Below are 136,252 nucleotides of genomic sequence, written 5' to 3'. Positions count from 1 at the left end.
CATATATATTTTATAACTTACTATATATATATATATATATATATATATATATATATATATATATATATATATATATATATATATAGTCGTTGGCGGAACTGAATACAAGTAACCATTCTGCTTATTAACATTTTCTACGAGAGGAAACAAGCCCTATCTGTGCGCCAAAGAGGCGGTTGAAGCCCCACATGTGATACTAAGAGAGTTCTGCTGTTGTTTTCGAAAAGTTTTTTTATTTTCATGTATTTTTCTTCTCCAACTGTCATTGACTTCCCAGCTATTTTATTTGAGCTGATGTTCGGATTAGAGCTGAACTTTAAAGCGTCGTTTTAGGGCGCCACAGACTCTGGTTCCAACGGCAAGGTCTGAGATGGTTTGCGTAGGCGGTTGTCAGGTATTCTATGAAAGTGTCTGGCCCAGTGTAAACGGTGTCTTTTTATTGCGACTTCAATACTTTTCAACTCTGAACGAAGGAGACACTCGATGTATATATATATATATATATATAAATATATATATATATATATATGTATGTGTGTGTGTGTGTATGTGTATGCGTGTGTGGAGGACTTAAAGGAAAATAATATGGTCAATTCTTTAAGGGGTGACTTATCGGGATAATGCAAAGCTAAACCGATTGTTTTGGACCTCATATAGAAATCAATAAAGAAAGAAAACGACGATATAAAACTATATACTAATCAATATATATATAAAAGTGAACATGTCTGTGTGTCTGTTTGTCTGTCTGTGTATCTGTGTACATTTCCCTACGCAATAACTCTGTCAATTTTTAGTCTACAGACTCGAAATTTGATATACAAAGTACTGAGATTTGGGAAAATCTTTATGATCGCTTTTCGGCCAGAAACTTGGCTGTTAAGGGGTCAAAGTTCAACGATTTGATTTTTGAGAATTCTAACAAATTGTTCCGACAATTTTGGGTCTACATACTTGAAACTTTAGATATAGGTTCCTTGGGCATGGATCTAACTTAATAACTTGATTTGAGCCCAAAACAATAAATTTTAAGGAGTCATAATAGGTGTCAAAGTTTTAAAAAATTGACCTTTTTTTTTTGTTGCTCAGAATACCCCTCCTAACGTCCGGGCAACGCCGGCCTGAAATGCTAGTATATATAGACTTATTAATTCAATAAGGGTATACTTCAATAAGGGGTATAGGATAATATCTTCCTCGAGGGTTTAATCACACATAATGTCCACATATATTAAACCCACCATGGCAGATATGCTATACACCTACTTGCATTATTTAATACAGACTATACTCCTCATGTATCGATGTGATCAAGTTAGTACTCCCTAACAGCATCAAAATTTTCTTCCACTCCTAATGTAACTATCGTTAGACGTCACATGACTTATATGTTACCTATCATCTTCTCTCCTCTTCTGGTAGAAAACATAAGACATTCGAAATATCATGGTAGGAACAGTTTTCACTTACCCTTCGCATAAATCTATACTTATATAAGAGCCAGGTACGTCCAAGGATGCAGTACTGCTGCCACATCTGGGCAGAAGCTGCTTGGAAAGATTTATCCTGTCTTTATAGAGTTCAAAATAGACTTCGTAGCCTGTTCGCTTCCTTGCAACCTCTTTCTCACAGAAGCGACGTTGCGAGCCTGTCTCTGTTTTAACGTTATTTTCATGGCAAGTCTACGCCTGACATCCAATCTATGGCCCCCTCCTCGCCAAACTTTCATGAGGAACACTCGTCTAGTTGAAAACACTATCAATAATTTCCCCCACTGTTTATCTGTGCCTAAATCTAAACGTAGATTCCATGAAAAAAGTTTTTTTTTTCTTAGAAGTGAACTGTCTTCCGATTTCCCGCTTTCCAGCTGACTACAATATGGTTGTCTTTAAGTGCAACACCAACAAGTTCTTGATGAGCCGTTCCACTTAAATTAACAATTTCCATTACAAACGATTACTATATTGTCCAATTGATTAGTGTACACTCTTTAACCCTTATTATCGAGTGGCCTCTGGGCCTTGATAAGTGGTGATGCTTATGTAAAAAATACCATTATTGGATAACTGAATAAATCTCTCTCTATATATATTAGGATATCGTCATTTTCTTTCTTTATATATATATAAAGCTGAACGTCTGTGTGTGTGTCTGGTCACGAATAGACTCCTATATGGTTGACTATTATAGAAAACTGATCACATATAATGATAGAAGATGTATCGAGACACAGGAATGGGCATGTTTGATCTGGCGTAATGATGATTCGTTAAAATTGTGGGGCCTGCGTACGCGTCTGGTCCACAAAGTATGGAAATAAAAAATTAAAAAATTAAAAAAAAAACGTTTACAAGTGTTTTTGATATAAATGTACATAAGAATACTATTATAAGTATGTTTTAACTTAAAAAAGGGATACTATAATAAAATTGTGGGGTCTGCATTCGCGCCTGGCCTCCATAGAATGGAAATAGGCACAAACTTTAATAAAGACTTTTCATATCTATCTGCGTAAGTATGCTTTGATAATTATGTTTCAGTTTGAAGAAATATGGTATAATAAAATTATGGGGTGTTGGTTCGAGCCTAAACTCCATAAAACGGAAATATGTCACAAAGTTTAACAAGGTTTTTTAATATAGATCCGAAGAATATCGTGATAAGTGTTTAAGTGTGAACAGATATGGTATAATAAATTATGGGGTTTATCTATTTTATTTTTACTTTCATTATATTTTCCATTGATTTTGATACCCCAAAATTCGTAGCTATCTCTTTACAACCCTTCCTTTTGATAACCTATCATACTTTCATAAATCAGAACAATTTTCCGTAGGCTGTTTTTGAACCCAGTCAACGACTGGTACTTTTGATATTATATATATATATATATATATATATATATATATATATATATATATATATATATATATTTCTGTAGAAATATATTTCTTATAAAATATACCAAACCTTATTTAAGAAGCTCAATGTAATTACAGAGCAGTATAGTGAATAAATGACAAAAAAAACTATGTTCCAAAATTTATGATGTAGGCCATCTTATAATTTATTCTTTTATTTCAGTTGACTCATACAAATCTTGACAGTCACTGTTTCGTAGCGCTAAAACCGATCACGTAATTATTATATCAATCAGTGAATCTATTTTGCTCTTAACTCATCCGAAAAAATAGAAACAATCAATCTGTCAAAAAGAAATAAAGTCTGATTTGACAGAAAATTGGATGAGAAGCTGCAAATACATCTAATATTGTGCCATTTTCAATTGTTATATATATATATATATACATATATATATATGCATATATATGTATATATATACATATATATGTATATATATGCATATATATATATATATAATATATATATATATATATATATATATATATATTTGTTTACGTTTGCTTTTGATAGAATTCCAACAAAGTGCTCGATTGCAAAGAAATTTTTTTTCGATATAAGAGCTTAATATTTATTTATTTAATAGTACAGAAAAAAACATTGGTACCGTCGGTTTCAAGCCAAACATAAAGGGTACCGGTTAATGGTAAATCGCAAATAATGTTTGGCTCTCGTCAGCCATGTTGTTTCTGTCTGAGGAAAAAGTAGGCCCGCGTTTATTTTTTATAATGATGTTCATTTAACTACAGCTTATTCCTATCTATGTATATTTTATTTTATTCTAATATGAATTTTCTAATTTTTAATTTTTTTATTTAATGCATTTTTAATAAATGTGTACTGTTCTGTTGTTGTTTTCGATCCGCATGATTTTCAATCTGCCTTTTGTTAATTTTAGCTGGTCCAAGGGAGGTAATTAATGTATCTTATTAATTTTTCTTCTTTGTTCTAGTTAAGAGGAGATAATACGTGTTTCAGTTGGTCCAAGGGAGGTAATTTTCCTATCTTTTTTATAATAGTTGAGGAGAGGTATGCAGACTATTTAATTCCTATTTTTTTCTTTTTTACATGGGGTCACTACTTATCAAGGCCCGAAGCCCACTCAGGGATAAGGGTTATTGCGTGTACAGTAATCAATGAGATAGTATTGTAGTAATTATTAGTATGGAGGGTTTTGATAGAGTGTCTTACTTAAGGGGGCGGTTTGTCAGGAGTTTGTTTGTGTTGGACTCGAAGACGTCCAAGTTATAGTCAGGTGGGAAACAGGCAAGCGGCAGAGAGTTCCACTGGCGTGCAGTTCTAAGAAAGAAGCTTTGCTCATGGAATCTACGTTTGGATTTAGGCGCAGATAGAGAGTGGGGGGAAATTATTGACAGTAGTTTCAGACAGACGGGTGTTTCTCGTGAAAGATTTGCGAGTGGGGACGAGGGATTGGAGCTCAGACGAGCACCTGCCATGGAAATAACGATAAAATAAAGACAGGCTCGTAACGTCTCTTCTGTGGGAGAGAGATTGCAGGGAAGAGAAAAGGGCATTCCCCACTAAACCACGAAGTCTATTTTGTACTCTGTCAAGGCAGAATAGGCTGTTTTTAGCAGTTCCTACCCAGATGTGGCAGCAGTACTTCATCCTTGGACGTACTTAACTTTTATAGAGATAGAGAATTGCATCAGTAGTGAGATGTCTTCTGGAGCGGTAGAAGGATCCCACCATCTTTCCAACGACCTTGACAACAGACTTGATGTACGTTTTCCATTTCAGATCAGGAGTAAAGATCAAACCCAGAAGCTTATCAAAACACGGAGCCTCCCCAAGACGAGAGCCATCCATTTCAATTGATGCCAGATGGGGATCAGAGCGTTGTTGATGTAAAGATAGAACCTTGGTTGTGGATGCATTAAAATTGACCAGCCACCTCTTCCCCCATTGTAGCACGTGCTCAAGATCAGAGAAGAGAATTAGAGAGAACTTTGTCATTTACGACCTTTGATGTGTTGCCATAGATGGTCGTGTCATCAGCATAGATGTCAACGAATGATTTAAGTATGTGTTTTGGAAGATCATTGATATAGATCAGGAACAGAGCTGGGCCCAGGATGGACCCCTACGGGACTCCAGCATTAATACTGTGGGCCTCTGATTTCTGCCCATCAACCACTACTGTTATGAACCTATCAGAGAGAAATGATTTAATGATTGAGAAAACATTTCCAGTAATACCGTAGCTGGAAATCTTGTGAAGTAGGCCCTTATGCCATACCTTATCCTTAGTTTTTTTTTGTTTTTATATATGTGTATTGTATTCTATAAGGTAACCATAATTTTCTTAATTTTTATACTTACAATTGCCTAAATGTCCATTTTCACTTTTACGAAATTATGCATTAAGTTGACTGCCTCTAGAATACTCTTGATGAAATTCCTTCGTTTGTTGTTCGGTCCTCCCAGTTTATTATGAGCGTTTGTCTCCTATGTATACAGGCTTTAAGGGTCTCACTGCGGACGTTCAAACAGGTATTTTAGGGTCATTAATAGTCTTTATGATGTAGTATTTCTCCGCATCACAAAGGGGGCTCCGCTTTTGAGGCTGGTGAGTATGCTGATCTTCTCTTTATGACCTTTATTATATGCTAAATGGTTTTTAGCTGGCATACTCGGGCGGCTAATGCTGTCTTTACCGTTGTTTTGCCCTGATGGAAATGTTGTGCGTGTACAATCTCTGCTTCAACGTCCCTTTCGTCATTCCTATGTATATTTCTGGTGTATCGTTAGCCTGACGTGTGAGGGTCGCTTCATATACGAGGGATTTCACCCTGCATCTTCCCCTAATGGGCAATCTTCCTTGGATCTGCAAGAGCAATCCGCAATTTCATTTTCCTTGCGTTCCCTAGCGATGATCTTTTTTATTGGTGGTGGAATAGCTGACCTTAATCGTGTTTCTGTTGAATAGTTTGTGCAACTTATGTTGTGGAGGGAAATTTCTGTCTAGCAGTTTCAGGAATAAATGTCCCACTCGTGTTTTTGCGTTGAGAGAAAATAGAGGTGAGAACCAAATGATGTTCCGCCTCCTTTTGCGCCTGTTTTTTTTTTTGTTAGCCGATGTTGCGTTGGTTGGTTTTCAATGCTTTCCGTGAATCAGCTTTTTTGGAGCGCTTCATTGTAATATGAGGCTGCTTGGTTGATGATGGCGTTTGATGAGAGTATATATATATATATATATATATATATATATATGTGTGTGTGTGTGTGTGTTTGTGTGTGTGTGTGTGTACGTATGTGGGTGCGTACCGAATAGTATTATATATTACTAGCATTTCAGCCCGGTCTTTCTCGGGTGCTTGGAGTCGAAGAGAAGGAAATTGCGAGCAGGCAAGATGGACGTGTGGCACCGTGGTGGCAGCGAGAAACTTTTAAGCAGGTGTCGAGACGGCGGGGTTTGGTTAATTGTTGAGCAAAAAAATAACACGGTCAATTTTTTTAATTTAAAACCTATTATAATCCCTTAATATTTATTGTTTGGGGCTCAAATCAAGTTATCAAGTTAGATCCATGTCCACGGAACCTATATCTAAAATTTCAAGTGTGTAGACCCAAAATTGTCGGAGGAGTTTGGTAGAGTTCTCAAAGGTCAAATCGTTGATCTTTGACCCCTTAACAGCGGAATTTCTGTTCGACAACCGGATCACAAATATTTTCCCAAATTTCAGTACCCTGTATATCAAATTTCGAGTCTGTAGACTAAAAATTGACAGAGTTATTGCGTAGGGAAATGTACACAGACAGGCACACAGACACACAGATACACAGACAGACACGTTCACTTTTATAGATATATATTTTTTTCTTATTGGAATACTTTGAGATGAGTAATTTGCATATTTATTTATTTGCGAACTTTTATCCTCATCTTCATGATTGTTGTTGCATCATATTTCGGTCAACTATTCCTCTGGCCTTCTTCGGGTGCTTTACAGTGACGAGATAAGGATGCTTTTTTAAACTTTATTTTTTTGACGGCTCCCATAGTTGCTGTTGTCTACCCCACGTTCGGGCCAACGAATCCTCTGACCTGCTTTAAAAGAATATATAATACCACACACACACACACACACACACACACACACACACACACACACACACACACATACCCCCACACATACACACACAGACAAAAGAATTACATAACTTTCAAATATAGTTTCTAGATTTATCCTGGCGTGAGGTACGCCATTGACTTTGTCATATGAACTAACTACGACATGAAAAATAACGATTGTTTATAATTGTGATATTAAATATTATTTTATACTTTCCCGCATTTAATTAAATAAACGACAATGGTATAAGCTTTCAATCACGCCTGCTCGAAATCCTAGAGCAATCGTCGTTAATGTTGTTCATGCCCACTTATAAATGTGCCATAAATCTGAAGGCACCATTATTTCAATTAATTTCAACAATACAAAGCTACCCGATGAGGTAAAGGCAATGGGTCTTTATCCTTGCAAGCTTGAACTCTCAAAGCAGTCGTCATTTATATTCCTTTATACAGAAAATGGACCCCTGCCAAATTACGACCAACTAAATACATTACTAGCAATGAATATGAGCCTAAAGGCAGAAAGATTGTGAAGAGCCATCTACAGTAACGGGAATTGAAACGTAATATTTAGATTGGAAATTATACAAAAGAATGGTGACAAAACTAATAAAAAATTTGACGATGCTTCAAAAAGAATTGGTAAATAAAGATAATTGAAATCAAAGGAAAGGTTTATGATATCTTCGGTTGCAAAGTAACGGATACATTCGAAGTGACGCGATTAGAAAGTTACTTATTTGGCATCCGTTTTTAGATGAGGATTGGTTATTTGTATTATTTGCGTTCATCGGATTACTCTTCTCATCTGGGCTGAGAAGGTATATGGTTGTGCATAAAGAGTGAGGATACCCAAAAGAGCTCTCGGTTGGTTTCAATAAAAAAGCGAGGCAATGTTGGCAGCTGGTTTGGCTGCCCCATACCCAGCATTACAATCTTCAAAGAAAGAAAATGAAAACAACAACAACAACGACAAAAAAATACACGAAAACAAAACAAAACCCCCCCCAAAAAACAATATTCCTTATCCGGATCCAATTAACCCGATTAAGACATTGAACTTGGTGTGTCATGTACGCCATCGCCCCTGTAAGTCAGCTTAAGGCCTTAAAAGTCACCTGAGGATACTTAATACAGTACATGAATCTTGAGAGGCAATCATCTGTGAAGATGCTGCAATCATCATATATATATATATATATATATATATATATATATATATATATATATATATATATATATGTGTGTGTGTGTGTGCATGTGTGTGCGTGTGTGTGTATGTATATATGTGGAGCAATTCACCTACCTTGGCAGCACCCTCTCCCGCACCGCAAACATTGACATTGAGGTTAATCATAGGATCACCAACGCGAGCAGTGCATTTGGAACACTTAGAGACAATGTGTGGAAGAGGAGAGGCATTACACTCGCAACCAAACTGAAAGTATACCGAGCAGTCGTCCTGACAACCCTACTCTACGCCTGTGAAACTTGGACGCCATATAAAGTCATGAAAAACAGCTGAATGGCTTCCACCTCAGATGCCTCCGTAATCTTCTCAACATCCTCTGGCAAGACAGAATTCCTTACACAGAAGTTTTGAAGCGCGCGAGGCTCCATACCATCACCACCATAATCCGCAAAACCCAGCTCCGGTGGGCAGGCCATGTCTATTGCATGCTCGACAGCCGAATCCTCAAACAACTTTTCTATGGGGAACTCAGCCAGGGAAAGCGGAATGCAGGGGGCCAAAAGAAACGATATAAAGACTGTCTGAGAACGTCCCTTAAAGACTTTGACATCAGCCCCCAGTCTTGGGAGAGTCGCGCTGCTGAACGTTCGGCCTGGCGTTGCGCCATCAGCCTAGGAGCCGTTAGGGCAGAGAATCAACGCATGACACACGACCAGCAGAAGCGCAAGAGGAGGAAGGAGAGAGCTGCCGGTTCACAGCCTGCCGATACCGCCTTCACGTGTCCAGAGTGTGGAAGAGTCTGCCGAGCACGTATTGGCCTCATCAGCCATCTCAGGACCCACAAACCCCTGACGCCGAACTGATTGATACCTTGGTCATCGTCGACTTCGACGGACGAGCAAGAATATGTATATATATATATATATATATATATATATATATATATATATATATATATATATATATTTAACTTCCCACGTACCAATAAAGCGATCAGTACTGCATTCAGCTCCACGCACGACACGCACACTGCAAACATATTGCTAGTCAAGTTTGCCTACCTGGAAATAATTTAATCAATCAAGTTACCTTGTTTTAAACGAGGGTGGGTCCAAGTAAACTTATGGACTGATATTTGGCTGAAGAAAGTGTTACAAATATCAAGGTCATACTGGGTGCATAGATGGAGAAGGGGCAGAGTATTACTGTTCAACCTGGCCACATCAAACTCCAGTAGTCGTGAAAAGCGGCGCTCCATGCGTTATTACGGCTTGGATAACTTTGTAGAAGCAAAATATGACTATGCAAAATTAAGCGTGATGTCCGGAAGTAAAATTTGTCAGAGCTGTCAATGGTTTTTGTGTTGAACAACGTTTTCGATCTATTACTTTATCTGGAGCCGGTTAAGCTAGTCATAAGTGATCACATGGAAATTAGTCTTTCTTGGACGGGAAAAACACTGCGGAGCGCAGATGTTCTATTTGCTCAACCGTTTGCAAATCAGGTAGAGTTCTGAAGCGTCATATGAATGTCAACAGTAAAAGAGTACCAGTCCCCCAATCATAGCAAAATTGTCACCTCTGCAACACACTGTATAAGAGCACAGCTGGTCTGAAGTATTATATATATATATATATATATATATATATATATATATATATATATATATATATATATATATATATATATAACCAATATTATTATTTCACTTACCCATACAAATTATATAAGAAATATATTTTACTAGCGGGGGTACCCGGCGTTGCCCGGGTGTTTAGAGGTGTGTGTGTGTGTGCTCGGGCGGGATGTTAATCAAAACATAAGAATAAGCGAAGTAACTATTAAAAAAAACACACAAAAAAAACTAACGATGTTAAATATAAAAATGGGAAAACAAAAAAAAGAAAACGCGAAACAGAAAAACGAAAGTTAACAAATCTGAAAAATACCCCCCCCCCCAAAAAAAAACACGAGAAAAATTGCTTAAATAACTCTGCTTCAATATTAAAATTTAAAAAATCGAAACTGTGTCGCTTTTTTAAATATTTAAAGTAAATCAGGTTACGACGTCATATGACGCATGCGTAGAGATGAATTCGTCATGAGAGGACGGTTTTTGCTGACCCCCCCCCTGTAGAAAACTACTGATTTCAGGGTGAAGGAATGAACGTTTTAGACCAATTTTTCGATATTTGTCGGGGAAGGTTAGAAGTTTAAAATGATAATGATCTGGCGAAAATCTGTAACCCGTGTGGAAAGTTTTTGCGAGACATACAAGCACGCATACATACATACATACATACATACATACATACATACATACATAATACATACATACATACACACATTTTCGCTTTTATATATATATATATATATATATAGATGAATGGGTTTTCAGTATTTAGTTCAACAGTGTATAAGCTTGAAACGTCCTTACACATAAAGATTTTCGTAATTTACTATATATCTGTCTGTATATACGTATATGTTCTGTCTTCAGACTTGGCTCTTTTTTAACAAGGGACACATGCTTTAAGAGCACCGGTGTCTCGTGCCTCGCTCTCCTTCATCTCTGTGCGAGTTTTTTCTTATATAGTTTTCTTTCTTATTTCTTCCCTTCCTGATCTTTCGTTAATGGAAAACTTGGCCGTTTAGGCATTCCAAAGGAAAAAATGTCATATCGCTATCCTTCGAGAACTTCACGTTCCCACGCGATCTCGCCCCCTAGTCTCGTTTTGCGATTCTGTCCTTCCTCCTTTAACCGCGAAATTCGAAACGATACGGACGGACTTTACTCGACTCCATGAACTGGGCTTTCCCCGTTTAAGCCATGAGGTATGTTCGGAACATCCCATTATTCCTTTACCTGCCTATTTCTTCTATGAAGAACTCGAAACCCTATTCTGTTTAATTAATCTAGTGTGTGACTTCTATATTTAATTTGTTGAAATTCTAATTATTCTTTTCCTTCGCGCGCACAGAACTTATATCTTTTCTCAAACTTCTATTATTTTTATTTCCTGGGCGCTTGGGTAGTTTATGCGCCGCACTAGAATAACAACCTTTGTAGAAATGAGAAATAACCGCTCCATACTTTCACCTAACGATTTAATAAAAAAAGAAAAGAAAAGACATTTTCTAACGACTCCATACTTTCACCTAACGATTTAATATTAATAAAAAAATTAAAAAAAAGAAAGGACATTTTTTAGCCGCTCCAGACTTTCACCTAACAATTTAATGGAGAAAAGACACTTTTCTAACTGTTACGGACTTTCACCTAACAGTTGATTGAAAAAGATAAGATATCCCAGCATCTGTTAATTTGGAAGTCTGTCCAAAACATAATTATTTTCATGTATTATTTCCTTTTGTTTAATTATGTTTTCTCCTTTTAACTATTTGTTTTGTTTTTGTTTCAGATTTTTTTTACCTAATTAATAAAGCGTTTTCAACGTAATAGTTGTTTTCGTTATGTTAATTTGAGTTTATCTGTCTGCCCAACGCACGCTTTCTAAAGTTGACTGCTAGACGGTATTGTAGGTACCTGAAAGCAAGATTTTGAGGAATAACTGCCGCGAGTTCCAGAACAGTATATATAAACGTGCATACGCACACGCGCATGTATATATATATATATATATATATATATATATATATATAATAACTATCCTTCTATCTATCCATCTATTTTATACATATATATACATATATATAATTCCCTATATATGTATACATATACACATACATACACAAATGCGCATATATATAATACCTATCCTTCTATCTATCTATCTATCTATCTCTCTCTCTCTCTCTCTATATATATATATATATATATATATATTATATATATGTATTATATGTATATATATGTAGTTATATTATATATATATTACATATACATATATATATATATAATATCACGGTATTCTCTTTATAAGACTTTAGCGAATATTCCATCTGATTAATGAACGAAAACTGCGGATAATGTTATGTATTTTTAAATTATGTAATAATTGAGTAATTACTGAAGTGTCAACTGCAAATGGCTATCTGAAAATCAAATTAGCAGGATTTGAAATTGAAATCTCGAACATAATCAACATATCATTTCGATCGACAACTAAACAACGATTCCTGAACAAAAAAAAAAATGAAAAAGAATATAAAGTACATGCAGATTTGGAAATACGTATGAAAATACATTTTTTCTTTAAAAACATAATCGATGATGGAACGATTCCGGTATGCTTCTCAATTAGGATAAAATTTCTGGAATCTGTTCGAAGTTCCCGATTCCTACACAGTTATCGATTATTTTAAAATCCTCTAAATATTTAGTTATTGTTTTTACTTTAGTTTTTGCTGATCGTAAACTATGTAATATATGAATTTCCGCATTAAGTCCTACACTTTTTGAGTAGATTTAACGAGTTTTGTTTCACTTATTATATATATATATATATATATATATATATATATATATATATTCTTTTGCATGCAAAATCCGATCCCGCATTTAGCTAATTCCTACCCTCTGATGAGAAGAAAAGTATTTCTTCGAAACTCCGCGGATTAAGCACTATCCATTTATCTAGTGTTTCCTTTTCAGATTAAATATGGTTTTAACTAATTTCAAAGTGTTTTTTAAACATATTTTATTAACTGTTTGCTCATATCATAAGCTCTATTTCCTATTTGGTTTTATCGAGCTTTTATATCTGGCTGAGTTAATTTCATAAATATTAATTATTTAATATTTATAATTTACTTTAATTTTACCATCTTGGATCATTTTAGTAAAGTCAATTGTAATTTTCATTATATATATATATATATATATATATATATATATATATATATATATATACTAGCAAAAGTACCCATCATTGACGGGGTTTAAAAACAACCTACAGAATATGGACTCTGATGATAGTATGATAGGTTATAAAAGGAAGGGTTGTAAAGAGATAGCTTCGAATTGGGGGTATCAAAACCAAAGCAAAATATGATAAAAGTAAAAATAAAATAGATAAGCCTCATAATTTATTATACCATACCTGTTCACACTGAAACACTTATCACAATATTCTTTGGATCTATATTAAAAAAACCTTGTTAAACTTTGTGACATATTTCCATTCTATGGAGGTCAGGTGCGAACGAACACCCCATAATTCTATTATACCATATTTCTTCAAACTTAAACATTACTATAAAAGTATAGTTACGCAGATAGACATGAAAAGTCTTTATTAAAGTTTGTGCCTATTTTCATTCTATGGAGGCCAGGCGCGAACGCAGACCCCACAATTTTATTATACCATCCCTATTTAAGACAAAACATACTTATCAAATTATTATTATGTACATCTATATCAAAAACACTTGTAAAAGTTTTATTAATTTTTAAATTTTTTATTTCCATACTTTGTGGACAAGGCGCGAACGCAGACCTCACAATTTTAATGAACCACCGTTCTGCAGGATAAAACATACCCATTCCTGTGTCTCGATACATCTTTTATCAGTATATTTAACCCGTTTTTTAAAATAGTCAACCATATAGGCGCCTAATCGTGACCACACACAGACACACACACACACACACACACACACACATTCAGCTTTATATTATATATATATATTTATATATATATGGTTTATTTACACAAAAATCACCACCTTCAAGGCCCGGAGGCAACTCGAGGATAAGGGTCAATGGGTATACAATAGTCAATATAATTATAGCGTAGTAAACATAAGTAGTGGGGATTTTATAAATTGGATTACTTAGAGGGATGCTTCATCAAGAAATTGTTTACATTGGACTTGAAGACCATCAGATTGTAATCAGCTGGAAAGTAGGCGATCTGAAGAGATTTCCACGGGCGTGCAGTTCAAAGAATGAAGCTTTGTTCATGGAATCTACATTTAGATCTGGGCACAGACAAGGAGTGCGGGAAATTATTGATAGCGGTTTCGTGAAAGTTTGGCGATGGGGGCAGAGATTGAAGCTCAGATGAGCACTTGCCATGAAAATAACAATAATGCAGAGATAGGCTCGTAATGTCTCCTCTTTAAAGTTTTAAAAAAAATCTATACATGCTAACTGGCAGTCCGGCTTTTCACGGTCGTACAATACCTTTAATCATGATATTTTAATTTATGCAGATTTCGTATGAATTATTACAGAATGAAGCGTCTATCAACTATTATATATTGCGATAACTAATTTGCCCGTTGGACTAATTCACAAAATAACGATAAATAAATGAATAAAATAAATGAATAAAAATAATAATGATAATATCGTTCGTCAACTTCCGTCTGTGTTTGTTTACTATATCGTGTCAGCTGATATTTGGACATGACGATGAATGCCCTAGAAAAGTCACTTTTGATTAATATTTAGTTTTGAAATATGTAGACGAAGAAATGATTTGCCGGAGTTTTAAATGGTATCCTTTCCAATATTGTAAATTTAACTCATTAATAAAACAATAAATTTAAATAGTGAAGTAAGCTCAAACTAGAACAGAGGATCATTCTATGTGTAGTCGAATGTTCTACGACTGAGCTGTATTTCCAGATTATAAGAAATGATTTACTAAGATTTATTATCTTTCTTGGCCAGTAAAACAGTATCCTGTAAAAATACTGTAAAAATACTACTTATTAATTTATAAGAAAAAAAAAAGCTACTTTAAAGATCAGATGGTTTCAATTTTCGACATTATCGGATGAATTTCTGTACGTATATATATATATATATATATATATACATATATATATATACATATATATATATACATATATATATATACATATATATATATACATATATATATATATAACTACTTCATTTACTCACATAAAATTAATATACGAAAGTATAGATTTATGCGTAAACTTTAAGTATTTACTTCAAAAGTGCTCAATACGTAGGTAGAGCAAGTTAGTAATTTATAAAATATATATGGCGATTAAGCTACACTGAATATTCGGCGTTTCATCCACTATAGGATTCGTCAGGCTTATGCGCATAAGCCTGACGAATCCTATAGTAGATGAAACGCCGAATATTCAGTGTAGCTTAATCGACATATATATTTTATAAATTACTATATATATATATATATATATATATATATATATATATAGAGAGAGAGAGATAGAGAGAGAGAGAGACAGAGAGAGAGGGAGCGGAAGAGAGATGGGGAGTAGTTTAATGCTTTACTTGAAACGTACTCGTTTTATGTAGACGAATCGTAAAGGATTAAAAAATCTTCCACAGAAATAATGTCTTTATAATAAAACAATTTATATATATATATATATATATTATTTTTATTATATATATTTATATATATATAATATTATAAAACATATACAATATATATATATATGTATGCATATATATGTATGCATATATATATAATAATATAATATATAGATAAAATATACATATATATACGTATGCATATATATATATATATGTGTGTGTGTGTATTGAAATTTTGAAAAACGTCCAAGCTCAATGAAGGAGTACAAAACTAACATAGCACTCTAGTCGGGAGAATCGTAAATTGAATAATTGCTGAATAGTGAAATCGGAATTTGTAGAACACTTTATTTTTTTTATATCTCATAAAAGTAATATTTTCTTTGGCATTCGTATAAGTTCTTTTATTTTTCTCCTCTTTAAACACATTGTCTCCAAAACTTCTTTCTCCCTCCACGTTCCTCTTCTTCACTATTCTACTCTTCAATTTTTTACTGTGGATAAAGCGGATTTTTACCGCCAAATTTGTATTAAAGTCAATTGACATTTGGATGATAAAGATGCAGCATTTGCAACTCGCATTTATTTTTTTTGTTCAACTTTTTATGGCGAGTTTAACCCCTTATAATATAATTCTCCTTGTTGAATGATATGAACTTAATTTTATTTGTTGCCAGCAACAACAGCTATTATTGATCGAATTTCCATTTGTTCCCCAGTGAATTTACAGTTGTGGAAATCTTCTACAGGGTCTAATAATTTGGTAACATTTTTAAGTGTGATCTATAGCAACCATAGTAAGTGTCTCTAGTTTCTCTGTAGTCCTATTTTTGAATCCTATACAAAGTCTAACACTGTGAGAAATTTCTCACAATGGTCAGCAGTGTTTCCGGTTTTCAGTCCTTGTTGCTAACCACTTACGGTGGTACGTGTACGTTTTGAATTGAGAAAAATCGTTAATGGCGTGTTGATAGTTATGACATATCATTCATACGACCAGATCGGACTATTTTCCTGCATTTAATCGAACCTTTAATTTACACAAGTACCAAATTCTAACAGAGGTTGCGTACGTTTTAAGGCTTATAGCATTATGACATCTAAGTGTTTAATAACATGAAAGAACCAGAAATAGTAAGCTGCGTTTGTAATAATCATCTGAATTACAACTTTGAAATTAGTACTAGGATCTCTCTACTGTGCTAGAAAGCTACTTACGCTCGAAAGTATCCTGTACCTCTATAAGGCAACCATTCGCCCATGTATGGAGTATTGTTGTCATATTTGGGTTGGTGCATCTGCTGCTAGTCTCTCGCTCCTTCAAAAGAAAGTCGCCAACCTAATAGGTCCTGAACTGTCATCTAAGCTTCAGCCTCTGTCCCATCGACGAAATGTAATACCCCTCTGCCTGTTCTACAAGTATTTCAATAGTGAATGCTCTGACGAACTGCAAACAGTTGTACCCCTCTCAACGTAAGTACCCCCGACAAACCCGACAAGCAGCAAAATCCCACCTCTTCACAGTTGAGATCTCTAGATGTAAGAGCTCTTTCTATTCCAGTAGTTCCTTCCCCAGAACCGCTGGACTTTGGAATTCCCTTCCGAGTTCATGTTTCCCCAACTGTACTGACATGCAGAAGTTCAAGTGTAACGTGAATCGACATCTTGCTGCCCAACTCCTCACATAGTACCCCTGTAGCTTATGTCCCTGCTAATAGCCCTCTACAGCAAAGTGACAATGTGCCTCGTTTGGTGTGAAATTGAAATAAAAAAAGTACTTACAAAAGGACTTACCTGCTTTTAAAGTCTTTGGGCTAAAAAGAATATCAGCTCCTAGGAGTTAATTTCTCTTTTAGGACGTAATCGGTTTATAGCAGGTTTCTGAAACTCTCTATTGGGGAATATCTACGTGTCCGATCCAGGTTTCCGCCTAAAACAGCGGTCCTCATTAGGAATCTTCGTAAGAAGTGTCAAATTATTGCCGCCCTGAAGGCTAAATTAGTATAACTAAAGGAAACAGGAAGAGGGGAGGGAATTCGAGAGGAAGAAACTATTAGAGCAAAATAAATAAATAAATAAAAATAAATTCCAAGCATCTACAGTGAAGGAATAGAATAAGGTTGCTAGCGTTGTTTATTACAGCTATCAACAGTTAACGTTATATGAAGTTTAAGTTTGTTTGCGATTTAACATTATACCTGTGCGTCATGAGTAAGTTGTTGGAATCTGTGTTAAATAGAGTAGTCAAATACCTCAGCAAAAATAACCTTCTTAGTGACACGTAATATGTTTTCCGTTCTCCTAGATCCACACGAGATGTGCTAACAGTTATATCTTATAGGATTAGCGAATCTCTTGATGGAGCCTTCCTTTCTAGGGGAATTGCTCTTGACATATCAAAGGCCTTTGATAGGGTATGGCATAACGGTCTACTTCAAAGATCTCCAGCTACAGTATAGTTGGAAATGTCTTCTCAGTTATTAAATCATTTCTCTCTGATAGGCTCATAAGTTTAGTGGTTGATGGGCAGAAATAAGAAGCTCACAGTATTAATGCTGGAGTTCATCAGGGGTCCATCCTGGGCCCAACTCTCTTCCTGATCTACATCAATGACGTTCTAAATCACATCCTTAGATCATTCGTAGACATTTATGCTGACGACTCTACCATCTATTAGCGAATCTCTTGACGGAGGCTTCTTTGCTAGGGCAATTGCTCGACATATCAAACGCCTTTGATAGAGTATGGCATAACGGTCTACTTCACAAGATATCCAGCTACGGTATAGCTGGAAATGTTTTCTCAATTATTAAATCATTTCTGTCTGATAGGGTTATAAGAGTAGTGGTTAATGGGAAGAAATCAGAAGGTCATAGTATTAATGTTGGAGTCCATCAGCGGTCTGTTCTGGGCCCAACTCTCTTCTTATTCTACATCAATGGTTTTCCAAATAACATCCTGAGATTTTTCGTAGACATTTAATGTTGTTATTGTTGTTATTGTTGTTAATTTTGTTATTGTTGTTATTGTTGTTAATGTTGTTATTGTTGTTATTGTTGTTATTGTTGCGTGAAGCATTACTACTATATTAATAAATCCATTTCTCATTGTTCGCTTTGCCTTCTTTGTTATGTAATAGGTTGGGCACAAGAACGTATTTGTTAGTTATATATATGTCTGTTGATCTATCTGTTTATCTATGTGTATTATCGATATATCTATCGATCTAGTTATCTATCTATTTCTGTATCTATCCATCTCGATCCATCTAACTGGAGTGATAAACAATAGATGAAATCGAAAAATGTTGTTGAAAACAATCAAAATATAATAAAATTATATCACGGAAGCATCTGATCAGCTAACAGAACTACGTGTATGCTACCACGTGATCAGGTTTGCTGGAGATGGCATTGGAGTTGGAATTTGGACGTTGAGCCGGGCAGACGGATTAACAGGTCGTACACCCATCCTTTCACCGGGGAGGGAGCTGACGTGTCTTAGAATGGAGACCTAGAAAGCACGCAAGCAAAGATATTCCCTTTCTATTCTTCTGCGATCGATACCTAGAAAGTGAATCAAAAATATATGAAATACAATCAACGTTCTGGGAAGTGAATGCATATTCGTTCAAACAGGTTCCAACCTCCCCTGCAATAACAAGATGAATTCCAAGTGGACCAACATCAACGACGCATGAAAATAAGGTATGTTGATAATATATGTATGACACACACAATAATGAACTCTTCGTCACAAGTACATAGCGCTGTATGATGTTGGTACCCTATTATACATCATATGGTGCTATGGTAAACACTACACAACAGACCACTTTTTGGTGCATCATTACGCAACATTAGGAACAGCGATGTAAAATAAAAATGTGCTTTATTTACGTAATGTATATTGTTATTAAGGTAATCTAGTGGGAAGAAATGATGTATTTCTTTTTTTAAATAAATAATTATGCGTTTTTATTTACTTCTTCACAGTATTCCTAAAATAAATGAATGATTAGAGAGAGAACAAAGCAGCTTATTTTGGAAACGTTGCATGATTGCTATAAACTACGTATTTGTGCTGTTGTAACAACATCATAAGGCGAACTGAGTTTACATCGACCATGTTATAGATATGAATCGTAAAAACGGAAATCTGTCCCGCAGAAATATTGAATTTTCTTTTACGAACAAGCGCCTATTAATTATTCATTATCTGAACACGTTTTAGATAACAAGTTAAAAGCATGAGGACGTTTTCATTGGCGATTAAATATTATTCAAACTATTTCTGATTCGGATGCACAAAACGCAAAGAACTTTGATGGTTCAACAAAAATCATCAATAGCATATTATTTTAGATTCGCACATTTCCTCTTTTGAAGTCTTGTTTCTTCACGTCATTGTACAGATCTCGAAGTAAATGCACGCATTGTATATATCGCTGCCTATGAGGGACCAGCACATTGGTGAAGGAAACATCATTTCCAGGTAAAATAAGCTTTCGTATGAATAACTGAATTCGTTCAAACATTATCGCAAACAAGATAAAAAAATAACAAGATAAACAAACAAAAACATCTATAAAAACGCGAGACGGACAATAACTACCGAGAATTAGTTCAGTTAAAACCAAGCTGATCGTTGGTAAAAGTCGAAACACGTGTCCGTTGATAATCTTCTATAAATAACACCTGCTGTTTAAATGTCTGTATGTACGTATGTATATATGTACGTACGTATGTATGTATGTATGTATGTACGTATGTATGTCTCTATGCATGTACGTATGTATGTATGTTTGTATGTTTGTTTATATGCCCGCCTAAAACTTTCGACGGCAACAGGTTTTCATGATATCGGTATCGTTTTGAAGGCGACCCTCCGAACAACAAATATTAAAAAACGGTTTAAAAACATTAATTCCTTAACCCTCAACTGGACACTTTTCTGCAAGCGAGGAGTCGCTTTTTCTAGCGATATTTCCAAAGGTCATACCCTCTTTTCGATTGACTAGCCTTAGTTTAAACCAACGTCACTTCCATTTTGGCGGTGGACGAAACGGCAAAGACGTCACGTTTTTTTCACGTTCTTTTCCTCCTACGAGGCACGGATTCATGCTTGACTGCCTACTACCACTTTTTTATTTCTTGCTTTTTATTCTTTTGCTCAACACACACCTCCAAACAACCAGGCAACGCCAGCCACCCTTATCCCTGAGTGGCTTCCGGGCCTTGATAAGTGGTGATCACTGTGTAAAAAAAAAGCTAGTTTGTTATAAAGTATAACGTTAAGTATACAACCCACACACACACACACACACACACATATACATATATATATGTATATATGTGTGTGTGTGTTTTTGTGTCATTCTATATATCTATTAGCAATACATAAGAATAAAGTTTAGTATATGTGTACATACATGTACATAAAACAATTCTTAAACAAATTAACCAACGATTACATTTGTAAAACAGACAAGTCGTTGCTCGACGTTTTTGATTTTTTGAGATGCGGATTGGTAATTCCTATTATTTGGATTCGTCGAACTACTGTTTTCATCCTGAGTGCAGTTTTCACAACGTTTCTGTCGATGTAACCTCCGATCTTTTTAAAGTGTATCTTGTCTAACTTAAAATGTTTCTGTCGAACTCGGGAATTGGGACCGAATTTCAAATGGAACCATTTATTTACTTCGCGGGGTTAGCATGCTCTTATTGCGTCAGTCATGACTCAATAGAGGTCCTAAATAATTCGCAATTGTATTTTAGCTTGTCTATAAAAGTGAAAGCGTCTGTCTGTCTGTGTACATTTCCCTACACAATAACCTTGCTGTCTCTACCAAATTACTCAGACAATTTCTGGTCTAAACATTTGAAATTTTACATAAAGGGTATTCAGAGATAGGGTAAGCTTTTTAATAGACAGATTTTCACGAGACCAGTATATTTTTGAAGCGCGGCCCTTCTGACGACAAATATCGAAACATTGGCTTAGAAACAGTTATTTCTTCACCCTCAACTGGGCTCTTTTTTACAGGGAGGGGTCGCTTTTCTCGCCGATATTTTCAAAAGTCATACCCTCTTTTCGATTGTCTAGCCTTATTTCAAAACACAGTCACTTCTGGTTTGGCGGTGGTCATAATAGCAAAGCCGTCACGTTTTCTTTTTCACGTTCTTTTCCTCCTTCGCGGTACAGGTTCGAGCCTTCCTTCCTACTACCCCTTTTTTCTTTTGCTCAACACACACCTCCAAATACCCGGGCAACGCCTGGTACCCATGCTAGTATATATATATATTTCAAGGTGGTAGTTTCCGTGTTAGAAGCGTTGATTGAATTCGCATTGTAAAGTATCTTCTAGTTTAAAATAAATATATATCGGAGGCATACTCCTTAGTAAGATTTTTTTTTCTTTTTTTGCTCGTCATGATGTTAAGTTTTAGAAAAAATGTTAATAAAGAGTGCTTTATCTGCGTGTTGTTTTAGAAATTCAGGAATAATGCGCTTTATTGTGCTAAAATACATATATATATATAATGTCCATATATATATATATATATATAGGTTAGTAATTGCAATTAAGAGTAGGAAATTGGATAAAATTTTTTGTAACATGTCTTCTTCCTAAGATTAAGGGTGGTGCTGTTTGATCAACACTGCTGGGGAGCCATGAAGTAATATACTGTTTTGTTTTTAAATCCCCGAAACAGTGTTTCATGGTAAACAACTGATGATCCCTTGAAAAATAAAAAAAATTGGTATTATAGTAAATTCGAGAGAGTTGATGCAGTGATTGCAGGTGATTAAATGACTTACTGACTAGATGGTTTTTTAACGAATGATAAAAAGTAATTTTTTGTATAGTTTCAAATGTTAAAAACTTCAAAGACTATATATATATATATATATATATATATATATATATAAGTGAACGTGTCTGTGTGTTTATCTGTGTGTGTGTCTGTCTGTGTACATTTCCCTACGCAATAACTCTATCAATTTTTATTCTACAGACTCGAAATTTGATATACAGAGTACTGAGATTTGGGAAAATCTTTCTAATCCGCTGTTATTTTTGCTCAACATACACCACGAAACACCCGGGCAAGGTCGGGCTGAAATGCTAGTATATCTATAAAAGTGAACATGTCTGTTTGTCTGTGTGTGTATATGTGTGTCTTGGACATTGATCTAAATTAATAACTTGATTTGAGCCCAAAACAATAAATTTTAAGGGGTCATAATAGGGGTCAAAGTTAAAGGAAATTTGACCTCTGCGGTCTCTTCCAAATTACTCAGACAATTTCTGGTCTAAACATTTGAAATTTGACATAAAGGGTATTCAGAGATAGGACAAGCTTTTTAATCGGTTTGGGTCCCAAATTTTTAGTTACCAATATATGCATGTATGTATGTATGTATGTATGTATGTATGTATTGTGTATGTATGTTTGCATTTCTGCCTAAAACTTTCGACAGAGGCGACGGATTTTACCAAAGTTCACTATTGTTTTGAAGTTCGACCTTTCAGACGGCAAGTATTTAAAAACTTGGCTAAAAACATTAATATCTTCACATTCAACTGCCCACTTTTCTACATGGGGGGATCCCGTTTTTCACCGATATTTTTTAAAGCCATTCTCTCCTTTCGATTTTCTTGCCTTAATATAAACATAACTCACTTCTGGTTTAGCAGTGGTCGTAACAGCAAATACGCCAGTTTTTTCCCCGTTCTTTTCCTCCTTCGCGGTACGGTATATATATATATATATATATATATATATATATATATATATATATATATATATATATATATAAACACACACCTAATGCCTTTACACACATATAATACGGTACTCTTCAAGTTCAATATAAACGAGTTCTTGTCCAGCCGTCCTGTTGACTAATCCAAATTTTACGCAATATACACCATTAACGATTACTACACTATTATCTTACATTCATTAATCTTTATCCTCGAGTGGCCTTCGGGCTTTTATAAGTGGTTATTTTCTTGTAAAAAGCATATTTGTTGTCTCTATTCATTTATTAACGTATAAAATATTCATCTACAACCACGTGTTTTTTTTCCGTATCTAGTGTTCATCATTTATTTTATTTCGACCATGTTTCCCAGCAAAATAAATAAGAAAATCAACGAAGATATATGTACCTCCACTTATATTTGTGTATGTGGGAGATTTTGTGTTTTTATTTGAAACGATATGCTTTCAGTGAACTGAGTTTTTTCTCCAACAACTGCCATCTATTATTTATTATTATAAAGCCAATTTTCTATTGAATATTTAATTGTACCCAATATAATCTAGTGAGCGCCCAGTATGGCTCGGTCATAAAATACACTTAATTCTGATATATTAATGCACACAGATTTCGTATTTATTATTATACAGCCAAAAGTCAATTAATTATTATATTGTACCTAATATATAGCAGTGAATTTCAAAACTAACATTTAAATATGATAGCTCTCTTGTCTTATTCATCATTGTCTGATCTAAATCTATGAGCAAATTAAAACTAAAAATAAATAAATAAACGTTGTAAAATATATAAATGTGTATTTTCGCATGCATAGAAGTAAGGCGTTTCGTAAATGGTCCGAGAATTCCATCAGTGAGAGAAAGTGATTTTCCATTTTGAACGGCTTTGAAACGAAGCTGCCTGTCGAGGTCAAGTAACCAAATATGACGAATTTAAAACAGTGTAAACATGAGTTAGAAAAATGCCAGCATTAGGCACTTGGCCGAGGTTAGGGTAAGGGTTATGGTTAGTTAGAAAAATGTCAGCATGAATCACTTGGCCGAGGTAAGGGTTAGGGTTAGGATTAGTTAGAAAAATGTCCGCGTGGGACACTTGGCCGAGGGGGACACGTGTAAAAGTTGTTGTTTGTTTAATATAATAGATAAAACACATTAGATGTTAGATTTATTGAACCAACGAAAGTTTAAATTAATTAACTGGGAGTTGTTTCTCAATTGCGTTTAAATTAATTAACTGTTTCTGAAATTAGATTGCATTTACTTTACGAAGTGCTACTTTAATTAATTTGCGTTTGAAATAAATTACAAAGCCAACTATTTGTGCCACATGGCAAAGCTCAACCAAGGCGTGGAATATCTTTTTCTACCATGACAGATGAAAACCAACAAATCTTACCCAGGTTGAAAATCTAAGGAAATGTAGGTTTTATACTGTGAATACTGAATTTCATTGACACTATTAAGCACTTTCGAATTAAAAATTTTTTTTTACAAATGTGTACCTACTTATTCATGTGCAAAAGCCACTCGAGGATAGGGGTTTATGAATGTACGGTAGACATTAGGCCATTAGTATAGTAATCATGATGAGTTAAGGTGACGGTTCAATACGAACTTGTTTACATTGGACTTGAAGACGGCCATATTGTAGTTAGCTGAAAGTAGGCCAACGAAACAGAATTCCACAGGCGAGCAGTTCGGGGAAAAGCTTTATTCATGGAATCCACGTTTATGTTTAAGCGAAGAAGTTGAAAAAAGTAGAAACAAACATAATACGTAATAAAACATTTCATTTTCTTCTTTTTCTTCGTCTTATTATTGATATTATTATTATTATTATCATTATTATTATCATTATTATTATTATTATTATTATTATTATTATTATTATTTTGCAATTATTTGGTATTCCAAAATATTTTGATTATCAGAAACATATAACACTAGTCAGAAAACAATGCCTTGCCCGGAATTGATTTGAGAAAAAAACTTCTTTAAACTCCTGAAAGATAACGTTATTTTCCGTTTTTAATTATATATATATATATATATATATATATATATATTTATTAGCAGAAGTACCCGACGTTGAGTGGGTTCAAGAACATCCTACAGAAAATGGACTGTGATTGATGAAAGTATGATAGGTTATGAAAAGGAAGGGGGTGGAAAGAGATAGGTTTTGATACTCAGAAATTTTACCCTAAGCAAAATATGATGAAAGTAAAGATAATTTTCGCGAAAATATATTTTTTTATATAAACTTTGTTTCAATTAGTAGCCAAGAGTGACCAACAAAATTATGTTTCCTTACAAAGAGAAAATGTTATATATATAATAATATAAATGTACAAGAAATAAATGTTACCATAGTCAATAAAAGTTACTTTTATGGTAGAAAAGTTCATTGGTTTATAGTTTTAAGTAGTTTGTAAAAAATCTTTTGTTTTTAATTCAGGAACCGGTTTAAAAAAATCAAAATGGCAGCGACTTTGAAATGGAGAGCTCCGTTTTCAATTTGAAGAAAGGGCACCTGAGCATTCTGTGTTAACAATTTAAGAGAGTTCAGTCAACGTAAGAAATATTTATAAACATATTTTAATGTTTTCCGTTATTTTGTGCTCGAGGAATATTCGATTATGACATGTGTAGTTTATATAAAAATTAATTTAAGTAGTTATCGCCTCAAATTTCGTTTTAATTTTGGTTCGCTGAAATTATTTCAAGTAAAGCGCATTAAAAACTATTTAAAAACAAAAAAATATGAACTGAACTTTTATTGATTATGGTAACATTTATATCTTGTATATTTATTTTTTCGGGTAGTCGTTTGTTGGCTTTTCTGCTAAACACTTTTACTAAATAACATCGATGAAATATCGAAAAACAAAGAAACAAAAATAGTTTTGAAAAATAATGAAGCTTTACTTACTTTAGTAAAATAATCCGAAACAGCAAAATGGGATATTAAAACAGTAAACACGTAATTACTTTAGTTTTTTAAAGCAAAGAATCGATATAATATGAATAAGAAGTGAATGGCGCCCTTTTCAAGCAGAACAGCTTCGTTTCAGTTTTACAGTATTGAACGGTGTAGTATTGCGCCGTCGGATTCAGGGTTGTACTATTGTAATATAAAGAACACGCAGAAAGGGTTGTAATCAACTAAATTCCTTCTAGTACACTGGCAAAAAAAGCTTAAACAGATATATAAATAAAAGGTAATCACGTGAGCAGGATTTTTTCATTCTTTTGACACGATAACAAGTAACGTACTTATTCTTTATTATTTATCTATTTTCGAAAGAGTGACACGTACAAGTGGAGAAGGAAAAAGACAGTTATGCAAAATTTGTGTCGAGAATTGGCTAAAGTTCCGACTTTTTCTTTTTGGCTTTCACTATAATAAGAACGTGGATTTATGAGGTGAATTTATTCGACACAATATGATTAAACTCAAAAGCATAAATAAAAGCTAACGTGAATTAAGATTAAAGTTAAGGTGTTATTATGGACCCTCGCCCCTTTTAAAAAACCTTGTTAAACTTTGTGACATATTTACATTCTATGAAGGTCAGGCGCGAACGAACACCCAATAGCTTTTATTATACCATATTTCTTCAAACTGAAACATAATTATCAAAGTACACTTACGCAAATAGATATGAAAAGTCTTTGTTAAAGCTTGTGCCATATTTCCATGGAGTACAGGCTCGAACGCAGACCCCTCAATTTTATTATACGATCCCTAGTTAAGTTGAAACATACTTATCAAAGTATTCTTATATACATCTATATCAAAAACACTTGTAAACGTTTTTTTTAAATTTTTTTATTCCATCCTTTGGGGGCCAGGCGCGAACGCAGACCCCACAATTTTAATGAACCACCGTTCTGCCAGATCAAACATACCCATTCCTGATCCTCGATACATCTTCTATCATTATCTGTAATCAGTTTTTTAAAATAGTCAACCATATAGGAGCCTATTCGTGACCAGACAAACACACACGCACACACACATACACACAGACGTTCAGCTTTATATTATAGATTTATAATTCTGAGTGTGGTGCTGAAGGATGAATGCATGTGCAAGAGAGCAAAGTGCAAATCACTGAAATAAAAAAAAATCTATAGTTCTTCTTTCCAGAACGTACCCAGTATTTCCCCAAATTTTATGAGAACGTTTGCATACTCCTGTATCACGTACTCCTCCCTTAAATTATATTTATTTTTCGAGTTCATATTATTTGAATTCATCCGAATACTCTTCTCATTTTCACAACGTTTTGGTCGAGGTAACTTCCGATTTTCAGGTTTATTTTGTCGAATTCTGGAATCTTTCTGTCAAATTCGGGAATTTGAACAAAATTTCGAACGAAACCCTTTATTTACTTCGCGGTGCAGCATGTTCTTGGTCCGTCAGCCATGACTTGATAGCAGTTCTAAGTAATTAGCAATTGTATTTTTCGGCCGTCTACACTGAGAAGTGAACCCTTAACCTTCAGTAGAATATCCTAAAGCACCTGCACCCCAGTAATTAAATAACTTGGAAAAATCAATTTTAAAAGTGATATTCCCGAGTTCGGCAAGAAGGTCGGAGGTTAAATCGACTGAAACATTGTGAAAATGACACCCAAGATAAGAACAGTAATCTAATGAATTTAAATAACGCGAATAACCTTCATCTCAAAAATTCAGCAACGTCAAGTATCAAGTTATATATAATATATTGTAAGGAATCAGTAACGTGTTTGTCTTCAAATTCTGTTTAGTTCATTAATGTGTTATGTGTGATGATGCTTTTGGTTATTATGTGTAATAGAACCAACATTTTCGTAACTGATTCTATGTCACATAAGCCGAAAACGAAACGCTGTTGTTTTTTAAAATGTTTCTTTGTAAAATTATCCATCTTTTCTCACAGTCGATTTTATAACCGACGACTTATAACTACAAAGAAGAATTTTAGTCGTTTTTTTATTTATGTTAAAATGTCGAGAAAATACTTTCTTACAATCGTCTATTTTATATACCTTGAATGTGCCGAGAATTCAACTAGTGATAGTAAATGTATATGACGTCCTCAGGACTCTGTGACAATTTGACATGTGTTGAGCTTATAAACATCGTTCGTCTTTTAACTTCTTTGTTAGTATTCGTAATTAGAGTAAGTAGTGCCTGACACAGCTTGCGATGAAGACAGTTATACTTTCATCTCTTAGCATTGAACAACACTGGCTGCCAAAAAACATGACGTTGGCTTAGTGATTAACGACAGGGATTGAGGACATGGGTATCTCAAGTTCGAATCCAATTCGTTTCTTTACTTTCACTTGGCTACCTCTAAGTGGCTCCTCGCGTAGGTAACTTATATCGTTCTAGAAATAATTCTAACAAGAAAATGTCGCGATAAACCAATGCTTACGATAGGATCAACAGATTCATACGATATGATGATGCCGAAGCTTATCAATCTGGACAACTTGAATCTACTCATTGACATTGCCCTAGAGATGTGTATCGGGAGGTTACCAGTGATATAATGGAAAAGCTTTCTTATAGACCCTGAGACCACAACAACAAATAAGCGAAAGACTAGACTACAACATTCGATCAGGCGGCTTGAAAATACTCTTCTCCTTGGGACGTATGGATTTCCTCCTGAATCCTGTAAAAATTCTGTGAATAAGGAAGCTGCTATCGTCCGATTTGTTACATTGCGGAGTTGTATATATCCAGTGCATATATACCTTCATGCACATCCTATGTATATACTATATATTTGTATGAAACCGATGCGCGTGTATCGTCTAGTGGTTTGAAATATTCGTTGTGGTTGTGTTTGTTTACACATATACTAACAGAGTTCACGCAACATGACCGAGGTAACAGTCATAAGTCAGGAAACATGACACAACCGCACAGTGGCCATTTGATACGACAGCCTTAGACTGTGTGTCTTTTCGTGTCTTCGTGTAAGAAAACATTTCACTGTGAAGCAGTAACAATAGGACATCTTTTTGTTTTTCCTCGTATATTCGCATTTTCAGTTTTGTGTGTTCGCTCGGAGATTTACAACGCTTTCTCTCTTTAGTGCTTAAATCGTCACTAAGCTCAGTCGAACGCTCCGACGACTGACAAAATCAACCTCCTCTCGGCGACGGCTCCTACGTTTTCTCCTCTTAGTTGCATCTGTTGTTTAGGTATCAGAACCTACTCTTTCTTTGTTACATGTTCAATTTTATTGTTTATTGTTTTTAAAACATTGAATTACTATTTTATTGCATGAAGATCTCTGTAATGTGTTATTCATAACTACGACTGAGACAGCAGCATATAATTTTATTGTTTCGACTCTCGAGTGTGTATACGTTTATATCTTATATGCTTTTATAGAGAGTGACGTGATTCTCGCTTGATTAAATTTGTCTGTGTTAAATATATACCAGAGAGTTAAATCAATGATAAGACGGGGCCTGTCGGTGGGGCATTAGAATACGCCGACTGCCCCCCCCCCTGTAGAGGGTAAAAGTCCCTCAATGGGGGTCCTTGATATGACCTTAAACTATATCCAGTGGTGAGGCCCCAGCTTGTGGGCTTTGGGGAGTGTGGAGCCACCCTTTAATTACCATTGCTCTCAGGTCAACTCTGACCCGGAGTGGTTGTACCTGTTAGGGTCCCAACTATGGATTAAATAGAAACCGACATGAAAACAACAAATATACTCTATTAAAAAAAAATGTCTTCAAAATCTTTGGATTCGGCATTAAATAACCCGAAAAGGGTTGATATGCCGTAAAACAAAAACAACCAACAAACCAACCAACCAATGATAAGAATATTCTGTTGTCAAAGCCTTATTTATAACATTGTCAAATCTAAGTTTAAATTTCTCCGTCATATTTTTTACATAAATATTTTACCTTAACATTCCTTTTTTAAAAACATTCTCTTTGAATATATTTTTCGAAATAACAGTTACCAAATCAATAGTGATAATAATTGTTCAAACCTTTGGCATGGCCCGCCACAACATAACACTGATCATAGCCAAAAGGCCCAATATAACAGTTGGTTGCTTTTGTTTTACGGCATATCACCCCTTTTCATATTATTTATGCCGAATCCAGTGATTTTGAAGAGCAATTTTTTAATAGAATATACTTGTCTTTTTCAGGTCGGTTTCTGTTTAACCCAGAGTTGGGACCCTAACAGATATTACCACTCCGGGTCAGAGTGGACATGAGAGCAATGGCAATTAAAGGGTGGCTCAAAACTTCTCAAATCCCGCAAGCGTGGCCCTCACGATCGGATATAGTTTAAGGTCATATCCAGGACCGCCAATATAATAGACCGAGCCATAAAAATCGGCACAACTTTCTACGAATGTGGAGAGAAAGGCTTGTAAAATCTTGCAAAGTACAACGGTTACAGAGCGCATACGTGTGTATGGCGGCTATATTAAAATACCTAACCGTGTGCTAAGTGACATCACAGCAAGGAAGAAAAGAAAAAAGATATTACAAAAAGAAGGTATGCGCAGACCGAAGTCACATTTTATTCCGGAAAGAACCCGGAAATAAATGTCGCCTCAACGGAAAAATACGTCGAATTATTTCTTTTCTTGATCCACCTTGCGATGGAGTCTGAGTGTCTACGCTTAGACTGAGTTAAGTTAATTCCAGGTTATTCTTCGTGAATTCTTCAATGAAACAAGAATTGCTTTTTGTTTATTTTTCAAGTTAAGCAACAACTTAACGCATTAAATTATATTCGAATTTCAATAGCGCATCTCTAATTTAATTCTCAAATTACGAAGTAACTTCAATAAGTTTCCAGACTTTTTTGTATAAGCATTTAAAATTGTCGTAGACTGTTGGGGATTCAGTGCGTTATTCCTATGTGTCTACTGATAACTGACCATTTTTTTAAATTTCAAGTTAAAGTGAACAGCTACAGCAAGAATGGGAATACATCCGACTAAAGCCTTAAGGTCACAGCTGGTGAATTACAAAAACTGCACTCTGGACATAAGGGCACGATAAAAGGACGATATGCAATACAATTTTATTTTAAATTGAAAGATCTGCCACAGTATGGAATGCTTGAAAAATCTTGCATGAGTGACATAAGAGATTAAAGAACGCCAGGGAGTCTATGAGGGATGATGAGAGGTGTGTAAGGAGTAAGGAAGCTAGAACATCAAAGTTATTTGCCAAATAAAGAATTTGACGGACAAGGACCGTCGTGTGTCTATAAAGACAATACGCGCATAGTTTGATGTCAGTCTGAGAACAGTACACACAATTATTTTAAAGGAACTGAAGATGCAGAAGATTTGTACGAAGTTTGTCGCAAGGATTCTCAGAGAAGGTAAGACTATTTAACAAAGATGGGTATCAAGACAGTTCCTCGCCCTCCCTAGAGTTCAGACTTTACTCCCTGAGACTTTGGTTATTCCCTTAGCTGAGAGAAAACCTTAGAGGCTGTCGTTATGAGAAAATTGAGGAGATGAAAGAGGCTGTGACGAGGGTCATTGACACGCTCATACAAGAGGACTTCCATGAGGAATTCCTGAAGTTGTTGGAACGCTAAAGCAAGTGCATCACAGCCGGAGGAGATTATCTCGAGGGAGATTGAAGTTTCTGTGGAGAAAGCTGTGAAAATGAGGGCTTACCGTTCAAACGACCGAGGTGTGCACGTGTGCTTTGTCATCGCTGCGAAGCTAGGATAAGAAAAGAATTCCAAAATGGTGCCGACGGCGTTTTGTGATGGTATGATCTTGGAAACTCTTGCAAAATCTCGTGCACATATGCAAATCAGTTGGTCTTCGACAACTATAAATTCAGGTCGTTTTGGAAGGCAAGGCGGGAGGAAAGAACGGCCGGTTGGTAATTGTGTACGCTGGATCGTGTTGGTGGCGTGTCACCGTGTCTGTGTGTGTACTGATCAAACCGCTTTCCTGTCCCTTGCACATTGGACTTTTAATTGGTTTACATTAGACTTGCACATTGGACTTTGAATTGGTTTACATTGGACTTCAACTTCATTTTCATATGTGTACTATCAATAAAAGTGATAATGGTAAAAACCCTTATTTAAGGCACTTCGTAACTTAGATTATGTTCGACTAACACTTGGTAACATCAGCTTTTCTCGGGCCTCAAGGACAATCGAATTGCAAAACATTGTATTCCGTTTGTAAGAATGTCAAGCGTGTCCGCATTGATCAAAATGAAGTATACTTATCCATACACACTGTTAGAGTTTCAGAATATTTGTCTAAAAACAGAAACCCATAACCTCTGATCAGTTTCCAGAGACAATCGATATATACTGTGAAGCTAGCTGCGCGTATCTTGGAGAAGTAAGGGGTGTGCAATTACTAAGCCTGTTAGATTAAGACCGGAAATACAAGTTTGTGTCCCATTTGCTGACCGAATTGCGAAAATCGAGTGAAACCAAGAAAACAATAGGAATTCCGACTCATGGAATGAAAATAAAAACGGATTGTTTTTGTACAAGTGGTTAGAAAACGAGACAGAGGGAGATAGAAAGAGGGAGGAAAGAGAGAGAGGGGATAGAGAGAGAAAACGAGGGGGAGGAAAAGAGATACGAGACAACGTGTGATCGCATTCCTTCGGCGTTGTCCGCCGTAACGCCCCACTTTGTCTCTCTACCTACACAACTGACGAGCCCGATTGTCAAAATAAATAATATTGTCGATGAATTGAAATTGTTAATTTGCTACTGAAACCATTGCATAATTCAACAAGCGTTGATCACTAAGGTATAGAGTGACGTATTTATTCGCACTCACGAAAAACCTGATTAGGATATTTATGTGTAAAGGTATATATGTTAACAGTCACCCCTCTCCCAACAGACATTATACACACTATATGATCACATGATTGAGACGTAGTATATATCATATATATACATATATATATATATGATGATTGCAACGTCTTGTCAGACGAGTGCCACTCCCTCAGACACTTAAAAGTCCATGAGCCCAAAAATGACTTCCATCGCCACAGGACCATTTTAATAGACAAATGCCTGAGGGAGTATCTATGCACAGATGATGTTACAGAGTACTAGGTTTGTACGACAGCTAAGTTTCTCTCTCGGTTCAAAATGTTGAGATCCAGCAACAAGCAAGAGCAAGATAGCCAGCAACAAGTTAAAGTGCAGACCAGCTTTATTTGGGTACTGGTTTCCCGCTTTATGGTTTTTTAAATAAGACATTTGCTTCTCCTAAAAAAGTTGCTTTCACTACGGCTTACGCGAGCCCTCTCCACCCCAACACACACATACATACACACAAACACACACGGTGCTAGTTGGCCGTTGACCCCGAAAAAGGGTTCATTCGCTCTTTGGAAAGTCTTCTTTTTAATCCTTCAAGGAGACTAGCCATCCTCCTCACCAAACAAGTCTAGTGGGGGAACCAGTTTAGTCGCCGGTGATCCGACCATGAGGCAGGTAGTACTGGGTTACATGGTACCAGTAGCATATGACATGACCTGACATACATATATACATGGAGGTCACCACTTATCAAGGTTCGGAAGCCAGTAAAGGTTATTGTGTGTACAGTAATCAATGGGATAGTATCGTAGTAATCGTTAGTAATGGAGATTTGATAACGTGTCTTACTTAAGGGGCGGTGCATCAGGAATTTGTTTATGTTGGACTTGAAGACATCCAAGTTGAAGTCAGGTGGGAAACAGGCAAACAGAAGAGAGTTCCACAGGGCACTTCTAAGAAAAAAGCTTTGGTCATGGAATCTACGTAAGCACAGATAAGGAGTGGGGAAATTGCTGACAGCGGTTTCAGCTAGACGGCTGTTTTTCGTGAAAGATTGGCGAGGGGGTACCAGAGATTGGAGTTCGGACGAGAATCTACCATGGAAATAACGATAAAACAAAAACAGGCTCGCACCGTCTATTCTGCGGGAGAGAGGTTGCAGGGAAGAGAAAAGGGCATCTTCACTAAGCCAGGAAGTCTATTTTATACTCTGTCAAGGCAGGATAGACATTTTTTAGCAGTTCCTGCCCAGATATGTCAGCAGTATTCCATCCTTGGACGTACTTAGCTTTTATATAGAGAGACATAATTGCGTCAGTAGTGAGATATCTTCTGGAGCGGTACCTATATATATATATATATATATATATATATATATATATATATATATATATATATATATATATTTACCAGTGGTGAAAAAACCGGACTAGAGTGCTCAATGTAATAAATTTCCTATATATATATATATATATATATATATATATATATATATATATATATATATATATATATGCACAACGTTATACACACGGTATGTAAAAAACATGCCTCTCACTGGAGATGATTGAAAACCAATGGAAAATACGTACAGCAATGGTACGAGTATTCCCAAATATGAACTCATTTTAAGATTGACCAGGCTAGCGTCGTTTCCCTTCGAAAATCTAACGCGAATGGGTTCATCAACGTGATTATGCTGTATAAACAAGGACTACAACTTTATATTAGCAAGAGTGTATAGGTGTGAGAGTTGACAGAAAAGTGAGCACGTATTTCGTATTCATATTAATGCACTTTTATTTTGCGTTTGATAAATGTGGGTTATATATTTGATATATAAATGTGTTTGTTTGTTTATTACTCTTAATTCTCACTGTCTTGTTTTTATTAAGTTTTTTTTTAATTCCTTACAGTGGTGCCAACGTTATATAAAAAATGAACTGTTACAAACATTCCGATATAAAATCAATAAAAAATATAAACAACCATTAAAAGACCGAGTAAGAAGCGAAAATGAATTCTTTTCGGCAAACCTTTTTTATGTTGCTTTCTTGTTTTGCTGACAAAATAAAATAGAGATTGTAATAATTTTTCATATATAATTTTCATATCTTGAATCAAAGATATTGATCGTTTTTCTGCCCCCCCCGAAAAAAAACTACAGCATTGTCTTATCTATTTATTTGTTTGTCCTTCAACTAGCAAAAAGAGCTTTTCATTTGATAAAAATCGAATAATAAAATTGAATAGAATTTCTTAGAAACGTTCCAGTGTTCAATAAATATATATATTTTTTTAATGTATGTCTATAAAGAACAAAGATGGTGTCTGGGTCAGTCTTTCCGCTCTTTTCCGATGCAGACAAGGACATCTACGGCAGCTGATACGTGTCGTTAAGATTCAAAGCAGGGGGAAAGGGAGGACAAAAAATAGTTTTCTCTTTACGGCAAATTCTGTCTAAATGTTTATGTTGTTCGAGACCATTCACGTCTTGCAATAAGCAAATTTTCTCCTGCTATTATCCTGTACCAAACATTCAAGCGTTTCATATATTTTATTTCAAAAGACTAAATACAAATTCGGCGCAGCAATAGAACGAAACTAAAATAACACATACAATCTAAATAAAAATATTACTTTATTTTTTGTGTTTTATATTAAATGTAAGAAACTCTGTATGCCCTAGACGTTCTTAAAAGGGGCTTTGTCATCTGTCGGTCAATTGACAGCCTGAAGGTCACGTTTCAGTTTCCAAACTTCTCGTTGTTGAAATGACACATCTAATTTAGATATGTCCGGAGATTTTTATATTTTAATAATTCTAGAATACTATTACAAATTGGCGAGTAAAGATGTAGTCTGATGACGCCATTTCCCTAACAAAGTTGCAGTAAAAACATGTATGCACATATGTAGCTATAATGCTAGTATAAATATACTTTTTTACACTCATTTGGGCACATTTTGATAAACACTGAATCGACATCTTGCTGCCCAACACCCTACATAGTACCCATGATGCTTATGTCCCTGATAGCAGCCCCCTACATCAAAGTGGCAATGTGCCTTGTTTGGGGTGAAAATGTAATAAAAAAACAACACAAAAAAACACTAGAATTTCAGGAGATCTATATTTAGGTTAGTTAACCGATACGATTATATATATATATATATATATATATATATATATATATATATATATATATATATATTAGATGTTGTTTGTGTGGTTTTAGCGATATGTTTTGAATAAATTCAATTATTTACGACAGTACATTTTTACCTAAATGCGAGTTGGGAATAATTTTCCCTTTAACAAACTTTGTACCCCAACATGAGGAGCGGTATATATATTATTATATATATATATATATATATATATATATATATATATATATATATATATATATATATATATATACACACACACACATATATATATATGTGTGTGTGTGTGTATATATAATCAATTTTATTATAATACCTACAGACACAGGAGTTTAATCCTTTCGAGAATCTTAAGTGCAGGGTGTCACGATTAATACCAGTCGAACAATTTTCACCCCGCAACATGAGACATCTCTGGCTCGATTAGCGGAGACCTAATCCATTCGGCTACCATTAAGCGCGTGAAATAACGTTGAATTTAAACATCTTAATTTTAAATGTTGATTTACGTCATATATATATATATATATATATATATATATATATATATATATATATATATATATATAACTACTTAATTTACTCACATAAAATTGATATACGAAAGTATAAATTTATCCGTAAACTTTAAGTATTTACTTCAAAAGTGATCAATACGTAGGTAGAGCTAGTTAGTATGTTATAAAATATATATGGCGATTAAGCTACACTGAATATTATATATATACTAGCGGTAGTACCCGACGTTCCCCGTTTTTTGGAGTTGTGTTTGTAAGGGGGGGGTAAAGAATAAGCCTGTTTCAATAAAATTCTTTTTAAAAAGTCGGCAAAAACAAACCAAAACAAAATAACAAAAAAACAGCGAACAAACGTAAAACTTTTTTAAAAAATCGGAAAAACACAGAATAAATCAAGGGAAAAATGATAAACGTGTTCGTAAGAACAAAAACAAAAAACACAGCGAAAAGCGAAAAAAGAAATGGCATAAATAACCCTTCGAATCGGTTAATTCCATGATGCGTTTCACCCAGTAGAATTAAAATTCTATTCCAGTTTTTTAAAGCAATTACGAAGTAAAGAAAACCCAAACCGGTGTCCCTTCGTAACTGTCTCTTGTGGACGATCCTGCAACAGTGTTAATTGGTGGCGGGCGAAGCAGTAATTTATTAGAGAGAAAAGATTTTACCACTTCCATTGATCTTAACCGATTTTATCCGTGAACTATCAGCAAATAGAATATAGGAATCTACGATTATCGAGGAGGTGGATAGGTAATAGGCCTATAACACACCTCAGATATTGTGCTGCAGTTTGTACATATCACATTCGCATGAAATATCTTGATTTTTAATACTATTAAGGGAACAATTAGTTCATTTTATATATATAGGGAAGGGATATATATATATATAATCAACTATATACAGTACTGTTTCTTTGTATCACAACTCATCAGTGCGACTAGACATACACGTTTCCGCAGTCGTAGATCGAATCTACAACCATGGTGTTGATAGTCGACTGCTCTGACCACCGGACTACAAATCAGTTCCCGTAGATATTTCTCCTCATGTGTCTGTTGAATTAACAATTTCCCCATCGCACAATGCTCAAACTATTAGTTTGTAAACAAAATTAATAGTGGGCTTCGCTTAATAGCATAAATACGCGCTGGGTGAAAATATATTTACAAATTGCTCAACCCAAAGAGGCGGGCTATACACACACACACACACACACACACACACACACACACACACACACACACACACATATATATATATATATATATATATATATTGATATTATTACAATCGGGGGTACCTGGCGTTTCCCGTGTTTTTAGAGGCGTGTGTTGTTGGGGGGTATTAAAAATGAGCGTGATGCAATACCAACGATCCGGAGGTGCCTTGTTGTTTGAAAAATCCCAAAGAAGCTTGAGGGGGTGCTCGAACTGGAAGCATTGAGGCGAAAGCGCCTCCCCCAAGAAAAACTCCCCACAAAAACGTGATGAATTAACTAAAAAGTGAATTAGGTCAAACATCAATTCTGCAGTGAAGTGTGTTTTGGTTTAGTTTCAGTAGTCTCGCATCACACTCGAATTCTAAAGGAATTTTTTGTTTTCTCGAATTCTAAATGAAATTATTTGTTTCAATGTTAATTTAAGTGTATTGCAAGTGAATTCACGATAGTAAAAAATGAATTATTTTTGTAAAAATAAATGTGGAGTTGAAAGCATTAATAAATGAAGGTAATAGTTAGATTTCACGGTTAGAGTGGTTAAAACCGGAAGTAAAAACCGTTTAGTCCCACATGTTGCATCTTACAATAAGTTAAAAAAGCATAAAGAAAACAATAATAATAATCACGTTTTCGCGTTATTTTTTATTTTGTATTCATTTTTATTTTAATATGGAAAAAACAGAAGGCATAAATCAGGAAAAAAAGATCAAGAAAAGACAAAAAACGGCATAAATAACCTTGTACGATTCCAAATCGGTGTTTCATCGTACCGTTCCTTGTGAACGAATCCGCTGCGGTTTAAATGGGGGGGGGAGGAGAAATCTAATAGAGAGAAAAGATATTGCAACTTCCATTGAATGTAACCGTTTTTGGCAGTGGACTCTCACCGGAAAAAAATATAGGAATGTATCAGTGTCGAGGAACTGTAGAGGTAATAGGCCTATAGCACACCTCAGATAATGTGCTACAGTTTGTACGCATTACATTTGCATGTAATGTTATGATTTTTAATCCTATTAAGCTCAAAATCAGAGGGGAAAATGAGTACATATATATATATATATGTATATATATATAATATATAATAATATAATAGAATATATATATAGAATAGATAGAAGAATATAGAAAGAAAGAAGAACGAAAGAATAGAAGATAGATAGATAGATAGATAGATAGATAGAAGAAGAAGAAGAAGAAGAAGAAGAAGAAGATTATATATTATGAGGAATATTTGCCCGGTGGACTAATTTGCAAAAATAAAAATTAATAAAGATAATGTCGTTCATCAAATTCCGTCTGTTTTTGTTTACAATATCATGCCAACTGATATTTGGGCTTGTAAATTAATGCCCTGGAAAAGTCACGTCTGATTAATGTTTGGTTCAAAATTATTTGCAGCTATTTTGAACAATGCCTCTTTTTTTACAATAAATTGTATTCTAATTATAAGAAAAAATAAAATTGTGAGTTACACCAGAAGACCTCTACTATGGAGCTGTCTTTCCAGATTGCAGTAGCGCTATTTTTTTTTAGAAGAAATAATTTGCTGCGAATTAAATGCCCCTTGATTTGCTGAGAATTATCTCCCTTTGCCGATTAAACGTAAAATATTACCATGTAAAAATTATTTTTATCTATAAGAAAAGAAGAAGCATTTTTTCCGATATTCGATACATATCTGATGAATTTCTGTATAGAGCATATCTAAGAACACTGCCAGACATATAAATAAGCTTTCTGTAAAATTTGAAAAAGATAGGCTCAGTCAGCTTGTAACCTATACGACAGGAAGTCATACATACAAAGTAACATATATATATATATATATATATATATATATATATATATATATATATATATATATATATATATATATATATAAAGGGTTAGAACTAGTCTAAGGAGCAGAGTTTATTTTAATGTATTAGTAAATTCATTAATACAATTAAAATAAAAGAAAACAATGCACGTTGTAATGGAGATATATAATAAGCTTAATAGGCATATATATCTTAGAACTATTTTTAATATTGAGTAAGATGATTGATAATTATAATTAAAATTTAAAAATCGAAGAAAAAACAAAATCAATAAATTGTACGATAGTTTCGGAAACGATGTTTTTATTGTGATAGGAGATAGAAAATAAGTCTTGGACAATAATTTTATCATTTGGTTTTTGGAAATAAAGTCTCCTTATCAGCAAAACCATTGGGTGGGGGTTTTAAAGACACCAAAAATAAACTTATATTTTTAAAAAAATTAAGTCAGATGTATCTTTTAGTGGTCCGCATTTTAAAGCTCGCAAGTATCATTGTCAATACATTCATTGGGATGTTAAATTACAATTTATTGATTTTGTTTGTTCTTCCTTGTGACACCGATTTTTAATTTTTGATTTTAATTATAAATTATCAATCATTATATATATATATATATATATATATATATATATATATATATATATATATATATATATATATATATATATATATATATATATATATATATATATATATATATATATATATATATACGGCATAATCATGTTTGACACACAGGTTCCCGTTAGATCACCAAAGTTAAGCAACGATAAGGCTGGCCAGTATAGGTGAGTGACCATTTGGGACTTGCAGGTGCTTTATGTGCTCTCCGCTTACCTCGGTATTGTTCCAGTCGTCCTGAACTTCTCCTTGCCACTGGACTCAAACAGTGCCGATTCAGGAGAAGTGTGGTTGGAGAATTGCGTAACCTTTGCTTCACAAGTACAAGCGCAGCTGCCCTTACAGGGGGCATCCTTTGTCTTTCGAGACTGAACGGAGGCATCGATATATATATATATATATATATATATATATATATATATTCGATTTTCTTTGCATAAGTAGTAATTTGTTGCATCACAGTCATGAGCACGTTTTGGGCTTCTAGTTTTCTGTAACTAGAGACCTCTTCAAGCAACAACGTTTATATTAAAAAGTGGAATTCTTAATGAAAAACGAAAATCAACTCTCAGCAAAAGAACTTTTTTTACAAGAAGGGTCAGAAGGTGAATTTCAGCTGTGCGGAAAACAGGGTTGATTGGGTGAGGATTTGTTTTTTTCTTTATTTATTTATTTTTGTATTTGTCTGTTTACTAATTTGCCCATTATTCATTCATTTTCATGTTGGTGTTAGGGAATGGAGTTGGTAGGTGAGGGGTGAAGATTTAGGTATTAAGGCCAAAGCGTATGTAGATGTTATCTTAAGCAAGTATGTGGTTCGCCTATCTACTGCCCGCTGCCAGTTTGAGACTCATAAGAGCAAATGTATATCTACTTCTTTTAATTATCTATTTTATTTTAGTGTTCCCATTTCTTTCTGCGAAATGGTTAGGATTTACCCGGATATATTTCTTGGGCTGCTAGGAAACAGTGAAAGGGGAGGGGCAGGGGAGTATGAGGCGTAAGAAAGAAAGGGAAAGGGGAAATAAGGAAGAGGGAGATGGGGGAGAAGCAAAGAGGGAAAGAGAGGGAAGAGAGAAGAAAGAGAGAGAGAGGGGGGGAAATGGGGAGGCATAATTTGTTTAATAATGGTGGTTCGTTCTCTCTCACTTTACCAAATTCAGTTTTTTCTAGACCACCCTAATATTTATTACCATTTCATTTGTCCATTTAATGTTGATTTATTAATTGGTTTATTAATTGTTATATTTATAAATTTGTTATCAAAACTTTTCATAATGATAGTAGTTGCAAACTCAGAATGTATGTCATTACTAAACTCATGCAGTGTAGTAATCGTTAATGGTTTTAATTGGGTAGAATTTGATTATTTAAGTGGATGATTCAACAGACTGCCATAGTGTGATAGGTCGGAAAATAAGCCAGCGAAACATTGTTCCGTGACAAGCAATTCAACGGAAGAATATTTGTTGAAGGAACCTGCGTTGCGAATTAGGTAAAGATAGATAGGAGAGCCAGTTGACTATTTTTTGTGAAGGTTTGGCAATGAGAGACAGGAAATTAAAGCCCAGACGAGAACTTGCCATGAAAAAAAAGCACTATAGTTGAGACAGGCTCGCCACGTCTCTTTTGTGGGAAAGAGGTTACACCTAGTGCTTTCATCTCTGTTTCATTAGTTAGTGCCATTTATCTTGTTGCTTCCAGTTTTCTCTTCTTCATTGTCAGTCGTGCACATTTTTCCAAACCGAATTCCATTCAAATATCCTGGCTAAAGATTCTGGTCGCGTTTATTAGAGTGTCTAGTTCTGTCTTTGTTTTTTTTTGCAAACAGTTTGATGTCATCCATGTACATTAGGTTGTTTATTTTTTCATCTGCATTAGTGAATTTGTATCCGGCTTGACATATTCTTAGTGTATTATTCAGGGTCAATATGGCTATAATGAACTGTAATGGTGATAGAGAATCACCTGGGAAAATCCGTCTTTGTATTTTGATTTTCGATATGTATTGTTCATCAGCTGTCAGTTCTCAACTTATTATATAGATTGCCTTGACACAGAACCCGTTTATTTCCTAATATTATACACTTATTTTTCTTCTAAATTCCTGTCGTTCGTACGAATAAAGATTCATTCAGGTTAAACTAAGAGACAGATCGTAGAGTGCAATCAGATGGGAAAGTCCCTTGAGGAAAAACAGTCATTTCTGAAATCTTCGTTACATGAATAAATGATAAACAGACTTGGATCTTACTTTACAACCTGTTTTATCTCTTCGTTTTTTCATTAATATTACGAACACCATTGAAATAATCCGATTGGATGAATATTTAAATTGTCGTATTCCAGCTAAGCTTGTCTGAATATCGTATATTTTAAAGGAAGCGAGAAGTGTTTACTCAGTGAGTTGAAGAACAAAAAGCTGATTCTAAGGACATATAAAATCGCACGTTGCAACATCCCGAATAAAAATGTAGTCAAAACCTGATTATAATGATTATAATGACTAAAAGCAACATTTTAATGAGACCCACATTAAGACTCCCCGACCTAACAGTCACAATCTGTCCTTATGTGTGAATATGTGTCTATAGTAAGGTGTGCGCACGTGTACGTGTGTCTCACAAGGGATCTTAGGAAACATATATTTTACTCTTTTCTCGCAATGATTCCTGAATACTCCCACAAAGACAAATTTGATATTATTTTTTTGGAAAAATTGTAATAACAAAAGTTTAAAACAGGTTTTTGAATTTTTCTTGTTCCCTGGAAGAGCCTCTGCATCGCTTAATCGATTCAGATCTCTTTCCTCTTTCTCCGTTTTCTCATCCGGAATCAAGATTCTCTCGTTCTGATTGACTGATCCTAGTCGAGCTTAAAAACTCTCTGTTTGATTGTGATTAACCAAAGACTCGCGTGTGTCACCCTTATATATTGAAGTGTGTGTTTGGGATTATAGCTTCCCGTTACCACAACTTTCACTCAACATGTGTTACAGGAAATAGGGCTGCCCCTTTCCATTTAAATAAGAACATTAGATGGGTGAAAGTGAGATTAGAATAAGCCGGGACTCGAACCTTGTAAGCAAAGTTCAGAAATAGAATATTAGAAATCGGAATGTTAAAATAACCTAATGTTAAATTCTATTACAAAATAGGTAGATATTGTTTATATTGTAAAAAGAATTGATTGCGCATTCATAACTGAACTGAATATTAAAAATGTCAACAAAAAGAATGAACAATACAAATTAAAAATATATTGTAAAAATAGGTTGGATTAAAAAATAGGTTAGTTGAGAATTCTTTTTTATCAGGGGTGTGTTTGTAAAACGTGTACTTAGCCACGTGAGTTGGCAACGTTTTGGAACCAAACTTCTGACGTCATAGCAAAAAGGGGATTCTCAATATAGACGCTGCCTTATCTCTTTATATGCCTGCAATGTGACCACCCGATATGCAAATGAGATGCTCCTGGTTGGAGATAAAAGAGGATTGATTTTTTGAGGGATGTTCATTTTGAAGTTGAATTTCGAAGAAACAAGTTGAATAAGCAGAAGTTCGTTTGGAGTTGAGAGAAGGTGCGTTACGTATGCAGAAGTTTGGAAGTTGGAAGTTGGAAGTTTGGACAACAGTGGCAACCTTACCCAGGAAATTATTGGTGTGACGGGCGGAAGAAATAATACTCAAGTTATTGAATTATGAAACATAAATATATGCATATATTAGCGCACGCGGGCAGAAGAACTTTAAGTCGACTTACGTATGCCAAATTCGAATTTATTTAAATGTGGATCACTTAGCAACCATTTTAATTTGTTAAAAAGCAGAAAAAACAATTCACGATTGATGCAATCGTTTTAGCCGCTTTGTGTCGTTTTGTGACTTTGTCTATAAGGAAATACGTCTTGGAAGAATGAAGACAGATAGTCAGACAAACAAACAGACATAGTGAGGTTTATAAATGAGATAATAGATTACACATAGTTTACCAAGATCTAGCTTCGGTCTCATCGCCGCATTGTTGAACCCCTGTATTTGTTTAAGAAGTGCGTTCACGGAAATTCCCAAGACGAACTATTTCTATTTGTACACTCTAAAGACACCTAACCCACCCTGCTATCGGTGAAATTTCAGCGCTTCATTGTAAATGTGTCAAGATTTGCTCGGACCAGTTTCCTTTAAGAAGTCCCCCCCCTTCATGTTTTCTTTGACTGTACCAAAATGAAGAAATTAAAATGTAATACAAACAAATTTTTTATGTACAACTCATAACTTTAGATGCCTCTTAAACAGCTGGCACCTAATTACAGTGGCTACTTACGTTTTATTGACAATTCAACTTGTTTAGGTTTAATAAAAGTAGAACAAATCTGCATGATACAAAACAGAATATCCAGCAAGTGACGTCATGTTTCTATTCGTTTTCTTGTGAAGTTTATTAATGACGTCAATTCTAATCTCTAGGAAGTAACTTTACTTTTTGTGAGAAAAAAATAGAACATCTATATATATATAAAAACGAAAATCTATGTATGTATGTGTGTTCGATTTTTCTGTATGTCAACAAAAGGCTTTTTTCAGAGAAGCGGTCGCTCGCTTCACAACTTTTTAAAACTTTTTATATCACATATAAATCGTAATATCTCACAGTTAACAACGAAGCTCGCCAGTCTATTTAATTTGCTTGATTTCGGGAAGATAAATATTCGCATGTGGGTGAGTCTTTTTCCTATAACATCTTGGGGGGACCCACAGTAAAACTTGACCTCATTAACTCATTAAAACGGGCACCTACTACATCCAAGTAATTAAATAAATTCAAACGTGTTTCAGTTAGCATGTCGCGGTGGGGCAATGGTAAACGTCGCACTTTTCTTTTCACACTTCAATTTACAACTTTGCCTCAAGGGTTCGGGTTCGATCCTCATACTAACTTTTTTTACCCCCCCCCCCCGGAGTTTCCACACACACCTCCAAACACCCGGGCAACCCTCGCTAGTATATAATAAAGCTTGGTTTTTTAATTTTTTTTTTAAATTAACGAGAGACTAGTTATTTAATAACGATGCCGGACGACGATGTTCTATGCATTATAAAACTGCACTGATTTTTTGCTTAAAATGAAGCAAGGGTAATCGGTTCGCATGCATCAATGTATAGTACTAACAATAACAACATTCATATGCTAAACATATACAACTAGTTAATATTACACATGACTTCGCCCATAGTTGTTCTTGCCCGTGAGAATAATGTTTTTCATGGTCTTTTTTTCAATTTTCACCCCAAACAATGCACAGTGCCACTTTGAAGTAGGGGGGCTACTATCGAGGACATAAATTGCAGGCGTATTATAAAGGAGATTAGCAGCAAGATGTCTGTTCACATACACTTGAACTTCTGCATGTCAGTACAGTAGAGAAAGGAGAACCCCGGAAGCGAGTTCCAAAGTTCAGCAAAGTTTGGAAACGAAACTATTGGAGTAGAAGGCTTTCTTACACTTAGGGATCTCGATTGTGAAGAGGTGGGATTTATCTGCTTATCAGGTTTGTCGGGGATATTCACGTCGAGGGGGTACAAGTGCTTGTAGTTCGTCAGAGCATTCACCATTAAAGTACTTGTAGAACAAGCAGACGGATGCAACATTTCTAGCTTTTATATACCTTTGTCTGTTTGTGCATAACTTATGCCGGATAAATCTACGGTATGCATGCTGCCTTTGAGCAATGGCAGCTACGCATGTAGACGTAATCGATTGGGGAGAGTGGGGTTCACTATAGAACTTCCGTGTAGGAACATGCGCTTCAATTGCTGCTTTGAAGCATTTAGTAGGCTCATTTGCGCACTGTTCCACTGGAAGAGAAAATATATTTCCACAAGGGACGTCTCTGACGTGATCTCTAATGGCTTCCCAATCAGCCTTATTGTAGTACCTTGTTGTTTTAAGCAATGACTCTTCAACTTATGGTCGAGAGTTTAGATTAATGTTGATCATTACTACAGCGTGATCAGCATTCCCGAGTGGGCAATGAGTATTTGTTACACAATCATCAAGAACAGTTGTCAGAAATAGATCCAAAAGTAAGGCTTGCTGGTCCTGGCGATCTTGAGAGAGGGATGTTACTGTGTGTCAGGGAATGAGATATAGCAAAGTTATGGATGACGCTACCAATTGTGTCAGTGTAGTTGGAGAAGCCAAGCCAATTTTTGTGGTGGGCGTTCAAGTCACCAAATACATGTATTTGGGCGCTAGTATCAAGGGAGAGTGCTACATCTATGCTGTTAGAGACATGATTGATGATAGTACAGTCCTGGGTTGATGGAGAGCGATAAAGAAAATACAGGTAGCTAACGCCATGTTGTAAAGTTATTTGAAAGCACATGAAGGGCTGGTCACCTGATTCTAGTTGAGATTCCCTAGACATTCAATCCATGCATGTGCCTGTCAGAGTCCTCACAACAAAGTGGATGATAACCAGACATGTTAGAGATGTTAGATGGGATGGAGGAGTGCAGGTTAATTTCACTTAGTGTTAATATATCCGGGGAGTTTGCTAGGACAAATGATTCTACATCATCTAAGTTAGTTCTAAGTCCTCGGATATTTGTAAATGCAAGTCTCAAGGGAGGAGACGAATTGTTTGAGTGTCGCTCTTTCATTGATAAGCCTGACGAATCCTATAGTGGATACGCCTGACGAATCCTTTAGTGGATGAAATGCAGAATATTCAGTGTAGCTTAATCGCCATATATATTTTATAAATTAACGTATATATATATATATATATATATATATTAACGTATATATATATATATATATATATATACACATACACACAGAAAGAGAAGAGAAGGAGAGAGAGAAAGAGAGAGATGTGTGAACTTTTATTGAACATAATTTTTTTTTCGGCATTTTAAACGGAGTGTATGCACTGATGCGTTATAATAAAATAGAAATCGAATAGGAGACAGTTGTTACCGAACATTGTATTTAAATGCATTTATTCGTATTAAACGTTCGAGCCACGACCACAGAGATTTCTGAATAGCAAATAGTCGAATCCGCTTTTCTTGGACCTTTAATCTGATACGAAAATGCGATTGTGCTAAAAGGGCGTATTGATATTCGACGCAGATTGATCACCCTTCCGGATCCAAATCTAATATAGATATGAACACGTGAGGATTTATCTTTCGGTTGACCCCAACCCAATATATATTGATAGATACGAAAGCGGCAAATGGGTTGCACATTTTGCGTTTATAGTTTCTTAATATTTGCCCGGAAGATGAGGCGAAATTGCATCGAATATAACATCAAGAGTTATTGCATTCAATCATTACTACCTGAGAATTAATTCCTGGGTTCCAACGCAATTTTCGAAATAAATCTTTTTTTGATTGTATTAGAAATGTATTTCATCTTTCGAAAACGGATCCATTTCTCTTAAATTGCAGACGGAGGCATTTTAATAAAAAGTAAATAAAATTAACAATTAAAAAAATTAACAATTGAAAGAAAATGAAATAAACAAATTGACAATGAGAAACATATGTAAACTTCATTCAATATTTCATATATTGTCGAAAAAACTTTATTTGATATTTAATATATAGTTGAAAAAACTTAAAGCAACATAAAATATATAGTTGAAAAAACATGATTTGATATTTAATATATAGTCGAAAAAAACTTAATCTAATATTTAATATATTGTCGAAAAAACTTTATTTGACACTTAATATATAGTCGAAAAAATTTAATGCAATATTTAACTTAATTCAATATATAATATATAGTAAAAAACGTAATTCAATATTAAATATATAGGAAAAAATTAATTCAATATTTAATATATAATAAAAGATTTAATTCAGTATTGAATATATAGTAAAAAACTTAATTCAATATTGAATATATCGTAAAAAAACTTAATTAAATATTTAATACAATAAAAAAACGTAATTCAATATTTAATATATAAAAAAAAAACTTAAATCCATATTTAATATAAAATAAAAAAAAACTTAATTCAATATTTGATATATAGGAAAAAAACGTAATTCAATAGTAAATATATAGGAACAACCTAATTCAATATTTAATATATAATGAAAAAAACTTAATTTAATATTTAATATATAATAAAAAAAACTTAATTCAATATTTTATATATAGTAAAAAAACTTGATTAAATATTTAGTAGATAATAATAAAAAAAATAAATTCAATGTTTTATATATTGTAAAAATACTTCATTTAATATTTAATATATAATAAAAAACTTAATTCAATATTTTATATATGGTAAAAAAAACTTAATTCAACATTTAATATATAATAAAAAACTTAATTCAATATTTCATATATAATGAAAAAAAACTTAATTCAATATTTAATATATAATAAAAAAACTTAATTCAATATTTAATATATAGGCAAAAAACTTAATTCAATATTTAATATATAATAAAAAAAACGTAATTCAATCTTTAAAGTATAGGAAAAAACGTAATTCAATATTTAATATATAATAAAAAAACTTAATTCAATATTTAATATATAATAAAAAAAACCTAATTACATATTTTATATATAATTAAAAAAAAACTTAATTCAATATTTAATAGATAATAAAAAATCTTAAGTCAATATTTAATATATAGTCGACTCAAGGTAATAATACTACGATTATTTTAGTTTTTTAATCATGTTCACCTCCAACAAGGCACATACCTACTTGGACATTAGGACTTCTATTTGGGACCATGACTAGGGATAATAAACACGATGTTGGTTTATCTTACGTTTAAACTTCTGCATATCAGGGATTTCCTAAATCTAGCTGTTCTAGATAAGAAACTATTAGAGGGGAAAGGTTCCTGGCACTTAGGGACATCAACAGTAAATGTGATTGTGTTACTAAGCGTGTTTGTCGAGGATATGTACGTCGAGTTCATCAGCACACATTCCATTAAAACATTTGTAAACAGCCACAGAGATACAACATTGCGTCGTTCGGACAAGGGTTTAAGTTTAGGTTACAAAGTGGGAACTATTAAATAGAAGACTCTTTGTTGGACCCTATCCAAGAGGGAGTAATATAAATAGAGTTTCTCCATCTGTTCGTCAGTCAGAAATATTTTAAATGTTATAAATATATTGCAAAATGTATCTCCTTTCGAAAGATTAGAGACTGATTGCTTTTTATGGGGGACGAATATAGCATTTTTTACATGGAAGTCACCACTTACAAAGGTCCGGAAGCCACTCGGGGATAAGGGTTATTACGTGTACAGTAATCAATGGGATAGTATGGTACTAATAGTTAGTATTGGAGATTTGATAAAGTGTCTTACTTAAGAGGGCGGTTCATCAGGAATTTATTTATGTTGGACTTGAAGACATCCAAGTTGAAGTCAGATCGGAAACAGGTAGACGGAAGAGAGTTTTACTGGCGTGTAGGAAAGACGCTTTGTTCATGGAATCTACGTTTTGGTTTTGGTACAGTTAAAGAGTGGGGAATTTTTTGACAGTGGTTTGAGCTAGACGGGTGTTTATCGTGAAAGATCGGCGAGGGGTACCATGGATTGGAGCTCAGACGAGCACTTGCCATGGAAATAACGATAAAACAAAGACAGGCTCGCTAGTCTCTTCTGCGTGAGAGAGGTTGCAGGGAAGAGAAAAGGGCATCCCCCACTAAGCTATGAAGTCTATTTTGTACTCTGTCAAGGCAGGATAGGCTGTTTTTAGCAGCTCCTGTCCAGATGTGGCAACAGTACTCCATCCTTGGACATACTTGGCTTTTATATAGATAGAGAATTGCATCAGCAGTGAGATATCTTCTGGAGCGATAGAAGGATCCTACTATTTTCCCAGTTATCTTGGCTATATATAGACTTGATGTACGTGTTCCATTACAGGTCAGGAGTAAAGGTCAATCCCAGAAACTTATCAAAACATGGAGCCTAACGTAGACGAGAGTAATCGATTTCAACTGATGCCAGGTGGGGATCAGAGCGTTTATGATGTAAACATATGAGCTTGGTTTTAGATGCATTAAAAGTAACCAGTCACCTCTTCCCCCACTGTACCACGCGCTCAAGATCAGAGAAGAGAGAATCAGAGAGAACTTTGTCATTTACGGCCTTAAATGTGTTGACATAGATGGACGTGTCATCACCATAGATGTCAACGAATGATTTGAGTATGTGTTTTTGGAGATCATTGATGTAGATCAGGAAGAAAGTTGGGCCCAGAATGGACCCCTGAGGAACGCCATCATTAATACTGAGAGCCTCTGATTTCTACCCATCAACCACTACTCTTATGAACCTATCAGAGAGAAATGATTTAATGATTGAGAAAACATTTCTAATTATACCGTAGCTGGAAATATTGTGAAGTAGGCCCTATGCCATACCTTATCGAAGGCCTTTGATATGTCGAGAGCAATTGCCCTAGAAATAAGCACTTGTCGAAAGATTCACTAATCCTATTAGATATAACCATTATCACATCTGCTATACATCTGACTATACATCTGACAGAACGGAAACCATATTGCATGTCACTAAGTAGGTTATTTCTTCTGAGGTGGTTGATTACTTCTCTATTTAATATGGATTCCAACAACTTGCTCATGACACACAGGAGATTTGTTGGTCTGTACTGGGAGGGACGGGACTTACCATCTGAATTCTTAAATACAGGGCATACTGATGAGATTTTCCATGGTGTGGGGAAGTATCTCTCCTTAAGGCAACGCTTAAACAGTTTTGTAAGTATGGGGGCAATTTCTGGTCGAAGTTTTTTCAACACTATAATTGGAATGCCATCAGGACCAGTTGCTTTACTGGAATCAATGTTCTTGATTATCTTGGCGACCTCATGCACAGATATTTATATGTTGTATGGCGTGCTGTCTGTTAGAGGAGGAAATAAATTTTGAAAAAATAAGTGAATCTAGGAAATCGAAAACAAAACTTAAGATTCGCTTTCTGGTATTCTACCAACGGGCCTATTTGGACGTTCTTTTAAGCAAAACTTAAGACGGTAATTTCATCGAACTATTATAATTCTAGCGTGACGTCATATTTGATTCAGCAGAATAAGATCATAGCACTTTTATTGCAATGGAATACACATTTTGGAGACACAGAAAGTGTACGAACACAAAATAACAAGTATGCGGACTGCACGGTATGGGCGAATGAGCATAAGATGACCTAGATCCACATACACCCAGCAAACTGCACATGACGACAACTGTAATCGTGAAGATCTGAAGCAGCTGATTGAGAAATCTGGAGAAAAAGAGTCACATTGCTCCGGGCAAAGTGCTCGACCAGATAGATAGATAGATAGATAGATAGATAGATAGATACATACATACATACATACATCCATACATACATGCATATATAAATAGATAGATAGATGGATACATACATACATACATACATAAATAGATAGATAGATAATTTGTTGGAGAGGTAAACAATATAAGTAGAAAACTTCCGACAATAAAACTGCTAACTCTGCAAACGATACTCTTCTGTGTAATATCATCAATTTTTTACATAATATAGAAATGTAATTAAATGTTGATAATCAAACAAATAATTTATTCAAAGACGAAATTTTATTGCGGTAACAGCATTCTTTTATTTTGAACAATTATCATTCATTTTGATTCTACTTAAAAAAGAACACTGAAACATATTTTTTTTCTTTTCATAGTTAATTACAATTCATAATTTTCCGCATGTGCTTGCTGGCCCAGAAATGCTTTTAGTTTAATGTATACCAAATCATAAACACGTGAAAGATGGAAAGGTTTGAATTGGTATGAATTTGCTGTATTTATAGAGACTTAAAAACATATTTACAAAAGAAACACACACATACATACATATATATATATAGTCTGTTTATTATACAAAATGTATTAGTTACATATGTGCATGCATATTTCAGTGGATTCCCAATACAAGAATAACACTTCATCTGAACCCCACCCCAAATCGATATTGAAACGAGAGTCAAAATTATATTAGTTTTATAAGATATTTGGGAGTGGTTGACGTTCTGGAAGAAGTGCGGAGTATAGTTGTGAATTTTACAGGGAGATGTAATGAAGGAAATGAGTAAGAGTTAGGAAGGAGGGGGTGTATGATTTCGTGTGTTCAGCTAGTTGCAGTAGATAGGTATTAGTATTCTTTTAACTTGGCGGTTATTTATTGGTCTAAGCTTTCGCTTTGATCTGAAATAATATTGTTCTCTAATCGTCGTTACTTCCCTGTCCTAGATGTTTATGATTCAATAAATTATTGTATCAATTTTCCCAGCATTTTTGGATGATTTGGATCAAAACAGTACATGCATTTGATTATTTGGATTTGGGAACTGATACCTTTTCTGCTGACGTCACTGTCACGTTTTGAATTTTATTTCGTAGACGAAAAGTGGTTCCATTAAAGAAATAAACAACAAACTGGATAAAGTGTGAAAATAAAGAAAACTCTTTTAATTACATTTTTCTTCAACTTGAAGCTATTTTCATCTACCTTGGCCCGCCAAACATCGTTTAATTGCATAAACGTCTGCTTGTATTTACTTCAGTTGCTTTCAACTTCTGACGTCATGCCCTACTTGAGCCAACGAATCGAACATGCTGTGCGTGTATCTGTTTGCGTAGTCTCTAGGTGTGAGAAAGGGAAAGAGGAAATTCGAAATACAGAAGAGAAGGTAATACGGAAATTCAATGGGCGAGATTGAAATATAGGAAAGAAAAGACAATATATGCCTTCATTTTTGAAATACGCGTGCCCACCCCTACACGGCATATTGCCACTTGAACGTTTGGAACTACTATGCAAGATCATGTCTACAGGGGCCTATGTGAGGATGAGCGAGATGTCTGTTTATATTACAGTTAAACTTCTGCATTTTCGTAAAGCAAGGAAAGCACGAAGCAGGGGCGGAATTCAAAGTGTAGCGATACTATATCATATTATAGTATATCTTTTATAGTAAGAGCTTTCCGGGATTTTGGCACCTCAACAGTGAAGGGGTTTGATTTTGCTCCTTGTCGGGTTGGTCTAGACTATGTACGTCATGGGTGCACATGTGCAATGACTTTATCAGAACACATTTTATTAAAGTACAGGGTCGAACGATAAAATTGTCGCCCTAAAAAAGACGACATGATTCCATTTCCGTTTGATGAAAACCGGTTTTCTTTTTTGTTGCAGATTATCTACTCGTTGGACAGTTGTGTACAATTCCCAAGAGCGATAGAAGCCTTCTATCATGTCTGAAAGTGACAAAATGTTCAACGAGCCACATTGTAGTTGTGCCACTTTACAACTTATTCTCTGCCCCGATCAAAAAGCACCATTGCCAGGAAGTTTCCCGCCACGGTTATGGTCTTTCCAGTGTTTTCTTACGAGGGCCGCATCATGCCAACTCACACCTTCGATGTCGGATTGAAATTTAACACCAAAAATACTTGGATGTGATGAAGGGTGTAGTGATACCCTGGTGCAATCAGGTGGCCGCTGACAGATTCTGGGTGTAGCAGCAGGTCTCGGCACCGGTTAACAAGTCTAAAAAATCAAGGCTTAGCTTCAGAAAGAAATGCTACGAATTTGTATCCTTCTCGCACTGACCCATTTGGTCATATGTTGAGAACATCACAAACATGACCTCTCAAAACACAAAAACCAGCCTGACCGCCGCCATCCTCAGAGTATTCGCCAAACTCCCGCCGACGCTTGTGGAAAAGGCATGCCTCCGGTTCCCGATCCATATCGAGGTGGTAATTGAGGCTGAAGGCAGCTGCATTGAATAGATGTCCGCTCTATTACATAATGAAGTTAAATGAATAGATTTTTTTCAATAAAAGTTGTAAAATAAAGCTGCAGTCTGGAAAAAAATATCTTTTAGCTAGGAAAAGATAGCATCAACTCCGACCGACCGTCGTCAGCGGAGAAAAGAAACAAAAATGAGGATTGTTATTTATATGTTAACAATAGCGATTCAATAAGGAGTAAAACGAATTATTTTGTCATAATATTTTAAAAGCACAATCAAAATCGCAAGCTACCGTAAAAGATCGGGACCGAAAACGGATTGCATGAACATCGAGCGTTTATTTTACATTCTTGTAATGGTTGGATATGGAAGGTGAAGAGTGCCTGCCAGAGATTATTTAGATTTAAGTGAAGCAGGTTGATAAAAATAGCATATATATATATATATATATATATATATATATATATATATATATATATAGTAGTTTTTAAAATGTATACGACAATGAAGCTACAGAGAATTTTCTGCATTTAATAATTACTAGGATTCGTATGTCTATTGTATAGAATCGATGCTGCTAAGTGATTTTATATCTACACGTCGTACAATATTTGCTAGTCTGCAAATCAGATTCTTTGTTATTCACACACCAATTTATCATGACCAATTGGTGCACGTTTTTCATGCAATAAATATATAATTATAAATAATAATTATCATTTATATCTACATACACTAGTGTTTCATGCTTTCGCAATCATCAGTGTGGGAGGTGAAAATTCCTACCTATCAGGAGATCCCAGCTCGACTACGAAGTTACTTTTGACTTCTTTTGCTAAGCGTTTACCTCTGGGCCGATAAACATATGGCGGAGGAATGAAAGAGAATTAGCAACTTATAAACACTAAAATCATGCGTGGACAGTAGACAGTGTGAAGTGTTCGAATGAGCAGAAAGGGAGGTAGATAATAAATTTTAATGTTTTAGAAGTTTTAAATTAGAGCACTTCATGAAAAATAAACACGGTAGTTGGCTATCTCCTGTCGTTTGAACACTATTAATGTTGTGTCCTAAATCGGGCATTTATAGTTGTTTAATTTCTCTTATATCTCGTTGGTTGATGGTGGCCTAGAGGTAATGTAATCAAATATGACTTTGTAGCTGGTTTCGAATCTTTCGACCTGTAACATAGTTAGTCAAGCTTTAAGTCAACCTCACATTGAAACATAAATAAATTGCTACAAATTTGTGTTGAATAGAAGGTTATCCAACAATTTATTATCTAATTCCTTCTTACACTGAACCTACTATCTCTAATATTTATAGTAATATTTAACTACTCCATATTTCGGTATTTTTTTTTTCAGTGCCATCAGTCTCAAATTTATTCTTTTCTGTTGAATAAAAATGTTTTTTCTTGAAAAAGTTTTCAAAATCAAACGATATATTGAAATGAAGTTCAGCATGAATTAACTATTTTAACAGGACCCGTGGAAATTCCACGTAATTAGAAATATATTAAATCATATTAAATCAAAGAATATGTTTGGATAAAGTTGAAATTTTTGGGATAAGGCGAAAAAATTAGATTACCGGACTAAAAACTAAACACAACAAAAAAAAGCAATATAACATAACTACACACAACACATATGAATTAATTACATTTTTATTGTACATTTAACTTTAAATATAGAAACAGATTTAATTAAATAAGTTAATAAGAATTAATAAATGCTCAGAAAGTAATACTTTGCTACATAGTTCAATACAAATAATTAAATCAAATTTACTCTTCTAGTCCAGCGCGTCTTGGCAGGCAATCGTCATTTTTTAACCTTGTTTCTTTCAAATGTTCCATTTTTTATGTAACGTCACGCTGACATCTATCCTCCCCGAAGACGTTTTTTTCAAAGAATTACAATATTGATCATATATTATTATAATTATATTCCATAACGAGGCTATATTAAAGGATGGTCACGCTGATATTCTTGTCTCGAGTTAGGACTAAATGGAAATAGCTGCGGTAAACGGCTTGGTGAGAAATGTCTTTTTCAACTTTGCAAAAGACTTGCCTATAGAAACGGCGAACGTGTTAACGTACATTTTGAACATCAACGGAATTGACCTGATGTACACTGAAAAAAAAAACATCAACTGATGTTGAAAAAATAAAATCCATAAAATAACACCGAAAAGTTGAGACTACTTTAAAATAACAACCATAACTACAGCTGCAACATTATTATTATTATTATTATTATTATTATTATTAATAATAATAATAATAATAATCAAGAATAAAAATGATAATACTAATAATAAAAATAATAATAATACTAATACTACTACTAATAAATAATAATTATAATAATAAATTCATAATAATAATAATAATAATAAATAATGATAATGTTAATAATAATAAATAACATAAAAAAATTATAAAATACTAATCATTATCATAATAATAAATAATAAAAATGATAAAATAATATTAATAATATAAAATATAATAATATTGATATTGATGATAATAATAATGATGATGATAATAATAATGATTATAATAATGGTGATAAAACAATAATCATATTAATGATGGTGATAATAATAAGGATAATAATGATGGTGATGATAATAATGATAATAATAATGATAATAATATTAGTAATAATGAAAATAATAAGAAAAGTAATTGCACAAAAATAATATGGAACGTAAAAATATATATAAACTAAAATATAAACTAAAATAAATAAATAAAAAAAACACTTAAACTATACAGCAAACGGTTTTGCTTATAAAACAGTTGAAAAATACAGCTTCGACAAATAGTACACAAAACCCTGACGTAAAGAACAGAAAAACCTCTAAAAGAAATCACTAACTCACTAATCCTCCTTTTAAATATGCGAAGAGTAATGAGATTTTGATGAGGTTTGTAGTAAAGGTCAAGAATTCAATAGCAAGCAACTGTTGCGATAATGCTAAATCATTTGCAAATGGTTTTTGAAAAGTGAAGAATACTGTGAATCTGAGATTTGTTATCATACAGACACTAGGGAAGACCACTGTATTTTGTGATGGTGGACCGTATACAAACTCCTACTGCGTATAAATAAATAACAAATAGCTAAGAGGCTTACCTAACTTTTCCCGAAGTCATAACTACATTGAATTGTATAAATTACAGAACAAATGTAAACGTTACTCCTGATCTTAAATGGAACACGTACATCAAATCTATTGCCAAGGCCGCTGGAAAAATGGTGGGACCCTTCTATCGATCCAGTAGATATCTCACTTGTGATGCAATTCTCTATCTATATAAGAGCCAGGTACGTCCAAGGATGGAATACCGTTGCCACATCTGGGCAGGAGCTGCTAGAAAGGACTTGTCCTGCCTTGATAGAGTTCAAAACAGACTTCGTAGCCTCGTAGGAGATGTCCTTTTCTCTTTCCTGCAACCTCTATCTCACAGAAGAGATATTGCGAGTTTGTCTCTGCTTTATCGTTATTTTCATGGCAAGAGTTCGACTAAGCTTCAGTCTATAGTTCCCCCTCGCCAAACATTCACAAGAAACACTCGTCTAGCTGTAAACACTATCAATAATTCCCCCCCACTCTTTATCTGTGCCTAACCTAAACGTAGATTCCATGAGCAAAGCTTCTTTCTTAGAACTGCACGCCTGTGGAATTGTCTTCCGTTTTCCTGCTTTCCGGCTGACTACAGTATGGTTGTCTTCAAGTCTAACGTAAACAAGTTCTTGATGAGCCGTTCCATATAAGTTAACAAATTTACTGAATTTCCGTATATTGTGCAATTTCCTGTACACTCTTTAACCCTTATCCCCGAGTGGCCTCTTGGCATTGACAATGTGGTGATGCCTGTGTAAAAAAAAACTAAAAAAAAACGTTTAAATGAATAAATGTTTTTAATATTGTAAAATGAAATAGCATGGAATTTTTTTTTACATGGAGGCCACAACTATCAAGGCCCAGAGGCCACTCGAGGATAAGGGTTAATGGGTATATATTAGTTATTGTGATTTTAGCGTAGTAAACATTAGTGGGAATGTCGTAACTTGAATTGCTTATGGAGACGGTTCAATAAGAACTTGTTCACTTTGGACTTGAAGACAATCAGATTGTAATCAGCTGGAAAGCAGGCAAACTGAATAAAGTCCCACAAGCGAGCAGTTCTAAGAAGAAGCCCTGTTCATGGAATCTACGTTTAGATGTAGGCACAGATAAAGAGTCTGGGAAATTGTTGATAGTGTTTCTGGCTAGATGAGTGTTTTTCATGAAAATCTGGCAAGGGGGTGGACCATAGATTGAAGTTCAGATGAGCGCCTGCCATGAAAATAACGATGACGCAGGGAAAGGCTCGATACGTCTCTTCTGTGGGAAAGAGGCTGCATGGAAAAGAAAAGGACATCCCCCACTAAGCTACGAAGTCTATTTTGAACACTGCCAAGACAGGATATGCTGCTTCTAGCAGCACCTGCCCAGATGTGGCAACAGTACTCTTTCGTTGGCCGAACCTGGCTTTTATATAGGTAGAGAATGGCATCAGTAGTGAGATATCTACTGGAGCGGTAGAAGGATCCCACCATTTTTCCAGCAACTTTGGCAATGCATTTGATATACGTGTTCTATTTCAGATCGGGAGTAAAGGTCAAGCCCAGAAGCTTGTCAAAACATGAAGTTTACCCAAGACGAGTGCCATTCATTTTGATTGATGGCAGTTGGGCAACAAAACGTTGATGATGTAAAGATAGAAGCTTGGTTTTAGATGCATTAAAAGTAACCAGCCACTTCTTTCCCCATTATATTATGTGGTCAAGATCAGAGGAGAGAGAGTCAGAGAGAACTTGGTTGTTTACGGTCTTCAAAGTACTACCATAGATGGTAGTATCATCAGCATAAATGTATACGAATGATCTAAGGATGTTGTCTGGAAGATCATTGATGTAGATCAAGAAGAGAGTTGAACCCAGGATGGACCCCTGATGGACACCAGCATTAATACTGAGAGCCTCTGATTACTGCCCATCAACCATTACTCTGAAGAACCTATCAGAGAGAAATGATTTAATAGTTGTGAAGTATACCTTTATGCCATACCTTATCAAAGGCCTTTGACATACCAAGAGCAATTTCCCTAGAGAGGAAGCCTCCGTCGAGGGATTCGCGAATCCTATGAGATATAACTGTAAGCATATTTGCTGTAGGTCTATCAGAACGGAAACCAGATTGCACGTCACTAAGGAGGATATTTTTCCTGAGATGATTGACTACTTCCTTATTTAGATTCCAGCAGCTTACTAATGATGCATAGAAGACTTATTGGTCTGTACTGAAAGGGAGATGAGCGATCACCTGAGTTATTAAATACAGGGCATACTGGTGAGATTTGCCAAGGTGTTGGGAAGCATTTCTCCTTAAGACAACGCTTAAATAACTTTGTAAGTATGAGTGCTAGTTCTGGTTGAAGCCTTTTGAGCACTATAACTGGCATGCCGTCAGGGACAGTTGCTTTACTGGAATCAAGCTTTTGATTAGCTTGGCAACATCACGTACAGATATTTTCATGTCACATAGCATGCTTTCTGGTATACAAGGAAATACTGGGGGTTGGTGGGCTTGGTCGTATAGGGTAGAATTAGCTGCAAAGTTCTTGGCAAATAGATTGGCTTTGTCTGATGCTGACAAGATTAACTCAGGACCACTCATGATAGTTGGGATAGAGCTCACACTTCTGTTTGTTATTTGCCAGTACTGAGCCGCTGCTCATCAACCTTGGACTTGACGGACTGAGCATACAATTCTCCTTTATTACTTTTTTTACATTTTACTTTGTTTTGGTTACTGGCAGTCCTGAAAGCGGCTTTAGTCTCAGTACATCTATTAGGTTGGTAGCTATGGAAAAAGTGATTTCTGTGCACAATGACAGCATCACATTCTGGGGAGAACCACGGCTGGCTGTTAGGTTTTTGCTGGAACTTTTTCGAGGATATGAAACTGTCTATACGTACAGTTAACCATTCCATCAGGTCTTATACTACAGAGAGCACATCATTTTTAAACATGGCACGTAAAGGTAGGTCTGATATAAATGTACAGAATCTATCCCAGTCAGCCATAGAGTATCCATACACTGTACGATGGAAAGGTATGTCTGAAGACCTATTGCAATTTGTTTTTATCTTAACTGATACAACACAGTGTCGGAAGATGCCAGTTGAGATTGAACGGGGGATGAGCACAGATCAGGTCAAATACATTAAGTAATTTGGAAATAAGACAATAAGAAATCGAAATCAAGGGAAAGGCTCAAACTATGCAACAGACAATAATGCTGAAAACAACGGAAATCTTAAAACCCGCCAATGTGGAACTTAATTTACAAGAATGACAATCGCCAACCGAGCATATAGAAAATACAAGAGAAGTGAAACTAAAATCAAGTCAAGAAAACTGAAGCTGCAAAGTTGAAAACTGACTAATACTTTCCCTTCCAATCTCCCCACACTTCCCATCTAGTGCAGAGAGGACTGGGACATTGGGGAGGCTTGTTGCCACCCAAATTCCTATGAAAACCAATGTTCATTGTGAACCCAAACAACTGTTATGATAACGCAAATTTAGTTACAAAGATCGTCTGAATAAATGAGGATTATTGAAATCTGGGGTGATTTGTTGTCACCCAGACTCCTGGAAACACTACTGGTCATCGTCAGTGAGCAATTTCTGATGATGATCTGTGTGAGAATTTCTAGTGAGTGAAATAATTAATAATAATAATAATAATAATAATAATAATAATAATAATAATAATAACAATAATAATAATAATAATAATAATAATAATAATAATAATAATAATAATGCTGGTATACGAGTAAAATGTTTATAATTTATAGGCTTTTTCTAAATCATGGGATGTAGACTAAATGTATCTTTCAAGAAAAGAGGATGGTTGAGGTTTTCTTAGTGTTAAAGATGTGTTAAATATAGAGGGAATAGTCTAACTAAATGTGTTTCTGAAAGTCTAATGAAACATTTCCCCATGAAGAGGAAATCGATACTAAGCCTTGTGGTGAAAAATTGTCAGAGAGAGAGAGAGAGAGAGAGAGAGAGAGAGAGAGAGAGAGAGAGAGAGAGAGAGAGGAAAATTATTTAGAATTGAACAACAATATATTCTTTATAAATAATAAATTTAAAAATAATGACAGCTTGAATGTCTAAAGTCAACGGAACTGATCTGATGCTTTAGAAAAATCCAACGAAAACATCCAAAAGTTAAGACTACCATGTCATCATCATCATTATGATCATCGTAATCATCATCGTCGTCGTCGTCGTCGTCGTCGTTTTCGACATCCTCCTCCTCCTCATCATCATCATCATCTTCGCTCTCCTCCTCCTCTTCCTCATCATCATAGTTATTGTCCTCGTCATAATCATCACCATCGTCCTTCTCCTCCTCATCATCATTAGAATCATCGTCATCGTCATAGTCGCCATCATAACGATCGTCGTCGTCATCCTTCTCCTCCTCATCTCCTCATCATCATAGCCATCGTCATCGTTATCATCATCACCACCGTCGTCGTCCTCCTCCTTCATCATAATCATCATCGTCATCATAATCATCATCGTCATCTTCATCATCATCATCATCATCATCATCATCATCATCATCATCATCATCATCGTTCACCTCATCTTCATGTTATCAACATCGTCATCATCATTATCGTCATTATCATGTTGTTCTCAAAGAGTAATATTTGATGATGATTTGTCTGACTATTCCTAGTGAGTAATACTACTACTAATAGTAAAAATAATAATAATAATAACAGCAGTAATAACAATAATAATAATAATAATAATAATAATAATAACAACAGTAATAATAATAACAATAACAATAATAATAATAACAATAACAACAACAACAACAATAATAATAATAATAATAATAATAATAACAACAACAACAACAATAATAATAATAACAATAACAATAACAATAATAATAACAATAATAATAATACCACCACTACCACCACCACTACCACCACCGCCACTACTACCACCACCACCAACAACAGCAATAATAATAATAATAATAATAATAATAATAATAATAATAATAATAATAATAATAATAATAATAATAAAGTTGAATTATTCTATTTGGCCTTTGAATTTTAGGATTATTTTTTATTAGCGGTGTTTTAAAAAAATGCCAATTGTTCCTATAATTAAAACTAAGGAATATTTTTAAAAGTTCAAGATATAATATAGATAAAAAAAATCATTTGTTTTAAACGTTATTTCTCGAACTCGCTATGTCTTGGTGTGATTGTCCCTTTTAATGGAATGCCAGTTTTTTTCTTAATAAAGCAGTCGATACGGGACAGCATCGAAAGTGAATGATTGATTGAAAAGCAGTAATGAATTCTCACAAATGTGTCCACTTCAGACTTACGGACAATAGAACTAATGAAATGTATCTTTAATCATTTAGTTAAATTCATTAAACCTCATTTTTTTTTCCAAAAGGTTCAAATAATTGCCGCACAAATTATTTTGCAGAATGTATTTCTGTAAAGATTCCTTTTCTTAACATATGAAAGCAAGTTTATTAAAATCTACCGAAATATGCAATGTGATGTACGGTTGCAAATTATAAATAAAAATTAGGAAATCAAATAATGTTACTCGCAGAAAAAAATAACCTGCATAAAATGTATTTCAGGTTAAATAAAAAGGTTAAATAGCTTCTTTTTTTTTTAAATACACCGTTTTTTTATTTGGATCATTCGGACTTCTGTTTTCATCACAACGTTTCGGTCGATTTAACCTCCAAATTTTCAGGTTTCTGCACAAGTGCCTGTAGCGAAGTCGCTAGCGTACTTGAAAAAAAATCAGTTGTACATATAATATTCTCCTAAAGGTTGGAGGTTTTATCGTTCTACCATCTAGAAAAAAAAAACTATATCTTGATAAATTTGTTTTCTGATAGTTCAATATTTGCAAATAGTCTATCGACTACAATTACGCTACAAGCAGATTAAATTTCATTTGGATTCAAGATGTGATAGCATTTTTCATTTAAGGAATCAGGATAATTCTCTGTGAATTTAGCATTTCTAAACCAATTTGTGTAAGCGTCCTGTAGTTATGTAGGGTTTCATTTAAAAATAAATTTCACTTACATAATAATGCAGCAGAATAAACCTTGGCGGATGTTTGTGCTATCCACATAGAATAAACGGATGTTTTCATTTGCGCAAGGATACCGAATACCATAATTGTTAAAAAGAACGAACGGAAACTGTAAAATTGTAGATTCTTCCATTCCAACAGACCACATGTTACAGATAAAGATGGAAAGTGAAGCAAATATAATGAACTTGCCAGAGAACTGGAAGAAATATGAAAAAGAAAAAAAAGTGTATATAATGCCAATAATAATATGAACACTAGGAACAGACTCGAAACACTCTAAGAAAAGAATAGGAATCATAGGGAAGACTGAGACTGTACAACAAGCAGCAATGATAACACAGCTGATCCCCCCCAAAGAACACATCGAATGCGGAAACCAATTCACATCAACTAGGTACACAAAAATCCACATAATAGTTGCAACAGAAACAAGTCGAGAATGCAACGTCCCCCTACATCCACAAGTGAACATTACTTTCATCATTTGCCAAATTAAAAAAAAATAATTACAAGCTATAGTTATTGAGAAAAGTACGAACAAATAACGGATGAACAATTTGGAGGTAATTTTATCCTTATACTGCCCCCTAGAGGTACGGTACAATCATGTTGACACACTGGTTCTCACAAGAATACGGAAGTTAAGTAACGTCGATCCTGACCAATTAGCAGATGGGTGACCATTTGAGAAGGCTATGTGCTTTATGTACCTATTAGGAATGTTGGGCGTGGGACAAGCACCCCCACCCCGGCAGAAGAACTCCTCGCTACAAAAGCATCCACAAAAATTGTGGATGGCCTATGCCCCTCCAGGGGTTCAAGGCTATTATATTGGATAGTAATGCTCCCTGGAAGGAATATTCAGAGTTATCCTGAAGAATCCGTTATGGCAAAACTTTATTTTCTAGTATGGCTAATGTTTGTACAAAATATTAAAAAAAAAATAATCCAAGTCGTGGTTATTGAGAAAAGTGCGACCCCCCCCCGAAGAGACGAACAGACGAACGCAAGTGAATTACTAGGTCTAATCCCTCTGTTGTCGGTATCCCAATAAAATAAAGGAAACATGTAAAGTAAAACACATGAAGCAGAAAGAACTGAAATCTTAAGAAATCTAATAAACTCTCTTTTGCATAAATGTCTTGATTGCATTCCAAAATTCCAATGAAATGGTGCCGAAAGTATTTGCACTTTCAGGAGGCTTATTGCCACACAAATTCCATTAAAGGCGAATGGACACTTCCGGCGAGAAATTAGCGGCTTGGATCCCACCAGTTTTGGCAAATAACAAATAGGATCCTGAACAGAAGTGTGCGTTCTATCCCAACCATTATCAATGGACCAGAGGTCATCTCGTCAGCGTCAGACAAGGCGAACTATTTGCAAAGAACTTTGCAGCTAATTCTACCCTATAAGATGAAGGCCATCAAATCCCCATATTTCCTCCTATAACACAGAACAAGCAAGGTAACATACAAATATCCGTGCATGAGGTCGCCAAGCTAATAAAAAACCTAGATTCCAGTAAAGCAACTGGCCCTGATGGCATCCCAATTATAGTGTTAAAAAAGCTTCAACCAGAACTTGCTCCCATACTTACGAAACTATTTAAGCGCTGCCTTAAGGAGAAGTGCTTTCCGACCCTCTAGAAGACCTCATCAGTTTGCCCTGTATTTTAAGAATTCAGGTGATAAGTCCTCTCCCTCTCAGTACAGACCAATAAGTCTCCTATGTGTTATGAGTAAGTTACTGGAATCCATATTAAATAGAGAAATAGTCAACCACCTCAGTAGGAATAACCTTCTTAGTGACACACAATATGGTTTCCGCTCTGCAAGATCTACCGCAGATGTGCTGACGGTTATATCCCACAGGATTAGTGAATCTCTTGGCAAAGGCTTCCTTTCTAGGGCAATTGTTCTTGACATATCAAAGGCCTTCGACAAGGGTCTACTTCACAAGATTTCCAGCTACGGTATAACTGGAAATGTTTTCTCAATCATTAAATCATTTCTCTCCGATAGGTTAATAAGAGTAGTGGTAGATGGACAAAAATCGGAGGCCTGCAATATAAATGCTGGAGTCCCTCAGGGGTCAATCCTGGGCTCAACTCTCTTCCTGATCTACATCAATGAACTCCCTAAACACATACTTAAATCATTCGTTGACATCTATGCTGATGACACGACCATCTATGGCAACACATCAAAGGCTGTAAATGACAAAGTTCTCTCGGATTCTCTCTCCTCTGATCTCGAGCGCGTGGTTCAGTGGGGGAAGATGTGGATGGTTACCTTTAATGCATCCAAAACCAAACTCCTATCCTTACATCATCAACGCTCTGATCCCCAGCTGGCATCAATTGTGATGGATGGTTCTCGTCTGGGTGAGGCCCCGTGTTTTGACAAGCTTCTGGGTTTGACCTTTACTCCTGATCTGAAATGGAACACATACATCAAGTCTGTTGCCAAGGTCGCTGGAAAGATGGTGGGATCCTTCTACCGCTCCAGAAGATATCTCACTACTGATGCAATTCTCTATCTATATAAAATCCAAGTACGTCCAAGGATGGAATACTGTTGCCATATCTGGGCAGGAGCTGCCAAAAACAGCCTATCATGCCTTGACAGAGTACAAAATAGACTTCGTGGTTTAGTGGGGGATGCCCTTTTCTCTACCCTGCAACCTCTCTCCCACAGAAGAGACGTCGCGAGCCTATCCTTGTTTTATCGTTATTTCCATGGCAGGTGCTCGTCTGAACTCCAATCCTTGGTCCCCCCTCGCCAATCTTTCACGAAAAACACCCGTCTAGCTGAATCCACTGTGAAAAATTTCCCCCACTCTATATCTGTGCCTAAATCAAAACGCGGATTCCATGAACAAATCTTCTTTCTTAGAACTGCACGCCTGTGGAACTCTGTTCCGTCTGCCTGCTTCCCTCCGGACTACAACTTGGATGTCTTCAAATCCAATGGTAACAAATTCCTAATGAAACGCCCCCTAATTAAACACTTGATCAAATCTCCACACTAACGTACTGTACTTGCAATAACCCTGATCCCTGAGTGGCTTCCGGGCCTTGATAAGTGGTGATCACTGTGTAAAAAAAAAATAATAATAAATGGTAACCAGCGTTTTCTAAACCGCAAATTCATTTGCAGTGAAGACAAATGTAGATAGTACTTGAAATCGTTGGAAATTGTTATCACTCATAAGCCGGGAACAACACTGGTTAATATCAGTGAGCAATAACTGATGGTGCGTGAAAACTCCAAGCGAATGGATTGTGATAATGCATTAAAAAAAAAAACTAACATGCCGAATGACAGAAAAAAAAAAAAAATTTTATGTTAGTATAATGCACATCTCTTAAAATCTGCTTTTAATAAATACGCAAGCATTATGCTTTTTATCAATAGGTATTTGGTACTTTTGCTCTGAATGTCGTGTACGCTATGAATCGCGATAACGTATCGTTTGTAAATTCTAAATATAGATTAGAAACTGAAATGACGTTTGAATGTTTCTTTAATCTCACAGAAAAATATAAACTATATAAGATGTATTTTAAGCTTACTATCAAACTAAAAGACACCTGGAAAAGTCGATTAGTAGCAGTTAGAAATCACCGAGGGCGCGAGCTCCTAGTAAATAAATGATGCGCGAACTCCTAGTTAATAAATAACTCGTAGATTTCGTGTTAGCAGTACATTACAGTTCATACAGGAAATTTCTCAGAGAACTGAAAGGAATCAATGAGAAGGCACACTCTATTTTAGAGAATATCTTAGTACTGTTAGAGGTAGACTTTCACCTCGATGTACAGTTAGGCAATAATCTAAAAAATATAAATTGCCGCTTCAGCTTCTCGTACCAGATTTTAAAAAATACGGAAAAATATTTTAATCTGGTGTTAATTTAATTTTATTCATTGAAAAAATATTACATTTTTATATATTATCGATTTTTACACTGATGAATTTTAAAAATAGATTTATTATTTGCAATCCTCTCATAGTATTTTTCGTAATAAAACTGCCAATCTTTATATCGTATTAATACATATCCTGTAGTGGGTTTGTAGGTGATGGTAGATTTGTAAAATTATCAACGAGACAAAAGAAACCTTTTTTTTAATCGTGAAAATATTTAAAAACAATCAATTTAAACAATTCTTACGTTTCTCAGTTTGGGAGATGAGGATTGATAATTTGGATTATTTATTTGGATTGATAATTTGGATTATTTATTTGGATTGATAATTTGGATTATTTATTTGGATTGATAATTGGATTATTTATTTAGATTGATAATTTGAATTATTTATTTGGATTGATAATTTGGATTATTTATTTTAATTGATAATTTGGATTATTTATTTAGATTGATAATTTGGATTATTCATTTGGATTGATAATTTGGATTATTTATTTGGATTGATAATTTGGATTATTTATTTGGATTGATAATTTGGATTATTTATTTAGATTGATAATTTGGATTATTTATTTGGATTGATAATTTGGATTATTTATTTAGATTGATAATTTAGATTATTTATTTGGATTGATAATTTGGATTATTTATTTAGATTGATAATTTGGATTATTCATTTGGATTGATAATTTGGATTATTTATTTAGATTGATAATTTGGATTATTTATTTGGATTGATAATTTGGATTATTTATTTAGATTGATAATTTGGATTATTTATTTGGATTGATGATTTGGATTATTTATTTTAATTGATAAGTTGGATTATTTATTTGGATTGATAATTTGGATTATTTATTTGGATTGATAATTTGGATTATTTATTTGGATTGATAATTTGGATTATTTATTTAGATTGATAATTTAGATTATTTATTTGGATTGATAATTTGGATTATTTATTTGGATTGATAATTTAGATTATTTATTTGGATTGATAATTGGATTATTTATTTGGATTGATAATTTGGATTATTTATTTGGATTGATAATTTGGATTATTTATTTAGATTGATAATTTGGATTATTTATTTGGATTGATAATTTGGATTATTTATTTGGATTGATAATTGAGATTATTTATTTGGATTGATAATTGGATTATTTATTTGGATTGATAATTTGGATTATTTATTTGGATTGATAATTTGGATTATTTATTTGGATTGATAATTTAGATTATTAGAATTATTCTGATTACTATTCTTATTTTGAGTATTCTCACAACGTTTCGGCCGATGTAACTTCCGAAGTTCTTCAGGTGTATCTTGCAGAATTTTGAAATCTTATTGTGGAGCTCAGAAATCTACTCACAATTTCGAAGGAAAATTTTTATTTAATGCACGATCTCGTTTTATCAGCCATGGCTGAAGAGAAGAATTTAGTAATCCGCAATTGTATTGCTAGTATCGCCCGCATTAGGGATTAGGCCTTTATACTTCATATTAGTGTCAATTAGAACTGTATTCTACTTAGTACTTCATTAGTTAAACCATTCTTCTTCGAATTGGAGGTTATATCGGCCGAAAAGTTTTAAAAATATTACACTTAAATGTATTCAATAAAACGCAAAAACAAAATTTTTAACATTTAAATTTTACTTTGAGATAAATTCGTAAACAATAAATAAAATTCAGTTCTTTAAAAAATGTTATCAATTTTTTATTTTGATAAATTCTGAATATCGATTTTTTTTAATTTAATTTCAATAATAATTCGCACTCGTTGATTGGTTAGATTGTGCTAGAAAAAGAAAAGACGTTCACATTCACTTCCGGTTAGAATAAAAATATCTTTGATCATTTCATTCAGCCACTCAGGGCAAAATGTAACGTTATTTTGTAGTTTTTAAAAACTATACGGAGGAAAACAGAACTCATTAAAAGTTCATAAAACGACGAGACTAGAAGCCTCGACCGTATATAAATAATGTTTGAACACAAAAGCATTTTAACAGTTAAATAAATACTAGCGCGGGGGGGGGAGGTCCGGCTTTGCCCGGTGGTAAAATACGCTTAAATATGATATTTTAATTTGTCCAGATTTCGTATATATCATTATAGAGTCGTGGTTTAATAAGTTTAAAAAAAATGGATTTGGGTGCCATCAGCTAAAATCGAAAGAACAACTACAGCATTCAAAGCTGGTGATGTTACCACTGTACCAACGTGACACGCATATGAACTGATTAAAAATAAACTAAGATAAATGTAAAAATGTATAACGATTTTTCCAATTATGGCCACTTCTTTGGTGCCTTAAAACTATTTTAACCACCTATAGGCCCATAAAAGAACGGTCCGTAAACAAATCTAATCATGTAAGGCCCCTAGCGGCGCTCTGCGACTTTTAGTTTCAGAAGAGATAGTGTTTAAAAATATGGAAATAGACAGACGGACATAGTAAGTTTTATAAATTAGATTTTTACTGTTATATAAAAGTAATAGTATAAAAGTATATGTGTGTGTAAGTTTCTTCCTCATAGGTTCTGAAACGGCTGAGCGTGTCTTTTACAAATGTCACACAAAAGTAATGTATATGTTTTTCAATGTCCTGAGATATGTTTTGTACAGAAATTAATCCGATAAATATCGAAAATTGAAAAAATCCGATCCTAAAAATAGTCTTTCTTCTCTTACAGATAGAACATAATTTTTACACGGGGAATATTTAACGTTACACCGGTGTTATATTGGCTGAGGCAACGTAAATATTCTCCTGCAAAAGTTCTCTATTTTTGAATATAAGGGAAGAAAGAATATTTTTTAAGATCGTCAAGTCCAAATATCTGCTGACAAAAACATATTACTACGAAAGAAAACTGTCCTTCTTTGCCATATTTTCATATTCGTTAAATTATTGGATGTGTGTAGACTAATATTTTTAATAAATTCGAAAATTAAGGAGGTGATGTAAGCTAACCAGTTAACGTGACAAACTGACAGCCTATGTGTGTCAAATTTGAATGCAGTTCGTTCCATAAAATACTCCCTTTTAGGATGTCGGCAATCCTCGCTGTAAGTACCCCATGTATTTCTAGAAATATTAGGTATTTACAGATATTGGGTTAATGATTCCCAACAATAGTAATCCGTTTAAGACGAAATAAACAACTGGAAGAGTATATTATTCGGCTATTGGCCAGAATCCGGTATTTAATACGAAGTTGAGCGATTAAATTGTTGCCCTTAGGGGCAACAATTTAACAACAACACTAAAGTTTAATTTTAAAAACTTTAACTTAAAAACATCAATTAAAAGAACTTTGTTATGTAGTATACCTGACATCTAACAAATGTAGCCGCCTTCGACCTCAATTACCACCTTGATACAGGTCTGGAACTTGGAGCAAGCTTTTTCCTCAAGCGATGGCGGGAGCTCGGCAAATAGCGATGATCAGGTTGGCTTTGGTGTTGTGGGTGATCATGTTGGATGATGGGCTCGACATATAACCAAACGAAGTAGTCCAGCTGCCTCAGTTAGAGGAGGGAGGGTAGGTTATGATAGGGTAAAAACTCATAGCACTCCTTCTGAAACCTGTGTCTCTTTAGGACTAGTGGGCCGGCGCCGAATCCTTCTGCGACCCCCAGAGTCTGCCAGCGGCCAACTTATTGCACCAGGGGATCACCACGCTCTTCAAGTACACTTTGGTGTTGACATTCAAGCGTATTTCGAAGACGTGAGGATGCATGATATGATTCCCACTTGAAACCACACCACTGGCCATAAACGTGGATGATAACTTTGCTTTCATTACTCCGCGTACGTACCTGTAATTGGTGGCAATCCAGCGATCCATTCTGAGCGTGGTGGCAATGGACGTCGTCATAACTTGGAGCAGTAGAGAGCATGAGTTGCACAGTGACGCAACTCAGATTCGCTCGTTGAACATTGTGTCACTTTGGGACATGATAGAAAACTCCTATCGCTCTTGGTTTTTGTACACGACTGGTCAAATTATTAGATTGTCTACAAAACGGTTTACATCCAGCGGAAGTGGTATCACGTCGTATTTTCTACATACCCAATATTATGAGGTTGAAATAAAGAAAAAGTGGAGAAATTTATTGTAAAGTGTAACATCATCTCTTACACACACACACACACACACACACACACATATATATATATATATATATATATATATATATATATACATATACAATAGTCAATAAAAAGGAAATGCTTCATTCACCCTCGACTAAGGAGGTCGACCTTCGTACAATATGTGTAACTTTAAACGTTCAATTAAGCTTGTCAAGGTGTTTTGTACTTGTAGAATTAAATGATCTGTCTAATGGCGTGAACCATAGATTGTATAAGTTGTAGACGACTGCCGTGTCTCTGTAATGTTCTATGAAATCGTTATACAGGTTGGAAAAAAAAGATAAAAACATAGATCTTAATTAAAATGATCAACTAAATCCTAAATTCTTCCAACAAGACTCCTTTGCTGCACACGAGGCCAAAACTACCCAGACGTTTTTCAAAATTGGTCGCCGGGCTTGTGGCTGAATTTCTTACCAGAATGCAACCCCCTTGACTATATATGTATATATATATATATATATATATATATATATATATATATATATATATATATATAGAGAGAGAGAGAGAGAGAGAGAGAGAGATTACAGAAATGTAATGTATGCACATATGTAGCAATCAATGTTTGTATAAATAAATGTATATATATATATATATACATATATATAAATGTATTTATACAAACATTGATGGCTACATATGTGCATACATGTTTCTGTAATCACCCGGTATTTGGGAAGATTACGTGTTCAGGGCAATAATTACCTTCAAAAACTGAAATTTCAAAATATAAAAACATTTTCTTATATCGTTTACATAATTAGAATCTTATCAAAGAATAGGGGTTTTTATGGGGAAGGATAACCAAGTATATATATATATATATATATATATATATATATATATATATATATTATGGGGGAGGATAAGCAAGTATATATATGAATATATATATATATATATATATATATATATATATGTAGATATGTGTATATGTCTATATATGATAGATGCGAGGATACATGAACTCGCCCACCTAATGGCAAACCGTTCTAAGATTGCCACCGTGGAGACATTAGCTGCTCTAAACAAAGATATGGTCACTAAAACATGGGACAACCCTCGCCCATCTTAAGATCGTCACCTCTAACAGCGATGTTTGCTTAAAATGATGATGCAGTGTTTCATTGTTGATAAATATATTCTGTGAATATACAACTATTTGTGTATTATTATTCATCGGACTACTCTTCTCATATTTAGTGTGATTTTGAGAACGTTTCGGTCGATATAACCTCCTACCTTCTTCAGGTTTATCTTGTCGAACTCGAGAATGTTTCTGTCGAACTCGGGAATTTGGACGGAATTTCGAGCGGGACCTTTCATTTACTTCACAGGGGTAGCGTGCTCTTGTTCCGTCAGCCATGACTAAAGAGAGATCCTAACTAATCTACTAGATTAACCACCTATATCCAGTTATGGCTGACGTAATAAGAGCACGCTATTTCCGTGAAGTAAATAACGGGTTCCGCTGGAAATTCCGTCTAAATTCCCGAGTTCGACAGAAACATTCCCGAGTTCGAGAAAATACACATGAAGAAGGTCGGAGGTTATATCGACCGAAACGTTGTGAAAATCACACTCAAGATGAGAACAGTAGTCCGATGAATAATAATACAAATAACCAATCCTCATCTCAAAAATTCAGAAAAGTAAAATCTTGTTGCAACACTGTACATGCATAACTGTCATATGTTAGTGAACCAACAATACTTAACTGATATCATTGTTATGTACGTAAATAGAACCAATCACTGACTTATGTCGGAAAACCTCAACGACGGAGCACTTGCTCACCTCTTATTTACACTTGGATCACACATTTGATACAATGAGTTTTATATATAATATTCGATTGTACTTAATATACAGAATACCATCACCTAGAATCGAAACATATAACAAACTAGCCTCCGTCGTTACCATTTTAACTAAAGTTAAAAGTAAACTGATTATAATGCATGTGCATTTGTGCATGCCTATTTTAAAGCGTATTTTAAGTCGACTTATGCCTGCCAAGTTATGTATATTATTTTTCAATCTTGATCGCTTTGCAGCTATTTTTATCGGCTAAAACCCATATTTTTTCAGTTTATTACACAAAGTGGACAGGTTATAGCCGTTCGAATTTACATGTTAAAGTAAGAATATCTTTTTTGAATACGTTTGATATGTTTTCATCTGTATTTATATTAGAAATATTGCATGAAAAACATATCTACAAATTCTATGTACGTAACTCACTACAATATATAATGCCGCTTTATCTTTTAAATGAAGAAAATGATAACAACTTCCTAACGAAAAGCAAGTGAAAGTCAGGGAATATAATTAACGATTTGCGTATTTTTCCATATATATATATATATATATATATATATATATATATATATATAAAATTTAAGTCATTCAATGAATTTAAAAAAATATGACGTGAAATGTTTGAGTTTCAGATACAATTTTTTGTTATTATTCTATGTAAGACAAAGAATACATTAGAAATATTTTAACTCCTTATCCTATAGGATTTCGATGTCTATCATCTCTTCAGAGGAGAAAATATTAGCAAATAATTATAATGGTTTACGCCTTATTTGCTAAAGTCAGTAAGACATGGAAAATCACAATTAAAAATTGATTGAGTAATTAAAAGTCATAGAGTAAGGGAAGTTAAAGAAAAGGATATAAAAATTCACATCCAAATTGCATGGTAATATCCGAAGTGAATGTCTTTGAAAGCAGTGTGGTAAAATGATTTATTCGCTCTATCTTGTATATCGAGCAATTCTTATTCAGGTGGGATAATACTTATAGAATATTACAGCGATTAATATCTTGTAAATCTTATAATCACAGGTTTCTATACCAGCTGATTGTTTGATAATATTATTCAAAAGTATATATATATATATATATATATATATATATATATATATATATATATATATATTAGCAAAAGTACTAGTCATTGACTGAGTTCAAAAACAGCCTACAGAAAATGGACTCTGATTTATTAAAGTATGAGAGGATATGAAAAAGAAGGGTTGTAAAGAGATAGCTTCGAATTTGGAGGTATCAAAACCAAAGCAAAATATGATGAAAGTAAAAATAAAATAGATAAACCCCATCATTTATTATACCATACATGTTCACACTGAAATACTTATCACAATATGCTGTGGATCTATATTAAAAAACACCTTGTTAAACTTTGTGACATATTTCCATTCTATGGAGGTCAGGCGCGAACGAAGACCCCATAATTTTATTATACCATATTTCTTCAAACTGAAACACAATTATCAAAGTATACTTACGCAGATAGATATGAAAAGTCTTTATTAAAGTTTGTGCCTATTTCCATTCTATGGAGGTCAGGCGGGAATACAGACCCCACAATTTAATTATACCATCCCTATTTAAGTTAAAACATACTTATCAAAGTATTATTATGTACACCTATATCAAAAACACTTGTAAACGTCTTTTTTTTAATTTTTAATTTTTTTGATTTCCATACTTTATGGACCAAGCGTATACGCAGACCCCACAATTTTAATGAATCAGCATTATGCCAGATGAAACATACCAATCCCTGTGTCTCGGTACATCTTCTATCATTATATGTGATCAGTTTTCTATAATAGTCTACCATAAATTCGTGACCAGACACACATAGACGTTCAGCTTTATATATATATAAATATATATATATATATATATATATATATATAGAGAGAGAGAGAGAGAGAGAGAGAGAGACAGAGAGATTATTTAAGGGTAAACAGTTACATATGTTCGCTACAAATAGCCATCTGTTTCAGTTAATGAGACTTCCTCGGGCGATTTGGAACCTCTCGACACCACATTACAATAGAAAAATGAGAGCATGAAAAGTAATATGGTTCAGCTTATACATAGAAAAGAAAAGGACAATATAATGTAGTAAAAATATAATAAATCAATAACTTAAAATATTGCTGCATTAGAAAGTGATTATGTAATGCTAAATTGAATTATAAAAAAAAAATTCTTAATGCTGCAATATTTTAAGTTATAAATTTATTATATTTTTTAATAGAAATTTTGTCTTTTTTTCCATGTTTAAACTTAACAATATTACTTTTCATGCTCACATTTTTCTATTGTAATTATAATTTTTCCAGGATTCCAAAAAAATTACTAGTTCTTTGTTAAATTTCAGGCTTATTTTTTGTCTCCATAAACATTACATACCCACATGTAAAACAATGTACGGCACTCGTTGTCTTTCATTCTCTCTGTTTCACTTGTTACTTCTCTTTCCACGAGAGTGGTAAATTAATAGCAGCAGTAGTCGCTGAAGTGACGTGGTTGCTATGGTAATCATTCATAAAACGTCGCTCACCTCCTTACGAATTCTTACAATTTTGAACACCAGAAAATTCATTATAACTTTTTTTTACTAAACGAAAACTGAAGTTTTTCACAATATAGCTGAGAAGGTGATCTATAAACTGTAAGAATTGTTTGAAATCTTGTCAAAAATCAGTAAGCGGTAAACTTTAAAGCAGTTCTTAATGACTAAAACTGCCACTAAACAATATATTAAAACACGGTAGTATTTGAATTATATATATATACTAGCTGTACCCAGCCACGCGTTGCTGTGGCTCACTTTGTTAAAATGGAACACATTCCTCAGAAAAAATTGCATTTTGTATTGTTTATTTATTTTATTATTTTGGAATATTTTTATCAATAAAATTTTTTTTTCCCCAAGAAAAGGTGAATTACTTACCATAAATTGTATGGTGAAAGTTTTTTGGGTTTTATTTTTCAGGAAAACTTGCACTTTTTTAAAAAAGAAAGTTGGGAGTAAACATTTCTTTTTGAAAACAGAATTTTTATGATGAAAAGAAAAAAATGAATGCTTTCTATGAACACTGTAAATAGTTCGGTGAAAGTAGAGGAAGTTTAATTTTTTTTCAAGAGAATGTACAAATTCTTTTTTGTCAATGGATGTTAAGAAAATAAACAGAAAAAATACTCCTATCATTAATTAATTATGCAAAAAAATAAATAAAATGTTGATTTAGTGTTTCAACATTTGAACAACGCTCGGCTGAATCCGGTGATGATAGCCGGTCGAACCCTAAACTAATTGGAATGCGGTGTGTTTTGTGTGTGTGCGCGGGTGTGTGTGTGTGTGTGTGTGCAAATTCTGCATGAGTAACATTCTTTTTAATTTTGTCTTTTGTTCAATTTTTTGTGTGGGCTTTTAGCGCTAGCAAACTAACAAATTTAACCAAAATGCAAAAAAATTCAACAATTAAATAATTTTAATAATTGCCCAGCTTCTAATAAAAATCCTAGTAAATCAATCCCCCTTATTGAAAACACTGAATGGAAGGACGAAACCAAATTATTGCCAGTATGTTTGGGAGAGGTTTTATAGCTGTATCAGAAAGTGGCCATTAAAAATGATGATCAGAACCTTAATAATTCAACTTACTATTTTTTTGAAGCTTATAACTACTTGAAAATATAATTCAAACCCTATTTTTTTTTCAATTAAAGGAGCAAAGACCCGATGTTTAAAAAAAATAACAGGTTTAATATCAAATTATGCAATATTTGTTTCTTTAAAGCGGTTTTCTTTTAAAAAAACATAAAGAAAATCAACATATTTTGACTTGATTATAAATATATGTATATATAAATGCCAAAAAATCACTTACCTAAAAATACTATCAAATGAGTAGTTCCATTCTTCATTGCTAAGAATTTATCCATATTTATATTTTAAATTCCATGTATTTTTTTAAATAAAAGGATTTTTTAAAGCGAGGGTCCTAGAATATCGCATTTTTGTAACGTGATTTGAGCGAAGCGTTAAATAGCTGCTGGTGCTAAAATTAAGTTTATGAAGTATAGTTTCGTCCAAGGGCATAAATAATGTTTCTTTTTTATTGCCTGTGTTAACCAAAATTAGTATTTTTCATCCCCCGTAGTTAAAAAATAAGCGCACATTCACTTATAAGTTTTTCCCTAGAACAAAAAATCCGCTTCATCGATTTTTAAAAAATTCTGTTAATGAAATACACGAGTTTTTGATTGATATATTTTAATACTTCTTCATCAACTAAATTTTTTTTTAAATATCTAAAAAAAGAAAACACTCAATGAAATAGAAAAAATTGCCGTCAGCGTCTGGTATTTACTTGACAATGTAAGCATAACATGAGCTTTCATGTAAAAAAAAAATCAACCTGTTTTTTTTTTTTAAAGTTTTAAACTTTGGACTTTACAGGTAAATTTCCAAAAAACTATTCTTTTTTTGTTATAAATTAGAATATTTTCTTTATTGAAAAAATCTTGTCTGATCTTCGATGGAACATGCTGGTTTATACGAGTCAAAAGACGCAAGGATGTGCGCCCAACTCGTATAAACCAGCATGTTCCATCGAAGATCAGACAAGAGAGGATGGGTTCTGGTAGTTTTCCTCCTTATGCAGCCTTGGACTCTGCTATTGGCCAGAATTTGGTTGACGACCCGTTCTGTGCCGATAGATATAAAATAGAATGGTTCGAGTCGCTACATAGAGCGGACTCCAGAAACCATTTAAAGATTTTGGAGTCTATCTCTATTGCGGAGCGTAAACCTTCTTTGTGTCGGCAAAAGGAAACATCAAACGCATTGTTTCTCTTTGGGGAACTTTGAATCTTTTCTCCCGCTTTTTTTTCCTACAATTCATGTTCGCCATCGTTTTGGGCCATGGAACTAGAGACACAAATGATTCCAACGGTTTCCCATTGGAATCAAATCTTGCTCGATTTTTAACTTATGGCGTATTTTTATCTCGTTATTTTTCCATCATGGTGAATTGATGCACTTGGCTTGTTGTTCTCTCTGTGGACAATCATAGTATGTCCGGGCTTACTTAGACGTCATTGTAAGTTATTGGCAATGCAAGCTGTTAGTGCAGTTTTGGAGTTCCTGGTTCGTAGTTTGACCGCTCCATTTGATCCCTATAACCTTTAAAGCCACTCGAAATCAAATGCGTATAATTTTCGTTCTCTTGTTTAATTTTAGGTTGCCACGCTAAACTTCATTTTTGCTGTGTGGAGAAGTCATTGCTGTTATAAAATCTTAATTTAGCTATGAAACTGAATTTTAATAAATCAGAAAGAAGAGATCATCGCGTTGCACTTGTATATCGAACTTGGTATCGATAGGTCGAAGTTATTTGTGCGTTGCTGTTTAAAATAAAAATAAATTAATCAAACAGCAACAACATTTACCAGTAAACTTTATTTAAATCTGCAGGAGTCAAAAGCGACTCATATCTTAGTCCGAAAGTACAAACATCTCTAACAAGCTAGAACCGCCAGGATTCGAACGCAGAATGTCATGACCATTAATCCGTGTTGCTAGTCAATCATCCACGGCAGTCGTTTCTTATTTTATCAACATATCACAAGATATTATTATATTGAAATATTTAAAAATTACATCTCGTTAAAAATATTTAAAAAAAATAAATAAAAGACAAACATGTGATTTGATATTACGTTTTACTAGCACATTTATGTTTCCCTAAATTTATGTTTCTAAAAACTTACAATCGATTTATAGATTTAATTATAAATTTAATGATAAATAATTTAGAATTATATCCCCCTTTCTTAGTGTTTCTTCTGATAATTTTATTGACTCTATATATTTTGTAAATTCACTTTCAACAAGAACCAAAATTACGAAACCTTGGAGTAGAGAGTTAACCTGCCTTTTTTTCTTTTCCAAACATGGCAAATTTTACATCGGAAGTTTCATCGACCGAAACGTTGCACAGAAAACACTCAAGAACAATAATCCGATTAATCAAAATAATCCAAACGATCATACACCATCCCAAAAGTTCAGAACGTTTCGATCGCTGTAACATTCGACCGTCTTTAGATGTGAACGTAGCCATCTTTTATATTGTTAACCCTTTCCCAATATAAAACATGGCGACGTTTACACCTGAAGTAGATCGGAAGCTGCATCGACCGAAACATTGTAGAAAATAACTCACAAGATGAGAATAATAGTCCGATTTATCCAAATAATACAAACCATGATACCTGATCTAAAAAATTGCTGAAGTGAAAATACGGTCATCACTTTATTCTTCAATATTGCTGAATATTTCTGTTTTCTAAGATGGACGTCATGGTAATCTCTCTTAAATAACTTTAATCCACTCGCATTACATCTTTTATTGATTTATTAATAGTCGAAGTTATTATTATATCCCGGGGTGTTGATAATCCTTTTATTAAATTGTATAGATTCTATGCAAATATACGGATAAGGTTTTAATGCGCTTACATTGTTTGAATGTAATTCTAATCACCATAAAAAATATTACTGTTTTTTTTATGCATGAAAGAATTGATAGAAAGTAAAATTATTCTTTTTCTTTTTTCAATAAACAAAATGTTTTATGACTTCTTTGTTCATTTATTTGCTCATTAATTTATTTTTTATTGTTTATATTAAATACAAAATTCCCTTTCATTTACGACAATGCTCACTTCATAATCCGTTTAATATCTTGACGTATTTTTATTTGTCAATAGATTCATTCAATAGACGATTTTTCGATGTTATATAAAGGCTCGTAAAAATGAAGACGATCGCAGAATCACAGCGGTCCATTCAAGAGAACGTCTGAACTTTGCTGCTTGATATTCAGAAACACTTGACGTTTCAGCTTCAAAGAAAATGAAGACTTTGGCAACTTTCCTGCTGGTCGCAACCATTTACGGTGGTGAGTTTGCAAATTTTGTTTCTCCATTTTTTTTAGATAAACGAAACATCTCATTTTTTTTTTTTTATCTCTGCTTATATATAAAACACGTTTTGTCTGAGTATCTGTTTGTGTGTGTAAGAGATGGAGTTCTTTATCGACTCCGAAATGGCGCGGCCGATTTTAAGTAAATTACACACAAATATACTTTATGTGTCGGTGCGTATTTTTATACAGGTTTTGAATGGAAATGCCTCCGATAAGTATCCAAAATTGGTTCTCGAAATTCATCAGATTAAAGAAGGAAATATTCGGATCATAATCAAAGTTCACACTCTAGTACATCCTAACATAATAGTGCATTTTAGAAGTTTCATAACCGCACAAGCAGAAGGGACCGACATATAAAATCAACAGAAGGTTCTTTGATAAAACAGAGGCGCGTTGGAAATAAATGTTTTGTGTAGAGAACCATGATACTTAAATTTGCATTTAAAACTTTGATTCAAGCCATTATATAAAAATGATTTTATAAAATCAACCGTAGCTTCTCAACCGTGAAATGTACACTATGATATACTGTGGACTAAGTTACTGATGGGAGAAATGTAAAACTTCCTCCCGGTGCACCATGGTGGATTCCCTACTAAACCCGATAATACATTGATTTAATTTAAAAATGGGTAATTCCGATGACTATAAACGTATTGGGAGTGTGGAATATTGATTTACCCTACTTTTATCATAGGCAACGTCGGGGTTTCTTATTAGTATCTATATAAAGCTAATATTTATGTATTTTCCCGCGTTCAGCGTTAGACATAACGTCAGTTTGTTTTGTGTGGAAAATTCCGCTTCCTCCAAAAGGCTGTTTGGAGAGGTGACGGTGATTAACTGGTTAACAACAGGGACAGATTACCACCGTATGCAGTTCTTTTCACAGGGACACTTTTATTCATTGATGTTGGCAACCTGTAGCCGCATCTAGGCTGGGGCTGCTAGAAGCAGCTTATCCTGCCTTGACAGAGTTCAAAACAGACTTCGTAGCTTAGTGTTAGATGCCCTTTTCTCTTCCCTGCAACCTCTTTCCCACAGAAGAAACGTTGCGAGCCTTATCGTTATTTCCATGGCAGGCGCTCCTCTGGTTCCCTCTCACCAAACTTTCACGAAAAACACTCGTCTAGCCAGAACCGCTACCAATAGTTTCCCACACTCTTTATCTGTGCCTAAACCTAAATGCAGATTCCACGAACAAAGCTTATTGCACGCCTGTGGAACTCTCTTCCGTTGGCCTGCTACACTCTGATTATCTTCAAGTCCAATGGAAACAAGTTCTTGATAAACTATCTCCCTATGTAATCCAACTTACAAAAATTCCACTACCTATGTTAAAAACGCCATAATCACATTGACTATTGTATACCCATTAACACTTATCCTCGTGTGGCCTTCAGGCTCTTATAAGTGCTGATTTCTGTATAAAAAAAAGAAAGTACTCGATGTCTCTCTAGAAAGCATTCTAACTAAAAGGTTAAAGGAGAAACAAATGCCAACCGGGGCGATTTGATTTATTCGAAATGAATGAATCAGATATTTAACAATAACAAGAAAAACCCCTACTGCAAATAGCGTTTAGTGATCCTAACAAGAAAGGGTAGATATTCTAGGGACTTACCTATTCGCTCGTAATGGAATCAACTAATAATTTCAATAACACTGTGTCTATTACTTTCTTCGGGAATTACAGGGACCAAAGCTTGACTACAGACTGTCTTCATTAACAGTGAGAAAATGGCTACAACCTTTTCTTTGTATTCACTTTCTTGTACAATATATTCTTTTCTGCTTAAACCCGTTATTTGAGTCTTTATAATGTTTTTCTAGAACCAAAAAGTAGACGTTCGTCAAAACTCGAGAGCATTTTCGTGTTTTACGGACATATTTTCACTCCTATTCTTAATAAAAAAACAACACTTTTAATTAAATCACAAGTTGATTGTGTATGGCTTTTAAGTTTTTCGTTTAAATAAATTTCCATACCCGATATTTGTTCACATGTTAAATACGTATTAAAAAAAAATGATTCGTTAAAACACGTAGTAAATCTATGAATAGTTTACGTTCTCTGCGGGCACAGACTTTGCGAACAATCGTCTATATTTCTAAATTATTGACAGTGTCATGTATTATGTTATTTGATTATTTGCGATGTCGTGTTTTGAAGAATTCTAAAAACAAGATTATGGGGGAAACAAATACTAACAATAAATCTCTGATTTATACAAAGTGAATGCTTAACAATAATAAAAGCCAAGGTTCTCTGGACTGAAACGAATTAAAAAGCGCCTCAGTTTAGCATGATTTCTTCAAAACTCACCACAGAAAAAAATATTTAGTAACAGAAATAATACTGAACTTTTATCTTATCCAAAATGTTCTACATGGATAACGTCAAATATGTGTATATTTATATATTTGTATATGAAATATTCATTCACAAAATAAAAGGATATGAATTTTGCTTTATAGTTGATAGCGTAAGGGATCCATATGTGGGTTATATTTTATTTAATTTACTTTTTTACAATTACATTTTCATTCCAAACAAGGCACATTGTTACTTTGATGTAGGGGGCTTCAAAGGGGGGACATAATCTACAGGGGTACTATGTAGGGAGCAAGATGTCTCTTCACATTACATTTAACTAATACATTAAGGACGTTGCAGAGGAGGCAAGTTCCCGCTATCCTGTTAGAAGACTATTTACACCTGAAAGTATCCTGTATCTCTACAAGCTTTCCATTCGCCCATGCACGGAGTATCGTTGCCACATCTTGACTGGTGCATCTCTCCCTCTTATACATATATGATACGGTTAAAAAAACGCGTCTTCAATATAACAGATACCACTTTGTTAACTAAGCTCCAACCCCTGCCCGTATCGCCAAATTGTTTTACAAATATTTTAACTGAATCTACTTTGATGAACTTGTTGAACTTGTGCTCCGTCGACGTATATACTCCCGACAAACCCGCGTAGCAACAAAATCACACGCCTTCACTGCCAAAAAATTTACTAATAGTTTGTTCTCTCGAACAGCTAGATTTTGTAATTCCCTTCCTGCTACCTTATTCCCTGACTGTACTGATATGCAGAAGTTTAAAATGTAACGTAAACCAATATATATCTTTCTTAGGCATGGTCCCAAATAATAGTGTTATACGAAATCTTCCACAAAAAATACTCAACTAGCTACAACCACTATATACGATTTCTCCAACTCTCTATCTGTTTCTAAATCTAAATGCAGATTCAATGAACAAAGCTTCATGCCTAGAACTTCCCGCCTGTGGAACACTGTTCCGTTGGCCTGCTTTCCGGTTGAATACAACATAGTAGCCTTCAAATCCCATGTAAACAAATTTTTGTTGAGCCGTCCCCATAAATAATCAAATTCTACCTAATTTACACCATTAGCGATTACTACACTAACACCTTATATTTATGAAACCTTATCCTCGATTGGCTTCCGAGCCTGGATATGTTGTGTCTCCCAATAAAAAAATAAATCAAACTTATATATAAAAAATAGCTAGGGGCAACAAGACATGCAAAAGGGAAGTAAAAAGATATATATCATCTGGATCTTTATTCAATACAAATTTAAATCTGGCTCTGATAAGCACTGCCACTACATTTTCAATTAGACTGTTCCAGAAAGCATAAACTTGAACAGCTGCTTCGAAAACAGGCCAATGTGTGCAAGGGTATCCAAAGAAAGTGCGTGTTATAAAATTCGGGGGCGGGCAGACTTTTATACATTAGACGCATTTTTTTTTTTTCAATTTTGTTTAAAAAAAAAAGAAAAACTGACAATATTTTTTTCTGTTTTTGTTTCGGTTATTAAATTGTCGAATCTTTGTTTTCGCAGGTTATGGATATTCCGTGGAAGAAGAAAAGGTTTATCCGCATAGTGAGTATCTACCAAATCCAGAATCAATCAAATCCCATAGTATTCTTTTTAAATAAACAGAAAAGTGAAACAAGTTGTGTAAAAAGATATTTAGAGATGATGTGTAAACATGGCGGCCAGAGAAAAACGCCAGTAAAATGATTTATAGGCTACACATGATTTCATGCTCCTGTCATACGAGGTGCTTTCAATAAGTTTCCAGACTTTATTGATAGTACACACATAAAACTCTAATTCCTTTCGACGTAATCTTCTTCAACTTCTGAAAGTCCCCGTAGAAGTCCTCTTGTGTAAAATGTCAATGACCCCTGACAAAGTCTCGTTTATCTCATCAATTGTCTCATAACGACAGCCTTTAAGGTTCCGAAATAATCAAAAGTCACAAGAAGCAAGCTCTAGATCATAAGGGGACTGAGAAACGGTCTTGATGTCCATCTTGGTCATTGCTAAGCCTTTCTTTCTGATCTTCTTTGAGCACCTTTAGGACAAACTTTGCGTAAATCTTCCGCATCTAGAGTTTCTCGCGAATTATTGTGTGACAGTTCCCATTGTGAGACCAAACTCTGTACGTATTGTCTCTATAGACACACGGCGGTTCTTATTCATACAATTATTTATTTAGTCAATCAACTCTGGTGTTCTGACTTGCTTACTCCTCCCAAACTTTCATCGTCCCTCACAGACTCCCTGCCTTCCTCGAATCCGGTATGTTACTCAAAAACTGGTACTCGATTCATGCAAGATGGTTCAAAAGCAACCGTACGCATTCCATACGTTCCTGTGGTATTTTCTAAGTTTAAAACTGAATTTTATTGCATATTGTTCTTAGGAATTGTCCTCCCATCAAGATTACATTTTTGAAATTTACTAACTGTGACAATCAGGTGTATTCCAATTCTTGCTATAGTTGTTTATTTGAACCTGAAATCATAAGAAAATGGTCAATTATCTCAAGATTTTAAGTAATTACACTGTGAATTTTCAAGAGTCGATGACAATTATAAATAAATGCTTATGAAAAAAGTCTAGAAACCTATTGGAGGCACCATGTATATTAATAAAATAAAGAAAATATTTCTATTAAAATTCCAGTGCTCATTATGCATTTAAAATTGAGAAAAACACGCCTGAAAAGACTTAAAACTATATATTACTAAGTAAAGTATATATTATATATTACCAAACTAAAAATTATATATTACTTTCTGTTATATATTACTATCTGTTATATATTACTATCTGTTATATATTACTATTTGTTATATATTACTTTCTGTTATATATTACTATGGAAATTAAACAGCTTAAATAAACTTATTTCTGTTTTAAAGGCAATAACTTTCGGTTAATAATAATTGAAAATAAGTATAATTAATTATATATTAAATAAATAAAAAAAATAAATCAACTTAAACAATATGTTTAAATAAAGCAAATTAAACAATTCTATTGCAATAACAGATTACGGACATGCAACTAATTATTAAAACCCATTTTCTTTAATGTAATATGCAAATAAGGTAGCTTTCTGAATGTAGGTTTCCTTTGATTAGATAGCGTATATAAAAAATCACGCTGCAAGCAAATGCATAAACATCCGTTTTCAGTATTTAAATTAATTAATTAAATATAGTACCTATTGTACGTATGTATCAAATTGTGAACAAAAACAAACGGATATTAATCTAAATATTAATTTACTAGTCCGTATGTCCATTGTAAAAAAGTACCATTAATGAAAAAAATAATTACGCCCCTTTATAATTGCTTTTTATTCGTTAAAAATCATTAAAACCATTTCCTCTCCAAAAAGTTTTAAAGAAAACATGACTGTCTGTTTACGGTTATAATTGGCTTTTTTATTTTATTAATGAAATAAAAGCTATGTTAAGAGGAGACTGTAAGTTTATTTTTATTCTAGTTTTGTTTTTAATTAAAAAACCGTGCAAGCGTATTGACATCTTCTCCGTTATCATTTATTAGAAAATTATTCAGAAAAAAATGAGTTGTGTATTTAATTTTTAATTAAAAAAATCTAAAATTTAAAATCAATTGTTTTAAGTTTTAAAAGATAAAAATAAATTGTTAAAATGTCTTTAATTCATCCTTATTTGTTTAATTTTTTTTTGTTCTTTTTATTTATATTATGCTTTAAAAAATTTCAACTGCCGTGGAATTTCCACGGGTCTGCTTGTATCTATTAAAATAAAGTCGTTCTCCTATCTGTTTATTGTTTTGTGTATCTATTTAAAGAAGATCTACATTCAAGAAGTAATCTCATTTGCATATTACATTAAATACAATGAATTTTAATAATTAGTTGCATGTTAGTAATCGTTTATTTGTTCACAATTTGGTTAATATATACAAAAAATGTACTTCACAAATAGATTTTAATATTGAAAACGGACGTTATTTGTTTTATTTTTTTAATCCAATTTATTTTTAAATGTTCAACTACTGTGGAATTTCCAAGAAATCTACTAGTAAGACTTTATTATTATAGATAATCTGATGAACATGGTTTTCTTTATTTATTCCAGAACATTGGATTACTGACGATGAATACGTGGTATACAAACACGCCTATCCGTATAGTAAGACACCTTCTTTTTATATTCTATTTTTTTTTTAAGGGGGGAGTTACATTTTCACCCAAACAAGAAACAATGCCACTTTGATGTAGAGGACTACCATCCAGGACATAAACTATTAGAGTAAAAAAAACTTTCAGACCTCTGGGGATCTCTACTGTGTAGGGGCGGGACTTTGCTGCTTGTCGGCTTTGTCGAGTGTATTTATGTTGAGGGGACACAAAGGCGTGTAGTTCGTCGGAGTATCTGCCATTTAAATACTTGTAAAACCAGCAGGGGGATGCAACATTTCGTCGATGTGACAGAGGGTGTTGATTTTACGACAACTTAAAAAATGAGTTGATTTATTGATCGGAATTTCTGAGACGAGGATTGACTGTTTTTATCATTTAAATTCTTTGGACTACTGTTTTCAGCTTGAGTGGTATTTACACAACGTTTCGCTCGAAGTAACGTCCGACCTTCTTCGGGTGTATCTGGGCCAACTCACGATGTATTTTGTCGAACTTGGGATTAAAAAAAAATTCCATTTAAACCATGTTAGTAAAACACGTGTTTGTTCTATTAGCCATGACATAATACTGTATTTAGAGTGTCGTTTGCATTAAGGATTATGAGTTAAACCTCCAGAAGAGTGTAACTTACAATTAAACTTTATCAAGTATTGCTACATAGATCCTTGCAGAAAATATTAGCATGGATTTAAGTAGACTTAAACTTGCTCTTGTTCTTAGATGTATATTTTTATCACTATATATTATTACATGCTATATTTATTTTATATTCACTATTAACTAATATATATATATATATATAAATATATATATATATAAATATATATATATATATATGTATAATTTATTTTATGCACGTAAAATATTTAAATCGATATTTAAATAATAAATTTATAACTAGAAATAATATGAGCGACCAGAATATAAACAAATGGCAGATAACTTCTCTCTGTAGAAAGAACTCAGTGGGTGGGTTGTTGGAAACTAAGTTCTTGCCGTATTTAAACTCTACATTTTTTTTTAAATAACAACTATTTAATAAATGATGTATTCTCCATTTGTGTTCACAGCTTTTTCCCTCCAACAACATTTCTTAATACTTTTTCGGTAGAAACCAGTTGTAATTTTATTCGTAAAATAACATATTACAAATAAATTTTCAAATCACAATATATTTAAAAATCGGCAGTAACTTATTTGCCATATATATATATATATATATATATATATATATATATATATATATATATATATATATATATATATATATATATATGGCTATTAAGCTACACAGAATACTCCGCGTTCAATTCTCGTGAGAATTGGTCAGACTTATGTCTCACGAGAATTCTCACGAGAATGAAACTCGGAATATTTTATGTAGCTTAATTCCCACATATATTTTGATAACTTACTACCTAGCTCTACGTATATATTGAGCAATGTTTAAATAAATACGGAAAATTTACGCATAAAAGTTTATTTTCGTATATTAATTTATGTGCGTAAATGAAGTAGTCATATATATATATTTCTTAAGACGAAACACACATACATATATATATATATATATATATATATATATATATATATATATATATATATATATATAAGAAATAAAAATTACAATAAGTTTACCAAGGTAATCAAAATGGTAAACTTAAAATATATTATAAATATTAAAGAGTTAATATTTACAAGTAAAGTAATCTCAACCAGATGTAAAAGCTCAATAAAACCGAAAAGGAAATAGAGCTTATAATATGAACAAATGATTAATAAAACATGTTAAAAATCATCGTTAAAAAGAGTTAAGAAGCATATTAAATTTTAAAAAGGAAGCACAAGATAAATGGATAGTCCTTAATCCGCAGAGTTTCGAAGAAATACTCTCCTTCTCATCAGAGGGCAGGAATTAGCAAAATGCGGGATCGGATTTTGCATGTAAAAGTATTTAATGAAACTACAAGTAAGTCACAGATTTTACTTGGTTAAACAAGGATGAAGTAAAGGGAATAGGAGGCAAAAGAAAAAAGAAAAAAAAAACTTTTTTTTTCTTTTACTTCCTATTCCCCTTACCTCACCCTTTTCACGGATTTTCTGTATTGCTAACAGGTTTATCATCCTATCACATATTTGAAAAAAAACTAGATACGCGAAGATGTATAATCTTAATAATATATTCGTTTTTTTTCTTTTGTTTTTGTGCATACATCAACTTCAGCGCCCTGATTTTCTGCATTAACACTTTATCATACACTTACATATATATCTCTTATGTTCTCTTTCAGTTTCAATTGATAAGTGTTCCGTCTACACTAAAAATTTCTACGGCAGAACGTGTAACAGAAAGCGAGAATCTCACATGTGTGTGCAAAAGTGTCACTATGATTCCCATTGTGAAGACGAAAGTAAGTTGCAGCCTCGATATTTTACAAATACTCATTGTATTTTGTTACTTTGTTGTCCACTGTAATTTTGCTGCTGTATATTTGATGTTTTAGCCTTGGAAGTTCATCTTTGTCTTGTCAGCGAAAATACACAATATTACAAATAGTGTCTCTGCGATCCAACATTTCAGCGCACTTATCAAGAAAAATTATCGTCTGGAGGTGACTGGTCTTGTTGTAAACCACATGGGCTAGCGACCTAGGTGTCCAAAGTTCAAATTCCTTTCGTTCCGCAAAAAATTACTTTCAATTAGAATGTTGGCTACATATTCGCGGTCCTCGCTCCCGGATTACCCAATATATTCCTAGAAATAATTCTGACGAAAACAATATTGGGGAAGCTAATGCCAAGAATAGAATCTTCTGTATTATTATGACATTAAACAAATGATAACCTCATCATTCTTGTGGTGTCATGCATGAAACCAATTATAGAATTGAAAGCGCACACAGATAAGGGAATGAATCGGGAACAACTTTTCATAGAAGTCGCTAGAGACAAAGCCTGAAAACAGGACTTGATTGTAGGAGATAAAAAAGCGAAATATTAATGCAAAAAATAGTAGATTCCTATCGACATTAGTTATTATATACTTATAGATTGGGAAATACAATCGTTATGTTTAAGAATGAAATGTAGAAATATATTTGCACGTGTTGATCACGCATACATTTTATGGAAATAGTTCCAGATAAGGCGCGAAGCCATTTAATATGTCGCTAAGAAGAACGAATAATGATTATCGCAAAAACAGGCAATGCATATATGCTTTAGTTTTGAAAAACAAGCATATAGTATGCGGAGACAAGTCCGCAGGAAAAGATTTTCAATAACGTTGCAGTTTTTTGGAACAAAATTGCTGTAATAGGAATAAGAAGGTTTATTTTAAGGACTTATCAAAACTGTGAATTTATAAAGATCACTTGACCAACGATTCAAACGCATTGAACAAAGGAATGAAACAAGCCAGTCTGAAAACACGTTATACAGAGTGGAAAGATAAAGTGTCTCCCTAAGGGACACAACACCACAGCTTTATTTTAAAACTTTCATTGAAATTGTCAATTAAGATAACTTGATTATGTCGTAGAGCTATCCTAAGCCTCAATTATCACCTCAATACGGGTCTGGAACTGGGAGTATCCTTTCCACAAACGCCATCGGGGACTCGGCGAGTACTTAGCAGATGGTGACGATAACGCTGGCTTTGGTATTATATGAGGTCGCGTTGGTAATGTTCTCGACGTAGAATCGAACAAAGTCAAACGGATTCAGATCGGAGTAGAAGGGGGTTAGTGAGAGAAGGTTACAAACTCGTAGCACTATATTGAAGCTAAGCCTGGGTCTCCTTGGACTTGTGGTCCGGCACTGAATCCTACTGTTACACGCAGGGTCTGTCAGCGGCCACCTGATTCCACCAGGGGATCATCACTCTTTTCAACGTATCCAGGTACACTTTGGCGTTGACTTTCAATCTGACTTCGATGAAATGATGTGACATGATGTGATCCTAACTTGATATCACACCAAAAACCATAACCGTGGGTATCCGATGCGTTCAGCTGTACCCCGCAAGCGTTGAATTTACATTTTGAGTAATCCAATAATCCTGTTGTCATAACTGGGATCGCTAGAGAGCATCAGTTGTACAGCGACGCATCTTTAATCTCGCTCGATGAACATTATCATTTTCAGACATAATAGAATGGTTCCTATCGCTCTTGGGATTTGTACATAACTGGATAATTAGTAGATGTTCTACAAAAAAAAAAAAAAAAAAGAAAAGTTTTCATCCAACGGAAATAGAATAGTACCGTCCTTTTTTAGGGCGACAATTTTATCGTTCTACCTTGTATGATAACGACTATTCAAAGTATGTGGATTCATAAAGATCTCTTGACGAAGGATTCAAAGTATGTTAAAAAAGGAGAACAGAATCAATCAATATGTTATAATCTTAATATATATTGGGAACCTATGTCTGTAGATAGAGATTAATTGAGCCAGTATGAATTTTTAGGGCGTTGCATAAAATTCATATCAGGACAAAATGGCGGAGAGCAGATATAAATTCATTGAACGAACGAGTTAGGAGATAATGGACAGTATTCAGTTGACTAGACAAGATAGCTAGACCTAGGTTTCGCTTATGTCAGAATGAACGCGTGTTACAGTTCGGAACAGAGTTTTTAAACGGGTTGCGATGGGAAAACGAATAGACAAAGCGTGCCGATCGTGTAGAGATTCAAGTGATGACCTGTAATTAAGTAATGGGCAATAACTAAGAATGAATTAATTTCAGACTATCAGACTATAAAGTACGAGACGGCCGCCTGGCTTCGTTTGGCCGTAAAATAGACGTAAATATTATATTTTAATAAATACATAAACTGAGACATGTGCATTCGAGTATTATATTTTTTCTAAACAGGTTGAGACCGAAACCAAACCCTTATGACAGTGAGTCAAGTACGATAACCATTAAACCAGATTTTCACACAAAAAAAAACGCTTTTAAACCCCGAGAAACAGTTGACAACCAGATAAAAATCTGATCACCCTCCAAATACCAATTTTTTCCCATTTTGACCTCCTAAGCAGTCCTTTTCCAGATGAAAACCAATTAAACAGTTTTCAACATGTCTGAATACAATATATATCAAATTTCATGTCTGTGGATCAAAGAAATCCGTTGAAATACTCTCAAGTATCATCACCAAGCAGTTGATATTCACGTTTAATGTTTCCGATTTTACCGCAATAATAACAGTTGGGTTCCTTTGTGCCGAGGTGATGTTTTGGTGTTATGGCCTTCCTTCCTGCATTATTAGTTTCCCTTTTTTGATTTGGGATTCTTCAAGTAACAGTCGCTCAGTTACTAAGATCAACTTCGGAATTTCTTGCTTTGCTTCGAGTGCTGTCACCAACATGTATGAATCTGGAAGCGTAGCCAAGAGATGCACCACTCTGTCTTCTTCGGGTATTAGATCGCCAATCGCTGCCAACACATCAAATATCTCAATCATCGTTTTGATGTGTTTATTAATAGTGTCACCTTCTTTTAATTGAAAGTATACAATTTTCTCCTTAACGCGAATTTGTTAGCCCACGTTTTCTTTTGAAATTGACCAGCCAATTTCTTCCAAACAATCATGGCATCAGTCAGATCTCCAATTAAATACAACAGTGACGTTTTCATTGAAAGATTCATTGGTACTAACGCACGGTCTCTCTTTAACATATACGCTTTGGTCGTCTTGAAAATAGCGGCTCAGGAAAGCCAGCCTTTCGGAATCTCGATGACACTTCAGGTCCGATATTCCCAAGCCTCCCTCACACAGACGTTGAATCTTTTATGATGTTAAGAGTTGACACCACACAGAGTTCCAATTTACAATGCCTCCCCATGAGGCAGAGGTAGACACAAGGGCTGTTTGTTAACATGGAGAAATAAACAAAAAATTAAAATTGCCTCAGTCGTAAAGGATTTCTTCTCCACTGAACATCAAGACAGTTTTGGGGAAACATATTCCGTTCCATCAACGATTCCTACTCTAATTAAAGTCATTTTTACTTGAAGTTTTCATGTGGCGTTGTTGATTCTGTCACATTGTGGCACGAGAAAGTTAAGATTCGCGTCCATAATTATTATTTTTTGAACAGCAACACTTTTTTATTTATCACAATCGAAAATTCCAGATGGTCAAAAACAATGTTCAAACGTATTAAAATCTACTTTTCTCTCTCTCTCTCCTTTTTTTTTTTTTTTTTTTTTGTTAGCGGCGATATGTCGATGCTGGGCCCATGGCATTTTTTGTTTAATTAATAATCTTAGTTAATTGTGAATAAATAAAGTGAACGTATCTCTTTTTTAAAAAAAATTATGTCATGTCGTGAAAGGCATAAATGATGACAAAGAAACACGAAGCTATAGAGATAGAGAAAGAAACAGGTTGCATTACGTGTTTTTATACAATAAAAAAAAATCAAAGGGAGATAACTAAGTACAAATCAACGTCATCAGTTAATACAAGGGGAGAACATCCAGAGTGCTATCCTCAAGGGCCAAGGGAGACAATTCGAACACATCACCAATGTTAACACCTCTTGTGACCGAGGTCAGCTGCTTCTTTCCAGCTATCTTCCTTTGCCATAATAAACAGAGGCATCTTTTGCTTATCCAGTATTAAAACTCCACTTAACATTAATTAATCTTCAACACTTTACACGATCTTTACAAAGTGTTTTCCAACATACTTAGCTTAACCTAAAGGAGCTGTCATGTTTCATGGCCGCCCATGCGCATTCGTGAAACAGTTGAAAATAAATAAAAATCACCCCCATATACCAATTTTTTCAATTTTGACTCCTTAGCAGCCCTTTTTTCCGGATCCAAAAGGATTAAAAAGTTTTCTACATCTGATTGCCTTAAATACAAAATTTTACACTTGTAGATCAAAAAGTCGTTCAGTACATAGTTTGAGAAGGGACCTCACACGCATTTTCATATTTATAGAAATATAGATGGCTTAATTTTGGGTTTATACACGTGAAAGAATCTCATTTTCCCAATAAAACCTTTAACTCGCCAATAAGTCTCCACGTGTTCCCATGCAGATTTTTATTTCAATTTCAGTTTGAGCGTAGATCCATATTTGAAAATTTGTAGTCAAAACTACCACTCTAAATTGCACATGGACACATATTACATGCCACTAAAAATTCTTCAATAAAAGTTCGTGTTTATTTATTTTTTATTTACAACAGAGAACACAGAGCCCATGGCTTGTTGCTGGATCGATTGCGATCACGTTTGTGCAACAGTAGCGGATATTGGTAAGTCGAATTCTATTTCTTATTTTTTGTTGTTTTAACCCAGTAATTCCCAACATATTATTTTGCCCGCACCACTCACGAAATTTCCATCAAACCTCGCATTTTTTAAAAATGAATGACGTTTATCTTTTTTTTTACATAGGCATCACCACTTATCAGGGCCAAGCGGCAACTTGAGGATAAGGGTTAAAGAGTGTACGGTAGAAATTGGACAATATAGTAATCATTAGTAATGGAAATTCGGTAAATTTGTTAACAAGTTGAACAGCTCATCAGGAACTTGTTTACGTTAGACCATATTGTAGTCAGCTGAAAAGCAGGAAAACGGAAGATAATTCTACAGGCGTCGAGTTCTAAGAAAGAACCTTTGTTCATGGAATCTACGTTTACGTTTAGCCACAGATAAAGAGTGGGGGGAATTATTGATAGTGTTTTCAGCTAAACGAGTGTTTCTTGCGAAAGTTTGGTGAGGGGGGACCATAGATTGAAGCTCAGTCGAACACTTTCCATGAAAATAACGATAGACAAACTCGCAACATCTCTTCTGTGAGATAGAGGTTGCAGGGAAGAGAAAAGGATATCTTTTACGAGGCTATGAAGTTTATTTTGAACACTATCAAGGCAGGACAAGTCCTTTCTAGCAGCTCCGCCCAGATGTGGCAACAGTATTCCATCATTGGACGTACCTGGCTCTTATATAGATAGAGAATTGCATCAGCATTGAGATATCTACTGGATCGATAGAAGGATCCCAGCATTTTTCCAGCGGACTTGGCAACATATGTTTCTAGACATTATCCGTAACGGCAATTTTATTGGTAGTATACACATAAGACTCTAGTCCCCTGCGAAGTTATCTCTTCCGGTGGCAATGCACTTTTTTACCGAACCCCATGAAAGTCCTCTGGTCTGAGCGTGATAATGACCCTCGTCACAGCCACTTACATTTCTTTAATTGCCTTATAACGACAGCCTCTAGAAAATTGCTTGAGATTAGTAAATAACCAAAAGTCACAAGTCTGGGCTATAGGGAGGGTGAAGGGGTCAAATAATCTGTGACAAGAATGGAGCACCCTTGGGACAAACTTTGCGCAAATTTTCTGCATCTTCAGTTCTTCGTGAATAATCCTGTGTACAGCTCTCACACTGTCATAAAACCGTGTATTTATTGTCTCTATAGACACACGACGATCCTTATCCATGAAATTCTTTATTTGGCCAATCAATCTGTGTCCTGACTTTCTCACTTTTCTCACACTGCTTATCACTCCTTACAGACTCCCTACCTTCCTTGAATCTCTTATGCTACTAAAAAAAAACGGATGCTCGATTAATGCGAGATGGTTCAAACGCAGTCTGAAGCATTCAATACCTTTCCTTAGAATTTTTCCAAGTGTAAAAATTAATTTTATTATATTTTGTTCTTTTAAGGTGTCCTCCTGTCGATAGCGTTTTTGAAATTCACCAGCCGTGACAATCAAACTTTTGTAGGGTATATTCCAGTTCCTGCTTAACCTATTCATTTAAACCTGAAATCATAAAAATTGTCAGAAATCTTATAAGATGTATATCATTAAGATACCGAATTTTCAAAAGTCTACGACAATTTTAAATGTTAGTATAAAAAAAAGCGGGAAACTTATTTTAAGTAACCCATATATATTTTTTACAAAGTTTTGCGAATTTCGATTTACATCAAAACAAAATTGTAGCTGTGTTCTTTAATATGCATTTTAATGGAAAATTGCGTGTGTAGCAAATAAATAAATACAATAATATGCGAATGAATCTTGAAAATATTGTTTTGTCTGAAATATTAATAACTAAATATTAATAACTAAATATTAATAACTAAATAGTAATAAAGAGTACATTATAATCCAAAAAGTAGTTTTCAAATGCTTAGAATTTTTTTTCTAAATAAGAGCTACGAAAATCAAACATACGGAGTTTGTAGCAACGGGCTGCAAGCCAATTCGCCCCAAAATAAGAATAAAGATATGAATCCTGTCAAATCCGACATTTTCTCCTACGCCCTGGAATATTGTTTCGCATCTCGTCAACCTAATGTTGGGTACACCTGTATTAACCAATTAACGTTCTAGAATCGCATTTTCTTATGAGCATACTATTTATTAGTGCGTTTTACTTTAGTTGATAACTAGTAAGGTGATCCGATATTGCTCGGGATTGAATCGGGATTACTTTGCTTATTCTTTTGTTTTGATTTACCCCTCTCCCTTTGCCCGAGCACACACACCTCTAAACACCAGGGCAATGCCGGGTACCCCAGCTAGTATTATATAAAAGAGACTTTATCTGCGTTTATACGTGTATGTGTGCGAGTTCGATCCCTATAGACTTCGTGAGAGGTGGGTCAATGCTGATGAAATTTCGTATAAATGTACTTTATGTATCTGACAGTTTTCGTAGACAGGTTTTGTATCGGATAGCATCGATAAGTATCGATAATCGATAATCAATAATCGAAAACATCTGATGGAAGAAGGAACAGGTGATTTTGACAAAAGTTAACACTATTAATTTATTGCGGATTATTATCCTCATCTTTTCTTAGTTGTTTCAGCCAACTATCCCTCTGGCCTTCGCTCCGGTGCCCGTGGCGCAGTTGATAGAGACGTTGAATCATAAGGTTCTTGGTGAGAATTGTCCGAAGATAGCGGTTTCAATGCTACCCAAAGCCGGTTAGAGGCTTACTTGGCCAAAACGTGGTGAGACGACAACAACTATGGAAGGCAGTAATATCAGTGAATGCAGTCAGGAGATTCAGAGTTCCCATCCGTCGCGGTCACAACCTGACGAAGGCCAGAGGAATAGTTGGCCGAAACGTCGCGAAACAACTAAGAAAAGATTAGGATAATAGTCCGCAATAAATAAAATTAATAAATAATACTCATCCCAATGAATTCCAATTAAATAATATAAAAGTTAACACTCTTATACAGCCTAACATAACAAGTGCATTCGAGAAGTTTTATTAGAACGCAAGATTGTTTTTGAGATGGGTATATTTGCTGATGGCACCACGTTCTATAACAGGCACGAGCGTAAAACAAATGAACACATATCTAAAGAAATGGCAGAACCACGAGAAAAATACCTCCAATCTGTAGTGGGGGCAAAAATCTATAGTCACATTCAATGGTGAAAGGGCTACGCTTGTTCCCTTCAATAATTACAAGTAACCTGCTCAACCACTAATAGCTATAACTAAAGATACATTACCGGAAAGTCTATGACGAAAGATACATTACCTAACAGTACTTCTTTCAAACTCCTCGGCTTAACGTTCAAAGTGAACATGAGCTGAAACAGATACATTGACAGCATTGCGAAGGTCGCTGCGACGAAGGTGGCTATCTCTATCGTGCTAGAAAGTTACTTACGCCTGAGATCATCTTGTATCTCTACAAGGCCACCATTCGCCAATCTATGGAGTACTATTGTCACATTTGGGCTGGTGCATCTGCTACTAGTTTCACTCCTGAATAGGGTTCAAAAGAGAGTCGCCAACCTGATAGGTCCCACACTGTCAGCTAGGCTTCAACCGTTGTCCCATCAACAAAATATTGCATCGGTCTGCTTGTTTTACAAGTATTTTAATGGGGGATACTCCGACGAACTACACTTCCTTGTGTGCCCTTGGCGTAAATACCCCCGACAAACCCGACAAGCAGAAAAATCCCACCACACAGAGTAGACATCCCTTCAAGGTTCCCACTTCCCTGACTAAATCGACATCTTGATGCTAAACACGGTACCCTTACAAATTATATCTTGGATAGTAACCCCTACATTAAAGTGTCACTGCTCCTTGTTTGGTGTGAAATTACAATAAAAGAACACCATAGTATGATTATTGTCAGTTTCATAGACACGTAAGGTCTTACAGTTAGAGAAGTAAAATAATTAAAAGTTTATAATTTATATATTTTTCTTTTGCAGAGAAGCTGAAGAACGAGAACGCAAGGGAAAAGGCGCTTGGACTACATTGGTACTATCGTGGGGAAGATCCACCATCTTGGTCGGCGTACGTTCAGAACGGAATGAAATTCGACTGAAATACAGAACTATGTTATTTCCTTATTATTTTTCGTTTTATTTTCTTTCTCCTATTCAAAAGAAAACAAAAAATAAGAAATAAATAGATGTATTAAATTTAAACACGATTTATTAATTTATTTATTTATATTCTTCTTTTTCTTCTTCTTCTTCTTCTTCTTCTTCTCCTTATCATCATCATCATCATCATCTAAATATTCATTTACTTGTCCGAACGTCCAGTGCACAATATGCATCACCATCGCAAATATTTATTGATGAGAAACGAATTACTATATAGTTGCTCTTTATCAATTAACACTCTTTAAAACAATTTTCTCTCGAAAATTTTCAAAACCCACAAAAAAGGCATGGCTGTCTGTTTACGGTTTTAAAGTGATTATTCTTATTTTTAATTAAAAAACATCATGTTAAAATAAACGAACAATCTAATCGTTGAGTGAATGGAAGAAAAAGAATGATTTGCAGATCGTTAGGTTTGCCGCATCGAAGCACACATTACAAACATCTGTCCGTTCCCTTTTCGACATTATTGCAAACAAGATTTCTTCAATTAACACCAGACTGCAAAGTCCACCGTACAGACGTCGAGCTGACAAAAAAGAAATCATCTCCAACTGAAGAAATTCTGGCGTTATATATATTTTTTAATCGCAATATTTTCCTCGATTTAGCTCTTTGGAGCAAGGAACAAAATTGGTTAATTTGCATTTTTGCATTTTTTAGTTTTAATCATTTTGTTGATTGGTCTATATTTAGCTACCATGAACTTTTATACCCCGAAATGAATGTTCATATATACCTATATATATATATATATATATATATATATATATATATATATGTATGTATATACATATGTATATATATATGTATATATATGTATATATATCTATATCTATATACATATATATATACATATATATGTGTGTATATATATGCATATATACATATCTATATATGTATATATATATACATACATATATATATGTATATATATCTATATGTATATATATATCTATACACACACACACACATATACACTTGTGCCCGATATTATTCATACCCCCCCTTGAAAATTGAGTTTATTAGGTGTAACTTTGTAAGAATTTATTGTTTACGTCCATATTGATACATATTCTTAATAAACCTCTTCTGATCATTTTCGTCATTTTAAAATCTCGGGATACTTGTAATAAAAGAAATATACAGCTATTTATAAAATCTTCAATGTTCAAAAATAATCATACCACCTCATGTTTTCAGTATTAATCGAGTTTCTGACTGTTTGTTTCCTGTTTGATTCTTATTTTGAATGCTTTTATACAACCTTTGATTAATTTCATTGCGTTTTTTGCATTTTTTCAGAAATTACAATGATATCAACTGAAAACCAATAAAAGAATAAAAATTATTAGAATGGGGAAGAAAAAAGAGCTTAGTAATGATCTTAGGACTAAAATTGTGAATTCACATAAGGATGGTTTAGGTTACAAGTCAATTTCCAAGAAATTTGAGGTCCCTACAGCAACAGTACAGAGCATCATCAAAAAATTCCAGAGCCACCACACAACAAACAACTTGATTGCTAGAGGAAGGAAAAGGAAACTGTCTGCTAGAGCCACCCGGAATATTGTAAGAAGTGTTAATGCAAATCCAACCACCACTACTAAGGACATTTTAGAAAATCTGGAGTCTTCTGGCATAAAAATATCAAGGCAAACATTGCAAAGGACTCTGTATGAAAATGGTCTGAAAGGAAGAAGACCAAGAAGGACTCCATTGCACACCGGAAAACACCTTGCAGCACGTCTAAAGTTTGCTAGGACCCATGTGAATTCTCCAGAGTCCGTTTTCTCAAGTATTTTGTGGACTGACGAAACAAAAATTGAATTGTTTGGCCATATGGATGCTTCTTACGTTTGGAGGAAGAAAGGAGAAGCTTACAACCCAAAGAACACCATACCCACGGTGAAACATGGTGGTGGTAGCCTAATGTTTTGGGGCTCCTTTTCGGCTAGTGGTCCAGGTAGTTTGGTCAAGATAGATGGAACCATGAAGAAGGAGCAATATTTGGAGATACTCCAGAAAAACATTAGACAGGATGCGGAGAAGCTCCATTTAGGACCAAACTGGGTCCTTCAACAGGATAATAATCCAAAACATACTGCCAAAATAGTCAATAAATGGTTTGAGGATAATCAAATTAATGTTTTGGAATGGCCTAGCCAGAGTCCCGACCTGAACCCTATCGAAAACCTCTGGCACATATTGAAAACTGAGGTTAAAAAGCGGAAACCTAGAAATTTGCGGGATTTGGAGAACTACTGCATTGAAGAATGGTCAAAAATCAGTGTTGATGCTTGTAAAAACCTTGTTGATAAATATCCAAAACGGTTACAGGCAGTTATTAAGAATAAAGGGCATGCTATTGACTATAAGTAAGAGAGGTATGAATAATTTTGAACTAGTGCCATTATTGTTTTTCTTTGTATAATGTTTCAAACTTGCATAATTTATTTATTTGTTGAGTTTAAATTAAATGCTTATGCTTGATTTATTGTTTAAAATCCCTTTAATATTGTCTACCTTCTGGTTTGAGCAATATTCTTATAGAAATCTCAAGGATCCGAGGGGTATGAATAATATCGGGCACAAGTGTATATATATATATACACACACAATGTGGAAGGATGAAATTTGTCGTCCTTTAAAAAACAATACTACACATTATTTTAATACTATTTTAGTAAAAAATCAATTCTCGTAACTTGATTATTTAGTAGAGCTGACATCTTTCAATGTTGTTGCTTTTCCGGAAGTGGGAGCAACATAAGATTCTGAATGTCAAGTCCAATTTTCAAATCATTTGGTTTATTGAGGACTGCAACGCCCTTTTCTGCATCACTCACCGTAATAATTACCCTAAATAAAAAATATACAACAATATAAGGAATCTAACCTACGCAAAATTTAAACTTCTCTGTGTCTATAATATAAATGCGTGACAAATTCTTTTGTAATAATAAACGAAAGCATTCATTTTTACAATTACAATTTTTTATTGGAACACTGGAAGGAAGACCCGACGTTGCCCGGGATTGAATGAAGATCAACGAATGTTTCATCCTCCCATATTTTTTATTGTCATCGAAATCGGTGAAATCGCCAATTTTTCAATCAAATCGATTGATTTCCTTCTCTAGTTGAGGATCCACCGCGGTACACCGGGAGGAAGCTTCACGCGCTTCCCCTTCCAATCTCTCGTCCCCCCTCGCCAATCTTTTAGATAAACACTCGTCTAGCTGAAACCACTGTCAAAAATTTTCCCCACTCTTTATCCGTGCCAAAACCAAAACGTAGATTCCATGAACAAAGCTTCTTTCTTAGAAGTGCACGCCTGTGGAACTCTCTTCCGTTTGCCTGTTTGCCATCTGACTACAACTTGGATGTCTTCAAGTCTAACATAAACAAGTTCCTGATGAACCGCCCCCTTAACAAATCTCCAATACTAACCCTTATCCCTGTGTGGCTTCCGGACCTTGATAAGTAATGGTTACCCTGTAAAAACAAAACTTCCAGGAAAATCATAACAAATTAATATATTTGGTGTCTTTTAAATATTATGAGATTAAATCCTACACGCCAGGTTATGTTCAGCGAGTATATATATATATATATATATATATATATATATATATATATATATATATGTACCGTATGTGGATGACTACAAATTCGACGCCAAATGAAATGTATTTAGAGTTCTCTAAGTGATATACTTAGATTAGAACATACATTGAGTTCTCACCATAAAATTCTGAATGTCAAGTACAATTTTCAAATCATTTGGTTTATTGAGGACTGCAACGCCCTTTTCTGCATCACTCACCGTAATAATTATCCTAAATAAAAAATGTACAACAATATAAGGAATCTAACCTACGCAAAATTTAAACTTCTCTGTGTCTATAATATAAATGCGTGACAAATTCTTTTGTAATAATAAACGATAGCATTCGTTTTTACAATTGATATATATTTTTAAACATGGTAGTTCGTTTTTTTATTGGAACACTGGAAGGAAGACCCGACGTTGCCCGGGATTGAATGAAGATCAACGAATGTTTCATCCTCCAATATTTTTTATTGTCATCGAAATCGGTGAAATTGCCAATTTTTCAATCAAATCGATTGATTTCCTTCTCTAGTTGAGTATCCACCGCGGTACACCGGGAGGAATCTTCACGCGCTTCCCCGCAGTGACTTAGTTTACAATACATTGTAGTTTACATTGCACTGTAGAGAACGTACTGGTGATTTTATAAAATTATTTTTATACAAAATGGTTGAATTATTTTAAAATACAAGACCCGTATCATGCTTTAATTGTGCTCCGAAAAGAAACATTTTTAACGCGCCCCTGCCATATAAATACATACTGTTGATTTTATATGCCTGGCCTTACTGCTTTTCCAGTGATAATGGTTTGAATTTAAGTTTAAAATGAAAAACTCGAGTATCATACTTCAATTATTGTTTAAACAGAAAAAATAATTTCGAACGCGCCCCTGTCATATCAATAAAGCCCACTGTTGATTTTATATATCGGACCCTTCTGCTTATGTGGTAATAAAATTTCTCAAATGCACTTGTAATGTTATGTTATATACCGTATAAACTTTGGTGAAAATCAATTATTACTTCTTTCATCCGATCGATTCTATTATCGATTATCAAAACTTATCTAATACATTTCAATACAAAACCTATCTAAGAACACTGCCAGGCATTTAAAATACCTTTGTGTGAAATTTCATAACAATCGCTCCAGCCGTTTTCGAGTCCATAGGGAACGAACTTACACAGACTTACAGATGCATACGCAGGCGCACATACACAACGTTCATTTGATATAATACTATGAGACGATAAGTCGTGAATTCGGAAAGATGTTCACGGTTGAGAAACGTCTTGGAAACAACCAGCTCCCCGTGTGTTCGATGTATTACATCCTTGACCCGGTTTCGAGGCACAGAAATTACTTTGGCCCTAGCACTTGGACTTAGGGTTAGTACGTACACCGGCTTTCGTTGAAAAGTAAGGGACTCTACTATTGTCGATGCGTCACCTTATATAGCGAAAATAAAAGAGCATAATCAGTTTCGATCAATAAATCTATGTTTGAGCCGAGATATGTTTATCGAAATTTAACAGTAAAATCCGCAAGACCTTTCTTGTCAATCTGATCGAACTTTATATGGATTTCTGTAGTATTGTAAGTATATTCTGCAATGACGACGATATGTTCTCTTCGTCCACAGTATTCGTTGATCTTATTGCTGTAGTCATGCAGCAACCAGTGTTTATCCCCTCTTTTCTCTATCAATGCCATCTTCCTATCTTTCGTCTTTTGCTACCTCTACTACTACTACTACTACTACTACTACTACTACTACTACTACTACTAATGCAAGCACTTGTACCCCCTCGACGTAAATACCCCGACAAATCCGACAAGCAGCTAAATCCCACCCCTTCACAGTAGAGATCCCTAGATGTAAGAGAGCCTTCTACTCCAGTAGTTTCTCCCCAGAACCGCTAGACTTTTGAATTACCTTCCGGGTCCCTGCTTCCCATACTGTACTGACATGCTGAAGTTCAAGTGAAGCGCGAATCGACATCTTGCTGCCCAACGCCCTACATAATTCCCCTGATGCTTATGTCCCTGATAGTATCCCCCTACATCAAAGTGGCAATGTACCTTGTTTGGGGTGAAAATGCAATAAGAAAATCCTAATAATAATAACAATAACAACAATTTTTCATTTTCTCCGTCTTCTAATTATTGTTGCCGTTTTTTTTTCTTCGTTGTCGTCTTCTCTTTTAATCTTTTGCCCTTTTATTCATGTTCTCTTCCTCTTCTTCTTGTCGTCATATTTCATCTTCATCATCTTCGTCTTCCTTCTACTTCTTCATCTCATCATATTCCCGTCTATCTTTTTCCTGCTCTTCTTTTTAATAACAATATTTCATAAACTTTTTTTGATTAAAAAAATAGAATTGTGAAAAAAAACAAATTTTCGGATTTAATTCTCTCGCAAAAAGAAAAAAAAGAAAAAAAAACAAGTGAAGCATACATGGTCCCCCGTGAGTGCACAATTAACGAGACATAAAAAACTGACTAAGTTCAGCATTTGACCCCCCTCCATTTAGCCCTAGAAGCTTCCAGGGGACATCAGATCCTGGTTAAAATGAACAAACGGTGTAGTTTTAGGCTTACGATATGTAAATTTGAGTTCTGCACCATGCAAAAAAAGAAGAAATGGCCCAGTTATGTGCTCGCCCTCAATTTAGCCCCAAAATTTCCCGAGGTCTTAATATATTTAAAGTTGAGTTCAGCACCATGCAAAACTGCTAAATAAATATAAAATCTTGGACAAATATAGTAAAATAGTTTTAAAAAATGGAGTGTTTTTATTAGCCCTAAAAGAGCCCATGGTGCACACCCAAGAGTTATCGCGAAATTATATAGAAATCAGTTAGTTACAAATTTTCAGAAAGTTTTATAAAAATCCAAGACATCAACTTTCTTAAATAAGCACAAAAGTGTCAGTTGATGCCATTTTAACTCGAAAGCCACCGCTAGGGGCGGGGGGAGCAACTGGAGTTCTCTCGGAAAATCTGTTCGGTTACTTTTTTACTCATATCATGTTTAATGTTTGTGCAAAATTTCAAAAAAATCCAAGGAATAATTATTGAGAAAAGTGCGGACAGACAGACGAGCAATGGTGAATTTACAGGTTTACCATCCTTTTGTCGGGGTCTAAAAACCTCTCCTCAATGTGATAAATTAGCAACTATCCAAACACATTGATCTCTTTCTATATCAATCTCTTTTAACAGTCCTTTCTAATCTTTAATCTACGTCCCATACACATTAACACTTTATATAACTGACCCTTTATCTATACAACCTACTTACGACAAAAATCAATGAGGCCGGTATTAAATGTTAGAATGAGAAGTCTTTTCTTTCGTAATCTTACAGTCGTGTTGCAGTAATTCTCCCTAAGAAAAAAAAAATTCAAAGAGGTAGAAGGGGACATAGCAAGCTTATCAAACGTACTTTCTAACTCTCCACGAATTTTTTCCTTTCCTTTTTTCCGTCCCCCATTTTTCGTCGATCTTCATATGCATTTGATTTCATGACGTCACGCTCACGGTTTAAATGCTGAGGCGACAATAACTCGGCACGTAAGTCGTCAATTAGCGTACATATTTAAATGGTGGAGTTGGTGACTACATTACAACAGGACACAATAAGTTCGACCTCGCACAGTTCGCTGAAATGCCTGTAAAACACGACCAGGAATATAAAAATCGCGTCGATGAGAATAAAGCTTGAGAAGTATACGTAGTACGCAACGGATTATGTCAGAAAGTTATTTTCGGACACTGCTAAAAATTTCAGTTTAGTAGTTGATGCATAAGCAAACACCTGTTAGATAAGTTTTGTATCATTATAGACGGTGGAATACATAATTGCTATTGTTATACTCGTTGCAAGATTTGTTCGACTGCAAAGAGGATGAGATTTTTTTTTCAGTTCCCCGAAGGCCAAATGACGTAAAAATTTGTGCATCACGATTACAGTTCGTTCTTCGGATTATTTTGGATGCGTACATAATAAAAAAAAAGATGCTCTCTCGTTTATAATGAAGCCAATTGTAGCGCAATGGGTTGCAATTATCTCGTGAAAAAGACAAATTTCTCGCACGATGAGCGACGTGTTTCCAGAATTGGAGAATCGCCAAAATCATACTTCAAACGAAATTCATGAAATTAACGACCAATTTTTCGCAGGCAGTCACAATCCAGACAAGGCAGGAAAAAGTAGGTGTATTAAGAGACTTTCGCAATTATGCCTCTATTTCCATCTCTCTATTTTCCACCTGTCCCACTCTCCTTACACACACACACACACAAGCACACACACACATACACAAACACGTCTATATATATTAAATGCGTTTAAAGAATATGGTTACGTTCTTTATAAAAAGACTTAAGATATAAAAAGTCCAACGTATGGAGGTTGCGCATAAACATTAAATGAAATTATAGAGCATGTATTATAAATAATAGTTATATATTAATTTATTTGTAAGTTCAATAAACAAATTAACGGTAAAATGAGGTATAAACGTCTTCAACGCCTAGGCATTTCGAAGCATAATGCATTTCATCAGAAGAGAAGTGAACTAGGTTACAGATATAAGGAAATGCAATATCTCGCTTATGATGGATTAGGAAAGAAATGCAAAATAAATATGAAAATAAAAGTTAATATAAAAAGAAAAGAAAAAAACATGGAATGAAGATGAATGAACTATATGGTATAAGGTTGAAAGAAATAAACAAATGAAGAGTAGGGAAATTGAGTTGGCGTTACATAAGTAGGGCGTTGTTTCGAGGCTAGAAGGAGATCGTAATTGGTGACTAAGGTTGGTGCATTCTAAAAGAGTATTGCATAGGAAGATATAGAAAAGATTATAGAAAATTTAGAAGTTTGTCAAAGCAGAAATAAAGTGAGAGATCGCTATGAAGATATTGTGGGGTGGTAGATAGGGTAGTAAAAGAAGGGAGAAATAAATATAGACACTTAAAAAAATAAATAAATTTAGAATCTTAATAAAAGAATCGAATGAAAAAATAGTAGTAATTATCTATATATCTATAAAAGTGAACGTGTCTGTGTGTGTGTCTGTGTACATTTACCTACGCAATAACTCTGTAAATTTTTAGTCTACAGACTCGAAACTTGATATGCAGGGTATTGAGATTTGGAAAAATCGATGTGATTTGGTTTCGGCCAGAAATTTCGCTTTTAAGGGGTCAAATTTTAGCGATTTGATCTTGGAGAACTGCACCAAACTCCTCCGAGAATTTTGGGTCTAAACAGTTCACATTTTAGATATTGGTTCCTTAGACAGGGATTTAACTTAATAACTTGATTTGAGCCCAAAACAATAAATATTAAGGGGTCATAATAAGGGTCAAAATTTAAAAAAATTACCTTTATTTTATTTTTTTGTTGTTGCTCAGAATACACCTCCAAACACCCGGGCAACGCCGGGCACCCATTGCTAGTAATAATTAAATTGAAATGACAACTTAGTAAAAGGTAGTGATTCAAGATTATTACATAAGCTTATATAATGAGTCTAATAATTCCATGTGTAAATCCGGAGAAAAATAGACGGAAGTATATTTCTGAAGCAAGGGCCGATGAATCTTGGGGGATAATATCCATCAATAAGATAGGTTTCGATGCATTCCGATAAAGATGAAACGTAATCCTTTATTAAGATATAAATCCAAATTTTAATTGCAGGAAACTGCCAGCATAGAAATGGAATATTGTCTTTGAGTTCAACAAAAATCACCTGAATTTATGGAAATCAAATCCGTATATGAAGAAAATAATTCCAGAACATCCAAATTAAGGGATGAAATATGTAAATCGCAAAACGATATAAAATCAACCTTTGCTCGATTTGCAGGAGGATAAAATGATGGCTGATAGAAAGACCATTCGTATAATGTCTTTTTTTCATAATTGATTTACTGGTGTTTCGTTTTGCATATAGCCAATTTTGCCATCACGCAATTCATCAGATTCCAACAATAATTAAAATCAGTAGTGCATTGATGGATGGGATAAAGAAGAAAGAGAATTTAAAAAAAAATAATAATAACACTTACTGAAAATTATATACAGGGAAAGATTCCCCAATAAATATATACGATTTCATCAGAGAAAAAAAATTACGGAGCCATCTTTTTTTAATTTTTTTTTTTTTTACTTAAATTAAATTTATCATTGCTAGGATTGTGGACCAAAAATGTCAACTTTAGAATTAAAGAAAATTCAATACCAGTGCATATTAAGAACTTGATTTCTGTAAATGTCCCCTCGGCTCACCAACACCCGATGCAAACCGCCAAAAACATACCGATCGGCGTCGAGTAAACGTTAAAAACGATAATAAAACAGAAATCAACATCATTTCTGGATACTAATTACAATTTAGAAAAAATGGAAAAACAACAAAATACCGTAATTTTTATTTTTGTGTCGCATTTTGATTGATTGATAAACTTGGTCAGGGCTCGGCATATTCCGGCGGTTTGCAAAAGTTTCTGGACCAGCTCTACCAGATATTTACAAAAACTTGTAGATAAATCAATAGAAAATAACATTTCCATTTGTAGCTAGATGCATCTGGACTTCTAAATGCAACATTATCTATGCAATTGGATTGCTAAATGCAAGATTATCAATTACTTTGTAATTAAACAAACCATTAATCCACCACGAGGATATTATCTTATAATAATTATTGAATCCATCTGCCTGACGAACATAATCTATATAACAATAAAAGTGAGAATGTGTGTATCTTGGGAGTGAGAATAATTCGCAACCTATATATGCTCAACAAATGTGTGATTTACAAACTTAAAATTTGGTATATAGAGTATTTAAACACGTGGAAAACTTTTAAATCGGTTTTTGTCCGGAAAAAATTGGCTGCTAAGTAGTCAAAATTGAAATAAATTGGTATGTGCGTGTCATCAGATTTTTATTTTATTTTTTGACAACTGTTTCACGAATACGCATGCGCGACTCGTTCACATGGTACATTGTTTATATTAAGAATAACTAGGTTTGAAAACTATTTTTAAAGATCGTGTCAAGCTGGCTTAATAGTTATCGTACTTGACTCACTATATTTTGGTTTTGGCTTTATTCTCAGTTGGAGTTACTAACAAAAAGTTATATGTTTAGAAACAAAACATAATACTTGCATACACAGTTTCTGTATGAATAAAAATATGATATTTGTCTGTATTTTCCAACCAGGCAACGCCGGTCGACCTGCTAGTATTTGTATAAAGACACTATAACACAAATAGAGAAAAAATAGATTGTAAGTAATAATATGTCTATTGTTTTCTCTAGTAACTAGGGAGAACGCTTAAATATATTTTAATTCATGCGGATTTTGTATTTATTATTACAGAGCCAATATTCAATTGAATAGCCAATTGCGTATTATATATATATATATATATATATATATATATATATATATATATATATATATATATATATACTTGTTTATTGTTATATAAACATGCTCACATCCCGAGCGTATTATCAGCTCTTTTTATTGAGCACAATCTAACAACCTCGTTGAATTCACTAGTCCATTACTTTTGAATAAAAAAAACCCGAGTATATATACATATATATATATATATATATATATATATATATATATATATATATATATATATATATGTATATATATATACATACACACACACACACACAGATATATATATATATATATATATATATATATATATATATATATACTAGCATTTCAGCCAGGCGTTGCCCGGGTGTTTGGAGGTGTATGTTGAGGAAAAAAAGCGCTCAATTTTTTAAAATTTGACCCCTATTATGACCTCTTAACATTTATTGTTTTGACCTCAAATCAAGTTATTAAGTTAGATCCATGTCCAATATACCTATATCTAAACTTTCACGTGTTTAGACCGAAAATTGGCGAAGGAATTTGGTAGAGTTCTCAAAGGTCAAGTCGTTGAACTTTGAGCGTTTAACAGCCAAATTTCTGGCCGAAAACGGATTACAAATATTTTCCCAAATCTCAGTACCCTGTATATCAAATTTCGAGTATGTAGACTTAAAATTGCCAGAGTTATTGCGTAGGGAAATGCACACAGACGCACACACAAGCAAACACACACAGACACGTTCACTTATATATATATATATATATATATATATATATATATATATATATATATATATATGGGTCTTACTTTTTTTAAATAAAATAATATAGTGAGATTATGGAAACAGTACCTTTATAAAATACGGTTTTGGTGACACAAGAGACTGGGGAAGTAGATATAACATTAAACGAAAAATTCTGCGATCTTCTCAGTAGATGACTTTATTCAGAAGTGTAGCTGGCCCAGTTGAAGGGCTAATGAGATGGGAATCGTACCAGTAAAACAGGCGAGCATTTGTGCTCTAGAATTTATTTTTTGTACATATTCACCAGCATTCTCAATTCAATTTTGCCAAGAATTCAATGCGCTTTTGGCAGAGGGTTTTTAATAAGAATATCATCATGTCAGTATCTTCAACAGAGACATGAAACTCTAAAGTCATGAATGCAAAAGTTCAGTCATCATAACAATGCAATTTGCTATTTCCTTTTTATTTATTCGGGCGGAATAAAAAATAGAGGCATTATTATTGTAACGCCATTCGTAAATTTAAGATACTTAGAAAAATGCAAAACGAATGTATACTTTTTTTAAATTCCATTTTCACCCCAAACAAGGCACAGTGTAACTTTGATGTAGGCGGCTACTTTAGGGGACATAAATTGCATGGATACTATGTAAGGCATTGAGCAACAAGATGTCTGTTCACATTACACGCGAACTTCTGCATGTCAGTACAGTTGAGAAAGTAGAATCCCGGAAGGGAGCTCCAAAGTCTAGCAGTTCTCGATAAGAAACTATAAGAATAGAAGACTTTCTTACATCTAAGGATCTCTACTGTGTAGGGGTGGGACTTTGCTGATTGTCGAGTTTGTCGGGGATATTTACGTCGAGGCGGAACAAGGGCTTGTTGTTCGTCGGAGCATCCACCATAAATACTTGTAGGAGAGGGATGCAGGATTTCGTCGATGGGACCGAGGTTGAAGCATAGATGACAGTTCAAGACCTATCAGGTTGGCAATTCTCTTTAAACCCTGTCTAGTAGCAGATGCACCAGTCTAAATATGACAACAATAAATGGCGATTTTTTTTTACATAGGCATCACCACTTATGAAAGCCAAGAGGTCACTCGAGGATAAAGGTTTAAGAGTGTACAGCAGAAATTGGCCAATACAGTAACCGTTATTAATGGAGATTCGGTAAATGTGTTAACTTATATGGAACGGCTCATCAAAAACTTGTTTACTTTAGACTTGAACACAACCATATTGTAGTCAGCTGGAAAGCAGAAAAACGGAAGGCAATTCCATAGGCGGGCAGTTCTAATAAAGAAGCTTTGCTTATGGAATCTATGCTTGGGTTTAGGCACAGATAAAGAGTGGGGGAAACTAGTGATAGTGTTTTCTGCTAGACGGGTGTTTCTTGTGAAAGTTTGGCGAGGGGAGACCATAAAATGGAGCTCAGCCGAGCTCCTGCCATGAAAATAACGATAAAGCAGAGACAAACTCGCAACATCTCTTCTGTGAGAAAGAGGTTACAGATATTGACGTGACTGGCTAGTAGAACGGACCTTTATATGGGGATTTTGGCCGAGGTCTTTTTTCATCAGAAATTTAGTTATATTTATTTTTATTTGATTTTTAGTGGATTTTACTATTTTATATTCTATTAATATAGAAATTGCATTTTACAACTTTTTCCCAGTGTTTACGGGGAAAGTTTGAGCAAATCTAAATTGAAGATTCAAAAATTTTCATGCGTGAAATAAAATAACATATCGACCGGGTGAAAAGATGAAATGGATTAAATCCATGGAAAGTAATTAATTTTATTTTGGCAAATGCGGGAAAAAATCAATTAGTAATGGAGATCTGACGCCATAAACATATATACAGTAATGAACATGTATAATCTTTTTTTTAGATTATAACGTGTAGTGCGTGATTATATTATACTAAAAACAAAACAGCGGAAGTAAAAAGTGTGCTTACCCTTTTTATATTAATACTAGCTTTATATGCCCCCCTCTCTATCTGGATATATATATATATATATATAATTTTTGGGCACCGTGAATATATATATATTTATATAATTTAAATACCAAAAAAAAAAAAAGAAATGGGCAGGTGAAATTATTAACATTACCTTAAGGCCTTATCGTCTGACCCTCTAAGAGGAAACGTCAGAATGATAAATTAAAAACTAAGAAAACGAATGAGGGAAGAAGGGAATTTTGGTAACAGTTGGAAGAACAGTGGGGGGGAAAAAAATCTCACTGTTCAGGTGGTTTTAAATCAATGAATATCTCCAACTGGTGTTTAAGAATCTTTTGTCTACACAGGCTAGGTCGAGAGTTGTTAATAACCAACGCCTCAATAATATTGAGATGATAGTTCGACCTAGCACTGTATAGAACAGAAAACCACCCATCGGAATATTGATCGGCACACCTATTTATACTGAACAGGTGATTACCAATGGCAGAATCATGAGCTTGGGAGTGCCCGGATATTCTCGAAACCTGGTGTAGTCGAATATCCCGAGGGATATGTTGGGATATTCTCATTTCTAAGGCCTTAAGGTAATTTTAATAATTTCACCTGCCCATTTCTTGTTTTTTTTTTTTTGGTATTTAAATTAAATGATGTTTCCTCTGAAATTTCTCCTTCCATTTTGCTGTACCAAAAATTTACTTATATATTTATATATATATATATATATTTATATATATATATATATATATATATATATATATATATATACATATATATATATATATATATATATATATATATATATATATATGGCAGAAACACTAGAGGATGACCTCAAATCAGTAGTGGAATGGGGACAAAAATGGATGGTAAGGTTCAATGCCACCAAGACAAAACTGGTTTCATTCAATAATTACAAGAAACCTTCTCTACCACCTATAGCAATGGCCAACAACTCTTTAGCTGAGAGTACGTCTTTCAAGCTCCTTGGCCTAACGTTCACAGGAAACATGAGCTGGAACAATTACATCGAGGGCATTGCCAGGGCCGCTGTGAGGAAGGTGGGCTCTCTCTACCGTGCTAGAAAACTTCTAACATCCGAAAGTATCCTGTACCTCTATAAGGCCACTATTCGCCCATGTATGGAGTATTGCTGTCATATTTGGGCCGGTGCATCGGCTACTAGTCTCTCTCTCCTTGACAGGGTTCAAAAGAGAGTCGAAAATCTGATAGGCCCTAAACTGGCATCTAAGCTTCAGCCTCTGTCCCATCGTCGAAACGTTGCATCCCTCTGCCTGTTCTACAAGTATTATAATGGTGAATGCTCTGAAGAACTGCAAGCACTTGTGCCCCAACGACGTGAACACCCTCGACAGACCCGACAAGCTGCAAAATCCCACCCCCACACTGTAGAGATCCCTATATGTAAAAGATCTTTCTACTCCAGTAGTTTCTTCCCCAGAACTGCTAGACTTTGGAATTCCATTCCAGGTCACTGCTTCCCCAACTGTACTGACATGCATAAGTTCAAGTGCAACGTGAACCAACATCTCGCTGCCCTAATCCCTACATAGTGCCCCAGTAGATGTTTCCCCTGATAGTAGCCCCCTACACCAAAGTGGCAATGTGCCTTGTTTTGAGTGAAAATGTAATATATATATATATATATATATATATATATATATATATATATATAAATATATATATAAATATATATTTGCACTTAAACAGCATTTTTATTCTTCTAGTAGCATTTTAGAATATTTTTTTTCTTCAAAGGTTAGCCTGGTCGCCATCATTAAGATAGATTAATCTGCAACGAAAACACAAACATCTGGTTTAAAATTATGTAAAGTGTGTATACATCTTTTTGGGACAGCTTATATATATATATATATATATATATATATATATATATATATGTGTGTGTGTGTATTTATATATATATATATATATATATATATATATATATATATATATATATATATATATATATATATATATATATATATATATATACCAGCCGGGCATCCGGCATTGCCCGGTCGTAAAATACCCTAAATATGATATTTTCATTAATGCAGATTTCGTATTTATTATTATATTATATTATTATTATTATTATTATTATTATTATTATTATTATTATTATTATTATTATTATTATTATTATTATATCATTATTTTAAAAGTTAAAAAGTAAATGACCCGTGCGCCACCACAGAGAATCGAAACCAAATGTTTAACTTACGAATTACTTTTTCCTTTGATAGTTATGTCTGAGCTATACAGACATGGTCGCCGCAAGGCAAAAATCTAAAACATGGACCTATAGCTATTACGTTATGCATGCGTATTCGTAATCCCGTCGTTCGTGCTTCACCTGGCAGATTACATTTTTAAATTTGTTTATTTTCACCAATTTTCCCCGGCTAAAACCCAAATATAACGTTCAGCATCGGTTGGAATATTCTATATGTAAAGTCTCATGTGTGTAGACCAAAAACTGTCAGAGGAGTTTGGTAGGCAAATTTTTAAAAAGAAATATATGTACGCAAACATAAATTTATACATAAGAAGACGTTTGTGTTTATTATAACCTTTATCCGCTGATATTACGCAAGCATAAATCATGTAAAATATCTGCATGAATATAACTACACGTAAAAGTAAAAAAAAAAGATCCCATAAGAAAACCGATAAAAAATCTAATAGGGAAATAATTTAAATTAATGTTTAAAAGAATATGCAAATAAGCTTGATCATTTGTAGATGAATGCAATAACAAAGTTCTATTTTCTTTTTAAATAAATAGAAAAAGGGTTTTTTAATACCAACATCAATCCACACACACACACACACACACACACACAAAAGAACAAAAACAAATTTACATGAGTATAAATATATAACAAACTAGCAGGGGTGCCTGGCGTTGCCCGGGTGTTTGGAGGTGTATGCTGTGCAAAAAAAGCAACCCCCCCCCAAAAAAATGGTTAATTTTTTAAAACTTTGACCCCTATTATGACCCCTTAAAATTCATTGTTTCGGGCTCAAATCACTTTATTAAATTAGATCCAGGTTCAAGGAACCTATATCTAAAATTTCAAGTGTCTAGACCCAAAATTGTCGGAGGAGTTTGGTAGGGTTCTTAAAGGTCAAATCGTTGAAATTTGACCCTTTAACAGCCAAATTTCTGGCTGACACCCGTCACATCGATTTTTCCAAATCTCAGTACACGGTGTTGTTAGCCATTTTTTCAGTATTTGTCGTCGGAAGGGTCGAGGTTAAAAGCGATACTTATCTTGTAAAAATCCGTCGCCTCTGTCGAAATTTTTAGGCAGACATGCAAACATGCATACATACATTTATATATTGGTAACTCAAATTTTCGACCCAAATCGATTAAAAAGCTTGCTCCATCTCTGAATACCCTTTATGTAAAATTTCAAATGTTAAGACCAGAAATTTTCTGAGTAATTTAGTAGAGACCGAAACCGAAACGGTCATTCTTTTAAACTTTGACCCCTATTATCATCCCTTAACATTTATTGTTTTGGCCCCAAACCAAGTTATTAAGTAAGATCCATGTGCAAGGAACCTATATTTTTTATTTTAAGAGTTTATACCCAAAATTGGCGGAGGAGTTTGATAGCGGTCTCAAAGGTAAAATTGTTGAACTTCGATCCCTTAATAGCCAACTTTCTGACCGGAAACGGATTACAAAGATTTTCCCAAATCTCAATACCCTCTATATCAAATTTGACGTCTCTACTATTATATAAAAGGGACTTTGTCTGTGTGTGAGTGCATTCCATATGCACTCCTAAACGGCTGGTCTGATTGTTTAAAAATTTCAAACATATTTAGGTTATGCGCCTGATAGTATTTCTTTTATTGGAATATCTTCCCATAGATATCGAAATTGAAGTTATTATATAAAAATAAATTTATAAAATCGACAGTAGGTTCTCTACAGTGCAATGTACACTACAAGGTACCGTGGACTAAGTAACTGCAGCGAGGATTGAAAAATGAGCGATTTTCCCGATTTGATGAACAATAAAATATGGGAGGGTGAAACATTCGTTTATTCTAATACATTCACGGGTAACATCGGGTCACCCTGCGAGTAATCTATTATATAAATCTGACCTGTTTATTTAAATATATGTATGCATGCGTGTGTGTCTGCCTAAAAATTTCGACTGAGGCGGCAAATTTTCACGAGATCCGTATCGTGTTGAAGACCGGACCTTCAGACGACAAATTTAAGAAAATTGGCTAGAAATATTCATTCATTTACTCTGAACTGGGCACTTTTTTACAGGGAGGGGATCTCTTTTTTCGCCGATATTTTCGAAATTCATCCCCTCTTTTCGATTGATTAGCCTCGGTTTGGCGATGGAATCAACGGCAAAGACATCACATTTTTTCACGTTCTTTCTCTCCTACGCGGTACAGGTTCGAACCTGCCTACCTACTACCACTTTTCTATTGCTCAACACACACCTCCAAACACCCGCGTAACGCCAGGTACCTATGCTAGTATATCATAAAGTATAGGATATCTGACATTATTTCATATATAAATTATAATAAAATAGAGAATATGTGATATTATTTTATACATAATATTTTATAAAATTGAAGGTATCTGATATTATTTTAAATACAAGATAAAATGCCATAAAATATATCTTAAATTATTTAATATAAAAAAGTAAGGGGTCCTAATATTATTTATATATAAGATATAAGAAAATGAAGAACATAGAAAATGATGTGATTTTAATATATAATAAATAAGAGGATATCTAACATTATGTTATTTATAATATTTAATATACTTGCTTTCTAATGCCATGAGTGATAAAAGAATTACTAATACTTTAGCAGCCATATTTGAGACAGTAGCAATGACACTAGTCACATGACTGCATTCGGTTGTAACAAAATTTCTGCCAATTAGCCCAATAATTGAAAGTGCGTTTCTCATATAACCTTTTCTTCGGTTGTCTTTCTTTTTCTATTTCACTGAATTCTGTTTGCCAACACATCCGGCTTGAAAAAGGTCTTTAAGTTTGTTTTTATTTCAGCGTTTGGCGATGCAAAATAATTAGTAAAAATAAAAATGGCGACAAGGATATAATATCAAAATATCAAAATATCGAAATATAAAGATATTTAAATACACAAATATATAAAACGTCATGAAGTCTTTGGATTGAGGCGATTCTAGTGTATTTTAACCAGCTTTTACGTCACGTATTTGAAATCATAATATATTAACCTTTTACATCTATTCATTTGGTGTAAGTGCTATGTATAGACATTGTTAATAGGTTCGACAAGGTAACCGAGCTGCGCACTGTGTTTTTTTACACTTCTTTGTCTCTGACTCTTAGACGGGGCCAAAAACTAAGTCTGCAATCTAGATCGATCAATCTCTGGGCTCTATCCAATCGTTGCAATGTGGCATCCCAGCACCTGCTTTATAAGTACTTAAATTAAATGTGCCATGATGAACTCATAACATTTGAGCTTCCTCGATAAGCAGCAAAATTTCCCCCTATCACTGTTGAGATTCCCGAGTGCCGGAAATCCTTCTCCTCGAATTATTTCTTCCCTTGGACCATTAGACTTTGGAATTCATCCTGTTCCTTGCTAGCCAAGAAACAAATGCGCACGTTAACCAACGTTGGGGCAACGGTCCCCCAACATACGAGCTAGGCGTTACAGCTCAGTAAAAAACTGGTCCACCGTCTGCTCAGAGCAATGTTGTCGAGTGAGAAACTGGTCATATGCATAAAAATGTATCGGTAACATACGCGGTTACAAGGTCCGACTTGGCCTGTTCTGCATCTTATTCTTGCTTCATTTCCCTATATGTGGCCAAAGTTCCGCCTTGCAATTTCAATGGCAGAACGTGCTGGCCAATTTTCATAGTGCAAAGCTCACATACAAGTTCCACATTTTCGATCCACTCGATAATGGACATACCAACTGCAGCACTACTAAATTCCGGAATCAAATGGATATTAAAGTCTTGCTTTCCATAGCCGAAAAGGTAATAAAAAGCCAGAACAACTTCTAAAGTTGAATCTTTTAAATTAGGGGGGGGGCGGAGAATTATTTTCTACGTTCGCCAAGTTCACCGACAAATCTTACATTCCACCGTGTCGAGTCGACAAAAAACCCCCCAAAAAACAAAAAAAACAGTGTTGCTTTTTGGCAGGACAACATTTTCCGGAACAATCAGTCTCAGCTGTATAAAAATTAAATTGTAGTAAACAGGCGCGAAATAACAACACTCCAACTGCAGATGATGCCAGGAAGTTCTGGAGTGGGATTTGGCTTGCCGAAGTGCGACACAATGAGAAGGCTAGCTGATAGGGAGAGGTCAGAGCAAGGTTCTCAAGAATGCAACTGGTGGGGAACGTTGTGATAACCCTTGACGATACGAAGACTGTCATTCGAAGGATGACAAACTAGAAGACACCTGGACCAGAGGCAGTGAGAGGCTTTTGGTTCAAGCAGTTTCTAATGCCTTTTAACCTATAACTGCTGCCCTGCAAGGGGGCGTTGGTACCAGTTTATGGTGACAAAAATAAAAATAAATCTCACACTCCTACATTTTCCGTTTTCATGATTCCATGTGAGTTTTTTTTGTGTGTGTTTTACCTTTGTAGCAATTTCTATACGCCCAGCTAGCGCCTGTAGCTCTTGTATTGGTCCCCGCATTCTAGGGGTTTTCTTATTATATCTACCGTTTTTATTATTGTTATCTATTGTATCATTTTATTTACTTGTTTACATTCGATTTGAAGGCTACCATATTGTAATCGTACTGGAAACAAATCAATGCAACACAGACCAGCCTTTATAGGAAAGAAGCTTAATTCATTGAAACTGCGTTTAGATTTACGCTCATATAAGGATTAGAGCGAGCTAATATTTATGTAAATAAAAGAATAAGCCAATAAAGAAAATAGCGTTATATATATATATATATATATATATATATATATATATATATATATTTACATTTTACTCCCAAACAAAGCACATTGCCACTTTGGTGTAGGAGGCTACTTGCGGGGACATAAGCTAATGGGGTACTATGTAGGGTGTTAGGTAATAAGATGCTGGTTCACGTTACACTTGAACTTCTGCATGTCAGTACACTTGGGGAAGCAGGGAGCCGGAATGGAATTCCAGAGTCTTAGCGGTTCTGGGAAGATACTACTGGAGTAGAAATCTTTCCTACATCTAGGGATCTCCACTGTGTAGGGGTGGGATTTAGCTGCATGTCGGGTTTGTCGGGGGTATTTACGTCGTGGGAGCACAAGTGCTTGCAGTTCGTCAGAGTATTCGCCATTAAAATACTTGTAGAACAAGCAGAGGGATGCAACATTTTGTCGGTGGAACAAAGGCTCAATCTTAGATGACAGTTCAGGACCTATCAGGTTGGCGACTCTCTTTTGGACCTTGTCTAGGAGCGAGAGACTAGTAGCAGATGCACCAGCCCAAATATGACAATACTCCATACATGGGCGAATGGTGTCCTTATAGGGTACGGGATAATTTCGAGCGTTAGCAGCTTTCTAGCACGCTAGAGAGAGCCTACATTCTTCGCAGCGGTTCTGGCAATGCTCGCAATGTAATTTTTTCAATTCATGTTTCCTGTGAACGTTAGGCCGAGGAGTTTAAACGGAGTACTTTCAAGATAATGAATCTTTGATCATTGCTATTGGTGATTGAGAAGGTTTCTTGTAATTATTGAAGAAAACAAGTTTAGTTTTGGCAGAATTAAATGTGACCATCCATTTTTGTCCCCATTCCACTACAGATTGGAGGTCATCCTCTAGTGTGTCTGCCATTTCCTTATATATGTGTTCATTTGTTTTCCTGTCGTGCCTGTCAGAGGCAATTTTGTTGGGGATGTCATTTATCAATGTAAGGAATAATAATCGTCCAATCATAGACCCCTGAGGCACTCCCACATTTATATCATATTGTTTAGATGTACGAACGTCGAGGACAACGGGGATTTTTTTTATTATCTAAGAAGGATTTAATTATGTTAAGTATTCGTCCAGTGATACCGTATGATCTTATTTTCCCGAGGAGACATGTCAAAAGCCTTAGCTACTTCTCTTCTCTCCTCTGCTTTGTCTAGTGAATGGTATATACGTTCAGAGATTACAGTAAGGATATCTGCTCTAGAACTGGCTTGTCTAAATCCATATTGTTGGTCGGTCAGAAGTTTAGCATCTATAACGTGATGGACTAGATCTTTGTTAATTATGGCGTATTTTGGCGAAAAGTAGGAGGAGGCTAATGGGGCGATAATTTAATGGGGCAGTTCTTTCGCCAGAATACTTGAACATGTACCTACCAGTTTGGTTAAAAAAATGGTAAAAAAAATTACGCTAATTTATCAAGTATTTTTGTTTGTAAAAACATAAATTAGACTTTAACGGTAGAAGCTGTTGCTGGACATTTTCCACCGCATTACATTTTTGAAGTAAATGCAGAATAAAACCATATGATAACAATATCTGAATGTTTAAGGATATAAATAATATATTTTAATTCCTAAATGTACGATGTTTTTTTAAAATATCCTCCGAAACAGAAATCAATCACTTCGCTTAAATGCACGGGAAACATGCCAAAAAAATAAATTCATTCTATTTTGAGAACAACAATGGCTGCCAGTTTTCATAGATTTGCAATTCAATAATTTTGTTTAACTCGTAAATTATGATCGATCTTTTCATTTCATGTTTGCGTTTACTTTTATATGCGAAGAGTATTTAGATAACGAAGCTATAAAATTTTTCATTATGGGGAATATTTGAAATGAACAAAACAAGTAGATAGCTTTATTCCATTTATTCATATATAAGCTTGTAATATACTTGATGAAAAACTTCTACAGAATTCGATTTGGATCCTTTAATAAGCATGATGCGATCGTAAGCCTTAAGCAATAGAGGCAAATACGAATACTTGCCAATTTCAAAGCTTATTAGATGTTTCGTGTGTAGAGAAACCGTTTTTTTATTTTTGCAGATAAAACGAAGTCTTGTTTAATAATGGCAGAGTTTTACAAAGCAAATCCGTACGCACGAACAGCTTCTTTATGTGTCCAAAGAAATAAGGACTAAAGAAAAACAGAATAGAAACAGTGTTTTAGTCGATTTCAAACTTTTTAACGAAGATTTTACGTCACAAATTTTTCAGTGTTCATTACGATATGTGAGGAGGAGTCTCTTCTTAATTTTAAACTATCATTGTATCCCTATTACGATTACAAAACCTATCTTTTATTTTTGTCTGTCAATCTGTCTGCCTGTTTGCATGTGTATCCCTTTCACATTTTCAGAGAAACTACTGAACTGATCTCTGTAAAATGTTGTATAAACCCTTGTTCTGACAAGAGCAGCGAACGAAGTATTATCGTATCCGTTCGATTCACAGTTAAGTATTAATAGAGATTAATAAGGATTAATAAGGATTAATAGGAATTAATTAGGATTACTCATCAAAATACCACATATACTATAATTTTGTATCGGAGAGTAATGGTCTAATTTGGCTGAAATTTTGTATGATCATTTGCTATAATAATGTGCAGCGAACTGAACAGTATGGCATCCTTTCAATGCAGAGTTAGGGATAATAGAGATATGCAATCTGAACGCGAGAAAACTTTAGTAAAACGATATGCAATAAAATTCTGTTTAAACTTGGAAATAATGCCACAGAAACATATGGGATAATTCAGACAGCTTTTAAACTATCATGCATGAATCGAGGATCAGATTTTGAGTTGTATAAGAAACTCAAGGTTGCCAAGGAGCCTGTGTTGGAGGAGTCAGGAAGTCAGGACACGAGAGTTCATCGGTCGATGAAGAATTTCATAAGTAAGGACCTCGTATGTCTATGGAGACAATGAAGGCAGAGTTTTATGTCAGTATATGAACTGTACACACGATTATTTATAATGGAATTGAAAATGTGAAATTCATCTCAAGGGTGCAGTTAAAGTTTTAAAAAAATGCCACAGAAACGTATTGGACTACTTCAGACTACGTTTGCGCCAATCTTGCATGAATCGAGCATCCGTTTTTGAGTAGCATTTAATTAACATTTAAGTAACATTGGGAGTATGTGAAGGGTGATGAGAGGTGTGGGAGGAGTAAGGATATCAGAACCCAAGGGCTGATTGGCCAAATAAAGAATTTCATGAATAAGGACCGCTGTGTGACTATAGAGACAATAAGTGCACAGTTTAATGTCAGTGTAGGGACTATACATAAAATTATTTGTGAGGAACTGAAAATGCGGAAGATTTGCGCAAAGTTTGTCTCAATGGTGCTCAGACTAGATGAGAAAAGAAGACGGTGTCATGGTGCTCAGAGTAGATGAGAAAAGAAGACGGCGTCATGATCAAGAAGAGCATCAAGACAATTCCTAGTACTTGTTCCCTATGATTTTCTGTTATTCCCTAAAGTCAGGGAAACCCTTAGAGGCTGTCTTTATGAGAATCATTTATATGCAAACACAGGTGGACTCCCGTAATGCCTTCCAGAATTTGTAGTTCGAGGAGATTATTTCGAAGGGGACTGGAGTACCATGTGTATAATATCAATAAAAGTCCCTATACGAAAAAAATCTGGAAACTTATTGGAGGCACCTCGTGTATCTATCTATCTATCTATCTATCTATCTATCTAGCTATCTATCTATCCATCTCTCTCTCTCTCTATATATATATATATATATGTGTGTGTGTGTGTGTGTGTGTGTGTGTGTGTGTGTGTGAATAATGTAAATAGTATTCGACGAAATAAAGCGATAAAATGAACAAAGGTGTATTCCTTTTAATCTCTCTTTATTTCTTTTAATCTTTCAATATATATATATATATATATATATATATATATATATATATATATAACATTTCCTGTCTGGGTCATTTTGACATTTGTTTCCCTTTATTTTATATTTTATATTTAACTCTATCATCATTTTTCTCTCTCCTTTTCTTTCTCTCTTCTCTTTTTCTTCCCTGATCTTTCTTATTTATATTTATATCTCGGAAGTAGAGTGAAAAGTATATCTTTTTTTTTTATTAATATTATTGGAATCTGTTCCGTTTTTCCTTGTACACACTTTTTTGTGGATTATTCCATGGATTTCTGCCTTTGATTATTATGGACCATCTTCTTCCAATTACCGGATTTCCTTGGACTTTCCTTGTACAAATGGAAATTCTTTTACCTTTTTTGAAGTTATACGTTTGGATCTTACCGTCACTGGATTACTTATCTTCCACCAGACTGTCCATTCACGTGTAATTACCTTTTTCTTCACCATATTCCCTCTACTTCACTTTGACTTACTTGTTGTTTCATCAAATACTTTTGCATGCAAAATCCGATCCCGCATTTTGCTAATTCCTACCCTCTGATGATGAGGAAAGTATTTCTTCGAAACTCCGCTTATTAAGGACTATCCACTTATCTAGTTGTTCCTTTTCAGATTAAATATGTTTTTAACTCATTTCAAAGTGTTTTTTAACATGTTTTATTAACTGTTTGCTCGTATATATATATATATATATATATATATATATATATATATATATATATATATATATATATGTATATATATATATGATGAAAATAATGGAAATAGTATTCCGACAAAATAGAGAAATAAAAAGGAACAAACCGTATTATGTGTTCATCAACGTTTCGTCTTTATTTCGAGACTTCCTCTGGAAGAATGAGATTAAGAAACAAAAAATACCAGTACAAAATATTGGAAAATGTTTCACGTGCACAGTGTGATGCAGTTCTGTTTCAAAAAAACGGAAAAAGACGTTGGAAATTCACAAAGGAGGGGGAAGGTTGGCGCTGTTACAAAGAGGGAAATTTCAGTGACGTAAAATAGTCGTTAATGTAACTTTAAAAAATATGAACGCAGTTAATATTCTTACTGGGAAAAAGATATATCTGTTGAAATTCAAATATAGGTTTGTAACAGAAATGGAATGAGTGTTTTAATATAATTTATTGATTGAGATTATGTGTTAATTATTACAGGGGGTTGTTGAATGGTGTGAGAGGTTAACCTGTGTCTACAGTTAAACAATGTTCTTTTAATAAAAGTTTACTTATTCATGGCGCTAAGTTATAGAAACCTGCACGTTGTTTAATTGTGCTTGAAATTGCGATAAGCGCAGATTCAAGAAGTCTCCGGCGCGGTTTATTTGAAATAAATTTAACTACTTTAGCCTGTTTAAAGTCAAAGGTGTGATTATGTTGCAATGAATGAGAGAATAATGCACTTTTTTTTAAAATTACATTTTCACCCCAAACAAGGCACATTGCCACTTTGGTGTGGGTGAGCTACTATCAGGGGAAACATCTACTGGGGTACTATGTAGGGATTAGGACAGCGAGATGTTGGTTCACGTTGCACTTGAACTTATGCATGTCAGTACAGTTGGGGAAGCAGTGACCTGGAATGGAATTCCAAAGTCTAGCAGTTCTGGGGAAGAAACTACTGGAGTAGAAAGATCTTTTACATCTAGGGATCTCTACAGTGTGGGGGTGGGATTTTGCAGCTTGTCGGGTCTGTAGAGGGTGTTCACGTCGTGGGGGCACAAGTGCATTGCAGTTCTTCAGAGCATTCACCATTATAATACTTGTAGAACAGGCAGAGGGATGCAACGTTTCGACGATGGGACAGAGGCTGAAGTTTAGATGCCAGTTTAGGGCCTATCAGATTTGCGACTCTCTTTTGAACCCTGTCAAGGAGCGAGAGACTAGTAGCCGATGCACCGGCCCAAATATGACAGCAATACTCCATACATGGGCGAATAGTGACCTTATAGAGGTACAGGATACTTTCGGGTGTTAGAAGTTTTCTAGCACGGTAGAGAAAGCCCACCTTCCTCACAGCGGCCCTGGCAATGCCCTCGATGTAATTGTTCCAACTCATGTTTCCTGTGAACGTTAGGCCAAGTAGCTTGAGAGACGTACTCTCAGATAAAGAGTCGTTGGCCATTGCTACAGGTGGTAGAGAAGGTTTCTTGTAATTATTGAATGAAACCAGTTTTGTCTTGGCGGCATTGAACCTTACAATCCATTTTTGTCCCCATTCCACTACTGATTGGAGGTCATCCTCTAGTGTTTCTGCCATTACTTTAGATATATGTTCATTTGTTTTCCTGTTGTGCCTGCTATAGAGTGTGGTGTCATCAGCATATATACCCATCTCAGAGGCAATTTTGTCGGGGAGGTCATTTATGAATATCAGGAACAGCAGAGGTCCAAGGATAGATCCCTGGGGCACTCCCGCATTTATATCATATTATTTAGATGTACGACCGTCAAGGACAACCTGGATTTTTCTCTTATCTAAGAAGGATTTAATTATGTTAAGTATTCTACCAGTGATACCGTAAGATCTAATCTTCCTGAGGAGACCCTCATGCCATACCTTGTCAAAAGCCTTAGATATATCTAGAGCTACCGCTCTGCCCTCTCCCGCTTTGTCCAGTGAATGGTATATGCGTTCAGAGATTACAGTGAGGATGTCTGCTGTGGAACGGGCTTGTCTAAATCCATGTTGTTCGTCGGTCAGAAATTTAGCATCTGTAAGGTGCTGGATTAGAAACTGGTTAATTAAGGTCTCAAATATTTTGGCAAAAAGTGGGAGGAGGCTAATAGGGCGATAATTTAATGGGTCAGTTCTTTCGCCAGAATTCTTGAATACTGGTACCACAGAAGCAGTTTTCCAACAGCCCGGAAAGCAAGATTCATTAAGGCATTTGTTGTAGAGTTTGGAGAGAACTGGAGCTACTTCGGCTGAGCACTTTTTTAATAGCACAGCTGGGATGCAGTCGGGTCCACATGCTTTGGAAGTGTCAAGGTTTTTTATGATAGCATGCACCTGAGCAGGGGTGATTATCAGATCGTCAATCGTGGCGTCTGTCCGCATAAGAAATTGAGGTAGGGGGTGGTTTAGAGGGTCCAGTGTGGAGTTTGAGGCAAACCGACTGGCAAGCATGTTAGCCTTCTCGGTTGCTGAGAAAAGAACCTCGTGATTGTTGGTTAGTGGGGGAATTGTTGATTGCCCATTATTTACTACACTGTTGAAGATTTTCCAGAAGTCACGAGTTCCTAGTTTTTGTGCTTCGATGCGTTTTTTAGTGGTTTCCGTAAATTCCCTCTTAGCTGTCGCTATTTCTTTCTTAACGTTACTTCTAGCTTCTATGTACTTCTGTCTGTTTGAACTGGACTTATGTCGGTTAAAACTTCGGAATGCATGCTGCCTTTGAGCAATGGCAGTTGCGCAAGTCGAAGTAAACCATTGGGGAGAGTGGGGCTTGCTATAGAATTTCCGCATGGGAACATGCGCTTCGATTGCAGTTTTGAACCATTCAGTGGTCTCGGTTGCACACTGTTCAGCAGGAAGAGAAAAAATATTTCCCCATGGAGCGTCTCTGATAAGATCTCTGATTGCTTCCCAGTCAGCCTTTTTATAATATCTCGTTGTTTTGAGCCCTGGCTCTTCAGTTTTGGGTCTAGAGTTTAGGGCGATTTCAACCATTATCACCGCATAATCAGCGTTCCCAAGTGGGCTGTCGGCTTTCGTTACACAATCATCAGGAACTCTGGTCAAAAACAGATCTAATAGTGATGCGTGTTGTTCTTCCTGATCAGGGAAGCGGGTTGGAAAAGTAACAATTTGCGATAGGGAGTGAGATACAGAGAAGCTATGAGTTGCGCTGCCTGCTGCATCTGTGTAAGTAGATAATCCAAGCCAGTTTTTGTGATGGACATTAAAGTCGCCAAATACATGTACTTAGGCGCTAGTGTCGAGGGAGAGTGCTGTGTCTATGCTGTCAGATACTTTATTTATTATGGTGCAGTCCTGGGTCGAGAATTGCTATTTTTTATATCTCTTTTATGTTCACTGAGCCTTTTTCCCAATTTACGCGGGTTTCACCAACATATTTATGATGGCAATTATGGCAAGGAATAGTGTATATATCTCCATTGGAAACTGGTTTATCATGGAGATGTTTCGTAGTTTTTAATATATGTCTTATGGTTAGTGATGTGGTTTGTACGATAGGAATTTCTAGTTTGTTTAGTGTGTTACAGATTATTGTATTATTGGTGGGTGTAGGTAAAAGAAGATGTCTGTTTATGAGAGAAAGGTCTGGTGTGTATGATTCTTTATTAATATTTATTCTGGAAAATATTTGTGTGGCTTTTCTCTTAGCATTCAATATGAAATATGTCGGATATTGCAACGTTTTCAAAATGTTTATGAGGTATTTGAATTCTTCGTCCAGATATTCAGGACTGCAAATTCTGAAAGCGCGCAAGAAGTAACCAATTATCATCCCTGTTTTTATTTTATTATTATGGTGTGAGTAGAAATGTATGTAATCATTTTTGTGTGTAGTTTTGCGGTGAACTTTGAAGGATAGTTTATTATTGGATTTTATAATAAGTATGTCTAGAACAGGTAATGAGTTATTGTTTTCTGTTTCATAGGTAAACTTTATGGAAGGTTCGACTGAGTCTAATTTGTCTCTAATGATATTCATGCGAGTATTTTCAGGAAAAAAATTAAAATGCCGTCAATGTATCTGAAATTCTCTGTGTTTGGAGGTAATCTGAATTTGAAAGGACCAGATTCTAGAAATTCTACGAAAAGGCAAGCTAATACTCCACTAAAAGGGTTACCCATAGGAAGGCCAACATTTTGTTTATAGAAATTGTTATTGAAGTGAAAATAAGTCATGTTAGTTATAAGTCTAATGATTTTCATAAGAGTGTCGGGAGGAAAAGGTAAGCAAATGTTAGATTTTTTTAAATGCTTAAGGAGTAAATTCAAGCATTTTTTAATGGGGAGATTAGTATATAATGATGTTATATCTAAGCTGTGAATAGTTTTGTTTTGCGCGTTAATGTTTTTTATTTTGTTCATTAAATCTCCGGAGTTCTTTATGTGGGAGGTGCTGATAGTACCCAGTAGTGGAGTCAAAACGTTGGATATGGCACGTGCAATTTTGTGTGTTGCACTACCGATGCCGGATATTATAGGGCGCATAGGGATATCTGGTTTGTGAGTTTTGGGGAGGCCATATGGTGACGAAACATTGGGGTGGTATTCAATGTATGACATCCAAGTTTTATTGTTTTTTATAAGTTTTTTATAAGAATGGTTGAAATTCTCAATACTTCGATTTACTGTCTTTAAATCAGTTTTGGGTAAGTTTTGTTGCCTCCCAACATTGTGGAAACCTTTTCCAGGTATTCATCTTTTTCCATTAATACTATACCACCACCTTTATGAGTTGGTGATATAATAAAGTTCTTGTTATTCGCTAGGTGTTTCAAAGCGTCTATGTATCTCTTAGGAAGTACAGTTTCATATGGATGAGTAACTGCAACAGAAATAACACCCTGTATGAAACCTTTTTGAAAATCCGTATCTTCATGTTTGTAATTCTTCAAAATTGCGTCGGTGGTAATATTTGAATGTATGCCAGTTGCGAATTTAAGTCCAAAACAAAGGGCTTCAATTTCGGTGTTTGAGAGTACTTTGGTAGAAAGATTTTGTATTAGATCCCGGCGACCTATAGTTCTCCATTTGCTGTCGGAGATTAATTTTGTAAGTTTATTATCCAGTTTATTACAATGGCGGGTGGTGAATCTTTGAACTTATTTGTTTATATTTAAAAAAATAAATTGTGAGTCATGGTGTAGTTCTGTAGTAGGTCGTTAGCTAATGTTCGGGCTTCATGGAATAAATGAGAGCTTTGTTGTTTTAAAAGATCCGCTGAAGCAACTAAATATTTTTCAATGTAATCTGGGAAAATATGGAGCGAATATTTAAAATATTTAAATGCACTTTTGGGTATAATTTTTCTCGTATACATTTAAGCAAAAAAGTTCTCCTGTTATTGTGAGAGTTGGCAGCGATTAGTATTTTTTGTATTGCCGCAATTTTTGCTTAAAAGTTTGGTGTTTCATTTTAACAGAATGATGAAAATAATGGAATTAGTATTCCGACAAAAAAGAGAAATAAAAAGGAACAAACCGTATTATGTGTTCATCAACGTTTTGTCTTTATTTCGAGACTTCCTCTGGATGAATGAGATTAAGAAACAAAAAATACCAGTACAAAATATTTGAAAATGTTTCACGTGCACAGTGTGATGCAGTTCTATTTCAGAATATTTGTGAATATATATATATATATGTATATATATATATATATATATTCACAAGATTAACCGGTGAGGAATAAAAAACAACAACACATAATTTACTGAATCATGGCATGTACAAAGACAGATAATGCACTGGAAGTTAATCCTTAATCCATGGAGTGTCGAACATTTATAGTTTTCTCATCAAAGGAAATAACTAGCGTAAAAGAAACAATTCTGGTACAAAGTATAAATAATAAAATCTTAGAACTCCAGGTTGTATTATCTGATTGGGTGAGTGGGAAAGATTAGAATCCATAATTAACACAACGATAAATCCGGTTTGCATTTTGTGTGCAATATATTGAAACCGATTGATTTGATCAGATAGCGGAAGTTGGAAAACCTAATCATCAATAATGAATACATATAATTAATATATCGATCCATTAGTCTACCTATATCTCTCTTTCTTTCTCTCCCCTTCTGTCTGTCTGTTTGTTTGTCTCTCTCTCCATATATATATATATATATATATATATATATATATATATATATGTGTGTGTGTGTGTGTGTATGTGGGTGTGCGTGTGTCTTTTTTAACTACAAATCACTACCATTTAAAAGCATTGAAGCATACACTAAAGTGCTACTATTGTATATACTCTCAATATTATTGGCCTAGTATGCCTTGTTGAGAGTTTACGTTCTTTTTTTATTGAACACAAACCTTTTTAAAAACATTCCACAGAATATTTGCGCTATAAAACACAAATACCAATATAGAACTCGAATTCAGATATATATTCGATAGTGTCTAATCATAAATTTCATCGTTTCCTACCCTAACCTCTGACCTCCCACGCTTTTACTATAATTTTTTAACCACTCTAATTCTTTCTGAAATCTTATACGCCAATTTTGTTTTTAATATGCCTCGAAAACAATCACAAAATATATTCGGCTAATAATAAAATACTAGCAAAACCCTGAAAATTCCACGGTATTTCACGGTAGTTTAACATTTTTAAAACGCACTATAAATAAAAATAATAAAAATAATATAAAACCAATGAATTTAAAACTATTTTTAGCAAATTCTTTTTAAAACCTTTTAAAGCTAAAATTAATTGATTTAAAACCTTTAAATTCTTTTCAATGAACATTTAACACAAACATATTGTCTTTTTTCTTCTGAAATTTTTTGTATATAAATTATAAACGAAAAGATGGAACTGCACTTAAGATTTTTTTTTATTTTAAAAAGAACCTATGATAAAAATCAACCTATAATAAAAAGGAACCTATAACAAAAAATTACGCTATAATAAAAAGAACCTATAATAAAAATGAACCTATAATAAAAATGAACCTATAATAAAAAACAACCTATAATAAAAAGAACCTATAATAAAAAAGAACCTATAATAAAAAGAACCTATAATAAAAAAAAACTATAATAAAAAAGAACCTATGATAAAAATTAACCTACAATAAAAAGAACCTATAATAAAAAAGAACCCATAATAAAAATGAACAGATAATAAACAGAACCTACAATAAAACAGAACCTATAATAAAACAGAACCTATTATAAAAAAGAACCAATAATACAAAGCACTTATAATAAAAAAGAACATATAATAAAAAATTAACATATAATAAAACAGAACCTATAATAAAAAAGAACCTATAATAAAAAAATTAACCTATAATAAAAAAACAACCTATAATAAAAAGAACCTATAATAAAAAGAACCTATAATAAAAAAGAACCTATGATAAAAAAGAACCTATAATAAAAAAACCTATAATAAAAAGAACCTATGATAAAAAAGAACCTATAATAAAAAAGAACCTATAATAAAAAACCTATAATAAAAACAACCTATAATAAAAAAGAACCTATAATAAAAAAGAACCTATAATAAAAAAGAACCTATAATAAAAAAGAACCTATAATAAAAAAGAACCTATAACAAAAAAGAACCTATAATAAAAAGAACCTATAATAAAAAAGAACCTATAATAAAAAAGAACCTATAATAAAAAAGAACCTATAATAAAAATGAACCTATAATAAAAAAGAACCTATGATAAAAAGACCCTATAATAAAAAGAACCTATAACAAAAAAGAACCTATAAAAAAGAACCTATATTAAAAAAGAACCTACATTAAAAAAGAAACTATAATAAAAACAACCTATAATAAAAAAGAACCTATAATAAAAAAGAATCTATCAGAAAAAAGAACCTATAATAAAAATCAACCTATAATAAAAATGAACTTATAATAAAAAGAACCTATAACAAAAAGAACCTATAATAAAAAAGAACGTATAATAAAAAAGAACCTATAATAAAAAGAACCTATAATAAAAACAAGCTATAACAAAAAACAACCTATAATAAAAAACAACCTATAATAAAAAACCTATAACAAAAAAGAACCTATAACAAAAAGAACCTATAATAAAAAAGAACCTATAATAAAAAGAACCTATAACAAAAAAGAACCTATAATAAAATGAAACTATAACAAAAAAGAACCTATAATAAAAACAACCTATAACAAAAAACAACCTATAATAAAAACAACCTATAATAAAAAGAACCTATAATAAAAAAGAACCTATAACAAAAAGAAACTATAACAAAAAAGAACCTATAATAAAAAGAACCTATAATAAAAAAGAATCTATAATAAAAAAGAACATATGATAAAAAAGAACCTATAATATAAAAGAACGTATAATAAAAAGAACCTATAATAAAAAAGAACCTATAATAAAAAGAACCTATAATAAAAAAGAACCTATAATAAAAAAGAACCTATAATAAAAAAGAACCTATAATAAAAAGAACCTGTAATAAAAAAGAACCTATAATAAAAAGAACCTATAATAAAAAGAACCTATAATAAAAAAGAACCTATAATAAAAAAGAACCTATAATAAAAAAGAACCTATAATAAAAAAGAACCTCTAATAAAAAAGAACCTTAGAGTATCCTCTCAGCATAACTTCTCTTTTTTTTAATAAAAAAACAGCCAATTTGAAACCGTTAACCGACAGCCATTTTATATTTTGTAATCTTTTGGAGAGGAACTGGTTCTAATGATTCCACCCTGATAAAGAGCGATTATAAAGGGAAGTAATTCCTATCTCATCGTTAACACTCAAACTTTCATTGGCGTAACTTACACTTCAGCAAAACTATATATATCAAAACAGGTTCATTCCGTTTATAATCAGCATTATTATAAAAAGTGAGGGAACATTCTAACAACCTTAATTAAAAACTTTAGATATAAAAACACTATTTTTTTTGTATTACATTTTCACCCGGAACAAGGCAAGGTACAACTTTGATGTAGAGGGCTACTATCTAGGACATAACTTGTAGGGATATTATGTAGGGAGTAGAGCCGTAAGGTATCTGTTTACATTACACTAACACCTCTGCATGTCAGTACAGTCAGGGAAGCAGGAACTTGGAAGGGAATTCCAAGGCCTAGCAGTCATAGGAAATAAACGGCTTTCTTACAGCTAGGAATTTTTTTTATTGTGTATTGGGTGGGGTTTTGCTGCTTGTCAGGTTTATCTGCTGTATTTCTGTCGAAGATGGCACAAGGGCTTGTAGTTTGTCGAAACATTCACCTTTAACATACTTATAAAACAGGTACAGGGGCTGAAGCCTTGCTAATAGTTCAGGACTTTTTAGGTTGGCGACCCTCTTCTGAACTCTGTCTAAAAGGGATAGTCTAGTAGCAGATTACCGACCCACATGTGCCAACAATACTCAATATATGAGGAAATGGTTGCCTTATAAATGTTCATGATACTCTCAGGCGTCTCTTTAAAATGGGATATTCTAAATAAGTCAATATCATATACACCATGCTCTAAATCGTGCCAACTTTACATATCAGAAGCAGTAAAGATAATCAAATTCTCTCCAAATATAATCAATACAAAAAATGAGTTAATTTTTACATTGTAAACACAAAAATTCTAAATATAACCAACTCAAAAACTATTAGCGACTTAATCATTCCCATCAATTTTATAATGTAATAATCATCCATAATATCTTGACAAACGATGATTCATCTTGTTAACTGCAAACAAGAAAACTTTTATAATTGGGGGGGGGGGTAAAAGAGGACTTCTTAATTAGCAACAGATAAACCTTAGTTTAGACCTCAGTCAATAACTTCACCTTGGATACGCGCACTAGAAAACAATTGATATTCCGTATAAAGTTAGAATGTTTAACTTTCTAGATTGTTTATTTTACTTTCAAGTTGTACGCATTTTTGAATTTGATCCAAAAAAGAAATCAATCCGTTCATCTGCTCTCATTATAAACATGTCAAAAAGATAAGACGTCGGAAATGAATTCAATATATTTAGAAAACAACAAAGGCTGCCAGTTTTATTTTTAAATGTAATTCTTTTATTGACTAGCAAGCCGCCCGGTTTTGCCCGGTCGTAAAATATTCTTAAATATGATATTTTGATTAATGCCTATTGCGTATTTATTATTATATTATATTAGACCCAATATATAATAATGATTTAAATAGTAAAAAAAAAAAAAAAATGACCGAAAATCGCAATCAAAATGTTTACCTTACTTTAATTCTTGAACTATGAAGACATATTTATGGGAATAGTAAACATTAAAATAGAAATCAATAGCTATTACGTGATACATGAATATTCGTTATGTCGTCGTTCGACCTTCACTTTGTAAATTCCATGTTTTTTTAATTTTACCACTTTTGAATCGATTTTTCCCGGCTAAAACTTAAATATAAAGTTTTCCATGTGTTCGAATACCCTATATATGAAGATAGACGAAAAACTGAGGAGTTTGAAAGGCAATTTTTTAAAACAAATATATACACGCATACAAAAATATATAGAGAAAGAGGTGTGTGTTTACTATAACCTTTTTACGCAAATATTACGCAAGTATAAATCATGTAGAATATCTGCATCAATATAATTGCACGTAAGTGTAAACTAAAGATGATCATCTCATAAGAAAACTTTTTTGAACGTATATGTTTGCATAAGTCTGACGAATTCTTATGAAAATAAAACGCAGAATATCCTTTGTAGCTTAATTGCCATAGATATTTCCATAACTTACTGCCTAGCTCTGCGTATGTACTGAGCACTATTGAAGTAAATACTGAAAAATGTACGCATAAATTATATCTCCGTATGTTAATTTATATGATTAAAGTAATCACACACACACACACATACACACACACGCACACACACATATTATATATATATATGATTAAATGAAGTAATTATATATATATATATATATATATATATATATATATATATATATATATAGTAGTAAGTTATAAAAATATATATGACAATTAAGCTATACAGAATATTCCGCGTTTCATCCACGCTAGAATTCGTCAGGCTTATGCGAATAGTTGTGGTTGTTTCGCGTTTTTATATATGCACATTTTATACTTAAAGTTTACGCAAAAAAGTATACTTTCGTATATTACTTTATGTGATTAAATGAAGTAGTCTTATACATATATACACGAGGGGCGAGCAATAAATAATGCCCTTTACCCACTTCCACTTGTCTGATCTAGCTGAAATTTTGTGGTTTCTGTTTTACAGGTGTTTGAACTGAGTCATGTGTGAAATGGATCCTGTTGAATGTCGAGCAGTGATCCCGTTTTTGTATTTGAAAGGACGCACACCACAGGAGACTTTTGATGAAATGAAAAAAAACTTATGGTAATAATACCCCATCATATGACCTTGGAAAACGCTGGCATCGTGAATTCAAACATGGCCGGAAGTCTTTGGAAACAGCTCCCAGACCTGGTCGCCTCCTTCTGCCATTGATGAGGTATCTGTCCGTCAAGTTGGGGCAGCCATTTTGGAACATCGGCGCATTACTATTTGCCAAATAGCCCAAGATGTCAAGATTAGTACTGGGTCTGTGGAAACTATGATTCATAACCATTTGCATATGCATAAGGTGTCTGCCAGATGGATTCCCAGGTCTCTCACACCATTCCAGAAGCGAGAACGCGTCGAGTGCTCGAGGATAAATTTGGAGATGTGCTAAGAAGATGAGCCAAAGTTTTTCAAAAGACTGATTACACAGGATGAAACCTGGGTCCATCACTATGATCTAGAGACCAAAGTCCAGTCAATGCAGTGGAAGCACCTCCAGAGAAGGCAAGGGCGCAGCCCTCCGCTGGCAAGGTCATGCTCACACTCTTCTGGGATTAGGACGGATTAGTGATGACATATTTTCTGACAAAGGGTACGACAATTACAGGAGCCTATTATGCTTCACTTTTGAGGAAATTAAGAGAAGCTATCAAAATCAAGAGGCGGGGCAATATCAGCAAAGGTACCATCCTCCTGTAGGACAACGCTCCGGTCCACAACTCGCATATCGTCAAATCAGAAGCACATGCGTGTGGTTATGAAAATCTCCTCATCCTCCCTACTCTGCTGATCTTGCACTCTCTGACTTTCACCTTTTCCCAGCCATGAAGTTGTTTTTGAAAGGACAGCTTTTCCCAGATGATGCAGCCTTGATTTCTGAAGCCGTGTTGTGGTTGGAGGACCAACCTGGGGTGTTCTACAAAAACGGTCTCCAGAGCTGCATCAAACGATGGGAGAAATGCATAACTCTGGGTGATTCCTATGTAGAGAAAGACTAATAACTGTGCTAAGTTTCGTTGCTCTACTGCTATGGGAAGTGGATC

General features: G+C 34.2%; 1 protein-coding gene across 1 annotated transcript; it reads left to right on the top strand.

The window, feature by feature from the left end:
• Positions 1-19,823: 19,823 nt before the first annotated feature.
• Positions 19,824-98,482, top strand: LOC145259611 (uncharacterized). Its single transcript, XM_080117266.1, has 7 exons — positions 19,824-19,995; positions 80,264-80,454; positions 84,367-84,408; positions 86,952-87,005; positions 89,308-89,427; positions 94,235-94,303; positions 98,270-98,482. The coding sequence occupies exons 2-7, from the start codon at positions 80,409-80,411 to the stop codon at positions 98,383-98,385; spliced, it is 447 nt and encodes a 148-aa protein (XP_079973392.1). The 5' UTR covers positions 19,824-19,995; positions 80,264-80,408; the 3' UTR covers positions 98,386-98,482.
• Positions 98,483-136,252: the final 37,770 nt, after the last annotated feature.

Source organism: Euprymna scolopes, chromosome 35, assembly GCF_053919585.1.
Source record: "Euprymna scolopes isolate OS-2025 chromosome 35, ASM5391958v1, whole genome shotgun sequence".
Taxonomy (NCBI): Eukaryota; Metazoa; Mollusca; class Cephalopoda; order Sepiida; family Sepiolidae; genus Euprymna; species Euprymna scolopes.
This window is presented reverse-complemented; position numbering and strand designations above follow the sequence as displayed.

Excerpts from the sequence above, each read along its gene's own strand:
- LOC145259611 (XM_080117266.1), top strand. The coding sequence starts at position 80,409 with ATGAAGACTTTGGCAACTTTCCTGCTGGTCGCAACCATTTACGGTG. Across the intron at positions 87,006-89,307 it reads CAAACACGCCTATCCGTATA|TTTCAATTGATAAGTGTTCC; the intron begins GTAAGACACCTT and ends GTTCTCTTTCAG. Across the intron at positions 94,304-98,269 it reads TGCAACAGTAGCGGATATTG|AGAAGCTGAAGAACGAGAAC; the intron begins GTAAGTCGAATT and ends TTTCTTTTGCAG.